This window comes from Ovis canadensis, chromosome 4, assembly GCF_042477335.2.
Source record: "Ovis canadensis isolate MfBH-ARS-UI-01 breed Bighorn chromosome 4, ARS-UI_OviCan_v2, whole genome shotgun sequence".
Lineage (NCBI taxonomy): Eukaryota > Metazoa > Chordata > Mammalia > Artiodactyla > Bovidae > Ovis > Ovis canadensis.
The window spans coordinates 60,163,455-60,307,633 of record NC_091248.1 but is presented as its reverse complement, the minus strand read 5'-3'; the positions used below and the strand labels follow the sequence as shown (position 1 = coordinate 60,307,633).

Genomic DNA, 144,179 nt, shown 5'->3' with positions numbered 1-144,179 from the left:
TGAGTCAACTCTTCACATGAGGTGGCCAAAGTACTGGAGCTTCAGCTTTAGCATCATTCCTTCCAAGGAAATCCCAGGGTTGATCTCCTTCAGAATGGACTGGTTGGATCTCCTTGCAGTCCAAGGGACTCTCAAGAGTCTTCTCCAACACAACAGTTCAAAAGCCTCAATTCTTCGGAGCTCAGCCTTCTTCACAGTCCAACTCTCACATCCATACATGACCACTGGAAAAACCATAGCCTTGACTGGACAGACCTTAGTCGGCAAAGTAATGTCTCTGCTTTTGAATATACTATCTAGGTTGGTCATAACTTTTCTTCCAAGGAGTAAGCATCTTTTAATTTCATGGCTGCAGTCACCATCTGCAGTGATTTTGGAGCCCCCCAAAATAAAGTCTGACACTGTTTCTACTGTTTCCCTATCTATTTGCCATGAAGTGATGGGACCAGCTGCCGTGATCTTCGTTTTCTGAATGTTGAGCTTTAAGCCAACTTTTTCACTCTCCTCTTTCACTTTCATCAAGAGGCTCCTCTTCACTTTCTGCCATAAGGGTGGTGTCATCTGCATATCTGAGGTTATTGATAGAAGTTATATAAGCAGGGTGACAATAAACAGCCTTGATGTATTCCTTTCCCAATTTTGAACCAGTCTGTTGTTCCATACTGGATCTAACTGTGGCTTCTTGACCTGCATATAGGTTTCTCAAAAGGCAGGTAAGGTGGTCTGGTATTCACATCTCTTTAAGAATTTTTCACAGTTCATTGTGATCCACAGAGTTAAAGGCTTTAGCAAAGTCAATGAAGCAGAAGTAGATGTTTTTCTAGCATTCTTTTGCTTTTTCTATGATCCAAAGGGTGCTGGCAATTTGATCTCTGGTTCCTTTGCCTTTTCTAACTCCAGCTTGTACATCTGGAAGTATTTGCATGTACCATTGAAACCTAGTTTGAAGGATTTTGAGCATTGCCTTGCTAGCATGTGAAATGACAGCAATTGTGTGGTAGTTTAACATTACAGAGAAGCTCTATACAGTCAGCAAAAACAAGACTGGGAGCTGACGGTGGCTCAGATCATGAACTTCTTATTAAAAAATTCAAACTTAAGTTGAAGAAAGTAGGGAGAAGGCAATGGCACCCCACTCCAGTACTCTTGCCTGGAAAATCCCATGGATGGAGAAGCCTAGTGAGCTGCAGTCCATGGGGTTGCAAAGAGTCGGACATGACTGAGCGACTTCACTTTCACTTTTCACTTTCATGCATTGGAGAAGACAATAGCAACCCACTCCAGTGTTCTTGCCTGGAGAATCCCAGGGACAGGGGAGCCTGGTGGGCTTCCATCTATGGGGTCGCACTGAGTCGGACATGACTGAAGCAACTTAGCAGCAGCAGCAGGGAAAACGACTGGACCATTCAGGTATGACCTAAATCAAATCCCTTATGACTATACAGTGAAAGTGAGAAATAGATTCAAGGGATTAGATCTGTTAGACAGAGTGCCTGAAGAACTATGGATCGAGGTTCATGACATTGTACAGGAGGCAGGGATCAAGACCATCCCCAAGAAAAAGAAATGCAAAAAGGCTGAATGGTTGTTTGAGGAGGCCTTCCAAACAGCTATGAAAAGAAGAGATGAGAAAGGCAAAGGAGGAAAAGAAAGCTATGCCCATTTGAATGCAGAGTTCCAAAGAATAGCAAGGAGAGATAAGAAAGCCTTCCTCAGTGATCAATGCAAAGAAATAGAGGAAAATAATACAATGGGAAAGACTAGAGATCACCTCAAGAAAATTAGACATACCAAGGGAACATTTCATGCAAAGATGAAGGACAGAAATGGTATGGACCTAACAGAAGTGGAAGACATTAAGAAGAGGTGGCAAGAATACACAGAAGAACTATACAAAAAAGATCTTCATGACTCAGATAATCATGATGGTGTGATCACTCACCTAGAGCCAGACATCTTGGAATGGGAAGTCAAATGGAGCTTGGGAAGCATCACAACAAACAAAGCTAGTGGAGGTGATACACTTCCAGTTGAGCTATTTCAAATTCTAAAAGATGAGTGCTGTGAAAGTGCTGCACTCAATATGCCAGCAAATTTGGAAAACTCAGCAGTGGCCACAGGACTGGAAAAGTCCGTTTTCATTCTGATAGCAAAGAAAGGCAATGCCAAAGAATGCTCAAACTATTGCACAATTGCTCCCATCTCACAAGCTAGCAAAGTAATGCTCAAAATTCTCCAAGCAAGGCTTCAACAGTATGAGAGCCATGAACTTCCAGATGTTCAAGCTGGATTTAGAAGAGGCAGAGGAAATGTTGGCAGATCAAATTGCCAATATACACTGGATCATCAAAAAAGCAAGAGAGTTCCAGAAAAACATCTACTTCTGCTTTATTGACCATGCCAAAGCCTTTGACGTGTGGATCACAACAAATTGTGGAACATTCTTAAAGCAATGGGAATACCAGACCACCTGACCTGCCTTCTGAGAAATCTGTATGCAGGTCAAGAACCAACAGTTAAAACTGGACATGGAACAACAGACTGGTTCCAAATTGGGAAAGGAGTACATTAAGGCTATATATTGTCTACCTGCTTATTTAAGTTACAAGTAGAGTATATCATGAGAAATGCTGGACTGGATGAAGCACAAGCTTGAATCAAGACTGCCAGGAGAAATATCAATAACCTCAGATATGCAGATGACACCACCCTTTGGCAGAAAGTGAAAAGAACTTAAGAGCCTCCTGAACTAAAGAGAATGAAAATTTTGTCTTAAAACTTAACATTCAGAAAACTAAGATCATGGCATCTGGTCCCATTACTTCATGGCAAACAGATGTGGAAACAGTGACAGACTTTATTTCTGAGGGCTCCAAAATCACTGCAGATGGTGAATGCAGCCATAAAGTTAAAAGATGCTTGCTCCTTGAAAGAAAAATTGTGACCAACCTACACAGCTTATTAAAAAGCAGAGACACTACTTTGCCAACAAGATCCGACTAGTCAAAGCTATGGTTTTTCCAGTAGTCATGTATGGATGTGAGAGTTGGAGTATAAAGAATGCTGAGTGCCATAAAATTGATGCTTTTGAACTGTGGTGTTGGAGAAGACTCTTGAGAATCCCTTGGACTACAAGGAGATCCAACCAGTCTATCCTAAAGGAAATCATTCCTGAATATTCATTGGAAGAACCGATGCTGAAGTTGAAACTCTAATACTTTGGCCACCTAATGCGAAGAGCTGATTCATTTGAAAAGACCCTGAAGATGGGAAAGAGTGAAGGGAGGAGAAGGGGACAACAGAGGATGAGATGGTTGGATGGCATTACCGACTTGATGGACATGAGTTTGAGTAAACTCTGGGAGTTGGTGATGGACAGGGAGGTCTGGCGTGCTGCAGTCCATGGGACTGCAAAGAGTCGGATACGACTGAGGGACTAAGAATTGCCATTCTTTGTATTTGGAATAAAAACCTACCTTTTCCAGTCACGTGCTCATTCCTGAGTTTTCCTAATTTGCTAGCATATTAAGTGCATTTTACAGATGAGAAGAGTGAGATACAGATCAATCAAGGTAACATGAACAAAGTCAAATGACTTGTAAATGGCTGAGGTAGGATTTGAATCTAGTGAGTCTAGCTCCTGAATTGTGACACTTCATTGCCTCCAAGGAAAAATCTCCTGAGGAGAGCATCCTTCCCAAATATAAATACAAAGCCCCAAGAGGAGAAAGTCTAATGCTTCATGTCTTTCTTCTTGCTTTAAAACTAGACATGATGCCTGGAGGTGCAGTGGTCATTATGGCATCAGGAGGAGTCAAGAAAAGCATGAATTAATGATGGAGAGAATTCAATGATCTAGACCTTTCCACTGAGCACCACTGAGCCAATGGCCATAATAACTTGCCTCTGGATTTTATATTATGCGAGAAAACAAAAATCCTGTATGTTTAAGCCACTGTAATTGGACTTGCTATATATTGCAGCCAAGCACCTTTCTAATCAATGCACTTGTGTACTATTCTATGACAGTACTTTTCAAACACCTGCCATCATTTAGGCCCTCATCTCCCTCCCGTATAAGACTGGGTGTTCCTTAATGGCGGGAGAAATCCAGTCTAATAATTAGTTCTTCTCAGGGATGGCTGCCAGTGACCACCCCACCCCACCACTCTTGGATTAAATGCCCTCAGTCCTACAGCTCTCCACGAACTCAATCCTGCTAACAAAAGTGAGCCTGAAAGCTAATGCTTCACCAGTTCAATCTTAGAATGACTGCAACACTAGATGACATCTTAACTAAGGCCTTGTGAGAGATGCTGACAGCCAGAGAACTCAGCTAAGCTGTGCCCAAACTCCTGACCTCCAGGAACTATTGTTTAATATTGTTTATACTACTAAATTTGGGAGTAATTTGCTATAAAGTGATAGGTAACTAATGCAGTGTCCAATAAATATTCAATTAATAAAGCAATAAGCATTCGTTGAGCTGGAAAAAAAACGGGTAAAGAGTGGAAATACAGGAAATATTAGGGAAGAATTCTTCCACAGAGAAGGTGATAACTGAGCTGAAGTTTGAAGGGTAAACAAAGGGAAATGGAATATATCTAACAGAGGGATTGGTGTATAAAGGGCAGAGAGAATGTAAGGAGATTTGAGTTAGGAAACTTTCTAGTAGAGCCTTAAGAATGGAGGGCAGGAAGTCTGTGGGAAAGAGCTGGAGATAGAGGTGAAAGCTTTAGTAAGAGTAACACTCAGAGGCTTTATATGCTGTGCAAAGATGAGAGCTTTGTTTTCTAGACAATGGGGAGCCAGTGAAGGCTTTCCAATAGGGAAGATGCTTTAGATGGTAGTTATGGAGGGTGATGGAGTGGGAGTAGTGGTGGGGATGATTGGAAGGAGCTGGCTGGAATACTAGTGGGGAAATGTGAGGATAATTGATTCAATACCTTTCAGAGCAATGCCACTCCATTTGGGAGAGGGGTATAGAGGATAGGATCTAAGGTGACTTGCAGGTCCTGTAGGTATACTTCACTGAGAGAGGTCTCTGCTAAGCTGCAGACATAAATGAATGCATTATCAACGCAGAGGTGGTAGGTGAGGGATGATGGACATTTAACATGCACACACTGTGTGGCAGATCTGAGCTTCTTTTATGGTTTCATATTTATTTCTTACAAGGACTTGGTGAGTTGTGCATGATTCACTCCATTTTACAGAGGACAAGGAAACTGAAGTTCAGAGAAGTCAAATAACTTGCTCAAGAAAGTGAAAAAAAAGTGAAAGTGTTAAGTCACTCAGTTGTGTCTGATTCTTTGCAACCCCATGGACTATAGCCCACCAGGCCTTCTGTCCATGGGATTTTCCAGGCAAGAATACTGGAGTGGGTAGTCGCTCCCTTCTCCAGGAGATCTTTCTGACCCAGGGATTGAACTCAAGTCTTCTGTATTTCAGGCAGACTCTTTATCCTCTGAGCCACCAAGGAAGACCAGCTAATAAGTGAAAGAATCAATGTTCCCACTCACATGACTGTCTCAGAGGCCCAGATTATTTCCACTTCCCATAGTGCTCTAGGAGACTGACAAAGTGACAGGACCAAGAGGGGAATTTGGGGAAAGAATGGTAATGAAGAGGTGGATGAAGAAGAGGAGCCTGTTAAGTGGACCACAAATAGGTAGTCTGAAGCAAGGGAGATTTGAAAGGTGGTGCCATGGAGGCAGAGATTCAAGATGAGGACACTGTCAACAGGGTCAATGCAGCACTGAGATGAACAACAGGAAAGTGATTGTTATCGGTCTTAAAAGGGCAGTCTCAATGGCTTGGTGCCAGATTGCTCGTGCCTGAGGAAAGACTTAGATAAACAATCAGGGGCAATAAATGCAGGCATAAGTCTGGCTGTGAAGAAAAGGAGAAATATTAAAAAATGTGGACAGGGAACTCAGGATTCAGGTAATATTTTGCTTGTTTACAGGAAGAGTTTAGACATCAGGAGTTGATCATATTCTGTGCTCAGAAAGACCTAGTGGTTAGGAAGAGGACTGGTGGTTACAGGAGAGGGAGATTATTGATAGAATCAAATTTATCAGCTGACACAAGAAATCTCAGTCTGGAGAGAGATGACAGCCTCCACATTGGTCTCCAAATTTAGTCTCCCCTCCATATGACCTGGAATGATTCTTCCAATGCCATCTTGAAGTGATCTACTTGGTTCCATTATTTTGTATGTCTGCTCTTGAAAACAATTTGAGATCTTTAAGAACAAATTCAAAATTCTGCCCCTGAGGGGCAGCACCAGACTACAAAAATAAGTTCTAACAAGATTTCTGGGTCTACCATAAATGTTCTGTGTGACCCTTGTTTCTTAGTTTTTGCTCTGTCTTGTCTCCTTAGATCCCTAAAATATTGTAAGGATTCAAGAGATCACTCTGTTCTTCTATCTGCCTAGTACTGAACAGTTTTGTGTACACAATGGGTGTGTAATAAACACGTTGATTTGCATCTGCTTGATTCTGAGAAAATCAGGTCCCTATAAATCTTTCAAGGAAGACCCCTGCAGTCCATAGGCTAGAGGTGAGGTCATAAATTTATACCTAAGCAGCCTCTGTTATTTTTCTTATTAGGTAAAATTGTTATAGCAACAGCTAAATAGACCGATTTAGAGGTTAAACCAGAAACTGATGGCTCCCTTCTCCTTCAGACCATCAAGATGCGCTTTCCTTAGCACGTAGGGGCAGAGTAATTGTGAATTCTATATGTATCTGTAAGTTGCTTGCAAGCAGCCATTACCAAAATGAACGAATTGAATAATAGCATTACAATGGCTAGTTGATGTAGGAATTTGACCCAGAGACAAACCCACTAACATGTTTCTGCTCATTTCTAATTTTAGAATTCTATCAGATTAAGACAAAACTGAGTCAAATTATCATTCAGTTCCACATAAACTGACATTAAGAAGCTGTTCTTTTTCATTTCTACCTGGAAACCTATTTCATCCAGCATTTAAATTGCAATTAATAGGCATATGGTTGCCATGCAGGCAACCATAAGAAGATAAGCTAGTTTGTGGATGCAGAACAAGTTCACGTCTAGAAGAAAGGAAGACATATTCAGTTTTCCATCCAGGCATGTTTCAGTGTCACAGTTGATATGTTTTACTCTACATAAGGCTGCTTTGGTATTGTGTGGTCACTCTCCAAATTACATCCCTACATATGGATGAAATCCCAGCCCACCTCAGTATCTCTGCGGTCTTCAGTCGCAGGGAACACGAACATCACAGCATGAAGAGGTCAGAACGTCTCCCATTCCACTCAGACTCAGAATCGAGTTAAACAGCAGTGACATCCCAGTTGCACTGGCTACGAATATACACTCTGGCTACATCACTAACGCTGTATTTTGCTTGTGTCATTCAGCAGACAGGCTGGTGGTCAAGTCTGATTTTGAGCCCAAGAATAGGAGAATCAGGAGTGAAGGACTGTGTTTTTGAAGTCCTGAAGCACTCCCTAGCTTTGTCGTGAATTTTCATCACCAGGGTGTTTGGAGGCCATGTGCCTGAGGGGGCTGTCTGTCAGCAGAGGCATAAAGCAGTGTTCTTGGCTGCATGTGATCAATAAATATCCATTGGCCCTTCTGTGAATAGCAGAGTTGGTGACCTCAGTGTCACAGAAAATTTCTAATTTGGATAATTACATTCTGTTTCTGTCTATTGCTCCTGTAGCCTAAATAGAAAATGAAATTTTTCATTTTCGTTCGTCAACTGCTGCTTAACTCACACTGCTGTGAGGTGTCGCTGTGAGCTGTTAAACATCTGCTGTGCCCTACTTCGGAGGTGGTTGCATTTTAATTGAATTTCACTTTAATTGACTTGAACACACTATATAGGTAATAAATCTGTTTGCAAAATGCTTTCAAGTCTACTCAGATAGAAAGATTCCCATGAATATTAAAACACAATAATTAGCTTCATGAAAGATATTTGGAGATTCATTTTTCTTAAAAGATATTTTGTGAAGGAAAGTCTATTATTGAGTATTTTTCATGAATGTATAATAAAATAAAAAATTTTATTTTTATAAAGCTAGGACTGTTCAATTAAAAAATTAATCAGTGGGTACCTCCTCAATACCTGCTTAGCACAGTGCTAGGTTCTGGTTCTTGTGAAGAAGTGCAAAACAGATCCAAGAATAAGTAGTTTCCACTAGAGGTCAGGCCTATCTCACTAAAGCAAGCACTGGGAATCCCAAAATACAGAGGAAGGGGAGGAGAGCAGAGACTATATGCTCTGCCCCCACCACCAACCACCTCTCCTTCCAATCTCCCATCAATAACAAAACCCTCAGTTTTAAAGCTCTATGGAAGAGCCCTTGAAATGAGAATTTATGTCTTGAAAGGACTACTAAACAATCAAATAGTCTTACAAGTTTTTTTTTTTTTTCTCTTCAACATTTAATGAGAGCCCACTATGTACCAGAAACCTTACCTACAGTACTGTGATCACCATTGGGTGGGTGAAAATATTCTGAGAGGTGTGTAAAATGGCCAAAGTTGCATGGTTAATAAATAACAGAAATAGCATTCAACTCCTTTGGCAAGTTGTTGCTGTTTCTACCTCCCCAGCTGGCCTCCCTGCTGATGCACTAGATGTGGCCCTTGTCCCACAAGCTGAGGGAAAAGCAGACCTGTGCATAACTACCATACAATGTCATGGGAACTACCACAGAGAAGCATACATTCTGGTACCTGAACTCAGAGGAGGGAATTACTAACACTGCCTTGGAGAGGGAAGCGGGGAGCAGGGCCAGAAAATGTTTTCATAGAAGAGGTAAAATTTTAGACTGGGTCTTGAAGGACAAAAAGGGGGTGAGTTCCAGAGCACAGCTTGATTAAGTGAAAAGTACTTGGGCTTTAGAATTAAGAAGACTAGAGTCTGAATCCTGGTTCTAGCTCAAACGTTCCATGAACTCAAGCAAGCTTTTTAAATTTTTTCTAAACCTGATCTTTCTCATTTTCAAAATTGGAAAAACAGCTAAATTCTAGGAGTACAGGAGGAAGAAATAGATAGTACAATACCTAGAACGTAGTGGACATGCAGTGATAACCATTTATCTTCTTCTTTCTCATGCAGAGAGAGTGACATGCACCAAAACAGGCTGATGTGAGAACCAGAAATTTGGTGTGGTGCCAGCAGAAAAAGGGTGATGTATCTTGGTGGGAAACAAGGTTTATACAGATTCTGAAAGACCTTAGGTATCCTTTAATGAGTTTGGATTTTATCCTATAGGAAGTCATGAGCCATCAGTCATTTTGAAGCCAAAAAATGTCATGATCAGATTTCTGTCTCAAAAAAAACCTGACTTTCAGTGTGAAAATTGAACACTAGAGTGATAAGGAGGCCAGTTAGGAGTCTGTTACAATGGAACAACTTATAAGATTTGAGACCCAAAATCCATATACTGAAAGTAAAGACAAGAGAGTGACAGTAAATGCAATTGATGAAAATTTTTGACTGAAAAACATTAAAGCTAACTTGGAAATTTTAATTAATGGGTTTCTGTAGACAGTTGCTACTAACCAGTTGAGGGGAGTGAACATGTTTTTGGAGAAAGGATTATTAATACTACTTATACAACAGAATTTGAGACATGTAGGACATACCAGTATACATTTCCAATGTAGTTAGATGTTTTGCCTGATGCTCAGGATAGCGGTATGAACATGATTGTTAATGTTATGTAGGTGGAAGCTAAGTCATGATATCAGGCAAAATCATCCTGGGGGAGCAGACAAAGCACTAAGAGAGGAGATCCATGGGAGGAGCCAGGGGAGAACGTATGTCTTATGGACACACGTTATTACTGCCATTGGTTCAGTGACCTCTTATTGAGGTAAAAAAAAAGCTTGCCTGATGAATTTTAGGAAGCCTTGAGGGTTGGGTAAGGGTTAGGGAAAGAGAGTGAAGGTTAGCTAAGGGGAATCATCAAGGCAGGAAACCTAAAATGAGTTTAGCATAGATTAACTGATCCCATTATCTGTCAGGGCCTTGGAAAGCAGAGATCATTCATGCACAGAGAGAAAGTTATTTAGAACAATTTTCTCAAACAGCAGTAGATAAGACATTGGCCAACAGAAAGAAATCTCAACTGAACCCTAAAAGGACACTTGGCCCTTGGGAAGGTGAAGAGGGAGGGCGATAGGAAGGAGATTTCAAAGAGGAAATGATACAAATGTTCTTAGAATGAGTGAATCTTGAGTTCAACAGGAACTTGGAGGCCATCAAGTCATTCAGAGAAGCATGGAAACACTTATTATGAGCTTAGTATGTATAACCTAATAATAATTCTCAAGTGAATGTGTTTTTTTTTCTTTTGCTTTCCTAGATATTTAACCTTCATTTCTTTGAGCCTGGGTGTCCCAATGTGGGTAAAAGAATATGTCTGAGAAATTAGGAACTTTGAAGAAAGAATGCAGAGTAAGGATATTGTGAGATTCAGCTTCTGACATGCAAAATAGGATCAGACAACAAAACTATAGCTTGCTAACCCAATTTTTGTCTTGAAAGATAATTTCCTAAATCCCCTCATTCCCTATATTGGCAAATTTACTACTGAGCTTGGAGGACAAACTTCAAGATGGTGCTGTACTATCTTATAAGTGAATACCAGACCACCTGACCTGCCTCTTGAGAAACCTATATGCAGGTCAGGAACCAACAGTTAGAACTGGACATGGAACAACAGACTGGTTCCAAATAGGAAAAGGAGCACATCAAGGCTGTATATTGTCACCCTGCTTATTTAACTTCTATGCAGAGTACATCAGGAGAAACGCTGGGCTGGAAGAAGCACAAGCTGGAATCAAGATTGCCGGGAGAAATATCAATAACCTCAGATATGCAGATGACACCACCCTTATGGCAGAAAGTGAAGAGGAGCTAAAAAGACTCTTGATGAAAGTGAAAGAGGAGAGTGAAAAAGTTGGCTTAAAGCTCAACATTCAGAAAACGAAGATCATGGCATCTGGTCCCATCACTTCATGGCAAATAGATGGGGAAACAGTGGAAACACTCAGACTTTATTTTTTGGGGCTCCAAAATCACTGCAGATGGTGACTGCAGCCATGAAATTAAAAGATGCTTACTCCTTGGAAGGAAAGTTATGACCAACCTAGATGGCATATTCAAAAGCAGAGACATTACTTTGCCAACAAAGGTCTGTCTAGTCAAGGCTATGGTTTTTCCAGTGGTCATGTATGGATGTGAGAGTTGGACTGTGAAGAAGGCTGAGCACCGAAGAATGGATGCTTTTGAACTGTGGTATTGGAGAAGACTCTTGAGAGTCCCTTGGACTGCAAGGAGATCCAACCAGTCCATTCTGAAGGAGATCAGCCCTGGGATTTCTTTGGAAGGAATGATGCTAAAACTGAAACTCCAGTACTTTGGCCACCTCATGCGAAGAGTTGACTCATTGGAAAAGACTTTGATACTGAGAGGGATTGGGGGCAGGAGGAGAAGGGGACGACAGAGGATGAGATGGCTGGATGGCATCAGTGACTCGATAGACGTGAGTTTGAGTGAACTCCAGGAGATGGTGATAGACAGGGAGGGCTGGCGTGCTGCAATTCACGAGGTCGCACAGAGTCAGACACGACTGAGCGACTGAACTGAACTAAACTGAAGTGACATACTGTATCCTCCAACAGACAACAAGGTAAGGTGAAGGATGTGGCAGAGATACTGGTCTTCTGAAAAAGTGAAAGAAGAGACAAGATAGTGTCTATCAGGCATCCCTGTTGAGTCCTGACCTACTATGAATTATACATTGTGGAAATAAAACTTTTGTTTAAAAAGTGAAGTACATGAGTGAAGTACAGTGATATTTTCTGTTCAGTTCAGTTGCTCAGTTGTGTCTGACTCTTTGAGAGCCCATGGGCTGCAGCACATCAGACTTCCCTGTCCATCACCAACTCCCAGAGCTTGCTGTTCAGTTCTACTTTATATGATTTTATTTTTTAAAAATCTTGGGCACAATCTATTAAATTGATTTTACAACCTAAAAATGGATTTTGATCAATAGTTTCAAAAATATTTAAGATTTGCAATGAAAAATTATATATTCTTTATTTTCAACATGATGGAGAAGTTTTACTATGTTCTAACATCTTTGGAAAACACTGAAATGTCAAAGAAGTTGATGAGGAAGACAAAGAAGAAATGAACTTAGAAATTAATGGAAAACAATGTCTTTGGATAAAGAGCCTCCAAGAGCCCTCTGTATGCTAAACTAGAAGTCTTTTTTCTTAATATTTATTTGTATTTATTTATTTAGCTGTGCTAGGTCTTAGTTGTGGCATGCAGGATCTTCAGTCTTCCTTGAGGCATAAGGGATCTTTATTTGAGGCATGCAAACTTTTAGTTTTGACATATGAGATCTAGTTCTTAAGCCAGGGATAGAAACTGGATCCCTGTATTGGGAATGTGGAGTCTTATTCACTGGATACCAGGGAAGTCCCTAAACCAAAAGTCTTGATGTTAATAATATACGGTTGGAGCTGGAAGACTTTGAAGGACAAGTAAGTACAAGACAAAAGAGGGGAAAAGAGAAGGTTTGAGGGGCCACAATTGGCTCTCATCAAGATGGTTTCCAGGAAATCCCTGGAGGAAGTCTCCCACCTAAGCCTGCCTATGCACAATTTTCTAGAGAAAAACAGGAAAAAAGCAGGAGCCATTCCTGAGAACAGTAGGATATGCAGAGTTCTCTGGAGGGGTGCCAGGTGCTTATTTGAATTGCTGATGGTCGATGATCACCATCTTTATTTGAATTGCTGATGAAGTAGGATCCAATTTTGGTATATCAGGGGTTCAGATGTGTAAGGAAGTACCTCCAATCTTAGAAAAAAAGGGATGTGATATCTAAAATACTAAATATTTATAACTAAAATTATTTTTCATCTCATTTCCTGCCCTTACTATATTTTCTTGAAGAATCTCCACTTAACAGTCCCCAGGTCATTCACCATGTGTCCATTAGAGACTGTGAGGAGAACAGAGTAAACGGAGATTGGCCTTGGGGACAGATATTCTGAAGAGAAAATTTTTACAAGGTGAGAGGCATAGCTAAGTGAGTAGGGGTCTTTGTTTGCAAGCACGAGAACAAAACCCCAAAACCAATTTAAGCAAGCAAGAAAAAAGAAACAGTGTTGTTGGGGTGACTTACAAATTCAGGTCAGCAAGTATGCAGTGAGGACAGGGCCAGAGCAGTCTGGGAACCTCAATAACAAGAACCAATATGTACTCTCTTGAAAGCGCCATCACTGGAATGGGCCAGCTCTTTGTATCAGTCTCAATTCCAGAGTCAAATTCCCAGAAGACAGTCTCTAATGATCTAATTTGGGTCACAGTCTTATCCCTTAACTAGGGAATGACAGCACATCTTGATTGTTATACTCATCAAGTTTGTATCCAGTGAAGGTGAGAAGAATAATTATACAGGGCAAAATTGGGACAAATAACAGAAGAGGGATTGAATGTTGGACTGTGGAAAATCACAGAGTCCACACCATGCAGGTATCATGCTGATAAAGAAAGCAGCCTCAGGAGACCTACTGGGCCCAGAGGGGACAGAGCAGCTGACATCCGTTCTGAGAAGCCTGGGATCTGTGCATGGCTCATGTCCAAAGCAAATGCATTTGACTGCCTGCATTCCTTTCCAGGACTGAATTTGGAATTCAAATCAAACGCTATTTGGATGGAAGAGATATGACTTTACTGGACTGTTTCAAAGAGCACATCAAAGGAGCTCTTTGTAAATAAATCATACTGCTGTGTTATATAAATCTTGAAGGGCTGTAACTGCTCTTAAATATGCAACTGGGTTAAGTTACAATTAATGGCAAATGCCAGGACATTGTTGAATATATTTTTCTCCTTTTCTTTTTAATCCTTTCAAGAGGTGAAAATGTTGATTCCATGCCTATGGGAATTATGGATCAATCTTGTCTATTCTTTTGCTCATCATTTGCCATGATATTCCATATTTGAACACTTACCAAATGCAAACTGGGCTTGTTCCCATGCAAATACAGGTTTTACTGAGAGCATTAGGTTGCTTTTAAATCAGGGGAGAGCACAGATTTTTGAAAGATAAAATACTCTCCTATGATGCAACTTTCTTAAATGAATAAACTTCACATACAACTTGAGATGTACCTCTTTAGTAAATTTAAGTAACATACTACACATACACCAGCATTCAAACCCACACATGCTGCTGCTACTGCTACTGCTACTGTTACTGCTACTGCTTCTACTACTGCTACTTCCTAAGTACATGAGTCAAAACGTCCATTGTGATCAGCTCTTCTTTCTCCACAGACAGGAATACCAGAGGGAAGACTGCCATTTGTAGAGCTTGAAATATATGAAATATGTGCTCTTCGCTTCATGGCCTTCCTTTACTAAAAACTTTCAACAGTCTTCTGGTCACCACTTGATCTGTAGTCCCTGCTGCTGTTACCCAATAAGCTACAGCTTTGGCTGGAAGACAGTGCAAATTCTTAAGTAAGATCAGCAGTTCAGTTCAGTCCAGTCGCTCAGTCGTGTCCGACTCTTTGCGACCCCATGAATCGCAGCACGCCAGGACTCCCTGTCTATCACCGTCTCCCGGAGTTCACTCAGACACATGTCCATCGAGTCGGTGATGCCATCCAGCCATCTCATCCTCGGTCGTCCCCTTCTCCTCCTGCCCCCAATCCCTCCCAGCATTAGAGTCTTTTCCAATGAGTCAACTCTTCGCATGAGGTGGCCAAAATACTGGAGTTTCAGCTTTAGCATCATTCCTTCCAAAGAAATCCCAGGGCTGATCTCCTTCAGAATGGACTGGTTGGATCTCCTTGCAGTCCAGGGGATTCTCAAGAGTCTTCTCCAACACAACAGTTCAAAAGCCTCAATTCTTCGGTGCTCAGCCTTCTTCACAGTCCAACTCTCACATCCATACATGACCACTGGAAAAACCATAGCCTTGACTAGACAGACCTTAGTTGGCAAAGAAATATCTCTGCTTTTGAATATAATATCTAGGTTGATCATAACTTTTCTTCCAAAGAGTAAGTGTCTTTTAATTTCATGGCTGCAGTCACCATCTGCAGTGATTTTGGAGCCCCCCAAAATAAAGTCTGACAGTGTTTCTACTGTTTCCCCATCTATTTGCCATGAAGTGATGGGACCGAATGCCATGATCTTCATTTTCTGAATGTTGAGCTTTAAGCCAACTTTTTCACTCTCCTCTTTCACTTTCATCAAGAGGCTTCTTAGCTCCTCTTCACTTTCTGCCATAAGGGTAGTGTCATCTGCATATCTGAGGTTATTGATATTTCTCCCGGCAATCTTGATTCCAGCTTGTGCTTCTTCCAGCCCAGTGTTTCTCATGATGTACTCTGCATAGAAGTTAAATAAGCAGGGTGACAATATACAGCCTTGATGTACTGCTTTTCCTATTAGGATCCAGTCTGCTGTTCCATGCCCAGTTCTAACTGTTGCTTTCTGACCTGCATACAGATTCCTCAAGAGGCAGGTTAGGTGGTCTGGTATTCCCATCTCTTTCAGAATTATCCAGTTTATTGTGATCCACACAGTCAAAGGCTTTGGCATAGTCAATAAAGCAGAAATAGATGTTTCTCGGGAACTCTCTTGCTTTTTCGATGATCCAGAGGATGTTGGCAATTTGATCTCTGGTTCCTCTGCCTTTTCTAAATCCAGCTTGAACATCAGGAAGTTCACAGTTCACGTATTGCTGAAGCCTGGCTTGGAGAATTTTGAGTATTACTTTACTAGCATGTGAGATGAGTGCAATTGTGCGGTAGTTTGAGCATTCTTTGGCATTGTCTTTCTTTGGAATTGGAATGAAAACTGACCTTTTCCAGTCCTGTGGCCACTGCTGAGTTTTCCAAATTTGCTAGCATATTGAGTGTAGCACTTTCTCAGCATCATCTTTCAGGATTTGAAATAGCTCAGCTGGAATTCCATCACCTCCACTAGCTTTGTTCATAGTGATGCTTTCTAAGGCCCACTTGCCTTCACATTCCAGGATGTCTGGCTCTAGATTAGTGATCACATCATCATGATTATCTGGGTCGTGAAGCTCTTTTTTTGTACAGTTCTTCTGTTTATTCTTGCCACCTCTTCTTAATATCTTCTGCTTCTGTTAGGTCCATACCATTTCTATTCTTTATCGAGCCCATGTTTGCATGAAATGTTCCCTTGGTATCTCTAATTTTCTTAAAGAGATCTCTAGTCTTTCCCATTCTGTTGTTTTCCTCTATTTGTTTGCATTGATCGCTGAAGAAGGCTTTCTTATCTCTTCTTGCTATTCTTTGGAACTCTGCATTCGGATGCTTCTATCTTTCCTTTCCTCCTTTGCTTTTTGCCTCTCTTCTGTTCACAGCTATTTGTAAGGCCTCCCTAGACAGCCATCTTGCTTTTTTGCATTTCTTTTCCATGGCGATGGTCTTGATCGCTGTCTCCTGTACAATGTCACGAACCTCATTCCATAGTTCATCAGGCACTCAGATCGAGGCCCTTAAATCTATTTCTCACTTCCACTGTATAATCATAAGGGATTTGATTTAGGTCATACCTGAATGGTCTAGCAGTTTTCCCTACTTTCTTCAATTTGAGTCTGAATTTGGTAATAAGGAGTTCATGATCTGAGCCACAGTCAGCTCCTGGTCTTGTTTTTGTTGACTGTGTAGAGCTTTTCTCCATCTTTGGCTGCAAAGAATATAATCAATCTGATTTTGGTGTTGACCGTCTGGTGATGTCCATGTGTAGAGTCTTCTCTTGTGTTGTTGGAAGAGGGTGTTTACTATGACCAGTGCATTTTCTTGGCAAAACTCTATTAGTCTTTGCCCTGCTTCATTCCACCATCCAAGGCCAAATTTGCCTGTTACACCAGGTGTTTCTTGACTTCCTACTTTTTCATTCCAGTCCCTTATAATGAAAAGGACATCTTTTTTGGGTATTAGTTCTGAAAGGTCTTGTAGGTCTTCATAGAACCATTCAACTTCAGTTTCTTCAGCATTACTGGTTGGGGCACAGACTTGGATGCCCCTTGAATGGTTTGCCTTGGAGACGAACAGAGATCATTCTGTTGTTTTTGAGATTGCATCCAAGTACTGCATTTCAGACTCTTTTGTTGACCATGATGGCTACTCCATTTCTTCTGAGGGATTCCTGCCCGCAGTAGTAGATATAATGGTCATCTGAGTTAAATTCACCCATTCCAGTCCATTTTAGTTCGCTGAGTCCTAGAATGGTGACATTCACTCTTGCCATCTCTTGTTTGACCACTTCCAATTGGCCTTGATTCATGGACCTGACATTCCAGGTTCCTATGCAATATTGCTCTTTACAGCATCGGATCTTGCTTCTATCACCAGTCACATCCACAACTGGGTATTGTTTTTGCTTTGGTTCCATCCCTTCATTCTTTCTGGAATTATTTCTCCACTGATCTCCAGTAGCATATTGGGCACCTAATGAACTGGGGAGTTCCTCTTTTGGTATCCTATCATTTTGCCTTTTCATACTGTTCATGGGGATTTCAAGGCAAGAATACTGAAGTGACTTGCCATTCCCTTCTCCAGTGGACCACATTCTGTCAGACCTCTCCACCATGACCTGCCCGTCTTGGGTTGCCCCACAGGCCTGGCTTGGTTTCATTGAGTAAGACAAGGCTGTGGTCCTAGTGTGATTAGGTTGACTGGTTCTCTGTGAGTATGGTTTCAGTGTGTCTGCCCTCTGATGCCCTCTTGCAACACCTACCATCTTACTTGGGTTTCTCTTACCTTGGTTGTGGGGTATCTCTTCACGGCTGCTCCAGCAAAGCACAGCCACTGCTCCAGCAGTATCTGATCTTAATTCTTAATCTGGAGATGCTAAACTACTTATCCAGAAGTTCCAAAGACGTTTCAAACTAAAGAAACTTTAGAGTTCAATTTCTGGACCACTTTTGAGAAAGTACAAATGCTAATACCAAAGCAACAGAAACCATTTAAGTAGGTCATCACCTTTTTAAATCTATGGATGCCAAACCTAGCTGGGAAAGAGAAAAATCCTGAGGAATAGTGAGGGATCTGAGAAGGTCATCTGCTTTAAGTGGAATTAGACATGTCAACAAATCATTTGTTCATTCCAATTTGATCACTAGGCAATTCCTACCTTCTGACAGAATTTCAATTTCACCAAAACTGGACTTGTGTATTTATATAATGGATTTCATGTTTTTAGTTGCAATTTTCTTGAAAATATGCCAATATAAAAGAATGAAAATAAATACATCTATGGATGTAGCTCATCACTACCATTCTAGGGAAAGATATTTCTAGAGATTTTTGCTCAAAATGTCTAAGCAGAAGGATTTTGTGAGATCTACAAAAATTCTAGCAAAGTTTTATTTCATTTTCCAAAAATGAATTAACCAAATATGAAGTTTCTAGTTATCCCTATATCAAAATAGTGTAGTATACTTCAAGTTACTAGCCTTCCCCAAACATTATATGTAATAATCATGGATCCTCACTGTGCCTACAAAAATCTTTCTTAATACTTTATATGGATTTATTTCCTTAGTTTTATATCTGAACAACCAACTAATTCTGCTTTCACTAATGTCAGCCTGACTGATGTACCACCTCTTTAAAATGCTGTAAGTTCAGATTTGATTTTCCCAGATGAGATACTGCATTTTTCATGATGAATCAATTTGAGGGCTTACCTAATTTTTTATAAAGGAAAGACTATTTTCATAGTTTCTGGTCTTTCTCTTTCCTGAATAAGGTTGAACTTGTATGGAGAATCACCAGTGGTTTCTCATTATGTAGACAGCTACAGTAGAACCCTACGTTATGGTTGGAAGGATCATCTTTTGATCTTCAACTTGGTTACCTGTTGAAGTAGCCATGGTCATTGTTCAGTCCTGTCCAGCTCTTGTGATGCCATGGACTGCAGCAAGCCAGGCTTCTCTGTCCTTCACTGTCACCCAGAGGTTGCTCAAACTCTGGGAGTCAGCAATGCCATCCAACCATCTCATCCTCTGTCATCCCCTTCTCTTCCTGCCTTCAATCTTTCCCAGCATTGGAGTCTTTTCTAAGGAGTTGGCTCTTTGCATCAGATGGCCAAAGTATTAGAGCTTCAGCTTCAGCATCAATCAATGAATATTCAGGGTTGATTTTCTTTAGGATGGATTGGTTTGACCTCCTTGCTGTCCAAGGGACTCTCAAGAGTCTTCTCCAACACCACAGTTCAAAAGCATCAATTCTTTGGTGTTTAGCCTTCTTTATGGTCCAACTCTCACATCCATACATGACTACAGGAAAAACCATAGCTTTGACTATACAGATCTTTGTCAGCAAAGTAATGTCTCTGTTTTTTAATATGCTGTCTAGGTTTGTCATAGCTTTTCTTCCAATGAGCAAGGGTCTTTTTAATTTCATGGCTGCAGTCACCATCTGCAGTGATTTTGGAGCCCCAAAAAATAAAGTCTGTCACTGTTTCCATTGTCTCTCCATCTATTTGCCATGAAGTGATGGGACCAGATGCCATGATCTTAGTTTTCTGAATGTTGAGTTTTAACTCTCCTCTTTCACTTTCATCAAGAGGTTTTTTAGCTCCTCTTTGCTTTCTGCCATAAGGGTGGTGTCATCTGCATATCTGAGGTTATTGATATTTCTCCTGATAATCTTGGTTCCAGCTTGTGCTTCATCCAGCCGGCATTTCTCATGATGTACCCTGCATATAAGTTAAATAAGCAGGGTGACAATATACAGCCTTGATATACTCTTTTCCCAATTTTTAATCAGTCTGTTGTTTCCTGTCCAGTTCTAACTGCTGCTTCTTGACCTGCATACTGGTTTCTCAGGAGGCTGGTAAGGTGGTCTAGTATTCCCTTCTCTTGAAGAATTTTCCACAGTTCGTTGTGATCCACACAGTCAAAGTCTTCAGTGTAGTCAATGAAGCAGAAATAGATGTTTTGCTGGAATTCTCTTGCTTTTTCTTTGATCCAGCGGATGTTGGCAATTTGATCTCTGGTTCCTCTGCCTTTTCTAAATCCAGCTTGAACATCTGGGAGTTCTTGGCTCATGTACTGTTGAAGCCTAGCTTGGAGAATTTTGAGCATTACTTTGCTGGCATGTACCTGTCAGAGGGACCAATATTTTTCTGTCTCAGCCTATCTTGCTGAGAATCATGAATTAATCATTTCGTCAGAAACTACCACTGACCTTCTGTGGGACTTGTTCTTCCATAAGATGTACAGAATCAACTGTAGTCAAGTGTTGCCCACTATGCTATTGAATAACTTGTAACTTCTGAGGTTTGTGAAACAAATGTATGATTCAATACACTTAATTGTGTCCTTAAGGGAGTTACAGTCTCCCAAATTACAAAAGAAGTATGTGTTGTATAATTCCCTTTGGGATTTTCTAAAGGTTGAATGGTAACTTCAGATTTCTCTTGGCCCTAGAGACCTTTTGTGTTGGACCTCTCTTTAGATTAAAGTAACTATCAATCTAAGAATTATATAATTGGTCAAATTAATTGCTACATATGACCAGGTTTGGGGATGGGGGATACTGTGTTTATTTTTCTTCCCTAAACTTTGCCTTATAGCTTTCTTGAAATTGTTGTCTTAAGGGATTGACCTAGACTTGCTGCCCATTCTGACAAAGCTCTCCTTTATCTCAGGTACCCTAAATAAATGACTTTGGGGCCAACCTTGGATAATCTGATTCAGAAGCAGAAGAAAATAACTCCTCCATCCAAAGTAAAATCTACTTTTTCCTGCTGAGTATGACCTGAAACTCTTTTCACAGGAATGAAAGTGTCTCATTTCACAGCTAGAAATCAGGGACAAACACCCGGAAGATTTAAACTTTGGTGTAGATGAGGTTCAATCTAACTGCAAATGCTGCTTATGAGGGTTGATTATGTAGGTCTGGGAAGGTAAAAGATGGACCAGCAACAGTGAGGATGGGAGGTTGTTAGTGAGGAGTAAGGGACGGTAAAAGAGAAACTCCAGAGAAAATGCCACTTGCTAGTAGGTGTTCAGAAGCCTGAGAGAGAGTGACTAGCATAGTTTTGCCCTAGTGCGTAAGGTCTAATGACAAACAGATCAGCGGAAGTCAAGAAGAGATAAAACAGAAAGATGATAACTTATACATGCGCATTTGCTTGGGTAAGATGTTTCTGGAAAGCTATGACAATTGAGCGGAATGACTCCTCAACCATCAATTTTGAGGCAATACTTTAGAATGTGGAAGAATCTTGAGGCTAAGCATTTATACTCCAATCAAAGTGTTTGGACTGTTTGTAACAGAGTGTGAAATAAACCCATGATATAGCTAATCAGAGTTTCCTAAAATATGCTATATTCATGTGTCTGGGATTAAAATACTGAATGAAAATCACACTTTGAATCTCACTAACATACTTGGGAGACTCTGATATGCAAGGGATGATATAGAAGCATAGTTTTTATATTTTCAGAGACTCTCCAGTGACACAATGGGAAATCTATATATTTTTTTAGACTATAGTTTCTCATCACTATAATGAACCATGCTGAGAAAAGTGTCAGGAAAATACTCAGAACAATGAAGCAGTTTCTACCAGAAGACTTCTCTCCGGCCAGTGCCCTGTCTTGACTAAGCAAGGCAAGTAAACAAAGGGAAAAGGACAGGTAAATTAAATTTTATCTGAAATTTGAAATAAAAATCAAGATAAAGTTTTGGACTTTATGATAAAGCAGAGTTCAATGAGACAATAATATTAATCTTTTCCTTTTTACTTAAGACCTATGGCTTGGTAGAACACAGAAACATTGTAGACATTTAACGTATCTTGATTTTCAATGCATATTTAATGAAGATTTCCACAAAAGCCTCGTGGATGGGTTGTTGACATGACAGCATCATTGGTGAGTTATGGAGGTTTGCACAAACACAACTGCTGCTTGTGAATGACAGGGTGTGGGTCAGTCTTCTTTCAGAGAAAATTCTGAGTAAAGCACACAATGCTACCAGTGAGACGACATCTTCAAAAACTGTGCTAGAAGCTCTCCTTGACTTCATCTGTTCATCAATCTCAGTGACTTGAATAAATTCCCAGAAAGCAAGATCATTCCAAATTTCAGAGTGCAAAATTAGGAATGATGATTTATGGAATAAACACAGCAGATTCCATATTACCATTTATTCTTTACAGCAGCTAGAATACTGAATTAAAACCTATAGAAAATTTAATAGAAATAAATGATAATTCATGTATTTTTCATAAAAAAGTGTGGTTTGGAGACAGGTTGTTTTTCATGAAAACATCTCATAGAATATCATTCTATCTTAAAAAAGAGTGTCAAGACCATTAGATTAGTGATTTCTTAACTTACGGAGTTTTAGTGGCACATTTTAAGAAAGACATTGATAAATAGTGAAGGATCCAGACATGACCGAAGCATCCTGGAGACCATACCTACTGAGGAACAATGGAAGGTAATATGCTTCTTAGTGTTGAAAAGTGAAAAGTAAGAGGTTCACTATAAAACTTTAAAAATATATTTTAAGAGTTTTCCTGGACAAGTAAAAGGATACATTTGTTTTATACTGCCACAACAACAACAATAACAAAACTCCCCAGAGCTGATACTGAGGCAGATTTTAAGTCCTGAGAAAATATATATTTAATTAACTAGGAAAGTGATGTAGGTTGCCTGGCAAGGCAAGGAACTCCTTTTGCATCATGGCAAAGAGGTCCTCAGGAGACTGCCCACAGCACAGAGGCAGTAATTAAGACATGGAAGTAGGCTGAAGGAGAGGTACAGATTGTGAAGGGAAGAACACCAAGGATGGAACCCTACATCGAGAGTCCCTGAGGAAGGGAATCCGGAGGAGACTGAGTAGGAGAAACTCAAGACTTAGGAGACAGAGAACAGCATCATTTTTCAGAAACCAGAGGAGGAAACCAAGAAGAAATAAATGATCACCAGCATCGAACAACTCACGAGAGATCAAGTATAAGAACTGAAGAGTAAACTCCGGATGTAACAGACAGGTCTCTGTTGATCTTAGTGATTTCAGCCACCATAAGAGGACAGAAGCCAAACTGTGGAGAGTTGTGGGAACATGAATGGTGATGAAGGGGAGCAGACAGTAATAGCTGCTCTTTCCAAAATGTTCCTTGAAAAATTCCAAAGGAAGAACAATGGGGCAATGTTATGGACCAAATGTTTGTTTCCCCCACACCCAAATCATATGCTAAAGCCGCAGACCTCAATGTGATGGTCTTTGGAGTGGAGGTGTTGGGAAGTAACAGGGTTAGATGAGGCCGTGAGAGTAGAGCCTCATCATGGGATTAATGGCCTTATAAGAAGAGGAAGATAGAGAAAGATCCCCTACTCTCTGTCACGTGAAGACACAGAGAGAAGGCAGCCATTTCAAGTTACCAGAAAGAGAGCTCTCATCAGAAGCTGACCATGCTAGCACCTTGATCTTGGACTTCTAGCTTCCAGAATTGTGAGAAAATACACTTTTGTTGCTTAAGCCACACAGTTTATGGTATTGTGTTACAGCAGCCTGAGCTGACTAATACAAGCAATATCCAAAATGAGGTTCTGGATCAAGGGACTGCTAATTTATCTTTTTAGGATGGGCAAGGTTGAATGTATTTCCAGGCTTAGGTGAGGAAGGCAGGGGAAAGAAAAGGTTGAGGAGACAGAGAATAAGATGGATAATTAATGTAACAGAACTCCTAAGAAAGCAGTAGGAAGTGGAGCCAAGAGCATGACACAGGGATTGATCTAAAATAGGAAAAATACATAGTAGGTATATATGAAGCAGAGTTTCTAGAATCATGCCCCATAATTGGCTGTTGAAGTGTTTAATATTCTGCATTCAGGAAGTGTTGGAAGACAACAGAGTACAAGGTTGAAGAAGAGAATTCCACAAAATGCTTTGTTTATCAGGAGCCTTGTGGATTTACTACTCTCCTTTCGGAAACTATTTTCTCCAAGTATTTTGGGGAATAATGGGGAAAATTTTATTTTCATTGTAGCTATACAGTAAATAGAGTGATTTAAAAAAATAAAAAAACAAAGTTTAAATAACTGCTTCTAGGGGAAGTGTTAAGTCAGAAACATACAAGTCCATATCAGTCAATGAAAATAAATAACAAACATATTACTAATGCTGCATAATACTCAGCCAAAAGCATTTTCTAAAGATTTCCAATGCAAATCTGAGTGTCGGAAATATTTTTCTATGAAGAGAATAATTTCACCTCTCCTGGAGTTATTAAATGCCCAATTTTTAAGATATAAACTCTTATTTCACTATTGAGTTCTTTGAAAAACACATTTAAGGTTATCTGGGCTCAAGGAGTCTCCGCTGATGACCTTATTAACACAATTTAACCCTGATTTTTTTCTGTTCCTGCAGCTCAGGGAATTCCATGCACTCCCCAAGTAACACCTGGCACCTCTCAAGTACAAAATGTTTGTTAATTCAAGTTTCATTGCTTTTTAGCATTTTCCCAGGAAGTAATAAATGTGACAATCAAAGCATGACTGTTTTGCAGAGCCTCATCTATATATAACACAAATAGCCTGATTAAAGATTTAATCGTCCCGATTTGCAAGTGGAGGGTTTTAAAACACTGCCATCTACTGCACAAGCCACAAATTGCATAGGCATTATTTTTAAGTTTTTTTTTTTTCTTTTTAAATATTTATTTATTTATCTGACTGTGACAGGTTACAGTCTTAGTTGTAGCATGCAGGATCTTCAATCTTTGTTGCAGCATGTGGAATTTTTAGCTGTGGCATGAGGTATCTTTAGTTTGTTATTCAGTTACTCAGTCGTGTCTGACTCTTGAGACCCCATGGACTGCAGCACACCAGGCTTCCCTGTCCTTCACTATCTCCTGGAGTTTGCTCAAACTCATGTTCATTGAATCGGTGATGCCATCCAACCATCTCATCCTCTGTCATCCCCTTTTCCTCCTACCCTCAGTCTTTCCCAGCATCAGGGTCTTTTCTAATGAGCCAGCTCTTCGCATCAGGTATCCAAAGTATTGGAGTTTCAGGATCAGCGTCAGTTCTTCCAGTGAATATTCAGGATTGATTTCGTTTAGGACTGACTGGTTTAGTTGTGGCATTTGGGATCTAATTCCCTGACCAGGTATCTAACCCGGGCCTCCTGCACTGGGAGGGCTGAGTCTTATCCACTGGACCACTAGGCAAGTCCCCGCATAGACATTTCATAAACTGAAAATAGATACAGGAGAACATGTTTGGCTCTGCTGTATCCAGCTCTATCACTAAACTGTTGAAGATGATTTGAAACAGTAAAGTTAAATTTATATTTAAAGATAAATTTATATATGCACTACCATGACACTTTCTAGAACAGTCAGGCTTGTGGAAAAGCAAGATTGGGAGCATTTGTGGGTTCTGACATGGGAAGCATAGTGTGAAACTAGTTTTTAAGTATACTACTTCTGCTAGTGGCTAAGAGCCTCTTGTTGTGAGTCACTAAGTAATAACCATCTTGAACATTTAACACATGCTTGATTTAAAGGGGAGACTTATAAAACCTTCAGTGAAACTAAATAGCTTTTTGTCTGGCTCTCAGAGTCCTTGAAATTCTCAGTTCAAGGGAGGTCAAATATTTATATAATAATGTATAGAGTTAATTAATCCTTTTCTGCACATTTTTATTATAAAAAGTTGCTTTCAACAGAATAATTCATTGATTCTTTTTATATCTCATTTGAGTGTATATATTTAGTTGAGAAATTTTTATGAAAATATAATCTATAGAGCCTCTATCACCCTAATATCATGAAAAAGTACCCTTGACTGAATTAAGTAAAAAGAATATGCTTTCAATGTTAAGTCTCCCTTCATCAAGGGAAAAAATGTTGTCTAAATCTCAATCATTTTATCTGTTTGCCTTCACTGAAGTGGATGATCTATTCTGTGATTTGCAGTTATTGTCTAGTAATACACATTAAAGTGACATATCTTAGAATTTCGATTGGCAAGGCAAATATAAACAAGCAAGATCAATAGCCTGATGACCCCATGGATCAGAACTTTGGAGTCTTAATGTTTACCCATTATCTTTCACAGGCTTCTATTTAGGTGTGTGGCGTGAATACCAATTTACCTGCTTACAATCTGTGAATAAAGCATATTGACCAAGAAAAAATAATTGAGAATAAGCATGATAGACTGGTGCCCTGCTAATGTGACCATTAATCATTAGAACAAGCAATTTAGAAAAGTGTATAGTAGGGAATTCTGGTGCATTTAAATTCAACATTTCAAACTGGACTCAAGTTAGTTTAACTTAGTTCACTTAGTTCACTTTTTGGGTTACAGCAATAGAAATAATTCTTAATATATAATGCAGATTCCCAGTAATCTTATGCTATGCTAAGTCACTTCAGTGGTGTCCGACTCTGTGCGACCCCATAGACGGCAGCCCACCAGGCTCCCCTGTCCCTGGGGTTTTCCAGGCAAGAACACTGGAGTGGGTTGCCATTTCCTTCTCCAATGCATGAAAGGGAAAAGGGAAAGTGAAAGTGAAGTCGTGTCCGACCCTCAGCAACCCCATGGACTGCAGCCTACCAGGCTCCTCCATCCATGGGATTTTCCAGGCAAGAGTACTGGAGCGGGGTGCCATTGCCTTCTCCTCAGTAATCTTATAAACAGCTTTATTTTTCTAGTGTGATGGTTAATTTTATGTGTCAGTTTGGCTAGACCATGGTGCCCAGGTATGTGATTAAACATTATTCTGGATATTTCTGTGAGAATGTTTTGGATGAGATGAACATTTAAATGAGGGAACATTTAAAGCATAGTGGCCTGCATTGGATGCTGCTGCTGCTAAGTCGCTTCAGTCGTGTCCGACTCTGTGCAACCCCATAGACGGCAGCCCACCAGGCTCCCCGGTCCCTGGGATTCTCCAGGAAAGAACACTGGAGTGGGTTGCCATTTCCTTCTCCAATGCATGAGAGTGAAAAGTGAAAGTGAAGTCGCTCAGTGGTGTCCGACTCTTCGAGACCCCATGGACTGCAGCCCACCAGGCTCCTCCCGGTCCCTGGGATTCTCCAGGAAAGAACACTGGAGTGGGTTGCCATTTCCTTCTCCAATGCATGAGAGTGAAAAGTGAAAGTGAAGTCGCTCAGTAAGTGTCTGACTCTTCGTGACCCCATGGACTACAGCCTACGAGGCTCCTCCGTCCATGGGATTTTCCAGGCAAGAGTACTGGAGTGGGGTGCCATTGCCTTCTCCTCTAGAGTCACTAGGTATCACTTTTAGTATCTGATAAAAACTGAAGACCTTCTCCACAGAAAAATGTGCCTCCATTTATTCATGTACAATTTCAGGGTATTTCCAGACCTCTTTATCCACAGAAATCCAGATTTAGAAGAACTGACCCCAGCAGCACTCTCCTGGAAAGCAAGGACTACCTTAGCACTAGGGTAAAAAGTAGGGAGATAATTTTAAGAAGTGAAATGGAATGGGGCTTCCCAGGTGGCACTAGTGGTAAAGAACCCGCCTACCAATACAGGAGCTATAAGAGACATAGAGTGGATCCCTGAGTTGGGAAGATCCTCTGGAGCAGGGCATGGCAACCCACTCTAGTATTTCTGCCTAGAGAATCCCATGGACAGAGGACCCTGGCAGGCTACAGTCCACAGGGTCACTAAGAGCCAGACACAACTGAAGCAACTTAGTACACCAAAATGGAATGGCCCTTCTTCTCTGACTGCATTTTAATTTGACTGTTAGAGATTCCTATAGATGATCTAACAGTCCCTTTCAAAAATATTAACAATCTTGGGAGAGTGAAAAAAAACATGGTGAGCCATTAACACTGTAGTATAAGTAAATTTGGGGCTTCCTCAGTGGTTCAGCGGTGAAGAATCTGCCTGCAGTGCGGGAGATGCATGAGATGCTGGTTCAGTCCCTGGGTTAGGAAGATCCCCTGCAGGAGGGCATGGCAGGCCACCCCAGTATTCTTGCCTGGAAAATCCCATGGACAGAGGTGCCTGGCAGGCTCCGGTCCACAAGGTTCCAAAGAGTCAGACATGACTGAAGCCACTGAGCACACACACATAAGTAAATTCACTCAGAGTGCTTTCTTTCTAACACCTGTGCATGATCAGATGAATTACACAAATGAGAATTTTAGTTATTCTGGAGCTTGGAATACTTTTGGAAATGAGATAGGCCTGGAAAAGGATATACATTACTGATCTCTAGATAGAAGTGACAGTACTGGAGGTGAAAGAGGGGTGCATATGGCAAAAACCACTATAATATTGTAAAGTAATTAGCCTCCAATTAAGATAAATTTTTTTAAAAAGAGGGTGCAGAAAGGAAGGAAAGGTTTCAGATATATTTTTTAAATACTTAATATGTGCCAGGTATTGTGAAAGTCAACTCATGTATATTTTTATGACACATAATTCTCCCCAAAATTTGTGTTATTTTCCCCCACTTTACAGATTTAAAAACAAACCCCAGAGGCTCTACAGTGGAGAATAACTTGCCCAAGTCAGCTGATGAGTGACATGACCAAGACTGATTGGACTCAGGATTGTTTTCCTCCAAACAAAGCCTCCTTGCCACAATGATTTCTTTGGACGAGAATCTAGCCTTTCCTTATAAGATTGTTTCTATGAGAAAATACAGGTCAAATTCTTGACTTACAAATGTAATTCTGAAACACAATCTGCTTTTTAAATGGAAGCTGCCAATGTTCATCTTGATCATCATACTGTTATCTGGAGGAGTTTCTTCCTAACACACAGAATTGGCCTGATGGGCTTCATATACCAGTGCTTGCTTTTTAGATGATCTCCCTGCAAAATATGCTGGCATTCTTCAAACAAACATATGCCTGGGTGTTATTTAATTAACTGCTGAGCTATGAACATTGTGAAATTCAAGTTTACATATGTTTTCAAACAACATATTTTAAATAAAGTTATTTGCAACCAGAAGAGGAAGCTCATTTATCCATCATTCATTTGACTAATATCTGCTGAGCATCTCCTCTGTGCCAAACACTGCAGTAGGAGGGAGGCTGCTGCAGTGAACGAAAGAGTCCCTTTCCTCAAAAAGGCTGTGTCTCCTGAAAATTTGTCAACAGCGTTGAGATGCTTCTACTATGGTGCCCCTGTGGAGTAAAACTTAAAATAACGAAAGTATTGAGAAGAAAAAGGAATGGAAATAGCCTTTCTACTACATAAAATATAAATCATCTCTGGATCTTCCTGCTCACCTCATGCACTTTAAATTGCTACTTGGATGAATGCCTGTCATTCAATCAGAAATTCAACTCCTTGCTTGCATGGTGTGTATTACAAGTTGCTGTAGGGAAACACAGACATGGGCTTAAATAGGCTGCAGTCTAATGGAGGAGACCAGACAAGCTAAAATTATCAAGAAAACTCAAGGTCAGGTGTCAGCAAACATTCTGTAAAGGACTAGATACTGAATTTTAATTTTGGCCTTGCAGCCATTATGGTCTCTATTACAACTACTCAACTCAGCCATCGTAGCATGAAAGCAGCCACTCACGATATATGAAAGAAAGGGTGTAGCTATGTTCCAATAGACTCATTTGCAAGAACAGGCAGCAGGCTGGATTTGACCAACAGGTTCTGGTTTGTTGTCCTTGCTCTCGGTGAGGCAATTTTGCTGCAAGTTCCCTCTTATAGAAGGCCAGCATAGGAACCCTTTCCCTTCCTCACCATAGGATGTATGTCCTTTTCAAAATGACAAGGCCATCTTCCCAGATAAAGACACACCATGTGTGGGACAATGACTTTTTAAGGTGATGCGTTCCTATGCCAGAACTTCCACGAAACCACATGTAGACCCACACTGCGAAAGTAAAGTATTTAAATTAAAACTGCAAATGATTGGTAAAGAAAAGCAGGGAAGCCATTGCAAGTAGGAAACAGAATAAGCCTCAACTCACTAAGAATATGAGGGCATGAGAAACAGCCTGATGGAAGAGAGGGCATGCATAGGCATGAATGAACACACCAGGAAGTTTCCACAGGAAGATAAGCATGAATCTTTGGAGGTGACATTTTAATTCAATTTGAAAAACAAGCAGGGGATCTAAGGGAGAGACAAGCCCCACGTAATGAGTTGAAGCAGGAAGAAATTGCAGTCTGAAGGCCAAAATCTATCTAGACCAATGGTCCAGGATATGTTGTGTGGATGGTCTACTCTAGTTGAGGCAGTGCCTTATTACACTACTGAGGGAGGTCAAAGGCCTTGGTGAATTGTTGATGTGAAGATGAAGGAAGGAAAAAGATTGTAGGTGATAAACCATGACCTGGCCATCTATATAGACAGAAGTAGGTGACAAAACTTTCACTTGGGCGCTTTGCATACAGATCAAAGACATTTATCTTATGTGGGCAGCAGAGGCAGCTGATATCATAATCCTAAATCGGGTACCCACACATAAGCAGCAAACCATCTGTGGCCAGGCTAGTATGTACCTATCCAACAAACCCAGATACTGCCCATCAAGCTGAAGCATTCAGAAGATGTGCTTTCCTACTAGGTGACAGACCCAATTCTGTTTTTTGTCTTTGAAAGACATATTCCATTTCCTCATCTCTGAGTCACATCCCCTGGAATCTTAAGCTGTCCTGGTTGTATCCCAGTGTCCACTTGGTGCTCAAAATTTACTGTTCTAATATTTTTCTTTTCTCTTAATGGGGGAAGCCCAATTCTTACAAGACCACTTATTTCCACACTTTATGTACTTCTAGATTTTTTTTTAACATTTTCATATTCTGCTCCTCTTGAACATCTACACTCTTTCAATGACACACTTTCCCTACCATGTGGGTCAACTAAGCCCAACAAATATTAAATGAGCATTTACAATGCCCAGATACTGTCTTAGGTTTTGGAGATAAAATAATGAATAAAATACTGCATTTCTCCTCAGTGAGTTCACAGTCAGATGGGATGAATTTACAGTTGCTATAGAAAGAGATTTATTTATAATTTATTAGACATTGATGAATGCACCATTGTGAGAGTAGAAGTTTTTCTTAAAGCACTGTTGATAATAGTAACTTACATTTGCATAAGCACAATTACAAACTCAAAAGCCTTTAGGGTTAAGCAGTTTATGTCAATTAATGTTATATTAGGTGTGTAACCTGTCAGGGACTATCATTCATCTGAAAGCACCCAAATTAGAGAACATGAAACAAATTCTTCTACAAAACCAAACATGTCTCTGGGCTACCTGGTTGAAATCATGGTTTTAATGCTTTAGTTTTTGTGAAGTAAACTCATATGTTTTCATTTGACTAGCACAAGAAACTGTAAGGAAGCCTGGACAGGCACTACTGTGTTTATTTTACAGACAAGAAAACAGATTATAATTTCCTATCTGCATGGGTGAAGTTGTACTTATTATTCTGGTAAGCTCATCTATATGTTTATCAGTACAGCAACTGGTCTCCGAGAAAGGCTCTCTGTGAAATCTGGCCTTTTAGAAAAGCATATGTGTAACAGTGAATAAAAGTAGTGGCCACAGGACTGGAAAAGGTTAGTTTTCATTCCAACCCCAAAGAAAGACAATGCCAAAGAATGTTCAACCTATCCCACAAATGCACTCATCTCACACACTAGCAAAGTAAAGCTCAAAATTCTTCAAGCGAGGCTTCAATAGCACATGAACCATGAACTTCCAGATGTTCAAGCTGGATTTAGAAAAGGCAGAGGAACCAGAGTTCAAATTGCCAACATCTGCTGGATCATCAAAAAAGCAAGAGAGCTCCAGAAAAACATCTACTTCTGCTTTATAGACTGTGCCAAAGTCTTTAACTGTGTGGATCACAACAATGTGGAAAATTCTTAAAGAGATGGGAATACCAGACCACCTTACCTGCCTCCTGAGAAATCTGTATGCAGGTCAAGAAGCAGCAGTTAGAAATGGACATGGAACAACAGACTGGTTCCAAATTGGTAAAGGAGTACGTCAAGGCTGTATCTTGTCACTTACATGCAGAGTACATCATGAGAAATGCAAGGCTGGATGAAGCAAAAGATAGAATCAAGATTGCTGGGAGGAATATCAATAACCTCAGATATGCAGATAACAACAACTTTATGGCAGAAAGCGAAGAGGAACTGAAGAGCCTCTTGATGAAAGTGAAAGAGGAGAGTGAAAAAGCTGGCTTAAAATTCAACATTCAAAAAACTAACATCATGGCATCTGGTCTCAACACTTCATGGCAAATAGGTGGGGAAACAATGGAAATAGGGACAGACTATATTTTTGGGCTCCAAAATCACTGCAGATGGTGACTGCAGCCATGAAATTAAAAGATGCTTGCTCCTTGGGAGAAAAACTATGACCAACCTACACAGCATAGTAAAAAGCAGAGACATACTTTGTTGACAAAGGTCCATCTAGTCAAACCTATGGTTTTTCCAGTAGTCATGTACAGATGTGAAAGTTGGGCCATAAAGAAAGCTGAGTGCTGAAGAATTGATGCTTGAAGAATTGAATTGTGGTGTTGGAGAAGACTCTAGAGAATCCCTTGGACTTCAAGGAGATCCAACCAGTGAATCCTAAAGGAAATCGACCCTGAATATTCACTGAAATGACTGATACTGAAGCTGAAGCTCCAATACTTTGGCTACCTGATGCAAAGAACTGACTCATTGGAAAAGACCCTGATGCTGGGAAAGATTGAAGGCAGGAGGAGAAGGGGACGACAGAGGATGAGATGGTTGGATGGCATCACTGACTTAATTGCCGTGTGTTTGAGCAAGCTCCAGGAGTTGGTAAGACAGGGAAGAACATCTTAAGGCCATCCCCTCTTAAAGAATTGCCTGGCAAGCAAAGTGGGGTTCAACGACTAATACTTGTTCATGAGTATCCTAGTTGATAATAAGTCATTTGGTGTGATAGGTGAGAGGAGCTAGGCTGGAAACCATAAATACACGTATGTGCCATCTGTATCCTGAAATGTTGCTCTCAAGTGTGTTTTCGCCTCAAGTGTGGGAATAGGAGCCAGATTTTAAAGAAACTTAGCTGAGTGAGATGCTAGTGGATCTCTTGAGCTCTAGTCTGTCCTTCTTCAAACCTAGTACATGAGAAGTGATCAAGTAACATTCTCCACACTTGAGCACTGAGTGCTGTTATCATTGGCTCATGCATGAGATGAAAACTACTCCGTTACACCAAACATTAAATAAGAAGAGGGAAAGTTACACATGTGGGCAGATACTTTCACTCCTGTGTAGTTAGTTGACATTTTAATACTTTGGTTTTCTTTTAGACATGACTTAAAATTATTGTTACATTCAAACTAATATATGGTGCTAGTATTTAAAGATCACATCTATTTGTGGCCAATGAAGAAAGGTTTCTTATGTAAAATAAATAAACTTTCCATTTTAGCCTAATTTTCACATAGTTCTCACACTTCACTTAGAGAGATTTCATATCCTAAATATAAAATGTGAAGGAAAGGAGAGAGGGAGAGAAAAAAGAAGTGAGAAGGAGGAAGGAAGACTATGTTACCTGGTTTTAGAGGAAACAAATTTCCTTGGAGTTTTCATATATTCTAAAAATCATTTTAAACATATGATTTCATAGAAATATAAAGATATGCTTTTTTTTCTTTAATTCCCTTGGTATGGTAAGAATAAGAAGAATATCTCTAATTTTAAAAAACACACAATAACAAGATTGCACAATCAGTTACTCTGACCAGTGTCTTCATTAAAATTCAGGGTGCTCTTTGGGCACCCATAAATCTGGACCAGATGCAAGAGACAGCTGCATCCAACTGCTTCTCTACTTATGAAATAAGTGATGAAAATTTTGTCCCTCCAACTAGAACCTGAATTCATACATATCTGCTTCCTACATGCTTTCATGGGTGAACTTTTCTCATTTTTCCAAATTATGTGGAAGTTTTCAGCTTGATGCCTATTAATACACTGACTGCGTAGACAGCCAGTTGCCCTACTTCAACCATTTCATTAGGTTTCCACATGAGCAAAAATGGATTCCAACTGTATTATGAATCTAAAGAAAGAATCTTTCTCCTCTCACCCTCCCAAACTACTTATTATTCCATTAATTTAAGAAAACAAATAGGATTTTAAAATGAATAGTTAATGCACAGAAATTTAGTAGGCTTTTCCTCTGTGCCCTTCTTCAATTTTACTGTGAATTCCAAGACCCATTTCTCTTTCCAGATTGCTCTGTTCAGATTTGCTTTCAAGCAGGGTTCATGCTTTAGGATGACAGAATGTCCTTTCCTGTCATGGACACTGCCAGCATTTTAGCTTCAGCACCATTGTCTGACTGTTTCGACTTTATTAACCTTTTCCAACTGATGGCTACCCCTGTGGCTCTATTTGAGGTGTCTCTAAATGAGACATATTTTGAATTTCTCTAATTACAGAACTATCTTGACAATGACAGTCACTGACTATAATGACTCTCCCAGTTTCTTCCAAATCTTAAAAAAAAAAAATTTGTCAAGGCTGACAGGCTACTCTGACATTTCCAAAATAGTTATTTTCTTGGGTGTAAAATTATCTGCTATTTTGCCTGCCATATTCTGCCTACTCCGTTGTCCCTATGCATCCTCCTCCCTCTCCAGAGGTCTTCATCAATCATTCACATTTGAGAATAGATGCTACACATATTTCTCCTCTCTGTGGCCACTACCTTGGAGCCCCCAGAACACTGAACTGAATATGTGCATTTGAAAGCCTTGTCTACAACATCTCTGCAGCTCTCCCATAACTCACTGCATTTTCCACCAAAGGGTGGGAGTGAGAGAAGTGTAATGAAAACTTACCAAGACATCAGTCTCCTAAACAAAGGATTTCAAGTCTGCTAGTCTTGTTAGTGTTCCTGTGAAAAACAATGAACAGACTAATGAATTATTTTGAAGCATATTAAAGAGGAAGATAGACATAAATCTGTAGGGATAATGAGACTTATCTCTGTGGGTTTTTTATTAATGAGAAAAATATGTCTTTTCTATACAGAATGAAATCGTTAGGCAAGAAACAATTACTTAAGAAAGATCATTTAGGCCATTGTATTATCACTTGTCTAACATCTCTAATTTACATTTGTGCTCTGACACAGGGAAGAAATGAAATGTGGCACTTCTGGATACCAGGACTGTTTGTAATGACACAAAACAAATTTAATCATCTGACTTGAGATGGATGAAACTGGAGCCGATTATACAGAGTGAAGTAAGCCAGAAAGAAAAACACCAATACAGTATACTAACACATATATATGGAATTTAGGAAGATGGCAATGACGACCCTGTATGCAAGACAGGAAAAAAGACACAGATGTGTATAACGGACTTTTGGACTCAGAGGGAGAGGGAGAGGGTGGGATGATTTGGGAGAATGGCATTCTAACATGTATACTATCATGTAAGAATTGAATCGCCAGTCTATGTCTGACGCAGGATACAGCATGCTTGGGGCTGGTGCATGGGGATGACCCAGAGAGATGTTATGGGGAGGGAGGTGGGAGGGGGTTTATGTTTGGGAACGCATGTAAGAATTAAAGATTTTAAAATTTAAAAAATAAAAAATTAAAATAAAAAAAAATAAAATAGAAAAAAAATCATCTGACTTCCTTGCACTTACTTATTTTTTTAAACTTCCACACTTCTCTTAAGCCTCAACTTTTTATGATGTCAACCATGCTCTGGGTGTCTGCACCAAGAAAATTTGATTGATGTGTTGGTGAGTGTTATTTCTCTATAAGGCTAATAAGGAATGGTGATAGCATGCCTTTAGTAGTCGTTATTGCCATTTACATGGCACCATTCATCTCAGGACAGTCAACAAAAATAATCTGAATCCAGATTCTGCATTTGTCACTTTGTCAACTGTTAGAAGTTTAATCAGACTCTGTGATCTTGGAAGAATCACAGAGTACTGAGTATTAAGGTGGAAAACACCTTAGAGATGACCTAGTCCAGCACCTTCCCATGTAGACTGTGCATCAGAATCACCTAAGGTCATTTTAAAATTGGGACATACTCTTATAGATTTTGATTCAGAAAATCCAATATAGAGCTCAGGCACCTATACTGTTTAAAGCTCCAGAGGGAACTCTGATGACCAATAAAAACTGGATTGTGAGTTACCATCAGATTCACTTGTCTTATTTCAGAGGAAGAGAAGACTGAGAACTACATAGCTTTTGAGACTTTTCAAGAGTACATATGTAGCACATGATACTGTTAGAGTTACATCCAACTTTCCCCACTCTTCATTCTGTGCTCTTTTATATTAGTCAGGATTCATTTGGTTGCAAAGGGCAGAAATTCATCTGAGCTACTTTAAGCTAGTAAGGAAATTCATTGGCTTCTGTAATGGGAAAGTCCTCAGGGCTAACACTGGGACCAGGGGCAGTGTTTCCCACTCCAAACTTCTCCAATATATCCACTGGTAGCCATAAAAGCATATTCTACCAATCTGGTAACTACAATGGAAAGAGTTTTTTCTAATAGCAATGCTGCTGCTAAGTCACTTCAGTCGTGTCCGACTCTGTGCGACCCCATAGACGGCAGCCCACCAGGCTCCCCCATCCCTGGGATTCTCCAGGCAAGAACACTGGAGTGGGTTGCCATTTCCTTCTCCAATGCATGAAAGGGAAAAGTGAAAAGTGAAATTGAAGTCGCTCAGCTGTGTCCGACTCCTCGTGACCCCATGGACTGCAGCCTACCAGGCTCCTCCGTCCATTGGATTTTCCAGGCAAGAGTACTGGAGTGGGGTGCCATTGCCTTCTCCATCTAATAGCAATAGGGGAAATAAAATAACCCAGGGAGCACCCTGATTAGACTGTTCACTTGCTTCCTCCTCAGCCAACGGAGTTCTCTAATGACAAGGATGGGTGAGTGAGTAAACTGTCCTGTAAGTGTGGAACAGAAGTGGATCTGTTGCCAGAAAATGACTGGAAAATATTATAGACATATGAAAACAACCAACGTCTAGTTCATCTGTCTGAACCACCCTGTAATCTAATTCATGAATTTCAAACTTTTTTAACCATGACCTACTGTGATGAAAAATAACTTGATCCTAAGATTCCCAACTTTTATGAAACACAAGGTTCACAAAATAATACTGTTTTGCATTGCATTCTGATACTTTCCATTCTATCACTTTCTACTTCATTAAAAAAAAAAATCCAAGTCCTGATTTACCATAGTGTTTTCATGACCACAGTTGGTTGAGAGAACTTTGAAAACTAGTTTGATTGATTTTCAACAAATATTTAATGAATAATTAATAATGTTCAGCCATAGAGATAAGAATTATTCAGCATTTAAATGACACAGATGGCAATCTCTGGTCTCTGAATGTGTAAGTAATCAAGAAGAGACTAATTAGGTGTGTGGCACAGAAGAAGGAAGCTAATCAGAGGGAAAAGCAGTACAGCATCTCTCAGGAAGAGAGCTAAGGGACGGGGTATACTGAATCTAGCCAGAGATGATGCTAGATAAGAACCAGGTAGGGAAGCGAGCAAGATGGATGGCCAGCCAAACCCAGGAAGTAACTCGCAAACCAAGGGTGAACAGAAGGTAGTTCCAGGAGACAGCCAAGAATACATGAGAAAACAGAAGCTGAGAGGAAAGACAATTATCATGACACTGGAGGTAATGTCAAATGAGAACCAGTAGCACATAAGAGTAGGTTGAAGGCCCTTGTAACAGCTTGTGCTGAAAATATGCCAAAGAAGAACCAGTGAGACAGAAGAGAAGGAGACTACCCTGCCGCATTCACAACCTAGGGAATGTGATAGGGAGTAATAGGGAAATGGAAATCTTGCTTAAATATTACCAGGATCCGTGGAGTAAATCAGCTGTGAGTATTATAACCACCCTCAGCCTCTTCCCGAGAATGTGCCTTATGGAGCAAACACTACTCTAATACATATGGTTAACAAGGATTTCTACAGAAGAGATTCATAGCTAGGTCTCAAATGGTAATAGAAGATTCTAAAATAGTCAAATACTGTGATGAGCTCCTTAAAGCTCACGGTAATAGTATTATCTAAGAAATGCAAGGAATATCTTCAAGATGAGTATGTTTCATATATGTTGTGAAGGATAACTTTAAATTATACTTGTTTATTTACCTACTTACACCTCTTTTGTTGACCAAAGCATTTGAACCAGCTCATATTTGTGTTTTATTACATTCACATTATGGATGCTTCACATTATGGATGCTTCTTCAAACTGTGAAAATAACTCCCAGATATCTTTTCATGCTGTGAAATAACTGCAAGGAGGCCCATGAATGTTGGTACTTTTCTTCTCGATTTCCTTGGATTCTTGCCTGCATCTTTACCTCTTAGAGAATTTTCTCTTTGTTTATTAGCTCTGGTCTCCTCATGCAAAGAAATAACCATTTCCTATTGAAGTGCCTTCCTATTTCATTTTCCTTACTGCTTTCTTTCCCCCAACTACATCTTCTTTGCCATATAAAACTGAGATCTTATAAGTATGTGGTCTCTACCTGGTAAAAGCCCTTGGTAAGCTGCAAGACCTGGATTTATGTTCCCCCCAAAATCTCTTCCCACGAATAAGCTTCAGACTGGGTTAAAAGCAATTGCAACTCCTGTCTCTCCCTACCCTTCACTTCCATCTCAAGGATGAAGAACACAGCCTCAGCTTCCAATTTAGCTCCCAATGTGCAAATAAAGCCCAGCCACAGAGAGGGAGCTATTGCTATCCTGGATTTATTGCTTCCACGGCAAGCACACCACACAGAGAGCCAGGGAGCCCTGGCCACATGCTACCTCTCCTCACGATTCATTGCTCCCTGTCTGCTCTCATGAGAGACCAGGCTTTCAGGTTAATCAACCTTGAGTGTGACTACCCTGCACATCTGCTCAATGTTATATGTCCCTGTGGTTGGAAAGGAGTAACTTTAGGAGTCAGTTGTGGAACAGTTCTGTGCGTGAGCCAGTATACAAGTTCTGCAATCATTTTTAAAAAACCATTCTGGCTTAATCTATTGGAATTCAGATTTTTTCTGATTTTATAAAGAAAATATGGTGTGTGGTCCACATACTATTTAATATGCCTTACAAGTCTGAGATAACATCCTGTAACCCAGCATATGAATATCTCAAAAGCAAAACATGTGACTGTTTACACAAAACCAGGCAAATGAAGACTCTGAACAGTTTTAAGTCAGATTTAGCCAGATATTGTTTCCAAATGATAACCAAAAAAAAAAATTTTCTTTTCTGATCTTTCTAGATTTTAGACATCTATTATAGACAAAAGCTAATATATAATGCATTGGGTACCAACTGCAGTATCTGGTTATCTGAGATTGGCCAGTCACCTGCTAAGGTTGTTGCGTTATGAATACTGAGAATTGGAGGTTTTGATCAGAAGATCCCCACTCATTACTGCTCTGTTCTTAAGTCTGGGGAATGCAGGCACCCATTCCTATGTGAGTTTTTTGTTGCCAATCAACATGCTGAGCCTGACTGAGATTATAAAGTTCATCAACTTTAATGTGAAAGGACAGTCTGTTGAGATATTATTTTGTTTTTCCCCCAGCATTTTCCCAAACCCCCCATGTCCTCTACGTTCCTTTGCCTCTAGGTAGGCAACCTCTTTTTCTGATATTTGTTTCCCAAAAGGCTGAAAACCTTGAGGAGATCACATTAGAAAGAAATGGAGAGAAGTGAATGATTTTGAGGAGTGAGAAACAGAAGGAGAGAAAGGGGATTTTTCGAAAGACTTAGAAGGATTTGGAGATCAGTAGACTCCACAGGGAGTAGGGACGTCAGGCTGGATGGGAAAGGTGGCAGAACTTGGGTGGGAGGCTGACTGCATGGTCACTGTTATGGACAGAACCTTTGTGCCCCCCTCCCAAGCCCATCTGCTGAAACTCTAACCCCTAGTGTGATGGTATTTGGCCTTCACAAGGTAATTAGATGGGGTCATGAGGGTGAGGCCTCATGATGAGATTGATGTCCTTAGAAGAAGACAGACCAGAGTCCTTTCTCTTTCAAGTAAGGATACAGCAAGAAGGTAGCCATCTGTAAGCCAAGAGGAGGATCCTCACCAGCAACCATATCTTCCAAGCTTGATCTTGAATTTTTCAGCTTCCAGAACTCTAAAGAATAAATTTTTGTTCTTTAACCCACATGGCCTATGGTATTTTATTACAGCAGCCCAAGTGAAGACACAGCCACCACAGAACACTGACAAAAATTCACATGCCCAAAGTAAAAGAGCTTTTCAAAGGCCTGCTGCTGCTGCTGCTGCTGCTGCTGCTAAGTCGCTTCAGTCATGTCCGACTCTGTGCAACCCCACAGATGGCAGCCCACCAGGCTCCCCCATCCCTGGGATTCTCCAGGCAAGAACACTGGAGTGGGTTGCCATTTCCTTCTCCAATGCATGAAAGTGAAAAGTGAAAGTGAAGTCACTCAGTCATGCCCGACTCTTAGCGACCCCATGGACTGCAGCCCACCAGGCTCCTCCATCCATGGGATTTTCTAGGCGAGAGTACTGGAGAAGGTTGCCATTTCCTTCTCCGTTCAAAGGTCTAGGAAAGATAATAGGAATATTAATGGCAACCAGGATGGATTGAAGATGGGAAGAGCCACTCATAATATTTTGTAAGTTCCCTGGAGTACCTCATAAGACTAAGTTCCAATATGATTGAATTTTAACTTTCTGTCAACCTTGTCAAAGTACTTGATACCAAAGTCATACTAATTATATTTTTTAAAAAATAATTATGTTGTACACCTGAGGGTGTAGATTCATATTTGCCATCATTAATTTGCTAACATTTTTCTATCTCTTTCTTATTTCTTGCTATTTTATATATACTGCCATCTTACTCCTGATACCTATGGTTTGATTTATATTTTTTATGCTTTATTGTTTACATTTTTCACTTCTCCATATTTCTTCCTTATCTATCCATTTTATTCTCTTTTTTTGATGAGGAAAAATTTTCATTTCAGAAAATTGGGGGATGACCCCGTAGGATAAAAATAGAGGTAGAACATGGGATAGAAGTGAGAGCCTAAGTGTGACCCCATTTAGCTCAAAACAAACCATTCAATTACATTTGTTTCTATCTGAGGATCTTGACCCACTGGTGTCCTCTTGTAGGTAAGGCTGTGGCTTGTAATGGGATATTGGAGCAGGGACTAGGTATAGGGGTGGGAAGGCTTTGAACACTTAGTAGATCTGTGTTCTTTGCTGCTGGGCTGACTGCAAATAGCAGTACAAATATGTACAAAGTGCCCTGAACAAAGTCCTCCGTAACTGCAATGATACTGCACGACTGGCACCAGTCAGTAGTGTTGTCTTCGAGAAAAAATAGGTGAAGGATGAACTTCAGTAATTGTATATCAAGAGTGTTTAAGGTTCAGGAAATGCTTCAAGGATGTCATAGTATGTCCCATATGAAGAGGCCACCAGTAGACTCTTCAGATATGATTCCATTGTTGTCTGACTGGAAAGTGTTGTGAAACAGGAGCAACACTTGGTTGAGGGCTTCCCTTATTGGATGAGTATCTATCTTCCCATCAGGCCTTTTCAGCATCCTGCTCCCTAGCACCTAAGGTCTTCCTGCAAGTGGCCCTGAGGAGTATCTCGATGTTGCTCTCAAGCGACTGCATGTGGGACCAAATAGTTTAAAGTTTTCATACATGTAAAAAGAGTGACAAATTCACAGTTCCTTAAAAGTCTTGGTTATTTATTGCTAGGAACTTATTGTTACTTTAGCAAGTAAATTTTAAATTACATTTTATACTGTTTATTACTAATGTGTAAAAAATGTTAACAACTTTCATTCTTGTGCTTTCAATGTTATAAAATATCCCCAAGCATTCCTTTAATATGAAGATTTTTGTCAGTATCACTTTCTCAGAGACATCTTAATTTTTTTTCATTATAACCACTGTCCTAATTTACATTGATATGTTCACCTTCACAAAATTCCTCTAGAAGTTTTCAAATGGTGTTCGCCTAGAGTTTTTCAAATGATGGCACTGTCAACATACTCCTAGTCAGGAATTTATTCTATAACTCCATCCATAAGAGATTCAGTTTTATCTTCCAATGCTATCATTTTTTATTGCTTTGCTGCACTTTTATCTTTTGTGACCAATTCCTTTTTTTGAGTATTCATTCTTGTAAAATGTCATGTGGGTTGGGTTATCACTGAGAGACAAGAAGGCAGCACAACTGCATGCTTTGCTGTGTTTGAACTTCATAACAAAGGCACAGTGACAGATCTCAGACTTTAAAAGTAGTGATGTGATTGGTCACTGACCACATGCCCATGTGTCCTTGATGCACTGATTTGATACATCTTTATCCACTACAGGAGTGGGTATATATTCTCCAGATATATATTCACTCATGAAAAATGAAAACACTAACTGAAAAAGTTACCTACACCCCAATGTTCTTAGCAGCACTATTTACAATAGCCAAGATATGGAAGCAATACAAAAGTCCATCAACAGATGCACAGATTAAGAAGATGTGGTATTCACATACAATGGAGCATTATTCCATCATAAAAATGAATGAAATTTTGCCATTTGCAACAACATGGGTAGAAAGTGAACGTAACTCAGTCGTGTCCCACTCATTGCGACCCCATGAACTGTGTAGCCTGCCAGGCTCATCTGTCCATAGGGTTCTTCAAGCCAGAATACTGGAGTGGGTACAGGGAATCTTCCCAATGCAGGAATCAAACTGAGGTCTCCCACACTGCAGGCAAATTCTTTACCAACTGAGCCACCAGGGAACCTCAAGGAAATTATGCTATGAAAAATAAGTCAGATAAAGACAAATATTGTATGTTATCACTTATACATGAAATATAAAAAATGAAACAAACTCATGAATATAACAAGAAAAACAGACTCACAGATATAGAGAACAAACCAGTGGAGAAGGAGGGACGGGCAAGATAGGGGTAGGGGACTAAGAGGTATAAACCACTATGTATACAATATATAAGCTACAAATATGTTGTAAAGCAGAGGGTATATAGCCAACATTTTATATGAAAACCTACAAAATTTTGAATCACTATGTTGTACATATGAAACTAATATTATAAATCACCTAAACCTCAATAAAAACTAAATTAAAATATGATTATGCTTATGTACAAGTGTGTGTGTGCTCATGGGAACAAAAAGTTTCACATGTGAAGAATAAGTGCAGAATTAAAGAGAGATTTCAACATTATACACTTCTGAAGTTTTCATATGTACATTTTACTTTTCCCTTTTAAAATAAGACATATACAAAGCAATATATGTAATGAACAACGTATGTTGAAGTCTGAAGTTAATATGTTAACTTTACTCTCCTTTGAGAAAGATCTTTAGAACACTGAGACTCCTACCAACTCCCTGCCACCTTGCATGCCATTCTTTTTTCCTTTTGCAGGTGGCAGATCGTGGGAACTCAGCCTCCATAATCACATGAGTCAATTTCTTATAACAGACTTCTTTCTGTCTCTAGCCTATTGATTTTGTTGCCCTGGAAAACTTGGTTAATACATGGCCTTAGATCAGCGAAGTGGTGAGGGCAGAAGCCAGGCTAAAATGAGTTTGCATGACACTCTTGCCTCATGTTTTAGTTCTTTTTCCAACACCATAAAATTAGACATTATTACTATTACTATTACTATCATTATTTTTTTGCAGGCAATGTTTTAGATTCAGCTATGTTTACCATTTTCTTTCCTCGCCATTATTCCTTGTATTTTCATTCCTTCCTTCCAGTGGAATTCTCCCTCTTTTGAAGTATAACTTTTACATCTAATTTAAGTATAGATCCACTGGTGACAAACTCTCTAAGTGTCTATTTATCAAAAGAAACTTATTTTTCTCTCATTCTGAAAAAGAAGGTCTTGACATAAATTTGAGACAGATATTTTATCTCAGCTCTTGGAAATAGTCTTCCTTTCCTGATATTCATTGTTGACTCAGAAGTCTACTATCAGTCTATTTGTGGTTTCTTATTAGACTTTTCTCTTGGGCTGTTTTTATGATCTTTTGCTTGTGTTTGCTTTTCTGCAGTGTGGTAAAGTGGCTAATGGTAAATTCTGTGGTATCACATGGTAAGGAACAGGCTTTACTGGGGGAATGCTAACATGCCAAGGATAGTAAGCAAGGACCCAAATATCTCAATTCTTCCTCCATCCCATAGAAATCTAAGTCACTGTGGGCCATACAACCAAGCTACAGTGAAGAGACACCCCCTTCATCCTCTCTCCTTTTTTATTGGGCAAGCATGAGAATAATCTCAGTGGGGCAATCACAGAGTACTTAGTTTCCAGGAAATGATGAGTCAGGTATCAACTATTTACAGAGAGTTTTCTGAGAAACTGAGCTGCCCAAAACCTTGGAGGTCTTCAAGCCAATAAGAAGTTGTAGATCATCCTTTGGGGACTGGAGGCAGCTCCTGGCCCTAACTAGTTCATTGTCCAGGCAACAGGCTTCTGGAGCCTCAGTAGTTTCAGTCTCTGCTGATTCATTTGCTGTAGCAAACTTCCAGCCACTAACCTCTGGTCTCCGATATATCTGACACAGGAAGAGAGAGCAGTTATTTGCCCCTCATTTCCACTCTGCAGCCCTTCAGTTTCAGGATGGGATATGTCTCTCTAAGTTCAGCCAGTCAGGGTTTATCATTTCCCCTGAGCAGTTAAGGAACCTGCCTGACAATGCAAGAAGGCAAGAAATGTGGGTTCCACCCCTGGGTTGGGAAGATCCCTTGGAGTAGGAAATGACACCCCATTCCAGTACTCTTTCCTGGAAAATTCCATGGGCAGAAGAGCCTGACAGGCTACAGTCCATGGGGCTGCAGAGTCGGACGCAACTGAGCACATTCATATCTTCACTGAGGAGTGAAGTATTAATAGATTTCTCTTAAAAGTCGTACATTATCAAGGAATCCAGTTGTTATTCTGACTTCAAGGGCGACATCTAGAGGCAGAGGAGAGTAGCTGCAGAGCTAGCTGAAGGCATTGGTAGGTGAATCGTACTTCCAGCCATCCCTGTGGCCCTCTTTACCTGGTGACCAGGGTTCCTGCCAGGGCATAGACTGCTTCCTTGATGCCCAACTCACACTCACCCATTTTGGACTTCATTCTGATTAGAATGAAGAATGACGTTTCCCTATGACGGCTTTTACAGTGGAGCACTTCAAGGCTTTTTTCCCTCTTTGCTGATTTTCTAGGAGGTCTCTTACCCTAAACACTGTTCCATCTTTTCTCTCTTCCATTTACGAAACCCCAGGAAAACGTGTTTGTCTATCAGTCTTCTGGCTTTCTTTTGTACCCTATAGCTGCAGCTGCCTGCAAACACCCAAGAATTGGGCCCAGAGCCAGAAACACATCACTTGTTGACAACCCTGCCACTCAAATAAGGGATTTTCCTAACTTGGCATGCTTTCTCAAGATGGTGCAGTCTCAGGCTCAGAGAATGAGCCTCTGCTTTCCCCATACTGCTCAAGAATGAGGAGAGGATGCTGGTCCTGTCTTTGGTCAGTCCGGCAATTTATCCTGCAATAGCAGCCCCAAGGATTGGTAGATCCTGGAAGCATGTCTATCTCCTTCTGCGGACCACCCACCCCTTCTAGTCTCCCTGGTTTAATTCAGAAACTCTAAGTGTAGCTAATTCGAGCAAATTACTGAAAAGCAATTTGGTAAATATATCTATAGTCTTCAGAATCTATAGACATTTTGACCTAGTTACTGATTCCCAAGGGGTCAGTGACCCTTCGATGGATCCTTTGCCTGGAGTCACAAACGTTAATCAAATGAAACCAGGTTCAGGATAGCACAGCAATTCAGGAATGAAGAAGGGAGAGATGTGCTCTAAAAACACTTTCTCCTCGAAGGGAGGATAGTAAGGGAATTTTAACTGAGGCAGATTTCATAAGAGCTCTAGGAAGGGGCGGACATTTCCAGAGGCAGCTGGGTCATTCAGTCCTACATGCTTCTTTGCACAAACTTGCTAAGGCCAGCTGCTGCTGCTGCTAAGATGCTTCAGTCATGTCTAACTCTTTGCAACCTTATGGACTATAGCCCCCCAGGCTCCTCTGTCCACAAGATTCTCCAGGAAAGGATACTGGAGTGGGTGGCCATGCCCTCCTCCAGGGGATCTTCCCAATCCAGGGATTGAACCTGTACCTCTTATGTCTCCTGCTTTGTCAGGGAGGTTCTTTACACAGGCGCCACGTGGGAAGCCCTCCTAAGGCCTGAAAGTGAAAGTGAAAGTCGCTCAGTCCTGTCTGAGTCTTTGTGACCCCATGAACTATACAGTCCATGGAATTCTCCAGGCCAGAATACTGGAGTGGGTAGCCTTACCCTTCTCCAGGAGATCTCTCCAACCCAGGGATTGAACCCACATTGCAGGTGGATGATTCTTTACCAGCTGAGCCACAGGGGAAGCCCTAAGGCCTAGAAGAGTACAAATCCCCTCCCTGGGCAGGGATCTTAGCATAATAATGAAGGAAAGGTAACTTTTAGCCACTCCAGTACTCTTGCCTGAAAACTACCATGGATGCGGGAGCCTGGTAGGCTGCAGTCTATGGGGTCGCTGAGGGTTGGACACGACTCAGTGACTTCACGTCACTTTTCACTTTCATGCATTGGAGAAGGAAATGGCAACCCACTCCAGTGTTCTTGCCTGGAGAATCCCAGGGACAGCGGAGCCTGGTGGGCTGCCGTCGCAGCAGCAGACACATTTAGTCTCCATCTCCTTTGTTCAAGCACTTTACTGTGGTCAGGTCAGACCCGATTCAGGGCCATTGATTGACCACTGTTTAAAGCACAGCTGAAAAACATCTCTGTCAAATACCAGATGCTTTTGCAACAAACACAGATAAATCAAGGAAAGGATCAGCTTACAGAGGTTGGTATTGGTGACAATCTGATCATTCCAGTTCTAGGACTTTAACTTAGGGAAATATTGGAACACATGACAAGGTTATTCATAAACATTTTTATAAAAGCAAAAATTGGGAATAATTTTAAGGCTCAGTTGGTGATTGGCTGAATAAGTTATGATGCACCCATACAACTGAATTCTATGTAGCAGCTGCTGCTGCTGCTGCTAAGTCGCTTCAGTCGTGTCTGACTCTATGCAACCCCATAGATGGGCAGCCCACCAGGCTCCCCCGTCCCTGGGATTCTCCAGGCAAGAACACTGGAGTGGGTTGCCATTTCCTTCTTCAATGCATGAAAGTGAAAAGTGAATGTGAAGTCACTCAGTCGTGTCCAACTTGTAGCGATCGCATAGACTACGGCCCACCAGGCTCCTCTGTCCATGAGATTTTCCAGGCAAGAGTACTGGAGTGGGTTGCCATTGCCTTCTACATTGTAGTTATTTAAATTTACAATGCAGATCTACAGTTATTGAAATGAAAAAAAAAATCTTTGCCAGATCCTGTAAGGAAAAAGCAGTGTACAGAACAGCATACGTGATACGAACCCAATGTATATTTCATTTGACCCCTGAAGCACTGGGTACTGAGGGTTCCCTCTTTCATGATCCTTTCTTAGTTTCATGATACCTTTTTGTTCACTCCTAATTTTCCTGTGCTTTCTCTGGCTGCCTTCTCAACTTATTAATCTATTCTTTTTGTCCACTTCTGAATGTAGATGTTTTTCAGATTTCCATGTTCCCCTTTTTTTATCTTTTCTTTCTATCCATGCTCTTTGAATGACTTCACTTAGTTCACAAATTTAATAGCCATTTAAACGTTAATGACTCTCAAATCTGAGTGTTTAGCTTAAGTGGTTTTCTAAACTTCAAAACCATTTAGCCAACTGGGCATGACCATTTGGACGTCTTTCAGTCTCCTCAAACTGCCTGCCCCAAACAGAATTCATCTCCTCCATCCTTCCCAAACCACTTCTCCCAGTGACGGCCGCTATCTCCACTCAGTATCCTAACAGTCATTCTCGTCTTTTCCCTCTCTTTAACCAAACAAATCTGTCATTCCTACCATCTGAATAGCTCTCTAATCTGTATTTCTCTTCATATACTCTTCCTAATGTTGGATTATTTAATAGCTTCATCACATGATCAAGGCACTGGCAGAGTACGGGCAGAGTATGGGAGCTCTCAGAGCCACCCACACTGCCAGCCAAGACTCTTGGCTATTTGTTATTTAAGAATTCTACTCTCACCTGAGAAAAAGATGAACTTGATGAATGGAGGGCAGAAGACAAAGATCTCCCCTGTTCTGTTCCCAAGAAACAATTGATATGATACTGCAAGGGAAGGATATTAAAATATTAGATGCTCTTCAAAATCTTCTCACCCTTCTTAGCCATGGGAATTTTTACATACTAGTTACTTTGCAATATTTTTAATAAGCAGTAGAGGAAGCCCATTCTCACTGTCAATCATCTCATATATAAAAGAGAGAGGCACTTAATTTGCATACACGTGGTGATGGACAGGGAGGCCTGGCGTGCTGCAATTCACGGGGTCGCAAAGAGTCAGACACGACTGAGTGACTGAACTGAACTGAACCCGAAACCAGTAAAGCAGTGACCAGATCAGGTCCACAGTTTAATTGTAAATGGACATCATTTTACCAGCTAATCCTGTGACAGGAGAGGCATTCACTAACAGAACTATGATAGAGAGCCAAGAGAGAAATGACCAGTAGACAACTGAGAAACCAATGTATAGATAATATATGGTTAATATTTAACAAAAATGTCAAAGAGAAATGAAAAAAACCTTTTTCAAAGAACTCTTTGATTTCTCTCACTTAATGTCCTGCGTCTTTCAAACCAGGTAATTAATTTATATCCTGACAAGTAGGAGGAAGTCTCCCTTGATATTTGACCAATTTCTCTAAAACAGCTGGAATTATTTTTAATGGAAAAAATTGGAAAAAGAATATTTGATCTATCAAAAAAAGATTATACTCAACATAAGACAATATCAGAACATAAATGAATTTCCTTGCAAATATTTTTACAGTTTAATGTAACTTTTATTTGAAATACACAGGGGGAACTTGAAAACACCACAATCTTTGCAAGATTTGAGTCTATCAGACCCTGCTTTTGCCATTCCCTATTTGAATTTCTTAAAAACTCTAAAACAGTTTACAAAATCAGAGATTTAGACGGTCTCTGGTTTTCCAGTCTTGCCTGTTTAATATAATCAATACTGCTGCCACTGTGATCTTTCCAGGATGCAAAGATCCATGTTAAAAATCCTACAATTCCCTATAATCTTCAAGATTATGTCTAAACTTCATGTTATGGCATATACAACTTTTTATACCCAGGACACTCTTACTCTTCAAGCTTTGTTTTTTTGTTTTTTTGTATTCTCCCCCAGACCTATTACTCCATATCCTTCCTTATATCCAACCAGCTGGCTCTGCTGAAACATCTGCAGGTTTTGGAATGTTTTAATGCTGTTTCTAGTGCTGGGCCTTTACAAGTTCTGGCTAACTCCTACTTATATTTCAGTATTTATATCATGTCATTTTCTCTAGGAAGTCTTCTATGATGCGCACTTTTTATGTCCTACTCCCATCATTTTTGTGTGAATTGCCCACACCCCAATTCCCACAGACCAGTTAATACCTGCACATTCGGTGGTTTTTGTTACATTAAAGGGAACTCTGAGCTTGGGAACCTGGATCTTTTATAAATATTCCTGCATTTTACTCTTGAAATACGTATTATCCTTAATTATGCTGGATAGAAAGCTTGGCTGCCCCTTTGCTCCAGTGAGAGACATTATCTCTATCTTTTAAAACTGTTTGCTAGCCAAACATCCTAGAAGAGATAGTCCTGAAAAAAAGGGCAGCCAATGTCTTGCTCACAAGTGAAAATTTGAGAGACCCATGGAGGAGTGATTCACAACAATATTTTGAAGCTAGAGCCAGGATTTATGGTGGATTTATAAGGTAATTTTTTAAAAGGGCAAATAAATATGACTTCAAAATCGTTGACCTAAACAGCGAGAAAAAATGTAATGGTGATTTATTGAGATGGAATCACTGTATGAGTAGCAGGGCAAGAAGATAAGTGTGGTTTTGGTCAGGCTAATTAATCAATAAAATAATTACAATCATAATGATATTTATTGAGTATCTGCCATGTGCTGGGCCCTGTGTTAAACACATCACATACATTTAATTGATAAATATCGGATAAGCACCTTATACATGCCAACTTAAAAATATAGTCACAGCCTGAAGGTTGAATTGTTTTATTTAGTGGGAATTCTTAGGACTTTAGGCCTTGGAGACAGCACCTCAAGTAACCCTGAGAAACTGCTCAGAGGAGGCCAGGGAAGGAGTCAGGTTATATAGAAGTTTGCTACAAAGCAGGACGTCAGTCTGATAATCAATTATTGTTATTTAAGGAAAACCAGATATCTTAAGGAATCTAGCGTTATTCTAGGTAGGGAAAGATGGAGGCATCTAGGCTCACTGAAATGATTCCTTTCACATCTCAACTTTCTGGGGCCAGCATCCTGTGTTTTCACATTCGCAGTCTATAGGGAATGGCTGCAGATATTCTCCTTTCTGAATTACCTTTAGGGCTCATCGGCTCACACCAGAGAGATGCAGGCACTGATGATTGTGACATCCTTGCTTATTGATATGGCAGGAAATACTCCTTTTCACGTACATGTTAGTCATTAGCCTAGGAGCTGGAGATATTGTATTGAACAAAGCCAGCAATATTACTACTTTCCATTGTGGTGCTTGCATTGTAATGAAGGACAGTCAGGCTGCTGAAAAAGTTCACTATGAGTGGGGATTATCTTTTCCTGAGATGTCAACCTTGAAAGGTAGGTTTTACTTTTATTTTCCCCTGCTTTACAGATGAGAGGGAAAAAAGCCTTAGAAAAGTAATATGACTAAGGTCACAGTTAACAGGTGTTGGAGCCAAGATGCTAACTCATGTTTCATTATTTGCCTTTTGAATAAGAATGCCTTATGAATATTCACTAGTAAAAGTGAATATAATGAATGTCTTTTAAGAAGTGTTAAATTAGCCTGTGCAATAAATTTTACTCAAAAATGCAATACTGAAAGTTAAGAAAAAATAAGGTCAAAATAATGGATCTGGCTGTTAGAGTGGAAAAGTTAACTGCTTTTTCAACTTAATATTGATTTAATTTCACTCTGATATTGGATTTTCTTATATTTTATCACATAAATTACTTTTTAATATATTTTCATTACATAACTATTACTTTCCTTTTTCTTTTGTGATATAATTTTTAAAATTATGTCATTGAAATGAATTTGAGTAGAAGTAAATTTCAAAATATTTTCCCTATTCAATGGAACATTTAAAAAGACTTCTAAGACATATTCATAGCTCTCAGTGTTGCTGCTGCTGCTAAGTCGCATCAGTTGTGTCCGACTCTGTGCGACCCCATAGACGGCAGCCCACCAGGCTCCCCCGTCCCTGGGATTCTCCAGGCAGGAACACTGGAGTGGGTTGCCATTTCCTTCTCCAATGCATGAAAGTGAAAACTGAAAGTGAAGTCGCTCAGTCGTGTCTGACTCTTCGCGACACCATGGACTGTAGCCTACCAGGCTCCTCCACCCATGGGATTTCCCAGGCAAGAGTGCTGGAGTGGGGTGCCATTGCCTTCTCCGTCAGAGAGTGTAAAGCACTGAAAATTGTGGTCCTGTGACGAAAACCCAACACTTAGAAGGAGCTACCTTTGACCATTTAGCAAAGAAAAGGTTTTGTGAAAAATATTTCCTGGGGCTATATACAGTGAAATTCTCAAATAATGTGATAGGGACCATAAGAAACATTATATTTTTTGCTAAATGTAATTAAAAAAAAGATGAGAGGAAAAAATTGTGGAAAGGAATTATTACTAACATATTTATTCAACTACTCATTTATTCATTTTGTATTTATATTAATTATTATTTAATGAGACTTGGCATTTGTAACACTCAATAAGCTTCAAATTACTGCCTGTCTTCCCTGCTAGACTCCAATTTTTACAAGGATTGATACACTGTCTCTTTTGGTCACACTTCATTCCCCCAGAACTGCAGCGTGATAGGTCCTCAATAAATGCTAGACTCATGAACGAAGGAATTAATAAATACATCTGGGTATTTTCATCCAGTTGGTGCCAGAAAAATCACAGACACAAATGCTCATAATACAAGGCTTAAAGTTTTAGGTGTTCAGTTCAGTTCAGTTCAGTTCAGTCGTTCAGTCATGTCTGACTCTTTGCGACCCCATGAATCTCAGCACGCCAGGCCTCCCTGTCCATCACCAACTCCCAGAGTTCACTCAAACTCATGTCCATCGAGTCGGTGATGCCATCCAGCCATCTCATCCTCTGCCGTCCCCTTCTCCTCCTGCCCCCAATCCCTCCCAGCATCAGAGTCTTTTCCAATGAGTCAATGCTTCACATCAGGTGGCCAAAGTATTGGAGTTTCAGCTTTAGCATCAGTCCTTCCAAAGAACACCCAGGACTGATCTCCTTTAGAATGGACTGGTTGGATCTCCTGGCAGTCCAAAGGACTCTCAAGAGTCTTCTCCAACACCACAGTTCAAAAGCATCAATTCTTTGGTGCTCAGCCTTCTTCACAGTCCAACTCTCACATCCATACATGACCACTGGAAAAACCATAGCCTTGACTAGACAGACCTTTGTTGGCAAAGTAACATCTCTGATTTTGAATATGCTATCTAGGTTGGTCATAACTTTCCTTCCAAGGAGTAAGCATCTTTTAATTTCATGGCTGCAGCCACCATCTGCAGTGATTTTGGAGCCCCCCAAAAATAAAGTCTGTCACTGTTTCCACTGTTTCCCCATCTATTTGCCACGAAGTGATGGGACCAGATGCCATGATCTTTGTTTTCTGAATGTTGAGCTTTAAGCCAACTTTTTCACTCTCCACTTTCACTTTCATCAAGAGGCTCTTTAGTTCTTTCTTCTTCATTTTCTGCCATAAGGGTGGCGTCATCTGCATATCTGAGGTTATTGATATTTCTCCCGGCAATCTTGATTTCAGCTTGTGCTTCATCCAGTCCAGCATTTCTCATGATGTACTCTGCATATAAGTTAAATAAGCAGGGTGACAAGATACAGCCTTCACGAGCTCCTTTTCCTATTTGGAACCAGTCTGTTGTTCCATGTCCAGTTCTAACTGTTGCTTCCTGACCTGCATATAGATTTCACAAGAGGCAGGTCAGATGGTCTGGTATTCCCATCTCCTTCAGAATTTTCCAGTTTATTGTGACTCACATATTTCATCTTTGAGTTATTTAAAAGTATGTTTTTGAATTCTCAAACCTATGAATTTTTTATCTTTTAAGTACTGACATCTACTTTTTGTTTTTTGATTGCATTGCAATGAGAATTATGAATGATGCCAGTCCTTTGAAATTTGTTTAGATTTGCTTTATACCTTCGTACATGGTAGTCAACTTAAGTAAATGTACTGCATGTGCTTAGAAAAGTGTCTTATCCTATAAAACAAGCTTATTAATTATGTTTTTCAAATTTCCTACATCCTTACAATTTTTGTTTGCTCAACCTAACAGTAATTTTGAGAGACTCTTGAAATCTTTTGCTATAGTGGTGGATTTGTTAACTTTTCCTTGAATTTTCATTTTTTTGCATTTTCACATTTTGTTGTATTTTAATAGAGTTGTTCCATAATTTTGATGCAATAAAAAAGTTATTAAGCTTCAGATTATATTGTACCATGACTCCCACTCTTGATGAAAGAGATAAGTGTCCATTTTGGTCACTTAACATCCCTGGGTTGTTTCCAAACACGATTACTATGAAAATTAACCAGTATGAGTAAAGTAGTTTCTCAGTATTCGTGGGGAATTGTTCCATGGATGCTCAAGTCTCATATAAAATGGTGTGGTATTCGAGTATAACCCAATGCACATCCTTCCTTGTATTCTGAGTGACCTGTAGATTACATAAAATGTTTCAGTTCAGTTCAGTTCAGTCGCTCAGTTCTGTCTGACTCTTTGCAACCCCATGAATTGCAGCATGCCAGGCCTCCCTGTCCATCACCAACTCCCGGAGTTCACCCAAACTCTTGTCCATTGAGTCAGTGATGCCATCCAGCCATCTCATCCTCTGTCGTCCCCTTCTCCTCCTGCCCCCAATCCCTTCCAGCATAATGTTTAATACAATGTAAATGCTAGTAAATAGCTGGTGAAAGTGAAAGTGTTAGTCACTCAGCCATGTGCAACTTTTTGTGACCCCATGGACTATAGCCTGCCAGGCTCCTCTGTCCATGGAATTCTCCAGGCAAGAGTGGGGTGGGTAACCAACCATTCCTTTCTCCAGGGTATCTTCCCAACCCAGGGTTCCAACCCAGGTCTCCAGCACTGCAGGAAGATTCTTTACTGTCTGAGCCACTTGGAGACCAGTAAATTCAAGTTTTACTTTTCGGAGTGTTCTGAAATTTTTTTTTTTTTTTTTTTTTAGTATTTTCAACCACTGACTCGATGGACAGGAGTCTGAGTGAACTCCGGGAGTTGGTGATGGACAGGGAGGCCTGGCACACTGAGATTCATGGGGTCGCAAAGAGTCAGACACGACTGAGCGACTGAACTGAACTGAACTGAATCTGATGTTGGTTGAATCCATGGATGTGGAACCTGAAGATCCAGAGGGCCAACTGTACTAATCAACGGAGTGCATATACATTTTTATCCTAGCAAAAAGGTCAGAATGAACTCTAATGTGATAGGTGGGTTAGTTTTCTATTGGTGCTATAAAAAAATCACCACATAATTAGTGGCTTAAAACAACACAAAATTATTTTCTTAGAGTTCTGGAGGTCATAAGTCTGAAATAAGTCTAACTCATTTTGAGGTCTGAGCCAGGGCTGCATTCCTCTCTGGTGGTTCTGGGAAGAATCCATTTTCTTCCCTTTCCCAACTTCTAGAGTCTGCCTGCATTCCTTGGCTCCTCTCCCCCTTCTAAGCAAGCAACATCAGGGCACCTTTCACATTGCCATCTCTCGGGCTTATGCTGCCTTCCACTTTCACTAATAATGATGCTTGTAATTATGTTGGGCTCATCTGGATAGTTGGAGAAGGAAATGGCAACCCACTCCAGTGTTCTTGTCTGGAGAATCCCAGGGATGGGGGAGCCTGGTGGGCTGCCGTCTATGGGGTCGCACAGAGTCGGACACGACTGAAGCGACTTAGTAGCAGCAGCAGCAGCATCTGGATAGTACTGTCTAACCTCCCCATCTCAAAGTCAGCTGATAACCTTCTTCAATCTGCATTCTAATTTCCCTTTGCCATGTAATCTAACATATTAACATGTCCTGGAATTAGGTTGTGGCTGTCTTTGAGAAGCCATTATTCTGCCTACCACAGGTGGTAAACGGAGGTGTGAGGGACAGGAAAGGTGGACATCATGCTTAGATTGAATTAGAGTAAGTTAAGGTTAGAGAAGGTACATAAAATAATACAGCAATCTGCCCAAGTATGATACGGCTTTCAGATCTACTTCATGTTTTCTCCTAATAAATGCAAGTAAAGATAGGTAATTATTATTTAATTGGTATTTATATTTTATTAAAATATATTTACTTCAGAAAAAAGTCAACATTTGGTTTATTTTCAGATAATACCCTAAATAATGTCCTCATCTATCTGAGTGGACTTCCATGAATGTCTAACATGGTAGTGAGGATACACTACCCAATTTCTAAAGATTGTGCTGCTCCTTCACATTCAAACTTCCTTAACAGTAAATTTTCAAAGGACCTAAAGTTAACTCCATTTCTGAATAAAGTGCCTGGATTTTAACTCAGTTTTATTTATTTATATGCTTATTTATTTTCTGAACAATGAACATTTCATTCCTTTGTGGCTCAGGGTGGTCATCAAAGTGGCTAAAACTACAATAATAAGACTGCTGAGCGAGGATGGGTGTCATAATTAAAGATACAGAAAACAATCATCCTTGAAGCTAAAACTGGAACTTTGGGAGTTTTGGTGTTTCAGTTTTTCGGTAGTTTTTCTCAGCAATTCATTTCATTAATCAAATGTGGTTAAACATGTACTTTGTACCAGAGCTCATGCTAGTCATTTGGGATAAGTAAAGTCATTAATCAATTCAGTAAATATTTATTGAGTGCCTCCTAGGCATTAGGAAATTTTTTGATTGAGTTCCACAGAGGCCTTACATTTTACTGTGAGAGACTGACAATAACAAGTAAAATATGTAGATGATAAGTACCATGAATAAGTACTATGAATCAAAATAAAGGAAAAAAAGGGGGATGGGGACAGTGGAGACAAGTAGTCAAAGAAGGCTTTAGTAAGGTGACATTCGAGCAGAGATCAAAGGAGGTCAGGAGTGAGCAGTGTGAATAAGATTGAGAAAAAGATTCCAGGATGAACAGCAAGAGCAGAGTCACAAGAAGCTGGAACCTGCCCAGCATGGTCCAGAGAATCCAAGGAGGCCAGTGTGGCTGAAAGAGAGTGATCTTAAGGAAGAGAAGCAGAAGATGAAGTGAGCAAAGTAAAGGGCGAAGTGGGAAGTAGGTTTTAGGGGGTCTTGTACATTGTGACGATTTGGCTGGGAGGGAAAATGAGAAGGATTTGAGCAAGGGAACGATTCAAAATTATTTTCATAAAGTTAAATTAAGTAACTAAAATAAAATCTTCTTGAAATTTTCCATCTGTATTTGAGCTTGTCTCTAGTTTATCTGAAGCCATGACCAAGTTCCTCAACCAGTATTAAAGATTTTCTTTCTGTTTGATTACATTTTAAACAATTAATTTATATTTTATTAGTCCTGGGATGCCAGTACATAGGTAAATCAGACTTTCAAAATGGCATTGAAAAACAATTAGCTTGAAAACACATTTACCACCAAGTATTTTAGGATTAAAACTTCTATGTTTATTTAATATACAAATCATTAAGTTAAAAACTAGAGAATAAGTAACCAAAGATTAAAAGAGCACAGAGGTATTGTTTAAAAAATTAAAAATAAGTATAGTAAGCTTAGTTTCATTTGTTTCCTTTTGGGGGGCTCATAAACAGTATTATAAAGAAATTATTTGAGCTTTGTTTTGAAGAATGAAATTTCCCATTGTTTCATGTTATTTGCTTAATGTTTTAACTTTGAAAAATCAAAATTACAGTTAAAGACCATTTTAATGCATAAATACTACAGTTTTTGCTCCTTATGTTTACATATTGATATACAGCAATTTTTAGGACTCTTTAAAATATCCCTCATGCATAACTGTTGGAGATTCACAGCTTATGATGTGTTCATTTTTTTAAATAGGAAACTGTTTCCACATTTTCTCATACTCCTTAAACTGATATATGTATTACCAAAATTTTTTGTTTATAAAACTAATTCTGACACATAATTTTTTCCTTCAATTAAAACTCGAGTTTTAATACAGCAGGCCTAAAAGTACAGCTATTAAATATGCCATAGAGGATTTTAGTGAGCTTTTTACTATTGGGATATTTTCTGAAGACACATTCTTTCTGTGGAAAAAATAATTTATACCATTTGAGCACCAACTTCCATCTACTACTATCACATTTTTAAAGGATTATTTGCAGGTTAATGTGTAATAAACATATATTCTCTGTGTGCAGTCTGACCCAGAGGACTGGCTCGACTATATTTGTGATGATAACTTCTGTATCTCCTTTGCTAGGCCACTTTCTTTGTAGCTTCAGATCCCATTTATTCTGGACCTCTTTAACTAGTTACCCTGTAGACACTCCAGATTAAATCTGAGAAACTCACTTTAGTGTTAAAGATAAAATTAAATCCCATAAAGATAACACTAAATCAATAAACCTTCTCCTTCTTTATTTTTTATTTCATTATCTGCAAAGCCTAAAATCACCTAAGAAACCTAAATGCTACTCTTGAAGACTCCAGCCTCCAACTCATTTAATCAGCCACTGAATTCTATAAAATTACTTCTAAATTTCTCTCAGATTCAGCTTCTTCACAGTATGATGTAATAGAAAGATTAAGGACTTTGGAGTCAACCAGACCTATGTTCAAGAGTATTCTACTTGAAAGATAAATTACTTAACTTCAGCTAGTTTTTTCCCATTCACAATCTACTATATTGTAAAGCTTAAAACAGATAATATATGTATCACAGTGTCTGCCACATTATGTTTAATAAGCCTTCATTGCCATTCCTTGTTACCTCGTTTCCCATTCCTTTTGTTTAGGCCATCATCATTTATTGTTTCGATGTTTGCTGTAGTCAAATTGATTCTATTTTCCATGCTATAGTCAAAAGGAACTTCCTTAAAGTCAAGTGTTCATTTGCTTCTTTGCCTAAAATTGCTTTTTGGCTCCCTGTGGCCTATACAAGGTTCAGTCCTCTTAGTATAACATGCACTTGTATCCAGCCTGACCACCTGCCACTCTGTAGATTTATTCTGAAAAATTACTTGCTGGTCCCTGGCACGGGATTGCCTATTTGCTCCTTTTATGTCTTCATCTTGTCTTTTTTGTTCTTTTGCTTAGAATCCCTTTGCGGTCTCACAGGTGAACCCTTATTCTTAAGTCTCAGTTCCCTCCTCTGGGAAACTTTCCTAAATCTGTCTAGGTAGTAAGGCACTCCCTGCCAGGTGCACAAATTATTTACTGATTGCTTAACAGATATGTCCCAGGCAGTACAGTATATACTGAAAATGGAGCTGTGAAGAAGACAGGGTTTCCTGCCCTTATAAAGCATCTAGAGATAAAACACTAACATTTAGACAATTATATAGTTACAATTTTGTTGAATGTTAAAAAGATAGTGTTATGGAAATGTATAACCCCATCTAGAGAGGGTGGATGAAGAGATACTGAAAGATTTGATGGATGGTCCCATTGTACCTTTTATAATTCTTTCTTAAAGTACTTAAACAATTGCATTTGAATTGCTTTAAATATATGATTTTTAACTAGCTGATAAGTTATAGGAGACCATGATTATCAAAAGATCTTTTTGGCTGTCACAAATACAATATTCTGATTTTGACATCCATGACTTAAATCTATGTACATCAGGCACTAAGTATATAATCTTTTATCCCTAGCAATAACCCAGCCATTATTATCTCCTTTTTACAGATAAAGAAGTTTACAATTCAAAATTGAGGCTGAAAGTTCAGATTCTCTGTACAGAGACGCTGAACAATCTTCCTAATTGAAAAAATCCCCAAGCAAGATTCCCAAAATGGACCAAAGTTTCCCTAAATGGACCAGGTTGAGTGACCTCAGCGTGCACACTGGGGGACTTACCAAAATGCTGGCAGAGGTGATGGAATGTCCTGAAGGCTATCTTCTGTTTCCCCAAAATAATTCCTCAGAGTGGGAAGTCCAGTGCAGTCCAGGCAAGAGGAAGAGCATCCTCAAAGCACAAAGGGCCTCAGCAGCTGATAGGGCAGTCCCTTTTCCGCAGTGTATTCCCACCTCAGAATTCCAGCTGCAAGGACAGGGTACAACTAAGGCCTTGCCTTTCAAGGCAAGGGTTTTAGGCAATCTGGCCTCTCAAGGAATTCTCCAATTCTCCACTCTCTCAAAAAAGACTGGTGTGGAGAAAACCTCACAGTGTCTATCAAGCCAATGGACCCCCTCCACCCCACCCCACTAACCTGTTGGGCACCAAAATTGATGCTGAAAGCTCATCTTCTCTGTTCACCAGTGTAAGCAAATCTCAGAGACAGAGTTTTGGGTGAAGTAGGAAAGGATAGCTTTATTACTTTGTCAAGCAAAGTTGTGGGGGTGGGCAGTGGACTAATGCCTTTAAAACTGTTGTGTCCCAACTTGGGGAAGATAGTGAGAAGTTTTATTGTAATTGTTCAAAGAGAGTGTGAGCAGCTTGCTGATGTTCTTCTGATGGGTTGGTAGTGAGGTTAAGTAGGCGCCAACATTATCAACCTTCAGGTCCAACTGGTCTGGGGTCAAAAAGCTAACGGGCAGCCTACTATCATTAACCGTTTATTTCTCCCAGCTGGAGTGGGGTTCAGTATCTGCAAAATGCCTAAAATGTTGTGCGAGTCCTTTGATGGGGAAACAGGACCCGGTCCCAAGGCTGCCCTTGACTGTTTTTCCCTGGGGTCACATCACCTACCTTGGCTAAGTAACAACCGTTTGAATGTGCCCACTAGAACTCAGGCATGGTCATGGAGGCTGAATGAAGGATATTTTCTGTTATCAAGGAAATGGGGGACACAGAAATGCTTTGGGCATAGGAGGCCCATAGGACCTGGCTGGGCAGCAGTATGAATGGTTCAACAACTCTTCCAAGGTCTCTCTGAGCCAATGGCCCCAATCCAGCAGCTTTCGGACCCCAAACCCTCTTTTTACCACTCATTTCTGTCTGCTTCTATACTTGTTTCACAATCTTTTAGCGTCTAGTTTTTAGTAAGTGTTCCACAAACAGCCTAATGCTAAAAGGAACGTTATTTTTCACTCTTGTTGCCTTCAGCAACTCACACAAGAACTTCCTCACCTTGAGGGGGAGGCATTACCAGATGTTCTCGCTTTTAGGCTTGCACTAAGGCTACTAATTCAAAATTGTTTGTTCAATGCTATTAGTCTTTTTTTTTTTTTTTTTTTTTTTTGCACTGGAGACCAATTTCCCATACCCTCCTGAAGAAAAAAAAAACCACTTTTTGAGAATATTGGTCAACTGAGCCCACCTTCCTCAGTTGCCTGTGTGGAGGGGGGCCTCCGCTCCACAACCTCCTTTCCCTCATGGGTGGGGCTACACGACAAACTTATCCATCACTTAAAGGTTTCTAAACTTGGCGCCTATAGGCGGGAAAACTGAAGCCACGGGTTCTCTGCTTACTGGGAGCCTGCGGGGGCCCCCTCAGCTCCTTTCAGCACTGCCTCTGTTCGTTCTTCCAACTTCTAGATGGCAAAGACCACAGGCCTAGATGCCCACCACAAGAAAATAGGAGTGGAACAGCCCCTCGGTGGCGCCAAAGCCTTACAGCCTCCGGCCTTGAAAGACTAGGGCGGGGTCGACGCTTCTCTTGCGCGCTGACGTCACGCCGACGCTCGGCCACGCCGGCTCCTCCCAGAAGCCCGCGAGTCCGGTTTCCGGCGGGAGCATGGAGACCCTGGTGTAGGTGAAGCTAGGCTTTTGGACCCGGAGCTGGCCACGGGTTTCTCTGTCCTCTCGTAGCTGCCAGAATGCTTCACCTGGAAAATATGGTGCTTTGTCGCGAGTCCCAAGTGTCCACCTTGCAGTCCCTGTTTGGAGAGGTATTGTCGTCCAGCTATCTTTTCTCTTCTAAATCCCGGAGGCAAAGAATTTCATGGTCTTGGCGACAGTTTCCAGTTTTTAAATTTTCGTTCGAATTGAGGGGCCACAGACTATGTTTGCGTTTAGACAGGAGATGTAATAGGTCTGTCCCACTCCTCACCCAAAGTAACTTCTGAGGAGTTTTTTGAACTGTACTGGCCCGCTAACTCGGGCTCGTTGGCCCAGGCATGTTTTCTTACACACGCCAGTTTTGAGAGAGCGTTAATACAGAGTAGCAACTCAAAGGTGCTTCTTACCCCAGCTGTATAGGATTTTATCCAACAGGTGTGTTTGCACAGTGTTATTCAAATCTGAATCCCCTCCGTTTCAGTGAGGTAGTTGCTCTAAGTCCTGTGTGGATGGGAAGGCCAGTAAGGTCCATCGTAGTGCATCTGGTTTAAAACGTCAACGGCTTTTCTAGCGTTATTAAAGCACAGAAAGAGGTGCAGTCTTGGCTTCTTAACTAGCAGTTCGGGTGATGCCTAAGAGAAGAGGTTTAAGTTTCCTCTGGATGAACACCACTAGGGAGTCCTTTCCGTAGGAGCTTGCATTCATCAATTGAATACTTTAATCTACTTTTTAAGTATATTCTGGTGGCCTTTAGTGAGCCTTTGCTTCGGATTCATGAATGAGACTTGGAATTAATCAGATTCGGATCTCATCTGAAGGAGAGTAAATGAGAATTTAGAGTCATACTCATGTACTCCCCCTACCCTTCAGGTTTTTCTTGAGTACTGCTTTCATCCAACTAGCCGGATGGCAGCCTAGGGTGGCCTGTGAAGTGTTAGTGGAAAAGTACCAGCCTCCTAATGGGGCGCATTAGTTAGGGAAGATGTCAATGACTGCATCCTCAGTCAATATTCTAGTTAATCGTAGTTACCCATATTATCACTGAAACATTTTCTTGGTTATACCTCATGCATTCATTCCCTGGAGTTACAGACCCAGATCTCTCCAAACAGAAGTGGTGCTCCTGAAAATGAATGTTGGCAAATAGAGATGAGTAGTATCGATTTGGTGTAGATCAGAGAAACAAATCATGTTTAACAGTTTTAATAGCACTTTTCTGTAAGGTGCAGTGCATGTGGGAGATGTAAAGATTTGTTAAAAAAAAAAAACTGGTTCATATTTCTAAGCAGACTCATTTATGTATTCAGGGAATTGTTACTGAGCATCTTCTCTGTTCCAGGCACAGTGCCACATCCAGAATTATTAGTTTATGTTAGATTTATGAAGGTGAAAGGTTAAATAACAGTGCAAGAGTTCAATTCTGGGTAACACAGAAAAGATGATGTAAGGTGGAGTATTATTAAACACCTTTTGGATGCAGACAAGTATGGCAGGATTCCAAAAAATGAGAATTTCAGTGTAGCTTGAAAAAGTGTCCTAATGAATATCTTGAGCTTCTCTTGAAAGGTGAAATATAGTATTTGGATAGAAGAGATGCTCAGAAAGCTTGCATTTAGTTCTTGAGACAGAATTTTTGAGCTAGTTAATTTGCAAGATGCTTATGTATAAACTTAAGAATCCATGAATTAGAACATCCATTTTTAGTTTATTGGGCTGCTATTGCCATAGGCATTTGCCATTAATATTTTCCTGTATAAACTGAGTTCCTCCTTTGTCTTGCAAAAAGGAAATTTGTAACTTGGTGGCTAGAATGTAATAAATGTCTGTGACTACAGATAACCCTTGAACAATGTGGAAATTAGAGGTGCTGACCCCCTGTGTAGTGTAAAATCAGTGTGTAACTTTTGACTCCCCCAAAACTTAGCTACTAATAGTCTTACAGATAAACAGTCAACTAACACATATTTTGTGTATTATATGTATAATATTTTGTTCTAATTTACAATAAAGTAAGCTTTAGAAAAGGAAATATTATTAAGAAAACCATAATAAAGAGAAATACATTCACAGTACTAAACTGAGTTACGTTGTCTACAAGATGGATTGTCTGTCAGTATGTACATCAGTATTGTCTTAATAATGCAAAGCATTGGGCATTTTATACATATTGGAAGAAGGGTGGAGAAAAGGGAAAGAGGGAGAGGGAGAGAAGGAAGGGAGAGGCTGGGAAACACAGACATACTGTATGGTACTGTAATCTTTTGAAAGCCAAGTTATAAAACAAAACTAATACATTATTAATTTTATATTAAATATCTCTCACCTTATGACTTTGTAAGGCTATACTATTATCTATATATATTTTATGCTTTATGGCATATCTAATTTTTTCTTAATTTTTTCTATATTTTTAGGCTATGTGGTTCTTCTGTGAGTTTTTACAAATTGTTGCAAATCTCCAGAATTTTTTCCATATATTTATTGAAAAAAATCCATGTATGGGTGAACCCAGGAAGTTCAAAACCTGTATTGTTCAAGGGTCAACTGTACTGTTGTAGTAGTAGATGGTGATCATAGAGACTCTACTTTTTCATGGAAATTGAATTGTCACCCAATTTTCTTGTAATTATTTTTTAAGTGTATGTGAATTCTTTCAAAGCATATTTTGTCTCTGATTTTTGTACTCTTTAGTGCATCATGGTTTTCAGTGTTTAGTTGTTGTCTAATAAATGTTCACTGAATTAATGAAGCATATTTGCAATATTGACCAGACCATAGAGAGATGTTTGACACTTTTTACTTTTCTCTAGGCTGCTAACTCAATGTACTGCAGGAGAATCTTGGGAATAGATGTTGAAATGTATGCTGTGTAGATTTGGTTGTTGAAAACGATGATGATATGTATACATTTAGGCCAGGGTAAATGTAGTATACATAATTCAGAAGTATTCTGTAAGTTTTCCTTAGAACAGGGGATTCTTGAAATTCTAGCCCTGTGATTCTGTATGCTTAGTTTCAGAGCTTTAAAATTTATAGTGAAGTTACAGCCTGTGAACTTAGATTCTATAAAAAAGAGCTAAGAAAAAGAAGTATGATCAGAATTGTTCTTAAAGAAATCTGTTAAATCTCCCATAAATTTGAAAATACAAGCACATATATATATATAATAATAAAATATTTAAGTATATATGTGTGTGTGTGTATATATATATGTGTGTGTGTGTGTGTGTGTGTGTGTGTGTGTATATATATATATATATATATATATCTGAAGGAGATCAGCCCCGGGATTTCTTTGGAAGGAATGATGCTAAAGCTGAAACTCCAGTACTTTGGCCACCTCATGCGAAGAATTGACTCATTGGAAAAGACTTTGATGCTGGGAGGGATTGGGGGCAGGAGAAGAAGGGGACGACAGGATGAGATGGCTCGATGGCATCACTGACTCGATGGATGCGAGTCTGAGTGAACTCCGGGAGTTGGTGATGGACAGGGAGTGCAATTCATGGGGTCGGAAAGAGTCGGACACGACTGAGCGACTGAACTGAACTGAACTGATATATATTTAGTAATATGTCATGTATAATACATAGGCCAAATATGATTTTTCCAGAAATTTTGAGAAAGAGTAGAGTTGAATTTAAGTAAGTTTAAAGTATAATGATGAATTCATTAAATGCTCACTGTTGAAAAAATTTGGATTAAATAATTTATCATGTAAAACTTTCACAAGTTGATAAATGTTTATTTTATGTTTGTGTGTGCAGATTGATATTTGCCTTTTTTCCCCTAGAGACATCATTTCAGCTTTCCGTCTATTTTTATTTATGGACATACTGCCAGTGGAAAGACCTATGTAACACAAACTTTGTTGAGAAGTTTAGAGGTAAGACTACCCCAAGCTCAGTGTTAATTGATTTTTATTCTTAGACTCCTAGAAATGGAAGGGATCTTGGAGATGTTTAGTTAAAACTTATGTTTGTCCAAATTTATTTTTTAATCTTTTCTTTGTCCTCACTCTCTTAGTAAATTGAATAGTAAACGTGTTCTGTGGATTCTGTATCATTAATATCTTGACTCCGTGTAGCTTTAATCATAGCCATTGCTTCTGAGTTTCATTAATTGTGTTTGTTTCATTTATTTCCACAACAGTTTTTAAGTGCCATCTGTTCTTCACCCTGCAGCTAGTCCATGAAAATCTTAAATAAGATCTTTAGCAAAATGTTCAGGTGTTTTGCCAGTATATAAGACCCTCCGTGAGCAGAATTCAGTTTATCTTTTGTAATGTAATGCCTAAGAATTTCAGACAGAATCTAGTAGGCTTATGTTCCTCTTCTAGGTTCACTCCTTAGTGCTCTCCTCATCTGAAAAGTGGGGCTAATAGCAACAACATTTGGAATTTTTGTGAGAATTTAGTGAGTTAATATATGACAAGTTCTTACCACAATACTTAGTGTATAGTAAGCACTCAGTAAAGGTTAGATGCTATTACTCATGATTATTGCATCACCTCATTTTGTATCCTAAACCAGGGATGGGCAAACTTTTTCTTTAATGGCCAGATAGTAAATGTTTTAGGCTTGTGGGCCAGGTACTTTCTATTACAACCTCTCAACTCCTCTTTAGTAAGAAAGCAGCCGTGGACAGTATCTATCTGAATGGACTTAGCTATGTTCTCATACAACTTTATATATTAACAGGCTGTTGTTTGCTACTCATGGTCCCAACTTTAGCTCACAGTATGTGTGTTTTGTGTGGCAAACTGGAGTATTGATAGTTCTTGCTGTTTCTTACTTTGAACCCTGGGCATACACTGCTCCCTCTGCTTGGAATCACTTTCTTACACTCATTCTCTCCACCTCTCCTACCCTGGAGTGCACACGGTCCTGGCTCAGGCATTTGTGTTTGTAAGTCCCTGTAGGAAGTATCCAAAAATAATGTATTTTGAATAAAAGCATGAAAATTGAATATGAAAGTTCCATATTTAAGGACTGTATTTCATTTTTTAATGTATAATGATTTTTGCTGCTAGTTAATCATTGTAATAAATGATGATTATCATGACTTTTTATACAACTTTACAAAGAGACATTTAGGATATGTTGCCATTAAAGGCCACAGATAGCACACAGCAGTAAGCAAGACAGTTACTCATAACAGAGATAGTGTGGACTCTAGTTCATAAAGGAGTGGGGGTAAAGGATGTCAGAAAATGCTGGTGAAATTGTGCCCAAGTAAATATATTGTAGCCGTACTTACACTGTTCCTCTGGAAAAGAAAAGCTTCATTGGGTGAGGTTTATAGAGCGTCACTAAAACTGGTTATGTTGCTTAGTCGCTAAGTCATGTCTGACTCTTTTGGGACCCCATGGATTGTAGCCCGCCAGGCTCCTCACTCCATGGAATTTTCCAGGCAAGAATACTGGAGTGGGTTGCCATCTCCTTACTCTGGGCATCTTTTCAACCCAGGGATTGAACCTGCATCTCCTGCCTTGTCAGGTGGATTCTTTACCACTGAGCCACCAGAGAAGACCAAAAATAGTTACAGGTGCCACGCCTCTGAGCGGTCAGTACTGCTTTGTGATTTCATTTTGAGAACAGACTATATTTGTAAGTCTTTTGTTTCTTCATTGCTTCTGGAGTTACTTCCATTTTGGTAGTTGTTTAAATGAAAAGTTCATTCTCAATCCTCGCAGGTGGATTACCATAGTTTCTAACTCTTAATTTTAATTAGCATTTTTTTAAATCTAGATGTGTCCATCATTAAAAATGTTATCTTAAAATTATAAATAAATTCTTACTGAGAATTTTAACATTCACATGTCCTTGGGGTTCTTTTTATGAATTCTTTCTAGAAGAAATTACAAGTTTTCTTTGAATCCCTGTTGGAAACAAATGAAAATTCAAATAATTGAAGTGAGTTTAATGGAGGGACTGTTTTACAAAGGTTGAAGAAATGTTAAGGGAACCAGTAAGGGATGATGATGTGCTGAGAGCCTGTAGCTCCCTCAGACTTAAATGGACCATCAGAAGGAACTGTAAAGGCCCCAGCAAGAGGTGTAATCTGTGACAAGGGCTGCCCAGCTCAGCCTTTAGGAGAAGATGGAGCCACTGTCAAGCTCTGGGCCACTGAGGGATGGGAGAGGGAGTCAAGGGAATACTCAAGTTTTTTCTCTCACCACTTTTCGTCTGTCTCCTGGTTCTTCCCATTGACTGAATCCACTAGATCCAGAAAAACTAGAGTCTGAGCGATGCAGTCTGTAGTGGTCAGCCTCGGAGGGCACAGAGCAGTTTGGAGAATGGTGGGGTATAGATTCAGAAGGGCAAACAGGATATCCAGCAAAGCCATTATTGTGTTTGTGTGTTTTCTATTTATACTTTTTGTTTTTCTTTTCAGCTTCCACATGTCTTTGTGAATTGTGTTGAGTGCTTTACCTTGAGACTGCTTTTGGAACAAATTTTAAACAAATTGAATCATCTTAGTTCTTCAGAGGGTGAATGTTCTACTCATATAACTTGTGAAATATTTAATGACTTTGTTCGCTTATTTAAACAAATAACTGAAGCTGAAAATCTCAAGGATCAGACTGTATATATTGTAAGTAATTTAATTTCATTATATCATTTCTTACTTGAAAACTGATCTATTAAATCAGTTTCCATATTTTTTTTTGAGATCCGTTACGTACAGTGCATTGTAGATGCTTATGTGATATAAAAATGTTTGATATATTTGTTTTTTTAAACTGAGGTATAGTTTTTCAGTTGAGGTGTGTATAGTTGATGTGTAATATAATAGAAGTTTCAGGTGTACAGTGTAGTACACCTGAAACATTGATTTGGACAGGGAGGCCTGGCATGCTGCGATTCATCGGGTCGCAAGGAGTCGGACACAACTGAGCGACTGAACTGAACTGACTCCTTTTATAGTTGTTATAAAACATTCACTATATTCTCTGTGCTCTACAGTGTATCCTTGTAGCTTATTTATTTTATATGTAGTAGTTTGTACCTCTTAATCCCCTACCCTTATGTTGCCCCTTCCTCATTCCCTGTGCCCACTGGTAACCACTGGTTTGTTTTCTATGTCTATGAGTCTGTAGATGTAGTGCTTATCTAAAGGGAGCTTCAGCTTAGTAGAAGAGTTATGCTTTACTCATACATAACTACATGTAGAATGTGATTAGTGATAACATTGATAGGCAAAGCACTGATCCGGGGACATCTGGTACAGCCTCATAAAGTGATAACATCTGAGATGGAGCTAAAAATATGACTAGGGTGTTATTAGGAAGAAAATAAAGAAGAGAAATTTCAGATGGAGGGAATTAGGCAAAGGCATGTAGATGGGAATGGAGCCTAGGGAATACCAAATACTCTGGTCTTTGTAGGTTATAAAATATGAGGGAAGACAAAGAAGACTAGAAACGTAGGAGGGGGTAGACCATGGAGTGTCTTGAAAACCATTCTTATGTGCCTTATTTCATCTCCTAGGCAGTGAGAGGGAGATCTACTAGAGCAACAAACATGCTTTAGGAAAATTGCTCTGAAGGCATGTTGAGTGGATAGATTGGAGGGAATTGAAAGACATAGGCTAAATGGTTTTGAGGCTCTTGTAACTGTTTTCATTAGAGGCAGTTTGGGCCTGGATTAGAGTTGGGGTAGAAAATGCAGAAAAGAATAAATGTAAGAGACAGCAAAGGTCAAATTTGTCAATTGTGTATGGGGTACGTCTGGGAAAGATCATTTGATTTTAGATTGACTTAGTTTGAGTTTAACTTGTTACATCAATTTGAAAATAATTAGCAGACAACTGAAAGTATATAATGTGCTTTATGTTAGTGAATTTTTTATAATACTTTAACCTTACTTTAAAAATGATTATCTCCGGAATTGAAATTAAATTTTAATATAATACCGTCTCATAACAGCTAAGTTATAAACTCACTGAAAGGACTAAGTTTTATGCATTCTTGCATCTTCTTAAATGTATAAAACAGTTCCTTCCACTTTTTAATTTTGTTAATTTATTTATGCAAATATCCCAGGCACTGTTTTAGATACTGGAGATAGAACAGGGACAAAAGAGTCTTTGCCCACTTGGGGCTTATAATCTAATTGAAAAATGTAGATAATAAGCAAGTTAATATGTAGTATGTTGGATGTGGTACATTAGAGTAAGGCAGAATCAGCTGGGCAGGGGAAAATAGTTATTTTTTTAAGCGAGAAGGGCAGAGAAGATCTCACTGAGATAATGATAACAGAGCTGAAACTGGACGGAAGAAAGGAGCAAGCCATGAAAATATCTTAAAAAAAAAAAAAGAGTATTCTAAGCAGAGAGATTTATGTGAGCATACAGAGTTGGAGTATCAAGAAGGCCATTTTGGCTGGAATAGTTTAAGTAAGAGGGGAGAGGGGTAATGCTGAGAAAGAAAAAGTACAAGATAGAAGCATGCAGACTAGTGTTATGGGTTAATTTGTTTCCTCCGAGAAGTTTTTGAAGTTTCCTCCAAAAAGTATGTTGAAGTTCTAGCCCCTAGAACCTCAAAATATGACCTTATTTGTAAATGGGGTCATTGTGGTTCTAATTAAGTTGAGGTCATACTAGAGGATTGGGCCCCTCATCCAATATGACTGATGTCCTAGTGAAAAAGAAGAACTGTAGAGACAGACATGCACACAGGGAGAATGCCACATAAAGATTGGAGGTATGTTGCCACAAGACAAGGAATTAATCAGGAGCTAAAAGAGAGACCTAATACAGCTCCTTCTCTAGCATCTTCACAGAAAGCACGGCCCTGCTTGATCTGATACTTAGAGCAACTTGATATGATACTTATAGCCTCCACAACTGTGAGAAAATAAAGTTTCTCTTAAGCCACGCTGTTTGCAGAGTTTTGTTATGGTATCCCTAGGAAACTAATAAACTAGTTACGAAGTTTTTGTACAGCTGAAGGGATGATGTCATGATCTGAGTGAAGAAAACTACAGCAGGTGGGGTTTTGCTGGGGGGGAAATTGTGAGGAATTTGGTTTTGGGCACGTAAAGTCCAAGTAGAGATGTTGAGTTGGCACTTGGACACTTGGCGTCTGAGGTCAAGAGAGGTCCAACATGGAAATACCATTTTGGATTTCTGGGCATATACTTTAAGCTGCAAGATAGGATTAGGTCACCAGCAGAGTGAGAGAGTTAGGAAAGAGTTGAGTCCAGTGACTGAGTACTGTGGTGCTCCAGTATCGAGGTAGTGAAGAAATTAGGAGACAGAAGATATCATTGATATACAAATAAAACTTATATAGCGAATAGTCTTGGAAGTCTCTCTAGGCTTCCCCTTTCCTGGACCTTTGACTAGAAAAAGTAGGCTTTTGTTGGAGTGCTTTTGCTCTCTTCTCCTTGGCCTTTCTGTGTTGTAGGCTTCTTCAGCTCTACACGAGGCAAGAAAATAACAGACAATTCACCCTCCAAAGTGAGTTGTCATTCTTGTGGTCCTGAGGTCCCTAGCTAGTTTGCCTTCTTTCCACCTTTCAGAGCCTTATTTGTTTTGTATGTAATACTCAAGATTCTTAATTTTACTTAGGAGGAATAGGAAAAAGTACATCTGCTCCATCTTAGAGTAAGTACATAGTAAAGAATTAACAACTGCTAGAATAGTTTGGCACCAACCTTGATTTATTCTAAGGCTACTTAAATTAATCCACAGTTGGTTCTTTTACCATTAGTACAAATATCACCGTGGTAGAAGAAGGCATATACAATTTTTGTATTATGAAAATAGTTTTGACCTCACCAATCTCCTGATAGAGGATCAGAAACAGCACACCCCCTGCCTTCACCTTACAGGGGCCTACAGATCACACTTCAAAAGCCAGTGATACAGAATATAAGTTGATCTTTCACTGGGTAGGATAGGCGACAAGATCATTGGAAGAGAGAGGGATTTAAGGAAATAAACAGTCTACCATATCAGGAGGTCATTTATGTAGATTTTTAAATATGCAAAAAATATAGGAGTTATGTTAGAAACGTGATAGTCAGAAACTGTAACATTTAAAGAACAAGGAGGAACGACCCCAGAGTGTTGGGTGACTCCAACAAGTAGAGTTTCAAAGCTGTGTCTTCAGGGAGGAAGAGGGATCAATATTCTGTGAAGAGCCATGAGGAATCAGTGGGACCCAACTCATTTTTCAGGCCACATGGATCAGTGTAGGCATTCAATGTTGTTTGTTAGATGACTAAACATTAAAGGTGAAAAAGTTTGTAGGTGTTTAGCATAGAACATTTAGAATAATTTTATATAATATGAGTTATATAATATATGAATTGGTAAGATTCAGCACTTAGGAAATAATGCAGGAAGATGTTTGAGAATGTTTTCTGGTTAGTAAACATCCTTACAAATCAAATCTATTAGATTACTTTCATGTAAATTATTTTTTTTAATGTTTGAATTTGAATTAAAATTTTAACTTCTTTGAGTATTAGTTTTTTGATAATTGCTTTTGAAGAAGTATCATTTATTAAAATACTATAAAACCAGTGGGTTAATTATATTAAGTCAGAAGAATGAACTATTACTGCCTCAGCTTTGTGTTTTGAATTAAAATGGGCATACAAATGGACTGATTAATTTGAATTAATCTGTGTCCTGTATTAGAGAGTTTTAAATAGAAATTGATGGGAAAATTGCATACTGAGAATACATAGTTGAGAAACTAATTTGTTTCTTTTTAGCAGTAAATAACTTTAGCTTTATTTTGTCTAAATGAATTAGGAATGAAATATCTTAAGTTGATTACTCTCATACATTGTTTCAAGCTGCCTATTAATCAACAAACCAGATATAAAACATTTTGGATTATTCAGGGAAATAATATTATATTTTCTGCATTTTAATTTTATTCCTAATGTAAATGATTATAATTTGTAGCATAATCCCAGTAGTATTATCATAACACTGAACAAAAATTTAATCTTTCTTAACATCTTTGGTTTTCTAGCTAAAGGGTTTAGCATGCATTTACAAAGTTCAAGCAAGTAAAGTGTTACATATTGAAATTTAGAATTTTCTCTCTCTCAGGTCAGAAAGCTTTGTAATTACTGGTATGTGGTAGACATTTATCTTTTATTAAGTGACATAAAAATGCACATAGTTTTATTTCATGTATACCTATAAGAAAAGGTTCTTAACATCTTAATTCACTATCTTTTTGATAGTTTATCTTTAAAACCTTTTTAAGTGTAATTATGACTTATTCTCTAAAATTTGGGTTAAAACATGTTAGTAGACTTATTGACCTATTTGAAATGTCTTCCGTAAATTTTAATACTGTTTAAAATATTAATTCATGTCACATTTTTTAACATGGAAGGTTCAAATCTTGAATTATATTATGTAAATGCTTTGTGAAAGGACTTTTAAAATTTATTTTGACACTGCGGTTTTTTAAACAAGGTTCTGGATAAAGCCGAGTATCTAAGAGATATGGAAGCAAACCTTTTACCTGGATTTCTTAGATTACAAGAGTTGGTAAGTGATGTGTGAATCTTTTTCCCCTATGGCCTAATCAGTAGATATGTGTTGTCAGTTTTTTCTTTTTGCCTATTGGATAGCTGAGAAATAATCTCAATATAATTTTGTTATGCATTTCTCTATTATGAGTGAAGTTGAGGATTTTTTCAAAGTTTAATCGATTTGTGCTTTGATCACATTTATTCTTCAGTTATTTAGCTTTTATTTTTGATTGTGAAGTGGCTAACACTACTTTCTGTTAAAAGAATTTAGGTATTTACTAGAAATGATGGGAAAGGGCTAGACTTTGAACTATCTGCAAGAATTTTAAAATTTTCTTTTCAGAAATATAAAATAGAATGATAGGTCTGCTCTGGATCATCTGACATTCTGTCTCATGGCCTCTCAGTTATTGGAACCAGCTTTGTGTTTCAACTTAAAATCGTGTTGGCACTGAATAATATTAATTCTAATTGTCATGGCTTCATAAGAAAAGAAAGGGATAAATTTACTGTGTATCAACATACGTGTCAGGCGAAAACCAAATAATAATACAATGGCAACAACAGATAGTAGTTTATAGTAGTTTGAGTAAAGGAAATCGGTGAGAGAGTTCAGTTTTCACCAATACCAGGTGGTATAGGAATACTAAACTCAAAAGGCTATTTCCTGTTAGTACCATATTGATGAAGTGAGCAAAGATTTAGTTTAAGCAAAACAGTAATGTTCATCATATTCAAATAATGTTAATTTAAGTTTTATTGGCTTTATAGTCTTCTATTTAACTTGTAAATTAAAAGATTGGTTTTATAACTTTATAAATACCTTGAACATAAGTAGTTTACACCTACTTAGTTTTATGTCTCTATTATGTAAGTATAATATTAAGGGGCATTATAATAAAAATTACTGGTTGGGGCATAGACTTGGATTACTGTAATATTGAATGCTTTGCCTTGGAAATGAACAGAGATTATTCTGTTGTTTTTGAGATTGCAACCAAGTACTGCAGTTTAGACTCTTTTGTTGACTATGATGGCTACTCCATTTCTTCTCAGGGATTCTTGCCCACAGTAGTAGATATAATGGTCATCTGAGTTAAGTTCATCTATTCCAGTCCATTTTAGTTCACTGATTTCTAAAGTGTAGAAGTTCACTCTTGCCATCTCCTGTTTGACCATTCCAACTTGCCTTGATTCATGGACCTAACATTCCAGGTTCCTATGCAATGTTGTTCTTTACAGCATTGGACTTTACTTCCATCACCAGTCACATCCACAATTGGGTGTTGTTTTTGCTTTGACTCCGTCTCTTTGTTCTTTCTGAACTTATTTCTCTACTGATCTCCAGTAGCATATTGGACACCTACCAGCCTGAGGAGTTCATCTTTCAGTGTCCTATCTTTTTGCCTTTTATACTGTCCATGGGGTTCTCAAGGCAAGAATAATAAGTGGTTTGCCATTCCCTTCTCCAGTGGACCACATTTTGTCCGAACTCTCCACCACAACCTGTCTGTCTTGGGTGGCTCTACAAGGCATGGCTCATAGTTTCATTGAGTTAGACAGGGCTGTGGTCCATGAGATCAGTTTGATTAGTTTTCTGTGATTGTGGTTTTCATTCTCTTGGCTCTCTGATGGATAAGGATAAGAAGCTTATGGAGGCTTCCTGATGGGAGAGACTGACTGAGGGGGAAACTAGGTCTTGTTCTGATGGGCAGGGCCATGCTCAGTAAATCTTCAACACAAATTTCTGTTGATAGGGCTGTGTTCCCTCCCTGTTGTTTGACCTGAGGCCAAACTATGGTAGAGGTAATGAAGATAATGGCGACCTCCTTTAGAAGGTCCCATGCATGCACTGCTGCACTGCATACCCCCAACCCTGCAGCAGGCCACCGCCGACCCATGCCTCTGCTGGAGACTCCTGGACACTCATGGGAAAGTCTGTGTCAGTCTCTTTTGGGGTCGCTGCTCCTTTCTCTTGGGTCCTGGTGCACACAAGGTTTTGTTTGTGCTCTCCAAGAGTCTGTTTCCCCAGCCCTATTAAGTTGGGATGGCTTTATGGTGGGGTTAATGGCAACCTCCTCCAAGAGGGCTTATGCCATACCCAGGTCTGCTGCACCCAGAGCCCCTGCCCCTGAGGCAGGCCACTGTGGACCGTACTTCTGCAGGAGACACTCAAACACAGTTCTGGCTCAATCTCTGTGGGGTCTCTGGGTCCTGGTGCACACAAGGTTTGTTTGAACCCTCTGAGTGTCTCTGGCGGGTATGGGGTTTGATTCTAAATGCAGCCTCGCCCCTCCGACTTTCTTGCTGGGGTTTCTCCTTTGTCCTTGGATGTGGGGTATCTTTTTGTGGTGGGATCCAACATTCTCCTGTCGATGGTTGTTCAGCAGAGAGTTGTAATTTTGGCGTTCTCACGGGAGAAGATGAGTGCACCTCCTTCTACTCCACCATCTTCCTCCACCACATCATTCTGCTCCTTGTTGCTGGTGAGCTGGAGTTTGCTGCTCCTGAGAAATCGGTATGCAGGTCAAGAAGCAACAGTTAGAACTGGACGTGGAACAGCAGACTGGTTCCAAATCAGGAAAGGAGTGCATCAAGGCTGTATGTTGTCACCCTGCTTATTTAACTTATATGCAAAGTACATCATGAGAAATGCCAGGCTGAATGAAGCACAAGCTGGAATCAAGATTGCCAGGAGAAATATCAATAGCCTCAGATACGCAGATGACACCACCCTTATGGCAGAAAGTGAAGAAGAACTAAAGAGCCTCTTGATGAAAGAGGAGAGTGAAAAAGTTGGCTTAAAACTCAATATTCACAAAACTAAGATCCTGCCATCCAGCCCCATCACTTCATGGCAAATAGATGGGGAAATAATGGAAACAGCGAGGGGGGCTGTTTCCAGTCAGTTGGGGGGCTCCAGAATCACTGCAGGTGGTGACTGCAGTCATGAAATTAAAAGATGCTTGCTCCTTGGAAGAAAAGCTATTACCAACCTAGACAACATATTAAAAAACAGAGATGTTACTTTGCTAACAAAAGTCCGTCTAGTCAAAGCTGTGTTTTTTCCAGTAGTCATGTATGGATGTGAGAGTTGGACTGTAAAGAAAGCTGAGTCCTGAAGAATTGATGCTTTTGAACTGTTGCGTTGGAGAAGACTCTTGAGAGTCCTTAGACAGCAAGGAGGTCCAACCAGTCAATCCTAAAGGGAATCAGCCCTGAATATTCATTGGAAGGACTGATACTGAAGCTGAAACTCCAATACTTTGGCCACCTGATGTGAAGAGCTGACTCAGGCCACCTGATGTGAAGAGCTGACTCATTGGAAAAGACCCTGATCCCTGGACAGATTGAAGATGGGAGGAGAAGGGGACGACAGAGGATGAGATGGTTGGATGGCATTCCTCACTCAATGGATATGAATTTTGAGTAAACTCTGGGAGTTGGTGATGGACAGGGAGGCCTGGCATACTGCAGTCTATGGGGTCACAAAGAGTCGGACATGACTGAGCTGATAATAAAAATTAAGTAAATATTTGGGGAGACAGTGCCTAGAGCCTTTCCACCTTTAAAAGTTAAATGCATTACTCAAATTTGAGTAACTAAAAGTTCTGAACTGATTGCCACTTAAATCATTGTATGCTTAAGATTGACTCCTAAAATCTACTTTTACTAATAGTTTTGGGGTGGAGATGTGGAGAAGACAGGAGAAAAGTAAACATAACTCTTGGTGACGTAATCTGGAAGTCTTCTCATGTAGTCTAGCCTCTCCCAGTTTAATTGTTTCTTGGCAGTTTACTACTGACACCAAGGATCTGTGCTCATTGAGTAGAGGTCTCCTCTTCTCGTTGTGTTGTGTTGTGTTGTGTTGTGTTGAGTTTGTGGGATTTATTTTTGTTTTTGCCTGTATTCATCCACCGTTTCCCATTGCTTTGTTCAAGGACTCCTTCTCTGGTAGCCAGAGTGCATTCTTGCTGTCCTCTTGCCTTTCAGTAAAACTTACTCCCTTATTTTCCTCTGTGCCTAGTAATGGTGATCATGCATCCCGCCACAGTAGTTAGGCCATTCACTTTTTTTACTTTTAGTTATAGAAGCTATTTGAAGACAATGAAATGATTCATAGTAAGCTCAGCTCCACCAGAGAAGAAAATTGTTGTTTTGATGTTTCTGAAAACATGCTTGATTTTTAAATGTGTATGTCATTGAAAAGAAATATAGCCAAAGCATTTCCCACTTTTTGTATTAAATACTTATCAGAGTAAAATGAAGTTTAAATTATGATAGATATCACTGTAGTTGAAAGTGCTTTCAGATGAACAGATGAAAACCAACTTTAAGTCCTTTTAGACTGATAAATAGCCTCTATGTTTTAACCTCTCAGTATTTTTTTTAGCTTACTTTATAAAATGCTTTTGAATAATCATATTTTAGAGCAAAAGCAGCTCAGTGCTTTGTGATGGAGATTGTATTTAGAGCATGCCCTTTTATCTCTATAGAAATCAGGAATTATTAAAAATTAATAAGATAAACAGCATTTGAAAGTAAAAATCTTCTCTTTTATGAAGATGCTACATTTTCTATGGAGTCATTAATTTATTGAACTTAACTACCTTTGTTAGTCAGAAGTATATTTCTATGAATAATGAAAATTTGAATAAAAGATTACAGATAAGTTAGAAACTATAAAAGTAAATCACCATCAAAGAATAGTGTAAGAGATTTGGTCCTAAGAATAGTTATAGAACAAAACAGATATCATATCTGTTACTCAACTTAGGAGGAGACATCCAAAAGAACATGAGAAGAATTAAAATTTGTGTTGGGAATGCAGAGGTGTCTACAGATAAATTCAGGCATTAGAATTAGCATTCATGGCCACTCTCTAGAAGGATAACATACACACTGAGCTTGTTCTCTTAATGTTGTTTCTAGAATATTATAGTTTCAAAAGATGTCTGTTTACTTAACATTGGTATTTTGGATACTCATTCTTATTTGTGTTTTTAATGTATGCTCATCGTCTTCAACAAATATATTCTTTCCTGTGGGTGCTATAGCCATTTCAGTTTTGCCTTTTTTGGTTTGTTATTTAAGTATATGGTTTGAAAACACCCATAAAAAGGTCTTATTTTAATCATTCAAGCAGATGTGTTTCTTAATTTCTATAAAATAAGTCCTTGTGTGACTGTGCTAGTGTTACATGTAATTGAATTGTCAATTAACCTGAAAGTTTTATGGAAATTTTAAGTAATTATGTAGGAAAATTTGCATATAAAGATGAGCTCCTTGATTAGGTTTTCTAAATATGGCTTATTAATATGCAAATAATTTGCTATATATTAGAACTTGGCTGGATTTATTTTGAAAGAAAAACTCAAATGGAATTATTGTTCTGATTAAGAATTTTTAATGCAAGTTTACTTTTATTTATCTCTCTTTTACAGACTGACAGAAATGTGACTGTTATCTTTCTCAGTGAAATTGTTTGGGAAAAGTTTCGTCCAAATACCGGATGCTTTGAGCCATTTGTCTTGTATTTCCCTGATTATAGCATAGGTAAAATTGAATACATTGTTTTGACTAATGATATTCAGTAAAATATTTTTTTCTTGTTTTAAAGATTAAGCTAGCATGTTCAAATGAGAATACCTTGATGTCTTAATCTATTAGGGTTTGCTGCCAATGTCAACTAAATGTTTATATTTCTGCACTTAATAGAGGTTTTATTTTGGAACTATGAGAGGTGGTTCTCTTATAATTACTTTTTTTGAATGAGCATTTCTCACGTATTTATGCTAATGGTGTATTTTCACATTTTTTTAGTCAGGACAATAAGATATATATGTTGTGATTATAATATCCTTACAAGTGAAAATCAGACTAAATTAGCAAAGCACATTAAAATTGTACTGAAATATTCATATACCACGTGCCTGAGTTGAGTACTACCCAGAATGTATCTTTTAATTTTGTAAACCTCATTTTTCATTACTATTACTCTTACAGTAGCAACTGCTAGTCCTTATTTTTGTGTGTGTGGGCTTAACTTAAATTTCATAGACCTTAATGATTTTTATCTTTGGAAAAGCGCAATAGCTTTTTGTGTTTCTGAGTAGTTTTGTAGATTAATACTGTGCTGTTACTGTACAAATATGATACTTCTGATTCAAAGATTATAACTTAAGCATAAGGTGGTTAGAGGCTGTGAAGAAGATACCGTTCCTTGACCTTGGCTTCAAAACACTGTCCCTTTGAACTAACAGCTATAAACATTGATTATTAAGATCAACACAGTTTTGCCTGTTTTCACAAGAACACAGCAGTCAAGTAACACCTCCTGCCTTTGCTAATTAACTGAGATAGAAAAAAAGAAGCCCAAAATAGATGAAGGGAGCCCTTATTTTTAATAGGGCTATGAAAATCACAAGGAGAAAAGGGTAGGAAGAAAGGATTTCATTTAAAAGTTTTTTTTGTATTTAATGTCATGACTGTTAGATGTTAAAGTTTTTCATGAACTTTAAGTACTGAAAAAGTATTTTGAAATGCTAGTTTTCTAGTGAAGTTGAAATTAAAGTATGTTATCATGAATTGTGATTTTTTTTTAAAAAATTAGGATGTAAAGCAGCAGAGATGGAAACAATTTGAGGACATAATTAAAGTGATCTTGTTAATTTTTAAAAGTATAGGAAAGTGTAGATTTTTGGAATGTATGATATGGAAACCAAGTTCATCTAGTTATGAAATTTTAGAGCCTTTAACATACCATTTTTTAAAAAAACTCAAAAGCACCATCACACAAGAAAATGTTAAAAAAAAAAAAAAAGTACTAATTGATAAGCCAAATTATAGCCTGAATAAGTAAGCATGGAACCTGGGCAAAAGGTTAATCTTAGTGCCTGAGTCATCCAATCATAACTTGAGACATATGTCATCTGTAGGACTATGTTATCCAACGTTCAGGACCCCCTTTCTCCTAGCAGTATCGGGGCCTAATATGGATTTCTTGTTTTCTGGTCTCTCCCAGAGGCAGACTGCTCATCTTTTGGTAATTCTTTTTTTTTTTTCCTTCAGTTGGATTATAGTACAGTTAGTCAGGTTTTTGGTTTAGTTATTGGAATAACTAAATTCCAATCAATTGGAATAAATTATGCTAAGCTCTAGTAAACAATCTGAAAATCTCAGTGACTTAAAATTTCCCACCTCACAACCTTTGTGCAATTTTTATCTTATACTTTACATATATTACTGTTTGGGCTTTACAGAACTGGAAAGGCAAGGTGGAAAATATCTGTCATCATGTACCCTCCTGGAGATTTGTTCAGCCTTTTGGATAATGAATGTATAGTTTCAACTTTGGAAATTTTTCAGCCATTATTTCTAAAAATATTTCATCTGTCCCCTCTGCTCCCGCCACCTTTTTCCGGGGCTGCATTATATGACTGTTAGATCTCTTGATGTTGTCCTGCTGAATCTCTTATTTATTCATTTAAACTTTGGATCTTTTTTGCCCAGTGTTTTATTTGGTTTAGCTTTTGTTTCTGTGTCTTCAAGTTCACTGACCTTTTTCTCTACAAGTGTCTTCGTCTGCAATTATCCAATCCAGTGGATAAAGAGAAAGAGAAAAGGCAGAGGAACCAGAGATCAAATTAGAAAATTAGAAAAGGCAGAGGAACCAGAGGTCAAATTGCCAACATCCATTGGATCATAGAAAAAGCAAGAGTTCCAAAAACATCTACTGCTTTATTGACTACATCAAAGCCTTTGACTGTGTGGATCGGGACAAACTGTGGAAAATTCTTCAAGAGATGGGAATTCTGGACCACTTGACCTGCCTCTTGAGAAATCTGTATGCAGGTCAAGAAGCAACAGTTAGAACTCGGCATAGAATAACAGACTGTTTGAAATTTAGGAAAGGAGTACATCAACGCTGTATATTGTCACCCTGCTTATTTAATTTATATGCAGAGTACATCATGTGAAATGCTGGGCTGGATAAAGCATAAGCTGGAATCAAGATTGCCAGAAGAAATCAGTAACCTCAGATATGTAGATGACACCACCCTTATGTCAGAAAGTGAAGAAGAACTAAAGAGCCTCTTGATGAAAGTGAAAGAGGAGAGTGAAAAAGTTGGCTTAAAACTCGATATTCAAAAAACTAAGATCCTGGCATCTGGTCCCATCACTTCATGGCAAATAGGTGGGGAAACAATGGAAACTGAGAGATTTTATTTTGGGGGGCTCCAGAATCACTGCAGATGGTGACTGCAGCCATGAAATTAAAAGATGCTTGCTCCTTGGAAGAAAAGCTGTGATCAACCTAGACAGTATATTAAAAAGCAGAGACATTATTTTGCCAACAAAAGTCTGTCTAGTCAAAGCTATGGTTTCTTCAGTAGTCACGTATGGATGTGAGACTTGGATTATAAAGAAAGCTGAGGGCTGAAGAATTGATGCTTTTGAACTGTGGTGTTGGAGAAGACTTGAGAGTCCTTTGGACTTCAAGGAGATCCAACCAGTCCATCCTAAAGGAGATCAGTTCTGAATGTTTATTGGAAGGACTGATACTGAAGCTGAAACTCCAATACTTTGGCCACCTGATGTGAAAAACTGACTCACTGGAAAAGACCCTGATGCTGGAGAAGATTGAAGACGGGAGAAGGGGACGGCGGATGATGAGATGGTTGGATGGCATCACTGACGCCACTGACATGGACATGAGTTTGTGTAAACTCTGGGAGTTGGTGACGGACAGGGAGGCCTGGAGTGCCGCAGTTCGTGGGATCACAGAGAGTTGGACACGACTGAGGGACTACTGAATCCAGGGGGATTTTTCTTTACAGATCTCACTATGCTTTTGTTTTCCTTTATCTCCTTGAGCATATAAGTATGTTTCTAATAGTTGTTTTAATGTCTTTGTGTACTAATTCAATTACCTCTTTCATTGTGGTCGTGTTTCTATTGACTGATTTTTCTCTTTTATGGACATCCATTATACTTTGTTGTGTGCTTAGTAATTTTTGATTGAATGATAGATATTAAATTTTTTGTTGTTGCATGTTGCACTTTTTTCTGTTAAGCATTTAAATCACTTGAAGATATGTTTGACCCTCTTGAAGTTATTTTTAAGCTCTTTTGGAGAGAGGGTTCAGGGCAAATTTTAGTTCCACTTCTAAGATACTTTTAAGTCCTTTTGGGTTCTCTGCTGAATGCTCAGTGTATTTAGTATAGTTTCTCTATTCTTACTGGTGGGAAAAATGAACAGATTATATCCCTGTCTGAACTCTGGAGATTGTTTGACCTGCAGCTCTCCAATAATTGTTTTTTCCCCCAGAAGTTTTTCGTGTTTGTTTTTCTGAGCTTTTACTCTATCTATGCATGCAAATAGGAGAAGGCAATGGCACCCCACTCCAGTACTCTAGCCTGGAAAATCCCATGGACGGAGGAGCCTGGTAGGCTGCAGTCCATGGGGTCGCTAAGAGTCAGACACGACTGAGCAACTTCACTTTCACTTTTCACTTTCACGTATTGGAGAAGGAAACGGCAACCTACTCCAGTGTTCTTGCCTGGAGAATCCCAGGAATGGGGGAGCCTGGTGGGCTGCCGTCTGTGGGCTCGCACAGAGTCGGACACGACTGAAGCGACTTAGCAGCAGCATGCATGTAAATGTTGGCATTCAGCTAAGAATCAAAGGCAACACTTAATGCAGATTTCTGGGGCTCTTTCTCTGCATAGTGTCCTTCTCTGATGAACTTTACCCTGTATATTCTAGTACCCTTAGCTTTCTCTACTCTCACCTCTGTCTCAACTCAGCTAAGATTAATGGGCTCCTTTTGCAACTCTACTGTACCACTATTGTAAAGTTTCTTCTCATTAGAAAGCCTGGCTGATGGTAAGACTCACCTCATTTCCCTTTTCTCGTATTAGAGTTCTTGGCTGCTTGATGTCTGAAAATAGTTGTTTTCTATATTTTGTCCAGTTTTTAGTTGTTTATTTATAGAAGAGTATTTCTGAACTGGAAATACTCCCTCGTGACTGGAATCCCTCTTCTTCCATCCATCCAGTTATCTCCAGCTTTTATATATAAATACCTTTATCTCCAAGTTTTAAGGTACTTTTTCCAAGTTTTTAGTGTATCAAATATTTATGTTTTAAATACTTGGTAACATTAAATTTAAAATTGCTATTAGGTATAAAAATACATAGGCTTCAAAGTCAAATTTTGGCCTTTGTATATTTTTTTTTCAGTGGTTGTGATATAAAATTGCATATCTAGTAACAATCTCTATTTAGAATTCCTTCAGGATAACATTCTAGGCATGAGAATAGGCTTTAAAATGATCTTTTGGGAAGGGGGGACTTTGTTTATTTGGTTTTTGGTGTTTTGTTTGGCCAACTGCCCTGTTCAGCAGATCCTGTTAATACAACTATTTCTGAATTTCTGTATATTAGTATCCATTGATAGACTATATGTATTGTTATGTACCTGACTGACTGTGAGGGAAAAGAGAACAGTTAAAATCAAGGTCTGATGGTAAATGGCAAAGTATTCATAGTAAAAATATTCAGAAGGATTCTTAAGAAAAAGGAAATTGACTTGATCAGAGCTTTCCATAAGAATTTTCACTTAAAAGTATTGTGATAGTCTTGAACCCTGTGGAACCTGGTTTACAGTACTGCTGTTGCTGCTGCTAAGTCGTTTCAGTCCTGTCCGACTCTGTGCGACCCCATAGATGGCAGCCCACCAGGCTCCCCGACCCTGGGATTCTCCAGGCAAGAACACTGGAGTGCATTGCCATTTCCTTCTCCAATGCATGAAAGTAAAAAGTGAAAGTGAAGTCGCTCACTCGTGTCCGACTCTTCACGACCCCATGGACTGCAGCCTACCAGGCTCCTCTGTCCATGGGATTTTCTAGGCTAGAGTATTGGAGTGGGGTGCCATTGCCTTCTCCGAGGTTTACAGTGCTAGTCTTGGACAGAGAGCTCTTAACTGAGAAGTCTAAAGAGACCATCGCATCAAGAAGTCAGAGGGAATTGCAATAAGGAATAAATGACTGACTGATTCAGTCAGGTGCTATAAACTGGGAAATTTTGAATAATAGATGGTTTCTTTGTAGTTTTACCTGTGCTTCAACAATATTACATTTCTAACAGAATAAAATATAAGTTTAGGATTCTAAAGGCTTCCCTCGTGGCTCAGTTGGTAAAGAATCCACCTGCAATGCTGGAGACCCCAGTTTGGTTCCTGGGTCAGAAGATTCCCTGGAGAAGGGATGGGCTACCCACTCCAATAGTCTTGGGCTTCCCTTGTGGTTCAGCTGGTAAAGAATCCGCCCGCAATGAGAGCCACCTGGGTTCAATCCCTGGTTGGTAAGATCCCCTGGAAGGGGGAAAGGCTACCCACTCCAGTATTCTGGCCTGAATTCCGTGGACTATACAGTCCATGGAGTCACAAAGAGTTGGACGTGACTGAGCAACGTTCACTTTCACTTAGAATTCTAAACATGTGATACTGTGTGAGAGTAAGATAAAAGAAATAAAGTTGTAGAAAGAAAACACATAAAAAAGGGAATGACAAAGTGAAGATGAAGATTTTCATGAAAGAATTCTTGAATTGTTTTCATTTTACAAAAAAATGAAGTGCATTTTCCAATTTGGTGGTGATTTATATAGTACCTCTTGTTTTTACCTAGCTGACTTATATAATTGGAAAAATTACTGAAGTCCGTATTATTTTTTTGCTCTTGATATTGATGTTGCTTTGCCTATTATAAGGTTCTTGTGATTTTCTTTAGATGTCATTTCTTAGTATATATGTCAGGTAAAATTTAGTAATTTTTCTAGAACATTAGATTCATGATTCTTTTACCTCAGTTTCAAAACTTGTGTTACTTTTACATCCTAATCTTGTAACTGTTTTATTGCTGATAATTGCTGAACCTGTGTATTTATTGTTTAAACCTGTATTATAAAATGCTAGAAGATACGACTAGGGTTCTAGGTCAGTCATTTCTGTTCATTTATGTCCCGTGAACAGGGAACCTACAGAAGATCCTATCTCATGATCATCCTCCAGAGTATTCAGCTGATTTCTATGCTGCCTATATTAACATTCTTCTTGGAGTTTTCTATACTGTCTGTCGAGATTTGAAAGAGCTCCGGCATCTGGTGAGTTCGCATTTTGCTTAAGTAAAATGTACATCTTTTATGTAGAAAAGGTGTGAGATAGGCTAGACGCTAAAAATTTATTCTGGAAATAGAAGTCTGTGGGTTGGTACAAATTTTGACCTGATCTGAAACCTTTCAGTCATCTTTAGTTGTTTACTTTCATATATCCTTAGGAGTGTGTTTTTTATTTCCTCCTTTCTCTTTTCTCTAATCACAAATAATTTTTATTAAAATTAAAATGAAGACTAACAGAGAGAATGTGAAAATTTAATAAGCAATTGTATATCTAATTTTTTTAACAATTGTTTTTCAGGATTTTGTATTAATATATATTGCTGTTACCATGGCTTCTCTGGTAGCTCAGACAGTAGTGCAGGAGACCTGGGTGTGATCCCTGGGTCGGGAAGATCTCCTGGAGGAGGGCATGGCAACCCACTCCAGTATTCTTGCCTGGAGAATCCCCATGGACACAGGAGCCTGGCAGGCTACAGTCCTTGGGGTTGCAAAGAGTAGGACATGACAGCACATGTATTGATAGTGATCTGAAATCTAGATGCTCTTGAATATGGTCAGAAGCTTTACGTAGGTCTTTCCTTAGCCACTAACCTTGAGTTAGTAATCTTTGTATAAAGGATTACTTTGAATTTATATAAATGGTTTCTTAAAAAAGTTTTTTTAAAACATTAGAATAGCTGTTTATACTTCATAGGGAGTTTGGAAAATGTAATTAATTTTCATATTTAACTTAATTTTGATCTTTGTTCTTTAGTTGTGTGGATCCATAAGGGAGAAGGCAAGAATATCTGGTTTCTTAAAATCTTTTATTAATACTTAAGATCTTATCTCCATGTAACAAGATGGTAAAATGTCTAAGGTTAGAAAATGGAACTTTCAAAGGAACAGATTCTCTTGATATATTTTCTTTGCTTTGTTCTTTTCTTTGCTCTGAAAAATATTACTTAGAGGGATTCAGTGTGTGTTTGAGATAGAATATAGGAGAAATTATGTTCACCTTAAGTATGTTTGGGGAACTTTTAAATTGTAGGCCTCTTCTGATTTAGATGTAGATTTCAAGTAGATGGGTAATCAGTGGAAACTGTGTCAGACTTTATTTTGGGGGGCTCCAAAATCACTGCAGATGGTGACTGCTGCCATGAAATTAAAAGATGCTTACTTCTTGGAAGAAAAGTTATGACCAACCTAGATAGCATGTTGAAAAGCAGAGACATTACTTTGCCAACAAAGGTCCGTCTAGTCAAGGTTATGGTTTTTCCAGTGGTCAGGTATGGATGTGAGAGTTGGACTATGAAGAAAGCTGAGTGGCGAAGAACTGATGCTTTCAAACTGTGGTGTTGGAGAAGACTCTTGAGAGTCCCTTGGACTGCAAGGAGATCCAACCAGTCCATTCTAAAGGAGATCAGCCCTGGGATTTCTTTGGAAGGAATGATGCTGAAGCTGAAACTCCAGTACTTTGGCCACCTCATGCGAAGAGTTGACTCATTGGAAAAGACTTTGATACTTGGAGGGATTGGGAGCAGGAGGAGAAGGGGACAACAGAGAATGAGATGGCTGGATGGCATCACTGACTCGATGGACGTGAGTCTGAGTGAACTCCAGGAGTTGGTGATGGACAGGGAGGCCTGGCGTGCTGCAATTCAAGGGGTCACAAATAGTTGGACACGACTGAGCGACTGAATGGAACTGAACTGCAAGTGTCTTCTAAGTAGGGAACAAACCAGAGACAAACTGTTCTAGCTCAGGCTCATCACTAACACCTCTCCAGAAGTTGAATGTCTGAGATTCCTGGTGACAGAGGGAAATTACAGCAAGGGGGCTTACAGAGAGGATAGAGGTTCAGTGTGCAGTTCCTGCGTGAAGTGGAGTGGAGAGCGAGTACTTATCCTCTGTTCTTCCTGGGAAATAACTTGTAGTTACCATTCCTTAACTCTGATGTCCTTGAATCCTGTGGGTATCTGTGCTGGTGGTCATTTCAAAGTAGATTATTATAAAGTACAAGAAGGAAGAATTATTTAGAGAAACTATTTGTAGGAAAAGAAAGTGTTAAACCTAAATATGGTTTTTATAAAGTCCTTTGGGTTTCACTGAGGAATGATTTTATTGAGGGATGAGATTACAACTTTTTTTTCTTGTTATTATTACATTATATTCAAAAACTTGAAACTTGAAGTGTGGTTTAAGTCTTTATTACTGTTAGTGGTACTAATAAATATAAGATGATATTTAAGTAGTGGAGAAAAAACAGTATAGTGTCCTTATTTTTCTGCATATGTAGAATGTAGGATAATAAACATTTTTTCCTTTGAATGGATACTTTTATTGTTTCAAAGTTTGTAAGTGGCACATTTCTTGAGAATTTAATAAATCATCTGCAAAATATTCTTTTTAGGCATCTTATTTATGTATGTACTTTTAAATCTACTTTGGGGATTGTTATGTTACTTTATATCTAAGGGCAAAATATTAGGTGGGATTTAGCCAGTTAAGGAATATTTTACATGTTGTATTAACTGTTGTTATTGATAATTATTGTTTTTATTGTTTTAGTAATAAACTATGATAACATTTTATTTGGGCAACTATATTGAAATAAATTTTCCTGAATCCTAACAAAAATTTTACTTGAAAAATAATTTCTAATTGTGATAGACAAATTTTTTCTCGTTTTTTCCCCTTTGTTTATAGGCAGTACTTAATTTTCCTAAATATTGCGAACCTGTGGTTAAAGGAGAAGGTAACTATAATTTTACTGTAATAATTTTTCTTTGGAAAAAAATTTCTGTAAGATCTAAATTATTGAAATTTTCTCCTCTTTGGGGTAGCAAATGAACGTGATACTCGCAAGCTCTGGAGAAATATTGAACCTCATTTGAAGAAAGCCATGCAGACTGTTTATCTCAGAGAAATATCAAGGTAATTTTTTATTTATAATATATATATTGTTTCTATATCTTTGTTTAGAATATTCACTAATGTGTCCACATGTTTTCTTACCTTCTTCACATTGAGAAAAAGTTCTTGTGAATTTTGAATCATTCCTTACTATTTTGAGAAAGACAGTTTTTAGCCAGTATGTTACACAAGGCATATTTCTAATAATTAATTTTTTTAAATCTAGAAAGCTACAGGAAAATCCGTTTCAGCTTTGTGTTTTATAGTTATGTTAGATATTTGAATGGTGTAATGAAAAATTGAACATTGAAGTGTATAAATCAAGTCATAAATCTATGTTTGTCTGTTCATAGTAATAAAACTACTCAGGAGGCATGATTGCACAGACATAGTATAGTGAGAAGAACAATGGTTTTGATTTTCAGCTTAGCTATTTTCTGCCTTTTGAGGTATTAGCAATTCACCTTAAACCTCTAGACCTCAGATCCCTCTTCTAACAATCCTTAGAAGATTTCAGTAATACATGTGAAAGTGATTTGTGATACAAATAAGAAAGTGCCTTATGGATGTTAGGTCTATAAGTCTACATTGCAAAGCAACATAGATTTAAAAACATCAGCGCTTCTGTCTTATTTCACTTGCTAATCAATTTTATCACTTTTCTTTTATGAATACCTTAATCTATAACTACTTCATGTTTTATTTAATTAGCTGATTAGATTTTAATATTAATAGTTTCTGAATAAGTAGAAACATTGCAAAGATATTCAATACTTTTTTAATAATAAAAAGTCATTTAATGAAAGTTTTTTTAAGTCACAGAATAGAAAAGCTTGTGATCTGATTTTTTAAAGATAGAAAAATTTGCGTGGTTGTTACAGTGACTCTCATACAAGGACTTCTAGTTTTCCATAGGATAATGTTGGCTACCTGAATCCAGTTCTCTCCACAAAGATCACTAAGGAGAGCAAATAAAATCACTCTAACCCTAGCCTGCCAGAGAAGGCAGTGGCACCCCACTCCAGTACTCTTGCCTGGAAAATCCCATAGACGGAAGAGCCTGGTAGGCCGCAGTCCATGGGATCGTGAAGAGTCGGACATGACTGAGTGACTTCACTTTCACTTTTCACTTTCATGCATTGGAGAAGGAAATGGCAACTCACTCCAGTGTTCTCGCCTGGAGAATCCCAGGGACGGGGGAGTCTGGTGGGCTGCCGTCTATGGGGTCACACAGAGTCAGACACGACTGAAGCAACTTAGCAGCAGCAGCAACCCTAGCCTGCAGTATGACTAGAAGTCTTCTCTGCTGGCTCTGTGATAAAGAATCCGTCTGCCAATGCAGGAGCCCCAGAGATGCAGATTCGATCCCTGGATCAGGAAGATCCCCTGGGGGAGGAAATGTCAATCCACTCCAGAATTCTTGCCTGGATAATCCCACGGACGGTGGAGCCTGGTGGGCTATAATCCATCGGGTTGCAAAGAGTCAGACCTGACTGACTAAGCATGGATGCCCACGCTACAGAGTTAACTATAAGTTTTAAGTTATATGTAAATAGTGAAATAAACAATCAAAGCCAGCAGAGCCAACTCTGGGGCTGAAGTTAAAAGTTAAGCAGTGACTATAGGGAAAGAGGAGAGGATGATGGGGACAGGGCATGGGGTTGACATGTAGTCCTGAAATACAAATGAATCACCTCTGGAGAGAGAGTCCAACTCTAAGAAAATTCTGAGAACACATGAGGCCTGAGCACTGGCTACTGGAGAATCAAAAGGAAGTGTTTGAAGAGTATGTAAACAAGAATTAACAAAGCAGGTTTGGGAAAGCACTGTTTTTGAGGATGATTTGGAAGGACATGGTATCTCCTGTCTGCTTGGTCATAAGAATGAAGTGGAGTTGGGGGGATTAAGGCAAAAAAGGTAAGCTACTTACCAAGGAAGTTGAATTTGTAATAAAGCAAAATGATAGGTGAGCAATATTTTCAAGAAACTTGAGAGAGGAAATGTAAGCCAAGGAAGTTTACATCCAGCCAGCCTGTCATTCAGGTATCATGGCTGTAGAAAAACAGTGTTAAGCTTGTAAGAACTCAGGGAACGCTATATTCATAAGCACTTTCTGAAAAATCAGTACAGTGGAGATGCCTAGGGAAGCTTTAGCAAAAGGATTGACGGGCACTACATTTGATCATAGGTCAAAACTAAAAGATGGGAACAAGGGTAGAAGAATACTGTTTGTATAATTACATTCTCTGACAGGATGGAAATAACACAATTACAAAGTTAAAATATGGAAAAAGAGAAAGAGAAAAGGCAAAGTAGAATAAACTCATGGTTTGTTGTACAGGTAAAAGGTGACATCAGAATAGTTCAGAACTTATTTTAAAAAATTACGGAAGTCTCACACCCCATTATCCCTTTCACTTCTTTCCTTAACCACATAGATAATTTCTAATTTGTTATCATCATCTTTCACAAGTATGTCTGTATACACATATATCGCTATGTATGCATTAATACATAATCTATAGCATGTTTAGATATAGATCACAGAAATCAGTGTTGCTAATTTGATCTCCTACTTTACTATGGCACTCTGAAAATATTGTTCTTTTTGGGGTGTACCCATTTATTGATAGGAAACATATATGTTTTATTATCCTTGATTAGTTTGTAGAATCTCTTATGTGATTATTTTGTCTCTTTTTGAAAACAAAATTGGTATTTAGCACAGTTTGCATTTTTGTTCCAGCTGTTTACCTTTATAATAATAACACATATAATGCTTGTAGTTCCTTTTTATCATATTGTGGCATAAAGAGCCAGTGAGACTCTCCAGCAGTGTAATAGAGAAATGACATTCTAAACCAGGTGATATCTCCTGGTCCATTTGAAACTGTCCCTGTAAATGGCTCAACTATTTTTCTTGCTACCTGTGACTGTCATTCACACATGTATAATAACAATTTTTGCTAAATCAACAGTATCAGTTGGTGCTTTTTGTTAACTTTGTAATTGTGATCAGAAGAAAAGAGATTTTTGAAAAAAATTAACATCTGGGCATTGATATATAATTTTATATTGTTCTAATATACACTGGGTGATTTTGTAGCACTACCAACATGTGTGCATTATTTGTCTTGTTTATAAGGTAATTAATGTATTTTGTCAAATCAAAACAAAATTTTGTTTTTCTAGGGCTTTAGTATATTGATTTTATGTTTTTTCAATCCATTATTACCCTTCGATTTTTTTTTTTTCCAGTTCGCAATGGGAAAAGCTACAGAAAGATGACACAGATCCAGGACAACTGAAAGGTATCAAAGAAAGTGTTGAGACAGTTACCAGAGACACTTCTTCAGTGATTACTCATAATCAAGATACCAAAGTTCACACTAAAGAGCATTAGTCAGTAATGTTATAAAAGATAATTTACAAGCTACCGTTATTTATTTTTTGCTGTATCACAGTATCTTAGTTCCCCAACCAGGGACCAAACATGGTCCCTGGCGTGAAAGCACTTAGTCCTAACTACTGGACCACCAGGGAATTCCCACAGGCTACCGTGATATTTTAAATAATGATTTAAGCTACCATGATATTCTGATTACTGATTTTCTTTTAAGCAGTACTGCAGCGTAATGAGAGGAAATGAAGTTTGAATACCAGTTTTCTATTTTTTACATGTTGGATTATATCATGTGAAAACCAAGCAGTTTATATTTCTTTAAATGCTTGTATTAAACCAATCAATTGTATACCTAATTTTATCCTAATGTATATGTATTCCATGAGTTTTATGGAATAAAATTCAATTTTATGTTAATTTAGTTTGAAGATTACATTTCATTTGGTTATATTTTGAAAGCTTTATGCTTTTGTTTCCTTTAAAGAAACTATTACCTTGGGTTTATCCCAGCAGAATTACTGAGCTGACCCTTGAACAACATATATTTGAACTGCAGAGGTCTACTTACAACACAAATTTTTTTCAGTAAATATATTGTAAACTTTTTTGGAGATATTCAATAATTCGGAAAAACTCATGAATGAACTGCATAGCCTACAGATATCAAAAAGAAATTAAGGAAAATTTAAGCATGTCATGAATGCATAAAAAATACATATAGGTATACGTATACAAAATATATGTTAACTGACTGTTGATGTTATCATTAAGGCTTCCAGTCAGCAATAGGCTATTCAGTTCAGTTCAGTTCAGTCTCTCAGTCGTGTCCAACTCTTTGCAACCTCATGAATCACAGCACGCCAGGCCTCCCTGTCCATCACCAACTCCCTGAGTTCACTCAGACTCACATCCATCGAGTCAGTGATGCCATCCAGCCATCTCATCCTCGGTCGTCCGCTTCTCCTCCTGCCCCCAATCCCTCCCAGCGTCAGAGTCTTTTCCAATTAGTAGTTAAGTTTTGGGGGAGTCAAAGTTATATGCAGATTTTCTTCTGTGTAAGAGTGGGGTGTCACAGATAGCTTCCATTATTTAAGGGCCAACTTTACTTTCATTTAAAAACAACAACAAACTATCTAAAATGTTTTGAGTCAGTAGCCAGTGGTGGGGAAAGTGGTATGGAATGAAGTGATATTGAGATTCTGTTTTGGCTTTTAAATGCTTGAGATACTCTACAAAGGATTTGCGGTTGTGTGCTCTAATGAAATAAATAGATACAGGAGTTAAAAATCTGCAATAATTTACCTGCTCGATTGCCTGTGTGACCTTGAGACCAACTCAGTCTCTTCATCTAAAATGGAAAAAATACCTACCATTAAATTACTGCAGATTCAAAGATGCTTAAGTAAAGCACCTAGCACGGTGTCTTCCACAAGCTAGATATTCAGTAAATATCAGATTCCATTTTCCCTTCCCCTGAAAATAATTGCTGCTGATTGACTACTGTTTTATTTATCCATTCAGTCTTTTGTATAAGGTACCGTAAGGATATAAAAAAACATTAAACTTATCTCCCTCAGTAAACACTGAAGCTTAGTAGAAAATATAACTTATGTTTAATTAATTCTTTATATAAAGTTACATGGACCATAAATATATACAAAGTGAGAATTCACAGTAGAGATAAATTTTCTGTTTTGGTGTGGTAGGGGAGCATCATGGAACGTTTAGTTGAGTGTAGCTTTGAAGGGCAGGATGGGTAGGATTTAGACTTCATGTAACAGACTAAGCAGAGCATATCATTATAACAAATAACAGAATGAATAAAACATATCATTTATAATAATATTTGCCCCACCACCATCATTATCATGGCGTTTTAAGGTCAGGGCACTTAAAAATCTTTTGACTACGGGACACCATATAGAAGTCAATACATAAGTGAGAAAAGATATGATACTTAAAATCTGATGGTAGCCTGTGAAATACTTCATGAAAGTATTTTGTTGTATAGGTCTCTCGGCATATACTCATGTGGAACTTCCGTACTACTCGAAATTTATCCTAATTGCTGCATACCTTGCTTCTTATAATCCAGCAAGAACTGACAAGAGGTTTTTCCTTAAGGTAATCATTTATTTTCACTTTATTTTTGAAGAAATAGGGAATACTTTGAAATTCCTCAACTCCTATAAATTTATAAGGGATAGAGATTAGAATAAGAGATTGGTATACTTACGGTTCATTCTTTAAAGATTTTGTTTTCTTTAAATCATTTATCCTTTGTTTCTCACTTCACCTTTGCCAATCAACAATGTTAATTGAGAACTTTCTTTAGGATATTAAGAATGAATGAGTGCCACTTTTGGGGTGGAGATGTGATGGAGCAAACAAGCTAGAAAAGATGTATTAGTGTCTAGTAAAATTGATACAATAAACAACTTGCAGGAAGTGTTGAGGAAAGAAGGCTTCATGGAGGAGGTGGCGTTGGTTGCTGAATTTTGAAAGACAAATTAGTCTGAAAATGATAGCAAAAAACAAACGTGTTTCCTAAAATGAATATTGATAATGAAATCTACAGGCCTTCAGAACTTTATCCATCAACAGAGCATTCCTCACACTTAACAAACTTCTAAACAGAGTTTCTTTGGAATGCATGAGCCATTTCCTCAATCACCTTCCACCTAAGGAAACACCAACTCTATTTCCATAATGAACTCAGCTACTCTTCCCCTATAATCATTTGCTCTCTTTTACCAATTCATTATATCAAATGGGTGAAAAATATCCTTGCAACCAGATACATTTTGCTACGCATCCTATGCATGTACAGTTACAAGCTAATTAATAAAAAATTCAGTCAAACTGAACTTTTCTCTTTTCCAAATCTTGGCTACTTTTCCGTCTAACTCTCCAACCTTTTTTACATTGGTTTCTCCATCTAGAATTCTTTCCTCTCCAATCTCTGAATGCTTGAATTTCACCTATTCATTTTTTCCCCCCTTGAATCATTTATTCCTTCTCACTTTAAGATAACAACCTAAGTGGGTGAGCTAGGTAATTTCACAGAGGAGTTCAGTAGTAATTGTACATTTAAAAAGAATAAATAGGTTTTGTTAAAAATCAGAGGGATGGGAATAATTTAAAGGGTGGTAACTCCTTTATTATTCTAAAGCTCCTATTATAGTATCATATGCTCCATACACGGTTATCTGGAACACTCAGGAGCCTTTGCATGTATATTAATTGGAAAGAAATCTCACTTTAGAATTGTTTTCTTTTTGAAAACTATGCAATTTGTCTTACTACATGTATTGTAATACATTTTTATCTATTTCCTTTTTGCCTATCTCTAACACTAGTCTTTTATTTAAAGAGGGCAAGGACTGCCATCTATTTTTTTCCTCCACTCTTAAATCCAAGTACTTAACTAAATGCTCTCAATTTTATGAGAACTGACAACATGCCTTACAGAATGAATGAAAACTCATTAATCTTTGTAAGTCTTATTTTTTATAGAAATAAATGTTCTGTAATAACACAATGTAAGTTCTTCAGGAAGTACCACTTATATTTTAAAACCTCTTTACATGCAAAGGTAATCTTGCAAATGATCAAACTCTGATTTTAAAAGTCTAAAATATGTTGATATTTTACGGTGATATTTTAGGCAATAAATAGAATAAAATAATAAAACCCAAAATATATAAATTAGTATTGTGTGTACCATGTTTTAAACAAATTGTGCTTTCTGTTTTATGGAGTCCTATCTTTTATCTTAAAAATTATTTATCTTAATTGCAGCATCATGGGAAAATCAAGAAAACCAATTTTTTAAAGAAACATGAAAAGGTATTTATGTTGTAATTTCTCTAATGAAAAACTTATGAATTTAGAATATTATTAAAAGTAGGTAAATGCATAATTGTATTAGCCATAATTATATAGCCATTTGGCTATAAGAAGTTACTTGTATTGATATGGCACCGTCATAATGTAATAGTATTTTATTATGTAGAATATAGTGATTGGGGAGACACAATTCAGGTGAGCTGGTTCTAGAGGTAAAAGTGAGTTGACAAAATTTTTTCTAAGTGAATTAATAGATAAAAAAGATCACACTAAATATAGTATGTATTCCTCTTGTCCCCTTTGAAATACCCACAGATTCGGTGTTGAAGAAGTTAAAAAGATAATAAGAAGATCTAAGCAGATCAGAGATCTGTAAAATTTGAAATTGACTGGTAGATAGATTTACAGGTGACTAAGTAGATCAAGGGCCTCCCTGGTTGCTCAGATGGTAAAGAATCTGCCTGCAGTGCAGGAGACCAGGTTTCGACCTGTGGGTCGGGAAAATCCTCTCGAGGGGAAAATGGCAATCCACTGCAATATTCTTGCCTGGGAAATTCCATGGACAGAGGAGCTTAGCTAGCGTAGTCCACGGGGTCACAAAGAGTTGGACACTACTGAGCAACTAACAGGCACACTTAAGCAGATCAGGGAAGACTGAAACATAATGCCCCAAACAAGCTGTTTTGACCTGAGGAATCTGGAAATGCTTAGGAATTAAAGCAATGTGCACCTTCGGAGGTACGGTTGTGGGGCAAGATTGAAATTGGTGAAAGAGCATTTAGTCTGTTCGGTTATCTCTGTGACTTTTCTTGACAGAAACTAGAGGAGTTTGAACTATAGATTTAGCACTATGGATGCTGAGAGTTTTGTTTCTCTTTTATTGTTAAAAACCATTTTACTTAGCTTACACTTCTGAATTGAGGACATTGTTTTACTGTCTTTGCTGCTGCTGCTGGAAAAAAAAAAAAAGCACTTGCTGTGAGTCTGTTATTCCTGTGTTATTCTTGTTTTCTCTGGGTGCTTTCAAGTTCTCTTTTCCTTTTACTTGAGTGTTCTTTGAGTTTCACTGTGATATATCTGGGATTGAATTTCTTTTTACATGGCATTAATTTGCTTCCTATTTGGAATAATGATGCCTTTTTAATTCTGGTAAAGTCTTAGTCATTAATTTTTCAAATATTGCCCTTCCCCCTTTCTCTCCTGGAATAGGAAATGGCAACCCACTCCAGTATTCTTGCCTGGAAAATCCCATGGACAAAGGAGTCTGGTGGGCTACAGTCATGAGGTCGCAGAGAGTCAGACATGACAGAACATGCACAAACATACACGTTTCCATTCTCTCTAGCATGTCTTCCTGAGACACTAAAGTATCAGAGTCAGTCTAATTCTCCGTTTTCTATTTTTGCTGACCTGTGCACATAATGTCCTGCTTCCTGAATATTTTATTATTTTTAATTGTTGGCTTAACTTAAATGTTGGCATTTTTGAGGCCTGAGGTGTGTTACTTTAAAGAATTTTTATGTCTGCTTCTTTTTTTTTTTTTTTGTATATTTAAAGTTTATTTAGATATACGTACATATTTTTATCATTAATACCTATTTCTGTTGCTCTTCATCCCTTCCTCTATTTCTTTCTCTTAATCTTTTTTTTTAATTTAATGAACTTTCTTTTTTTTTTTTTTTTTTAGTCTCTCCAATACTTGTTATTTTGCATTTTATTTTATTTTTTTAATTTTTAGTTTTTTATTTTTTAAATTTTAAAATCTTTAATTCTTACATGCATTCCCAAACATGAACCCCCCTCCCACCTCCCTCCCCAGAACATCTTTCTGGGTCATCCCCATGCACCAGCCCCAAGCATGTTGCATCCTGCGTCAGACATAGACTGGCGATTCAATTCACATGATAGTATACATGTTAGAATGTCATTCTCCCAAATCATCCCACCCTCTCCCTCTCCCTCTGAGTCCAAAAGTCCATTATACACATCTGTGTCTCTTTCCCTGTCTTGCATACAGGGTCATCATTGCCATCTTCCTAAATTCCATATATATGTGTTAGTATACTGTATTGGTGTTTTTCTTTCTGGCTTACTTCACTCTGTATAATTGGCTCCAGTTTCATCCATCTCATCAGAACTGATTCAAATGAATTCTTTTTAATGGCTGAGTAATACTCCATTGTGTATATGTACCACAGCTTTCTTATCCATTCATCTGCTGATGGACATCTAGGTTGTTTCCATGTCCTGGCTATTATAAACAGTGCTGCGATGAACATTGGGGTACATGTGTCTCTTTCAATTCTGGTTTCCTCGGTGTGTATGCCCAGAAGTGGGATTGCTGGGTCATAAGGTAGTTCTATTTGCAATTTTTTAAGGAATCTCCACACTGTTCTCCATAGTGGCTGTACTAGTTTGCATTCCCACCAACAGTGTAGGAGGGTTCCCTTTTCTCCACACCCTCTCCAGCATTTATTGCTTGCAGATTTTTGGATCGCAGCCATTCTGACTGGTGTGAAGTGGTACCTCATTGTGGTTTTGATTTGCATTTCTCTAATAATGAGTGAAGTTGAGCATCTTTTCATGTGTTTGTTAGCCATCCGTATGTCTTCTTTGGAGAAATGTCTATTTAGTTCTTTGGCCCATTTTTTGATTGGGTCGTTTATTTTTCTGGAGTTGAGCTGCAGAAGTTGCTTGTATATTTTTGAGATTAGTTGTTTGTCAGTTGCTTCATTTGCTATTATTTTCTCCCATTCAGATGGCTGTCTTTTCACCTTGCTTATATTTTCCTTTGTTGTGCAGAAGCTTTTAATTTTAATTAGATCCCATTTGTTTATTTTTGCTTTTATTTCCAGAATTCTGGGAGGTGGATCATAGAGGATCCTGCTGTGATTTATGTCTGAGAGTGTTTTGCCTATGTTCTCCTCTAGGAGTTTTATAGTTTCTGATCTTACATTTAGATCTTTAATCCATTTTGAGTTTATTTTTGTGTGCGGTGTTAGAAAGTGATCTAGTTTCATTCTTTTACAAGTGGTTGACCAGTTTTCCCAGCACCACTTGTTAAAGAGATTGTCTTTACTCCATTGTATATTCTTGCCTCCTTTGTCAAAGATAAGGTGTCCATATGTGTGTGGATTTATCTCTGGGCTTTCTATTTTGTTCCATTGATCTATATGTCTGTCTTTGTGCCAGTACCATACTGTCTTGATGACTGTGGCTTTGTAGTAGAGCCTGAAGTCAGGCAAGTTGATTCCTCCAGCTCCATTCTTCTTTCTCAAGATTGCTTTGGCTATTCGAGGTTTTTTGTATTTCCATACAAAGCTTGAAATTATTTGTTCTAGTTCTGTGAAAAATGTGGCTGGTAGCTTGATAGGGATTGCATTGAATTTGTAAATTGCTTTGGGTAGTATACTCATTTTCACTATATTGATTCTTCCAATCCATGAACATGGTATATTTCTCCATCTATTAGTGTCCTCTTTGATTTCTTTCATCAGTGTTTTATAGTTTTCTATATATAGGTCTTTAGTTTCTTTAGGTAGATATATTCCTAAGTATTTTATTCTTTTCGTTGCAATGGTGAATGGAATTGTTTCCTTAATTTCTTTTTCTACTTTCTCATTATTCGTGTATAGGAATGCAAGGGATTTCTGTGTGTTGATTTTATATCCTGCAACTTTACTATATTCATTGATGAGCTCTAGTAATTTTCTGGTGGAGTCTTTAGGGTTTTCCATGTAGAGGATCATGTCATCTGCAAACAGTGAGAGTTTTACTTCTTCTTTTCCAATTTGGATTCCTTTTATTTCTTTTTCTGCTCTGATTGCTGTGGCCAAAACTTCCAGAACTATGTTGAATAGTAGCGGTGAAAGTGGACACCCTTGTCTTGTTCCTGACTTTAGGGGAAATGCTTTCAATTTTTCACCATTGAGGATAATGTTTGCTGTGGGTTTGTCATAGATAGCTTTTATTATGTTGAGATATGTTCCTTCTATTCCTGCTTTTTTATGTCTGCTTCTATGCAAGCACTTAGAAACACCAGTAACTTGGGATCATTTGAAATTCAGTTCTCTGCCTGGGTGCTTTCTGTCTCCACATTAGAATTAGCTCTGGCTTCTAGTTAAAAGTCTCAAGGAAGACTTTTCTCCTCCATTCACACAAAGCTAGAGTTTGGCAGGCAGATTTCCTTATCAAATCCATTTGCTTGGCATGGAAAGACTTTTCTAATTCGCCCTTTCACTGAGACATCTCTGATTATGCTCTCTGCTATAGGGAGGTCATTGATTTTGTACCCTCTTTCTTATGCGTGTAGCTGCTTTGGGTCATAAAGGATTGGTAGGAGAAGGGAATACTTCTGGCTGAGGTGGTGAGAGAAGGATTTGTAGTGGGGCTTGCATTTTGAGTGGGCACTCAAGAATGGTGAGGGTTAGATATTCAGAGATGGACAGAGAAGATATTCCGATTGAAGAAATACCAAGAAGTACAGGTGAGAAAATATAGGATTTATAAATGACATAATGAAATACAATTGGCTGTAGTATATGGTGAGTTTGAGAGAAAAGGCAATTGAGGCCAGATTGTGGAAGAATTTCCTCACTCGGCAGTTAGGGGAAGAAAGCCCATCTATTCTTCTCTGTATCTCAGTTCAGTTCAGTTGCTCAATCGTGTCCGACTCTGTGACCCCATGAATCGCAGCACGCCAGGCCTCCCTGTCCATCACCAACTCCCAGAGTTCACTCAGACTCACGTCCATTGAGTCAGTGATGCCATCCAGCCATCTCACCCTCTGTCGTCCCCTTCACCTGCCCCCAATCCCTCCCAGCATCACAGTCTTTTCCAATGAGTCAACTCTTCACATCAGATGGCCAAAATACTGGAGTTTCAGCTTTAGCATCATTCCTTCCAAAGAAATCCCAGGGCTGATCTCCTTCAGAATGGACTGGTTGGATCTCCTTGAAGGCCAAGGGACTCTCAAGAGTCTTCTCCAACACCACAGTTCAAAAGCATCAATTCTTCGGCGCTCAGCCTTCTTCACAGTCCAACTCTCACATCCATACATGACCACTGGAAAAACCATAGCCTTGACTAGATGGACCTTTGTTGGCAAAGTAATGTCTCTGCTTTTGAATATGCTATCTAGGTTGGTCATAACTTTTCTTCCAAGGAGTAAGCGTCTTTTACCAAGGAGTAAGCGTCTTTTAGTTTCATGGCTGCAGTCACCATCTGCAGTGATTTTGGAGCCCCCAAAAATAAAGTCTGACACTGTTTCCCCATCTATTTCCCATGAAGTGATGGGACCAGATGCCATGATCTTCATTTTCTGAATGTTGAGCTTTAAGCCAACTTTTTCACTCTCCTCTTTCACTTTCATCAAGAGGCTTTTGAGTTCCTCTTCACTTTCTGCCATAAGGGTGGTGTCATCTGCATATCTGAGGTGATTGATATTTCTCCCAGCAATCTTGATTCCAGCTTGTGTTTCTTCCAGTCCAGCATTTCTCATGATGGACTCTGCATATAAGTTAAATAAGCAGGGTGACAATATACAGCCTTGACGTACTCCTTTTCCTATTTGGAACCAGTCTGTTGTTTCATGTCCAGTTCTAACTGTTGCTTTCTGACCTGCATATCTCAGTACTTGGTGGTAGTTGGTGCATGTTTATTGAACAAATGAATAAATTGGATGAATGAATGAAGAAAATCAAAGAATGAACATAGAGCGAAGAGATTTTAGGCCTTACTCTTTAGACAAAATTATTTAAGAATGTTGAGGAGGGATATATACGAATGCTGATCAGAGAGAACTGTAAAAGAGCTTGCACTTTAGACCATCCTTGTGAAATGAATGGATTTGTACAAGTCTAGGAAGATAGTCCTGATGGAGGGAACTGTGTGAGTGAAGACATTGTGAGGGTGTTTTTAGTTCTAGGTGAATGATGGTTCTTCTGATATTCTTATAGATTTTTTTTTTTGCAGTAGCCTGTTGTCTTTGGTTCATGTCATTTTAAAATCTGAAGTAACTTACTGAAATCTGTATACACTTAGTAGTTCCTTTGTATTTTTATTGCCTCTCCTCTTGAAATCTTATTGAGTGCTTACTTTATGCCAAGCATTCTGCTAGAGGCTCCAGACGAAGTGGAGAACAAAAGAACCATTGTCTCTGCTCTCAGGAAGCTTTCAATTCAGTCAAGGAATCAAACATTAAATGCAAACCGTATGAGCTCAATTCTGTTTCCTTATTTAAATTAAAGGAGATTTGATTTAATCTTACAAAAAAAGCAAACCATACAAATAATTATCATTAACAATGTTATGCCCAGAGTCCGAGTCCCCAAAACTGAGAGAATAAGATGTCCACAGCAATGCAAAAGCATAAAGGGGTTTATTACTAGCTCGAGCCAGGACCCATGTTTCATCCAGCACAATGGAATCTGACAAAGGCCCCGAGCTCTGAATCACATAAACTTTTTTCTTTTTTAACTTTATTTTACTTTACAATACTGTATTGGTTTTGCCATACATTGACATGAATCAATGTCATATACTTTTATACAGACGGTTCTTTGTTTCTGTAACAGCATAGCTGATTGGTTAAACCGTAGGCGCGCAGGACTTTTAAACCTCGCATCCCTATCCGGATTGGCTTAGGTCTGGCGCGGGCGGGGGGCTACGGGGATTTTTTTCTGATTGGTCGAGCTACACTGCCTGCGGGAGTTCCCAGAGCCTCAGCTTTTCTCAGGCCTAGCCCGCCTCTTGAGAGCCTGTTCTGGCTTCAGTTTGGTCCTAACAAACAATTGTTTTAAATCTGTTGTGTTTTTCTTCACTTGTATTTTTCTCTATGTACCTTCATTTTTTTTAAGATGTACTCACTTTTTTAAAATTTTACTTTTCAATTCAACTAATCCATGTATGTGATACCAGGTTATTTGCCAGTTAGTTTATATGGAAAAGGTTTCCCTGATAGCTCAGACGGTAAAGCGTCTGCCTACAATGTGGGAGACCCGGGTTCGATCCCTGCGTCAGGAAGATCCCCTGGAGAAGGAAATGGCAACCCACTCCAGTATGCTTGCCTGGAAAATCCCATGGACTGAGGACCCTGGTAGGCTGCAGTCCATGGGGTCACAAAGAGTTGAACACGACTGAGCGACTTGACTTTATATGGAAAAGCAACATTTTTCCTTTCCTCACTCATAGTTCTGTTCCCCTCAATTAAACTTCTTTTAATTGCTCCTAGCTTTAGTTTTTTCTGGTATAAATATCTGTAACTCCAAGTTTATGTTCCAGGCCCTATTTTTCTTAATTTGACTTGATACCAGTTTTGATTCCTTTTTGTCTCCTCAAACATTTATTCTACTTGGTTTCCTTTTTCACCTGTTCCTTCTATTCGTACAGACCTTCATTCTCTAATGAGCTGTGGTGAATCTAGTGAGGTATTTCTCACACTTTGACTTTCTCTCTAGGTGGGAAGCCAATTTGTGTTTATAGAACACAAAATCAGTTCTATGAAGAAGATACATGTCATATGCCCTACAGGGCACTGGAACACTTTAATTTTAAATTGGAAATGTGTTTTCTAATCATAAAATAAGTGAAAATTAGAAAAGTATTGGTGGCATTTTGCAGTGTGATTCTCAGCTTGAATTGCCTCCTACTTTACTCCCAACACTTAAGGAATTTGGTTTGTTTTTACTATTCTCAAGTCACGTCTAAGTGTTAATGAGGACAGGGACACCAGTTACGTTTAGATAGCTCAACTTTTACCTTTATTTTTTTCTTTCTTCCCTCTAATATAATTTCATTCATTATCCTTTCATCCATTCATTTTTTAAACTAACAATCCCAAGTTCTAGGGATGAAAAGGTAAATAAAATATTAATGAGGGTGCAACTTTGACTAATGAGAAATGCAACTTTTAAATATACCATTTATTACTTATTTACTTATTTATTTATTCTTGGCTGCACTAGGTCTTCGTTGCTGCGTGTGTGATTTCTCTAATTGCAGTGAGTGGGAGCTACTTTATAGTTGCAGTGCGTGGGTTTATCATTGCAGTGACTTCTCGTTGTGGAGCATAGGCTCTAGGGTACCTGGGCTTAAGTAGTTGAGGCACAAGGGCTTAGTTACCCTGTGGCATGAGGAATCTTCTCAGACCAGGGATCGAACCCATAACCCCTGCATTGGCAGACAGGTTCTTAACCAGTGGACCACCAAGGAAGTCCCAAGAAATGCAACTTTATGCAACACTGGGATATTATTTTATACCCTTAATGTTAGCAAAACTAAAAAAGAGTCTTTACGACTCCAAGGGTTGGGTGATAGTGTGGAAAAATAAGAGCCTGTAAATTCTGCAGTTTGATCATATCAGAGTCAGTATTTGAATGTACTTTGCATTGATCAGGATAGGCTGGGTAGTACTGTAGTGACAAACTCTGTGACCCTCATTGGCAGCACCCAAAGCTGGTGCTCAGGGACAGGGACAGGGTGGGGAGGGAGGTAGGAAAGGGGTTCAGGATGGAGGGGACACATGTATACCTTTGGCCGATCCATATTGATGTATGGCAAAAACCATCATTATATTGTAAAGTAATTATCCTCCAATTGAATAAACTGGAAAAAAAAAAAGGGAATACTGGAGTCGGTTGCCATTTTCTTCTCCAGGGAATCTTTCTGACCCATGGTTTGAACCCACATCTCCCTCATTGGCAGGCAAATTCTTTGCCACTGAGCCACCAGGAAAGCCCACATATATAGTAGTAGTTGAAAAATTGTCATGAAAATTATAAAAATACCAAATTCTGGAGAACAATTCTTCTTGAGAGGGAAGGGGAGAATGAGATATGGAAGGGGTGCAGGGGTCGTCCGTTTGTAACATGATCAAGTGCTTTTTTTGTACAAATTACATAATATTTGGATCTGGTTGAAATTGGGCGGTGGGTACACTGGTATATTTTCTAAATGTTTGAAGTATTTAACAAGAAAAGAATATAAACTTTAAGACCTGGAAAATGATTTCTAAACTATCTTTTAGATACAAGTAGCTGGTATAAATTACTTTTTTTGTAATTATGAGTAGGTTTTTTTTTAACTTATTCTTTAAAGAAATAGTTAATCCCATGCATGTAAATAAAGCTTCCCATTTATTTGCCCTTGCTTATATAGAGTACTTTCCTATACTGCTACTAAAATTATTTGATAGAATTATCTAATCTAATTATCTATAGACCCTTGAGCACTGCAGTTTTCCAGTAAGAAATAATTGTATTATTGACTCTGTAGACAAGTATGAATGTTTTACATTCTTAAAAATTTTTAATAAATTTTACGGTTTCAAACTGACAGCTTATTCACATCCTATGAAACGCTGCATTCATTTTCTAGGCTTCTATTTACTATAACTCGTCTTTTTAGAACAGTTAATGTTGAACAAATACATTTTTCAGGAAGTGGCACAAAGAGGAGTGGTGAGGAGTTAGTAGTAGATTATAGTCTAGGGGTTAGGGCCTGGACCCTGCTTTTGATTGTGCACTATCTTGACAAATGACTTGGCTAAATCACTTAACATCTGGTTATAACAGCAAAATAGCGGTGATGTTTGGAACTAGACTGAATGACTTTTGAATTCTTTAATGTTTGTTGATGCTAAGTCAGAACATCTTAAAGACACCATTGAAAAATAATTATCATGTCAGGTAAAATTTTAACTTAGAGACTGCCAGTTAGATTTCTTAGCCTCTGTGGGGAACTGTGTACAGTATAACTATGTTGTTATTGGGAATTTATAATACAGAAAGCAAGTGTTCTGCTGTAAGAAGAAACCCATGTTCTTTTTTCTTATAGACAAGCAATCATCTCCTCGGACCAAAACCATTTCCATTAGACAGATTATTAGCAATATTATATAGTATTGTGGACAGCAGAGTTGCTCCAACAGCAAATATCTTCTCCCAGGTAAGCTTAATGATAGGCTGTTACGTATTTTCTTTATCTTTATGGAATTCTTCAGGTAGTGTGTCAGTAGAGTTCCAGACTTTTAGATACTTGGTCTGCATATGTTAACTACTATAAAATGAACAATGTCCTTGGTAAGTAATTGAAATTCAAAATATATAGTCTTTGAGGGTATCACTGAATTTGGATATACTTAAGGTATAACTGAGAACAGAAGCAACTTGATGTTTCTAGGCTTTTTATTTTTTTTATAAAAAAATTTAATAATGATTATCTTGCTGATTAAAAAGTGACTTTATGATTAAATTGTTGAATTATAATATAGAAATGTAACAAGTTTAAGAAATGTATTTGTAAGAAAATGATCTATAATATTCTTATTCCTCATATGTATACTTTGCATAGTTGACAATATGCATTTTTTTTGTTTTCAAAATGATTAAGTTCTCAAAATTTTCACTAGATGGCAGCAGTAGCATAAAAATAGGAAACATGACATTTATAAACTAGTTAAGCTTCTTTTTTTTTTTGATAACGTTTAAGAAAAACCTATTCATTGAAAATATAGTCACAGACTTCTTCTGTGGTTCAGTGGTAAAGAATCCACCTGCCAATGCCGGAGATATGGATTCAGTCCCTGGTCCGGGTAGATCCTTTATGCTCCGGAAAACTAAGCACGTGTGCCACAACTATTGAACCTGTGCTCTGGAGCCTGGGAGCCACAGCTGCTGAGCCCATGAACTGCAACTGCTGAAGCCTGCACCATAGGGCCCATGCTCTGCAATAAGAGAAGGCACTGTAATGAGAAGGCTGCACACTGTAACTGTAGAGTAGCCCCCAACTGGTGCAGCTGGAGAAAAGCCCGCATGGCAGCAAAGACCCAGCACAGCCAAAAGTAAAAAAATATTTTTTTAAAATATATAGAGTCACAATAGATCTCTTAAATGGTTCAGAAAAACAATACTTAGCACATGATGTGAATGGATAGAAGAAAAGACAAATAGTGGCACTAGTATTTACGGAAAAGAAGTGTCCCCTCAGATGTTTCAGTTAGCATTTTGTTTTATATATATGTTTTTAGGTTGAAAACATGTAAATAATAACATTTACATTTCAATTTACTGCAAATAAATACTGTTCGTGAATAGATGTTAGATTTTATAATCTAATGCATGATGGTAACCTTTAATGCTTCATTTAAAGAAGTCTCTGGTGACCAAAAATAGGTATATTCTCAGTGTGCTCAGCACACTGATAATTGTTATGTCAGTCAGCTTTATAGAAAATTGTATATACATTTATTACATTTTTGGAGAAAGGGAGTCTGGTGAGTTATTAAGTTATATAAATAGCTAGATGGATAGGTGTATGGTTGCCCTAATGTTGATAATTTTAAAAAATTTAATATGTATTACAGGAAATTTTTATGATCTATTTGTATATGTTTATAATACATATAAATACTTTGCCTGGAATTAGTTTTTAGTCAAACTGTACGTTTTATGAATAGCTTTCTACATATAATACTTGATGATCTTTATTGTAAAGAATTGAGCCTCAAGAGGTGAAATTACTTTCTCACTATGACTAAGTGAGTAAGTCTTTAAGAATTAAAGCCTAGAGAAGTGAAATAGGCAGTACTTCTAAACACAGCAGAAAGATGGTTACATCATGTATGACTATTAATACTTCTTAGGTGCCCCAAAATTACTTTTGTGGGAGACACATAAAAGGATGATAAATGGGAGTTTCTTTCTTTCAGAGACCTTATATTTTGGGGGGATAAAAAAACATGTACATAAAAAGTAGTATTGTAAGGCTGTGAGTGAATGCTAGATGGTGCTGCTGCAAAGTTTACAGTAAAAAGAGGTCACTTCTGGATTGGACAAGAGGAGAGAACTTGAAGGCATCACAGTAAAGGTAAAAAATGGAGCTAGGCTAATGAGTAGGATTTTTTTCTTTAAATACTGCTATTTCTGATTTATATAAATGATATGTGTTTGTTGTACAAAAATGCGTAAATGAAAAGGGAAAAATAATAGTAGAATTAGCTGACATCTTATATCCAATGAGTAGGATTTATAGAACTTTAAGAGGGAGGACAATATGACCAAAGTGTGGGTCTAGGAGAAAAAGACAAGACACACTTGTGTGAGGCGAACGTGATAACCATTACACTAGAGAAACGCAACCCGTAAGACACACATTTGTGAAGTGTCACACCCTATGAGTCGAGAATAAGTGGAGTTATATAGTAGCCCCACTACTAAAATTACAGCTATTTTAGTTGTGATGTAGTAGTAAGTAATACTGCCACTACCACACATCACACCTTACATATTTACCTAACATTGGTAGAGCATTTCCTAACAGCAGATGTAGGTTTATAAAGATGGACAATCAAAACAATGATAGGCTGCTGATTTAGGGATCTACTAGCTACTCTGAGATTTTTATAGATGATGAACAGTGTCACCGGTCTTTGTTTCAGTAATGTCTGTAATGTTGTACTTAAGCAAATTAGCACAAAATCTATCTTTCTGTTTTAATGAAGCTAAATTCTTTTCAGCTTTAACAACCTCAGCCTTTTCATTCTTTATCTCGTCTAGTTAGCAGTCTTCAAAATGATAAATTTTATATATTTAAAATATTGCTTTAAATGAATTTATGTTTATTTGATGAAAAATCATTTAGTACTTCATCTCAGTGATTCCATTTGGGATACAAAGGTTGGAGGAGATGGTACAAAGGAATAGATATCCATAGGTTTTGCATCCATAGTGTCAACCAACGACAGATTGAAAATACTCAGGAAAAAATCCAGAAAATTCCAAAAAACGAAACTTGAATTTGCTTCACTGGCAACTATTTACCTAGCATTTACAACTATTTAATAGTATTTACATTGTAACAGGTACTAAAGATAGTCTAGAAAAGGTTTAAAGTGTGTGGGAGGATGTAACTAGGTTATATACAAATACTGTGCTCTTTTATATAAGGTACTTGAGCATCCTGAGATTTTGATATGGAGAGCTGGCGGGTGGTGTCCTGGCACCAATCCCCAGGATATTGAGGGTGACTGTATAACTAATTCTAGGAAGTTTACGTTTACTTTTGTTCGGGCAATAGAATATCAAAGAAAATTTTTTAAAAAAATACTGTCTTAAAGAACAAAATGTGACAGAAATTGCATCCAAAAGAAAGGTATGTCTCCCATGTACCTTGTATTTTTTCTCCCCATTGTCTCTCACTGACTTTTTTTCCTCATTTTACTTATTCGTCAAAATTATGCTTTTGCCCATAAAGTGAAGTGAAGTGAAGTCACTCAGTCATGTCCGACTCTTTGCGACCCCATGGACTGTAGCCTACTACGCTCCTCCATCCATGGGATTTTCCAGGCAAGAGTACTGGAGTGGGGTGCCATATAGGAATGACAATTTGTCTTTTAACTTTTAAGTGCTAAACAAAACTAGGACATTTGTATTGGAAGTACTTATTTGATATGAACACTAGATGGCAATATTGCTGCGTTGTAGCTGTAAGATGAGCAGGAAAATCTAGCTTTATACTTGTTAATATTGTCTTTGATATTTAGAAAGATCTGTTTGTTAATTTAATACATTGGATTGTTTGAAGAAAAAAAGAATCCTGAAGGTATTTATGAGCACGCAGACACTTCTACTCTTTCATTAAAATGTAAATAAAATTGGTAAGGAATTGTGTTGCATGAATATTTTCTACTTGAAACCAAATTGCTTTTTATTGGTTATCATATGTTTGTATGAGATAGTAAAAATTATTTTTCTATCCATTTTGTCTGCCTGTAAGTGTTTTAAGGATTTGTTTTATAGTAATTTGTTATTTTAGGTTATGCTTTTAATTTATCTTTTTAATTCTTTTTGTCTTTCTTTTTAATCTTGAAGGAAAAATGAAAATTTGTTTGGAAGCTTTGTTTCACTGTTTTGATATTTCTATGTCTTCTCTTACTCAACCTTGCCCACTCCCTCCATAATCTTACAGTTAGGTGAAAACAGTAAAAGTATGGTTCTTTAAGATTGTCAGATATATCACTTATTTTAAAATATTAAGCCATATCACTTTATCTTTTCCAAGAGGATAGAATTGCTGAAGAATTTATTCCTGAAATTATTGATACAGGTTTCTAAAGTGACTATTAAAAGGAAAATTATCTTTAAAAAATTAAGGACATCCAATTACATGTATACTTAAATCACATTATTATTGATCTTATTTGATCAGTTAGCATTTTGAAAAATTACTTTTGAAGGTAATTCACTGTAATTCTGCAGTTTGGAAGTTTTAAAATAATAACTTGTTTCTTTAATTATAAGGAACAGTGCACTGTGAATTAATTTCTAGAAGTAACTGGAAGAATAGCGTAATTCTTGTTTAGTTATACGTAGTTTACTAAGAAAAATTTGAAGTGAAAATATCCTTATAAATTTAATTTTCATTTTAAAGAGTATAAATAAGGGGCATTTTGGAGCCAAGTGTAGTAATGTAGTTATTTTTTCAAAAATATGCATTTCCATTACTATATTCTTTTAAACTCACATGATACTGTATATTGATTGTGAATAGATTTGGACTTATCAATTCAGTTCAGTTGCTCAGTCCTGTTTGACTCTTTGTGACCCATGGACTGTAGCACATCTGGCCTTCCTGTCCATCACCAACTCCCAGAGCTTACTCAAACTTTATGTCCGTAGACTCGGTGATGTGATACAACCGTCTCATCCTCTGTCTTCCCCTTCTCCTCCTGTCTTCATTCTTTCCCAGCATCAGGGTCTTTTCCATTGACTCAGTTCTTCGCATCAGGTGGCCAAAGTATTGGAGTTTCAGTTTCAGCATCAGTCCTTCCAATTAATATTCAAACTGATTTCTGTTAGGATGGACTGGTTGTATCTCCTTGCAGTCCAAGGGACTCTCAAGATTCTCCAACACCACAGTTCAAAAGCATGAATTGTTTGGCACTCAGTGTTCTTTATAATCCAACTCTCACATCCATACATGACTACTGGAAAAACCATAGCTTTGACTAGATGGATCTTTGTTGGCAAAGTAATGTCTCTGCTTTTTAATATGCCGTCTAGGTTAGTTATAGCTTCTCTTCAAGGAGCAAGCATCTTTTAATTTCATGGCTGCAGTCACCATCTGCAGTGATTTTTGGAGCCCCCCCAAATAAAGGCTCTCACTGTTTCTATTGTTTCCCCTATTTATTTGCCATGAAGTGATGGGACCAGATGCCAAGATCTTAGTTTTTTGAATGTTGAATTTTAAGCCAACTTTTCCACTCTCGTGTTTCACTTTCATCAGGAGGCTCTTTAGTTTCTTTTGCTTTCTGCCATAAGAGTGGAATCACCTGCATATCTGATGTTATTGATATTTCTCCCAGCAATCTTGATTCCAGCTTGTGCTTCACCCAGTCCAGCATTTCTTATTATGTACTCTGCGTGTAAGTTAAATAATCAGGATGACAATATACAGCATTGATGTACTCCTTTTCCTATTTGGAACTAGTCTGTTGTTCCATGCCCAGTTCTAACTGTTGCTTCTTGACCTTCATACAGATTTCTCAAGAGGCAAGTCAGGTGGTCTGGAATTCTGATCTCTTGAAGAATTTTCTGGTTTCTTGTGATCTACACAGTCAAAGGCTTTGGTGTAGTCAATGAAGCAGAAATAGATGTTTTCTGGAACTCTCTCGCTTTTTCTATGATCCAACAGATGTTGGCAATTTAATCTCTGGTTCTTGTGCCTTTTCTAAATCCAGCTTGAAAATCCAGAAGTTCACTGTTCATATACTGTTGAAGCCTGCCTTGGAGAATTTTGAGCATTACTTTGCTAGCGTGTGAAATGAGTGCATTCGTGCGGTAGGGAGCATTCTTTGGCATTGCCTTTCTTTGGAGTTGGAATGAAAACTACCTTTTCCAGTCCTGTGGCCACTGCTGACTTCCAAATTTGCTGGCATATTGAGTGCAGCATTTTCACAGCACCATCTTTTAGGATTTGAAATAGCTCAGCTGGGATTCCATCACCTCCACTAGCTTTGTTCGTAGTGATGCTTCCTAAGGCCCTTTGACTTCACATTCCAGGTGTGAGTGATCACACCATCGTGATTATCCGGGTCGTGAAGATCTTTTTTGTACAGTTCTTCTGTGTATTCTTGCCACCTCTTCTTAATATCTTCTGCTTCTGTTAGGTCCATACCACTTCTGTCCTTTTTTGAGCCATCTTTGCATGAAATGTTCCCTTGGTGTCTCTAATTTTATTGAAAAGATCGCTAGTCTTTTCCATTTTATTTTCCTCTATTTCTTTGCATTGATCACTGAGGAAGACTTTCTTATGTCTCCTTGCTGTTCTTTGGAACTCTGCATTCAAATGAGTATATCTTTCCTTTCCTCCTTTGCCTTTTGCGTTTTTCTTTTCTCAGCTATTTGTCAGACCTCCTCAGACAACCATTTTGCCTTTTTACATTTCTTTTTCTTGGGAATGGTTTTGATCAGTGCCTCTTGTACAATGTCATGTTTGGACTTACATTTAGTTGTAAATCAGCTTGGCTTTTTCCCACAAGTAGATGGCACCACCCTTATGGCAGAAAGTGAAGAGGAACTAAAGAGCCTCTTGATGAAAGTGAAAGTAGAGAGTGAAAAAGTTGGCTTAAAGCTCAACATTCAGAAAACGAAGATCATGGTATCTGGTCCCATCACTTCATGGGAAATAGATGGGGAAACAGTGTCAGACTTTATTTTTTGGAGCTCCAAAATCACTGCAGATGGTGATTACAGCCATGAAATTAAAAGACGCTTACTCCTTGGAAGGAAAGTTATGACCAGCCTTGATAGTATATTCAAAAGCAGAGACGTTACTTTGCCGACTAAGGTCCGTCTAGTCAAGGCTATGGTTTTTCCTGTGGTCATGTATGGATGTGAGAGTTGGACTGTGAAGAAAGCTGAGCGCCGAAGAATTGATGCTTTTGAACTGTGGTGTTGGAGAAGACTCTTGAGAGTCCCTTGGACTGCAAGGAGATCCAATCAGTCCATTCTGAAGGAGATCAGCCCTGGGATTTCTTTGAAAGGAATGATGCTAAAGCTGAAACTCCAGTACTTTGGCCACCTCATGCGAAGAGTTGACTCATTGGAAAAGACTCTGATGCTGGGAGGGATTGGGGGCAGGAGGAGAAGGGGATGACAGAGGATGAGATGGCTGGATGGCATCACTGACTCGATGGACGTGAGTCTGAGTGAACTCTGGGAGTTGGTGATGGACAGGGAGGTCTGGTGTGCTGCGATTCATGGGGTCGCAAAGAGTCTGACATGACTGAGTGACTGAACTGAACTGAACTGATTACATTAATTGTAGTAGCATTTAGTTATTAAACATCTGTATTTTACTTGTTTTAAGTTTTGGTTTATTGATATAGGACATATTTAAGCTATTTTGATAATTTTTAAATGGATTTATCATTAATCAGAAAGCAAATGATTTAGTTGCTTTATGCATGGAGAGTTTTTGAAGCAGGTGCTTCATCTAATTTACCATAGCTGTAGGACATTTTTTGCTAAAATTTTAGGTAAGGTTGCATTTACTTATTCAACCAAAAACCAATTTTTGGCATTTTTCTTCAATTATAGGTATATGTATAGAACATTTATATAATTTTTGGTTTCAATGATGGGATTTTGTCCATATTTATGTGATTAAAAATGTTTAGATATAATTTAAATCAAATTCCAAAGTCAATATTTGATCTTTTTTCGCTAATTGGAATAAAATTTTCTTTCTCTGCTTAAAATTTTATTTAATAGATATTTTTAAGGGCTTATTATGTTTCATACTCTGTGTTATATAAAGAGATACAAAAGTCAAGCAAATGCCGTGCTTGTCCTCAAGGGCCTTTTAATCAGTCTATAGCTTCCCCTGCCATTCATTAGCATTGTGTACAACTGCCGAATTATATCACAGTTAATGGTGTTTATGTTTTTTTACTGGGAGGGCATTCATACTGAAGGAATTAATACTTAAATACTTAAAGTGAGTATGTGGCAGGAAGGTGGATCCCTCCAGGCCTTGAAAGGAGGCTCTTGTCCAGCACTCAGAAATGAATTGTCCAAGGAGACACGCATGCTGACAAATGACAAAGCAAGAGACTTTATTGGGAAGGGGCACCCAGGCAGAGAGCAGTAGAGTAAGGGAACCCAGGAGAACTGCTCTGCCACACGCTCACAGTTTCTTGTTTTATGATAAATGAAATTAGTTTCCTGGTTGTCTTTGGCCAGTCATTCTGACTCGGGGTCTTCCCTGTTGGTGCACACGTTGCTCAGCCAGGATGGATGCCAACAAGAATTCTGGGAGGTGGTAGGACGCATGGTATCTCCTTTTGACCTTTCCCGAAATCTTTGGTTGATAGTGACTTATTAGTTGCGTGTTCCTTACCAGGACCTCCTGTTCTAAGATAACTCAGGCAAATGGTTATATGGTGCCTGGCAAGGGTAGGTGGTTTCAGTCAGTGTGTTTCCCCTAACAAATATATTAAAACAGGATTTTTTTCACTTCAGTAGTCCCTGCTGTTTCATAATACAGATATTTGAATATCTTCTTCCAAGTTAAATAGCAAACCTATTTGTTGAATGTTTCCTTCTGACAGTCCTTGAACTTAGTGTTATGCAGCATGATTGTTTGATACCTATGTCATACCTAAATTTTGCTGCTAATTAAATTATGAGAATCTCTTAAAACTTGAAACTCTTTCAGTTCAGTCGCTCAGTTGTGTCTGACTCTTTACGACCCCATGAATCGCAGCACGCCAGGCCTCCCTGTCCATCACCAACTCCTGGAGTTCACTCAAACTCACATCCATCGAGTCAGTGATGCCATCCAGCCATCTCATCCTCTGTCGTCCTCTTCTCCTCCTGCCCCCAACCCCTCCCAGCATCAGAGTCTTTTCCAGTGAGTCAACTCTTTACATGAGATGGGCAAAAGTATTTAGGGACAATAAATACTCTGTTGTGCATAGCGTATTATAAACCTAAGTGGTGTTTCTTCAAGTCACATGGCTGTATTTCAAATACTTTGTGGTTAAAAGTTACGCTCATTATGCTACCTTTTTATATGCAATATTTCAAGCTATATTTGTAGATTTTTAAACAAAAGCACTTTAGTCAAACTCATTTTATAGACTTATAAAAACCTTTTTACCTTAAAAGTTAGTATATTATATAGTACAATAGTTGTTTGGCTTATGTTTTTGAAAAAGTAGTTATATTTATCAAATGCTAGTCATAGAACATCAGAAATCATAGATAATAAAATACTACCCATTGCATACATTGGTTAGATAAGAATTTGAACTTGGTAAACATATAATGTAATGTCCTACAATTTAGATACATAAGATTCATATAAAGTGATGTAAGTATGATAATTACTTTAATAGAAAATGAAATTGGTGAACAAAAGGGACAGTTTTAATAAAAACAAATTCCCTGGTTACTGGAGTATTAGAAAATGTGAAAAGCTGTTCTTTTATGATTTCTGTTTCATTTGACTTGTACCAACATTCTAGTGCCTCTATAATATACAACTGAAATGCTTGATGCCATTAAGGTTAATTATATAAATCATAGGAAATATCCTGAATGCTAGCACTTTCTAATAATCTTACTATTTTTTTTTTCTTAGCCACAACTGAAATTGTAAGGCATTCCATTCCAAAGATAGTGCTAGAACCTTACTTAACGCCTACTTTGCCGATGAATAGGTCAGCAGGGGTGCTGTTTGACAGAGGAGGGCTCTTCTCTAGCAGTGAAGAGCCTTACTGTCTTGAAGCACTGTCTTGAAGCTCTGTCTCCACCAGGGCAGTAAATTAGATTCTAAAGTCTCCTGATACTCTTGATGTAGATATGTTACCATTCTGCCTATCAGACTGCTCTGCTGTAAGTGCTGATTTCAGGAGACTTTTTAAAAACAGCTTTGGGATGCTTCCTATTTGGAAAGAGTCAAGTTGAACTGTGGTTGGTTTTCACTGTGGTTGGTTGCTCTGTTGTTGTAAGGAATACTGATATTATCAAGTAGTATTACCACAGATAGTAAAAAGCACAGGAATATTTTACTATGTTGCCCAGGAATAAAATCTTTCTCATTTTCATTTATAAAAGGATGGTGTTTACACCTGCTTTTCTCCTGCCTTCCCTAAATCTGGTGTTGAATTTCTTCAGTGTAGCCACTTTGCCTTTTGTGAGTATATCAGCCCAGCAGTAGGCATTTTTACTAAACTCCAAAAAAATGGAACCATTGCTTAAGGGTAGCATGTAAAATACTGCCTAAGGGATAGAAAAATTTTATAAATTATGCTTTCAACTGTTAAAGAGAGTACTGTCTTTGAACCTTATTCTGTGTAGGCAGTATTTTATAACTACCTTTCTAATAAATATACCAAATGTATGCCCTTTATTTGCATTTTTTAGGGGGAAATGTGTTCAACACCAATACATTTTATATGACGCTTTGCAAGTTTTTTGCTGAAAACAGAATTTTATATGGATATGGGCTTATACATGTCTATTCAAATAAACCTCTTAATATAGAGTCTGTATAGGCAAGTGCATACCTTAGATAGAGTTTTATGACTAGATTATTTTAATGAGGACCGGAGTTTTAGCAAGAACAATTTAGGAGTTAAATGATTTGGAAAAATCCACATTATGGAAATGTGTGCTGCATTTTTAAATGCTCTGTAAAAAGTTGATTAAAAGAAATGTTGATGCTTAAGGGGGTTTCCAGTGAAAGATTGTCTTGATTCCTTGTCAGCTCACAACTGATCAGAGTCCTTTGGAGGATATTGGCCTCATCTACCTATTAGTAGATATTTTTCATGAGCTTGTGCTGCACCAAGTCCTTATGAGAAACTAGGGTCTTTAGTCCCAAGTCACTTCTAGAACCTAAGGTGCTCCCTCACTTTGGCTGCTCTAAATAGTGGTGGAGAGTTGAATTTCCAACAATTAGGAATAAGAAAGGGAACTAGTTTTACCTAGGACTGTCTAATTTATTCCCTTTGCTTCAAATGCTACGTGTATGCTACCTTTTGGGTTCTGAATTTCTAGTCCTTTTCCTCTAGCTCTGGACCCAGATTGCCAACAGCACAGTCATACCTGAATGTGCCATATTTATCAACACTGATACATCCAAAACCAAATTATTCCCTAAATAATGTCCTAACTGGTCTTCCTGACACTGACATCTTCAAATTTGTTTTGCATACAATCATCAGAAAAAAAACTTTGAAAAGTAAATATGCTTTTATGTTTATGGTTTTTTAGTGAGTTGCATTGTCTGTGGAACCAAGAGTACATTCCATAACATTTCTTGTGAGGCCCTTCACAGACTGGCAGTATTTTCAGCCACTGTCGTTACTCATCTTGTACACCATTCACTGTAAGCGCTTTCTTCTCTGAAAGCACATCCGTTTTTCTCGTTGTGTTCTAACATGTGCTGTCTTCCAGCACTGTTAAGCTCTATTTGATGCTTATGGTCCACACCCCCAACAATGCCATTTCTTAATGAATTCACATTTTGCCTCATTTCCTATTTGTTAGTCATTACCTTTTCTAAAATCAGGTAATTGGATTTATACATATCACTACTAGCATAGCACTCATACTGTGTTACTGCCATTGTATTATTGTCTCCCCTAATACCTTAAATTCTTTGTGGGCATAAACTTTGTCTTTATTTTTCTGTCTTTTGCACAGTGCCTTGAACATGAGATTCATTGACTGAAAGAATGACTTCCCGTTCTTGTAAGCATGAAGTTAAGGCCTTCCTGGATACTAAAGATTTGCAATTATTTATGTTCTAAAAAGTTCCAGAGATTAGAGACACTATCTTTAGTTCCTCTAAGTATAAACATTCATGGCACTTTTTATTTGAGTGTTTTTGAAGAGTAACAATCCACTCTCTGCCTTAAAAAAACAATACAAATTCAAAATGATTTTAAGTTGAATTAGCTTTGAAAATATTTCCCTCCTTTCCATTGTAGCACTCACCACCTCTACTTTTTATTTGTAAAAACATGTCAGTTGAACTCTTGATATATGCCATATGTTCATGAATTATCAGATTACTTGAAATCAAATCAAATGTGTTTCTTTTTGGGTTGTATGGACCTCATACACTGATATATATCACATTTTTTATTTAAATAATTTAATGTATCAGATTGTAAAGCTCCTCCAAAACAAGCAGGATAGGATGTTTCACAAATCAATTAACATATATACCAAGCTATGAAAGTATAAAAATAATGAGCATGTTAAAATTTAATTACAGTTGTAAATTGATTTCCTTTTGTTGGCAGAAAGAACATAGTTTATTAGCCCAGGAACAGGTTCACACTGTTTTAACATCAAGCACTTCCAGCTGAAGCTTGTTAGTGACTGCCTCTCAGATTAAGGGGAAAAAACCCTCCCTGTGGTACATGAACTCCTATTGTTAAGACATAAATAATCAGTTCATCTCCTACATGGATGAGAACAAAGAACATAATAGTACACAGAGCAAAGATTAACTTAGCAAATATTTTATAACCCCATTAAAGATGTAAATTTTAAAACATCTTATGTTTAAGGAGATTTTTATTTTTCTTTATGAATGCCTCAGTCGTGACATAGGTGCTAGTCAGAGGGAGGAAAAATAACTTTGGCTTTTGAATTAGGTAGATGCATTATTTTAAGCCAAAGTAAAATAAAATCCTTTAATTAGTGTCATTATGCTACATATATATGTATATGTGTGTATATGGGCATATGTGTATAAAAGGCTAAGGAAATGCTATTTTTTTGATAGCAAAAATATTTATTTTCAGATACTTAGTTTTGTTTATTTTTAAGCCAATGACCAAAAACCAGAATTTACATTTTAAGGAAAAACACCAATGAAAATATGCCTTAAACTTAGAGGTAAAGAGACTGACTTTTTGTACAGCTTTCTTTTTAAATTTTATTCTGTATTTTCTAGTCCAGAATCTAAATCCTCACTTTGGGGAAAAAAAAAAATGCGTTTTCTAGGCTAATTTTTATTCAATTTTACTCATTTGAATTTGAGCTTGATACAGTAAACAACAAAAACAGCTCTGGAGAACAGTGTATACCCCCTAAAATCTGAAGATTATTGGCAAAGGAATGTCTTCATAGGGAATAGAAGCCAAGAAGGGGAGTAATAATTTCCCCACAGAAATTTAAATTTACTCAAACAATTATTAAAATATTTCTTGAAAATGACTCCCAAGTGTTTCAGGAAAGACCAAGTAAAAATTCTTGACATTTATCCTAACTTTTATTCAACTGTTATATATTTTGTATGATTTATAGTCATTATTTTTTATAAGTTATCTTTAATCCACAAATGTACAGGAAATTTTTTATAGGAAATTTTGCTTTGGGATACCATTTTCAGTGTTGTCTAATAATTTCAGATTTTCAGAAATTGTGCTTTTTCCTCCACTCTAATTTATCTTTTAAAAATCAATAATTTCATATGTAATATAATGTTTAGTTTTCATTTATGAAAGGTTTGCACCTCAATTGTTGTTATTATTTAGTCACTAAGTTGTGTCCATCTCTTTTGCAAACCCATGAACTGCAGCCTTCCAGGCTCCTCTGTCCATGGGATTCTCCTGGCAAGAATACTGAAGTGGGTTGCCGTTCCCTTCTCCAGGGGATCTTTCTGAACCAGGGATCAAACCCGCATCTTCTGCTTGGCAGGCAGGCAGAGTCTTTACTACAAAGCCACCTAGGAAGCCCATTACACATCATTAGGTTAATAAATTGCATATTAATATTACTTTGACATCAGACCTCTCATATTTCATAATTTTGTTCACAGGATTGTTGGCTGTTGATTCTTAAGGCTATTACCTGTATCCCTGGGGCAGGATTTTTGCCTGGATTGAGATGCTTCTTTATCTTTTTTGTTACAATTTTATTTGCATTTTTCCCTCTGTTTTATCTGCAGTGCCTTTGTTGCCGAGTTTCTAACCTTCAGCAGACTCAAGGTATCACCTTTCACTGTGGAATGCTTTCAGAGTTGTCATTCTACTCACTTTTCCTTATTGTTGCCTTCTGTAAAGCTTTCCTTAGTCTTATTACAATGATGTCTTCCCTATATTCTGCATCTCCCTTTGGGATAGTGTAAGGAATATAAGCTTTGAAAATTCAGATTGTATTCAAATCCAGTGTAGTTTTTACTGATGTTAGCTCAGTGACCTTGAATATTTATTAACCTCTCTGAAGTTGTTTCCTGTTCTGGAAGTGAGCTTTATTTATAGTACCTAAATCATGGCTGGGCTCTTGTGAGGACTAAAGGAATTAAAGTGCCTAGTACACTGCCTGTTATTTGTAGTCTGTAGATGCAGATCTCTCGATGTCTATATCTAGTCTGTAGAGCCTGGACTTAATAGCAAGTTCCCGTCCCTCTACCATTAATTACCCATGGTTACTAATACTATGTAGTTTCCCATACCTCTTATTTCTCTTCTCTCAAGTTTTGTCCATATCCTCTGCCAGATCTTGAGGAGAGTGAATGCCAGTTACATAATGTGTAATTTGAAGAGCAGTAGAAGAAAAGATAAAAGCACTGAACTGGGGTCTTTACTATAGTCATAGTCTTGACAGACTACCTTCTAATATTCATCAGTACCCCAAGTGAGGCACTATTTTGGCTAAACACTTTTAATATGTTAATTATTCTTAGGATTACATACTTAATTTAAAATTTGTTGTTACAACTCAAATATTTTGTAGTAGACCTCCTGCATGATATATATGTTATATTCTTTTTCATTAGGATTTCTGCATGTAACTTGAAATATGTCAAACATACTAATTTGTTTGGGGTGACTGAGTAGGATCTGATAATGCCAGTCATCCTTTTATAATGTCTGTTTTCACATCTGTGAAACAAGGCACTGATCTCCCAAGATTTCCAGTCCTGATGGGCTGGCTCTCAATTTTCTTTCATAATAATTTTATATTGGAACACTTTAGTATTTATTGTTTAAAGTGCGTTTGTTTTCTGTAGACCCCAAACAAACAAAAGCAAAATTTTCACCATTTAAAACAATAAAAATAAAAAGTAGAATTTGGGAAAATTTAGAACACTGAAGGTGGGATTTACATAACAGTTTGCTATAATCCTCCTGTGCTTTAGAGTAATTGATAAGTTGTGTTAGCCACAGGTTTGGAGCAACTTTGTGATGTCTTTATGGGCTCACAGCGTGAAACCAACAGCTACAAATTCTTGTGGCTGAACCACAAGTCACAACTAATTATCAAACTTTAAACAGGAAAATCTGTAATCTGTAAACTTAAAAACCCATATAACCTTAACTCAATGGCATATTGATATTGAAATAATTAATATTCTTAAACTTGCCCACTTTGAGCAGTCTTTTATCAAGTAGTTTTTTTTTAATCCCTGTAAATAAAGATCAAAAATGTTTGTATTTCTATCAGTAGATTTAAGTATCTGCTTCATAGGTACTTGTTATTTTGAGACAAAATGCCTTCTAGCAGTTTATAAGTTCTTAAAGCCCTCTATATTTTGTGTAGTGTTTCAATGTAGTTAATTTTTAAATAAAAATATTTTTGAGTGGCTATAGATTTATGTTCAGTTGTAAGAAAAAAATAAGGGCTCTTTCTTGCTATATGCCCTTTACTCAGTTTCACAACCAGTAAATTGATATTGATGTGATCTACTGATCTTAATTAAATTTTCCACTTTTGCATTTATTCATTTTTGTCTATATCTGGGCATGTTCGTTATTTGAAATTTTATTGTATGTGTAGGTTTGTGTATCTCCCTCCATAGACAGTATGCCAGTTCTGTAATCACAAGGACCCCTCCTTTTATAACCACACTCACCTTTCTCTTGCCTATTCCCCCAGTCCCTGGCAACCACTAATCTCCACCTTCTAAAATTTTGTCGTTTCAAAAATTTGTATAAACAAATTTATACAGTATTTAACATTTGAGATTGGCTTTTTGTCATTCGGCATAAATTCGTTTGAGAGTCATCCAAATTGTTGCATGTACCAATAGTTCATTCTTTTTTTTGCTGCTGAGTTGTATTCCATGATATGAAATATATAGTTTGTTCAACTCTTCACCCATTGAAGGCTCTCTGGGTTCTTTCCAGTGTTTGCTTGTCACAAATAAAACTACTGTGAATGCTCATGTACAGATTTTTGTGTGAACATATACAAAAGAGGCAACTACTGTTAATATGGTAATTGCATGTTTAATTTCCTAAGTGGTATCAATGTTTTACTACCTCCAATGAAATAAGATAACCTTACTTCTTTCTAAGTTCTTTTAACTTCCTGCTTTTTAAATATCATTGTTTTGAGGATCAGGTGATAATCAGTTTTTAATCAAATATGAGTTAGAAAACTCATGAGATAGTCTGCTTTATCCATACTTCTGCCTTTCTGTTGTTCTTTATTCCTTTTTCATGCTCAGGGTTCCTTCTTTTGTTATTTCCTTTTTGTTTAAAGAACTCCATTTCGCCATGTTTCAAAGATGGGTCTGCTACTTACTGATTCTTTAGTTTTACCTCATTTGAGAATGTCTTTGCTGCTGCTTCTGCTAGGTCACTTGAGTCGTGTCTGGCTCTGTGCGACCCCATAGACCGCAGCCCACCAGGCTCCCCCGTCCCTGGGATTCTCCAGGCAAGAACACGAGTGGCTTGCCATTTCCTTCTCCAGTGCGTGAAACTGAAAAGTGAAAGTAAAGTCGCTCAGTTGTGGCTGACCCTCAGCGACCCCATGGACTGCAGCCTTCCAGGCTCCTCCGTCCATGGGATTTCCCAGGCAAGAGTACTGGAGTGGGGTGCCATTGCCTTCTCCAGAGAATGTCTTTATTTCCACTTTATTCATGAGGGATATTTTTGCCAGATATAGAACTTAGGGTTACTATTTCTTTTGGCCTGGACTCCTGTTTAGTCCAGGAGAGAAATAAGCCTACCTGCCTAGCTTTCTGTTCTGGATTAGGGATCAGGAGATGCTGAGCCTACATCACCTTGTGCAGTTGCTGCAGCCATAAGACATCCTGTCTCCACATTATTCCTCCAGTCCTGGAAGTAGTCTGCCTTCCTCTTTCTGCCTTTCAGAGTCCTTTGGTAAGGTTATTTCCAGGGTTTAATAGTTGTGCTTAGCTGGAAAGAACTGTAAATATGAATCTAAGCCATGTTATCTGGACCAGAAGTCCTCCTGTATTTTTTTAAAATGTGTTTTCTTCTGGCTTGGCTTGCTGTTAATATTTGTTTATGAAACATGTTCTAGGTTTATTTAAAGCTCAGTTGGATGAGAAGTTTTCTATAAATTATACAGTGCTTAGGACTTCAAAATATTAAAATATATTTTGCCATTATTTAGAGAGTTTTGCCCCAACAAAGATTAAATCCTTCTAAGATCAATTTTATTGGCTACAAGATACTCCTGTTTATTCTTATTTGTTGCAACTAAAACACTTCCTTCATTTGGGGCCTTAACAACAGTAATGACTCTCGTGTGTCTATTTTCTGTGTTGCTAAATCCTTGGCTGCTGCAGCAGATGGGAAAGACCAATTCCACTTCTATCTTATGATTGCACATGCTCACATACAAAACTGAGTCTGGTCCTGAGTACCCTTACTAGTCTACAGGCTTTTGCCGTATTCCTGTTGATCATAGCAAATTATTTAGACATTAATGCCAGCCTACAGATAGGAGGACCTCATCATTTTGTCATGAACACTTAATGTTGGGCAAGGAAGTAAATCAGTATTTTCTATGATCCTGTTCATCTTTGAATGTGCAGTACCTAGACCAAGTCCTCAAAAGTTTCATGGATATGCAGTGGGAAATAAAATTAGGGATTCAATAATGGGGACAAGGTGGGTATTCTTGTACTTATACACATATAGAAATAATTTTCCACAAGTTCCATATATTTTCCCAGAATTTTTCATCTAGGCATAAATTAATATGTTTGAGATTCAAAATGTTGACCCCGTGTTGTTGTTCAGTTGCTCAGTCATGTCCGACTCTTTGCGACCCCGTGGACTGCAGCACATCAGGCTTCCCTGTCCTTCACCATCTCCCAGAGCTTGCTCAAACTCATGTCCATTGAGTCAGTGAGCCATCCAACCATCTCATCCTCTGTCGTCCCCTTCTCCTTCTGCCTTCACGCTTTCCCAGCATCAGGGTATTTTCTAATGAGTTGGTTCTTTGCATCAGGTGGCCAAAGTATTGGAGCTTCAGTTTCAGCATCAGTTTTTAAGTTAATCTTTCTACTTAATTTTTTCAGTTGATTTTTAGCATCATTTTCATAAACTATCAAAGTACTTCTAAGTTGTTGGTATTTGTACATTTCTTTATGTAATGTTCTCCTAAATTATGTATTTGTGTGTTGTTTCTGTTCATATGATAACTCAAGAAATTAAAAGACTCTGAAATTAGTTTTTTTTGATGTGAGAAATCACATTATAATTTGTTTCATTTTAGTTTAGATTTTTGTGTGTATTAGCATCTCCTAAATCAGACCCCATCCATCTTCCCCTGCCAAATTGAGCAATCATCTTACTAATATTTTGGAAATACCTTTCGACTGCTACATCTTAAAGTGGTACTGTATGCTTTGTACAATTTATGTGATTTATGTATCCATGGAATCTTGGTAGAACTGATTAAAAGGACTATCTGTTTCAATGTAATTGCCTTTGATAATTAATGTTAAGTAATACAGTAAAAGTAATCAAACAGTGAGATACCTGAAAATATTCTTGAAATTCTAACTTAACTAGATTAAAGACAGATTTTGTGTTTATGAAAAAATGGAAGAGTAAATTTAGCCTATAATTTGGATTAGAGTTGAATTAAATATGTGAGAGTATTTGAATCACAGGAAAGTAGAAGTTATAAGAAATAATATAAGGAAATACCAGTAGGAGAGTAAAATGTGAGTAATGTTTTCTATATTAAAGGAAAAAGAAGTACTAAAGAAGCCTATTTTAATAATAAAGGGAGATTAATATTTCAAACATTAAAGGGTTTAGAAGACATTTTAAAAGGGATTCAAATATCTATTACTAACCTACTTTAGCAAATGAATCCCTTGTTAAAAAAAATAGAAAGGAATGAAGTTAATGAATATATTTTGCCATAGGAGATAATATTAACTCTTCTATATAGTCTCCCATTTATTACAATTTCAGACCTACTTTCTCATTATTATTCCTACCTGTTTCTAAACTGGAAACGATAATGAGTTTGTCCTTACTTTCAGCAGTACTCACTTTCCCCTAAAGATCCCATTATTCCTTGACTGCTCGTCCTATTTTGTGTCTCGTCCCTTCATAGTAAGGGTCTCATGCCACTCGTCTTGTGAGAGATGGGAGCTTCGTCACTGCATTTTGTCGTTACTAAGTGAGCCCTTCCTTAAATCTCTCTTTAGTTAATATACCTTCGTTGTTTTAGTTTGCTTCATGTATTTCATTGTCCTCTAACTGTTAACCTTCCCATATTCTATTTTGTTGTATCTCTCCTAAAGAGTATATAGTTGGATTTATTTTTCAGTCACTTAATCTTTGACTTTTATTTGCAACATTTAGTTAACTTTTAATATAATTTCTAATGTAATTTTGTTTATATCTTATCTTGTTTTATTCTATTTGTCTTACCTACCTTTTGTTTCTTTTTCTTGGTTTTAGATTTTTATAATTCACGTTTCCTTGCTTCTGCTCTCTTAGTTGTTGCTATATAACGTTTATATTTATCAAAGTCAAAATTTAGTGCTTTACCATCATATTTACCAGTTTCTTCAATCCTTCTTGAATTTCAGACCTTCCAACTTGTATTCCTTTATTTTCACCTGGAAGTATATTTTAGGAATTTCTTAAAGTGAGTAGGAATATTTTGATAGCACACCGTTGTTTTTAGTTTAGAAATTTGCCTTTTGTTTCATCCCCAGTTTTAAGAGATTGGTTTTGGGGGGCATACATTTCTGAGTTAACAGTTACTTTCTTCAGCATGTTAAAAATATAGCTCCACTATTTTATGTCTTTCATTGTTGTTCTTAAGACAGTTGTCAGTTCAGTTGCTAGTCCTGTAAAGATAATGTTTTTCCTTTTCTAGCTACTTTTAAGAGCTTTTTATCTTTGATATTCTGTACTTACTGTGGCATATCTAGGTATTGATTTCTTTTTATTTCCCCTGTTGGATTTATTTAGCTGTTCAGTTCTATGATATGGTGTTCTTCATCTTTTTGAATGAATTTTCATCCATTATCTTTTCAGATATTACTTCTGCCCCTTTTTTCTGTCTCTTTTCCTTACAGAAATTTGATTAGAAATATGTTAGATTTTCTCATTTTGTCTTTTCTGTTTTTTGTAGTCTCTTTAGTTTGCATTCTGTATCGTTTTTTCAGAACTACCAATGTATTCCTTAATTTTCCCTACATCTGGGTCTGATATGCCATATAGTTTTTAATTATATTTTTCATGCAGTATTTTGTCAGTTCATTTTTTTATCCACTTCATTTCCTGATGAAACTGATACATTGAGCATTTTTTCCAAAGGGATTAATATATGTGGCTCATTACTTTTCTTGATCTGTTCAGAAGTATTTTTTTTAATTGAAAGATAGTTGATTCATAATGTTATGTTAGTTTCAGGTATACAACATGGTAATTTTATATTTTTTTACATTGTTCTCCATTTAAAGTTATTATGAAAAATTGGCTATATTTCTTGTTCTGTGCAATAATCCTTCCTAGTAGGTTTTACCTTTTCATTCCCTCCTCTTGTCTCACCCACCTTCGCTGTCTCCACTCATAATTGATAGTTTGTTGTGAATGTTTATAAAATCTCATACAGATATGTATTTTTAATATTTACTTATGGCTGCACTGGGTCTTTGCTGCTGCCAGGGAGCTTTCCGTAGTTGTGGCCAGTGGGGCTACTCTCTGGTTGCAGTGCATGGACTTCTTGTGGTGGCTTCTCTTGTTAAGGAGCCTGGGCTCTAGGGCACACAGGCTTTAGTAGTTGCTGTGCATGGGCTCAGTAGTTGCAGCTTACAGGCTTACCTGCACTGTGGCATGTGGGATCTTCCTGGACCAGAGATTGAACTGCTATCCCCTTCATTGCAGAGTGGATTCTTAACCAGTAGACTACCAGGGAAGCCCTCGTACAGATGTTTTTAACCTTAGGTAGTTTTATCTTTTATTTTCTAAATAAGTTAAGCATGGCATATAATTCAGAAAGCTATAGGAAATATATGAAACCATTTTCAAATAAAATGCAGTGAGTTTTAAGTAAACTAATTGGTTATTAGAAAAGAAACCTATTTGTTAAATTTGAGATTGAAAAGTGTTAATAGATAGTAATAATATAAATAGTAGCTTATATTGAATACTGTGTTTCAGGCACTGTGTTAAGTTGCCTTATAGATGACCTCATTTAATGGGCACAATACTATTTCATACATTTCTAACAACCAACTTAATTTTTTTGTTTCATTTAACTCTTAAACTAGGTAAATGTGAGCTCTTTTATAAAAATGTTGAGTAACTTAACATTTTTTATCTGTTCATCAGCTTTACTCATATGTACCTTTTAAATACTACTAAGAAAATCATTGATAGAATGACAACTGGTTAACTATACCTCCATTATGAGCAAACACATACCAGGTCTCCAATTTAATGGTCAGGGGGCCCTTAGTCCTGTTGTTGGAGACATAGTGGCGTGTCTGCTCCCTTGAACACTACCTTTTCCACAGATCATCCTCATTCTTTTAACACATTCTTTATTCGGGTAAGATTATAAGACAGCTTATTAGAAGTTAGCTGTCTCAGCTATGATCACATTTTAGCCATTCTTTTCATAAGTTTTAGAATTGTAGTTAGGAGACCTAAATCCTAGTCAAGTAAGTTTCTGCCATTATGTAGTCATTATCACTTTGGATAAGTCACTGAACATTTTGATTTCTACATTGCTAAATTATCTGAATCTAGCAGTGCGAGAGTTTGACAAACTTTTTCCAGTAAGAGGCCTACATAGTAAATATTTTAGACTTTGCAGTCCAGGAGACAAAAATGGAAGATACTATTATGATATAAGTACTTGTATATAAGTAAGAGAGAAAACTCTTGTCTCACTCCACCTTGCTGGCCTGTCATAGGTGACCCCATTTGTGGGCATGGTTTGTACTCAGTTGCCATCAGCTCCAGACATTCTTGGAACAAAGAGGGAAGGGAACTGGCTGGCAGAATAGGAGGAGTGGCCACTTATGGTTAGTTTCATTCTTTGTCACAGTGGCTTTCTGTCCCTGTGTACTCTTCTTTCCCTCTAGAGAATCCAGCTTTCTTATCAAATTTCAAAGAATTGCAAGTATACAGACTGCATTCTGTGATATTCCCCTCGTAAAAATAAAAAATGCTATAGAAACTTCATGGGTTGGAAATTAATTCTAAAATAGCTTGGGGCCAAAAGAAAAAAATCAAAGTGGAAACTGGAGTATAAAACTATTTCCAGGATAGTAGAGTAAACCAGTAGAATGAAAAATAGTATAAATCAGTCCAATGAAAGGCAAGAAAGGAATGAGAAAGACACATAGAAAAAAATAGAAAAGTTGACACAGTGGTAGAAATAAAATTTTAGAATATCATTGCAGTGAAAGGAAATAGAGAATATATTCCACCCAAAAGGTAAAGGTTGTTAGACTGGCCTATAAAAAATATCCCTCTGCATATTGTTTATGTGAGAGCTGTTTAAAGTTAAGAAAATATAAAACTTGTAAGTTTTAATTGAAAAAATGCTTTGTATTTGCTAAATATAGTCTTTTCTGTATATAAAATACTGTGGTATCTACCCATCTGTTAGTTTTTATTTTTTTTTTATTTTTTTTATTTTTTATTTTTAGTTTTAGTTTTAGTTTTTTATTTTTTAAATTTTAATATCTTTAATTCTTACATGCGTTCCCAAACATGAACCCCCCTCCCACCTCCCTCCCCATAACATCTCTCTGGGTCATCCCCATGCACCAGCCCCAAGCATGCTGCACCCTGCGTCAGACATAGACTGGCGATTCAATTCTTACATGATAGTATACATGTTAGAATGTCATTCTCCCAAATCATCCCACCCTCTCCCTCTCCCTCTGAGTCCAAAGGTCCGTTATACACATCTGTGTCTCTTTCCCTGTCTTGCATACGGGGTCGTCATTGCCATCTTTCTAAATTCCATATATATGTGTTAGTATACTGTATTGGTGTTTTTCTTTCTGGCTTACTTCACTCTGTATAATCGGCTCCAGTTTCATCCATCTCATCAGAACTGATTCAAATGAATTCTTTTTTACGGCTGAGTAATACTCCATTGTGTATATGTACCACAGCTTTCTTATCCATTCATCTGCTGATGGACATCTAGGTTGCTTCCATGACCTGGCTATTATAAACAGTGCTGCGATGAACATTGGGGTACATGTGTCTCTTTCAATTCTGGTTTCCTCGGTGTGTATGCCCAGCAGTGGGATTGCTGGGTCATAAGGTAGTTCTATTTGCAATTTTTTAAGGAATCTCCACACTGTTCTCCATAGTGGCTGTACTAGTTTGCATTCCCACCAACAGTGTAGGAGGGTTCCCTTTTCTCCACACCCTCTCCAGCATTTATTGCTTGCAGATTTTTGGATCGCAGCCATTCTGACTGGTGTGAAGTGGTACCTCATTGTGGTTTTGATTTGCATTTCTCTAATAATGAGTGAAGTTGAGCATCTTTTCATGTGTTTGTTAGCCATCCGTATGTCTTCTTTGGAGAAATGTCTATTTAGTTCTTTGGCCCATTTTTTGATTGGGTCGTTTATTTTTCTGGAATTGAGCTGCATAAGTTGCTTGTATATTTTTGAGATTAGTTGTTTGTCAGTTGCTAATATTGACAGCTGACTGAACACTGCCTAACAGTTCCCCCTTTTAAATTACAATAGTAGAGTCTGTGTAGTATAATAGAGTGAGCATGAGCTCTAGGTTTGAATTCTTACTAAGCCACCTGTCAGTTCTGGAGTCTGAGGAAAGTTACTTAACATCTCTAAGAATCATTTATAAAATGAGTATAATAGCATCCACCTTGTAGGGTCACAAGGCATAAATGAGATGCTATGTATAGAGTACTTGGTACCAAGCAAATCACTACTACTGTTGTTGTTTTTATCATTCAGAATGTTTACTGCATCTCAAGGTATTGATCACAGAGTAAGTGAACGTATTTTTTATTATTCCTAAGGCATATGATTAAGTATTAAAGATACTGTAACCAGCAGTTACAGATCACCAAGTCTCCTGATCTTCCTTCTTGCCATTGTTGACTGCTTTTTCTGTTGGCCTTCAGGAGATGAGGGATAAAAAAAATTGGGAAAAGAAAGTAGGCTACTCAGAGAATTCCAGCTCTTGGGTCAGCTTTGTTTCTTGGATTTCAGAGCACTGAATACTTCTGTCAGCGTTATGCACGTGAAATTATTTTGGATTTTGATTTTTGACTTGTCAAAATACACTTTTGCCATTGTTAATCTCCCTGCTGTTTTCCTGACTGCCTAATTGAGGATCAGTTTAAAAGCAAGACTAAGTCTAGATCTGAAGGATGTATTTCTTATCTAACCAGCTACTCAACTCTGAAAAAGGCCCACTTTCACATTTTAACTGCTGGATTCTCAAGGGAGTGCAAATTTGATATTCTGAGGTATTTGGATAGAAAGTTCATAAAAATTTTATGGAGAGAAGGAATGTCCTTTGTTTATAGTTTTTAAAGGTTAGCAGTCATATGTGAGTCGTTAGTTGAAATAAATTTATCTCTAGTGGAGTCCTTAAAGGTTGATCATTAGTTTGATTAACTAGGACGTTAAGCGTATGTACAAATTTGTGTATACAAATTTCAAAGTAGTCATATTTGCAGATGCTCTTGTGAATTCTGTTATATATTGTTATCAAAGTAACTATAAAATGTTTCAGAAACAAGGACATCATGCAATCTAGTTAAACTATTTTCTCATAAAAACACTTTTCTTATTTTTAGATTACCTCTTTAGTGACCCTTCAGCTGTTAACCCTGGTTGGCCATGACGATCAGCTTGATGAACCAAAGTACAAATGCACAGTGTCTCTAGACTTCATCAGAGCTATTGCTAGGTAAGCATAGAATAATCATTAATGTAAAATGTCTTGAATTATGTAAATGATATACTAAATATAAAAATTAATCTTCTTCCTAATGTAATGTCATTAGTCATTTAAGCAAGAGAAGATCATTTAAGTGCTGAGAATGACTATTTCACTGTAGAACGAACCCTCTCATCAGATTTACAAATGACAAAATTCAGAGAATTAGTTAACATGTTATATGGCAAAAATCAAGATTCTGAGAGTCTGAGACAGACTGGAATAGTGGTCCTGTAGTAGCAAGGTAGGATTTAATGGGCAGCTAACTACAGACAACTTGAATATACTGTAGTGTGTGTGTGTGTTTGTGCTAGTTGCCAAGTCCTGTCCAACTCTTTGCAACACCATGGACTATATAGCCCACCAGGCTCTTTCCATGGAATTTTCCAGGCAAGAATACTGGGTTGCCATTTCCTTCTCCAGGGGATCTTCCCGACCCAGGGATTGAATCTGTGTCTCCTTCATTGGCAGATGACTTCTTTACCACTGAGCTACCTGGGAAGCCTGCCAGTTATCTCTACTAGTAGCTTCTTATTTTCTCAAACTCCTATCCCTCAGGATTGGATGCTCTTTAAGTGCTATCCTTTCTTTTTGTTGCCACTTCTAGATAGTTATTTTCTCCCCAATTTCTTGCAAAAGTTACAATCTGGCTCTATTTCCCTCTTTTTCTGATTGATTATCTTCTACCAGCCTCCCAGCCATTCCACCACATGTATTGAAAAGTAGAATATGTGGTTTACAGGTTTCTTTTCGATCTAGATTCTGATTCTTGACTGTATTCAAGCCACAAGTCCAAACATCTGTGTTCACTTTGTTCAGCAGTTACTGCTTCAGAGAACAAAGTTGAAACTGAATTGAGAACTCCTTTCACTACCTACACATGTGCCCATCTTCTGTCTTTCCTTTATCAGTAGATTGGGGTTCTGTGTCCTCCCATATCAGAGGGGCTCTTCCACTTCTGCTCTGAATTCCATCTCCTCCCCTTTTCAGCCCTCAGACTATGTATTCTCAGTGCACCCAACAGGATTGACCGCTCTCTTTTAAAACTCTCCTCCTAGAGTCCATGATTCCAATCTTGTGATTTTCATCTTTATTCCTTGGCTGTTTCTTCTCAAGCTCATTTGTCAGCTTATCCTATCCACTGACCTTTACATTTAGTTGTTCCTTAAGGCTTGACTCTTTTCATATTTTTTTTCCTAGACTATTTTTACTTTACTCTTGACTTCAACAACTATGTATGTACTAATCATACTCCCCAGTTTTTTAGGGGCCAGACCTTTTTTCTAGTATTCTTGACTTTCAGATATTTCCCACCTGTATCAATATATTTCCAAAACTGAACTCAGGAATTCCCCCTCTTCTTCTGCTTGCCAACAAAAAAGGAATGATGCCGCTTTCTTTCAGTGTTCCCTGGTTCAGTGATCAGCACTGCAGTCTGTCATGTTGCACAGGCCTAAAACCTGGCAGTCACCAGTGACCTTTGTCATCCCCCTTCTCCCAGTATCCAGGCATTAGTTTTTCTGAGCCTGTCAGGTCCTTCCTATGTTCTCAATTCGTTCACTTTTATCCTTTGTATCATTAACAGATCAAGCCTCTGTTATCTCTTCTCTGGTAACCTTCTAATTGGTTTTCTGTCTACTCTTATTCTCTTATAATTTGTTGTCCACACTATTGCCAGAGTGGTCTAGTAAAAATTTAATGTCACCCTTCTACTTAAAAGTCTTCAATAATTTCCTGTAACTCTTAGGATAAAAAACCAAAATGTTTAAAGTAACTTTCAAGGCCCCAGTGACTTGGCCTCAGCCTTTGTGCCCAGCCATACCTACCACACACACATCTTCTGTAGATATTTACACTTTGACCACTTTGTTTTTTTTTTTTCTTTCAGTTCTTCATATTCACCATTCATTGCATATGCAACACTTTCCAAATCCTCCTCTATCCCGCTAACTGCTACATAACCTTTAGATTTCAGTTTAAATGCATATTTCTTAAAGAAGCTATCCTCAAGCATACTATGACCTCCCATCGTCCACACCCTCCACCTCACTCCCACACACTATTCAGTTAGTTTTTCCAGGTCCCCTTATCTTCTGAGACTTACCATTATTTTATTTAAATAATTCATTCAATAATTGGAACTCATTTTTCTTCCTACAGTATAAGCCCATGAAGAGCAAAGCAGAGACTGTGTCAATCACTGACTTACTCAAACCTTCTCAGAGGGTGGGAAGAATTGAGAGTAGCACTGAAACATATGCATTACCATGTGTAAAATTAGATAGCTGGTGGAGATTTCCTGTATGACGCAGGGAGTTCAAGTCCAATGCTCTGTGACAACTAGGAAGGGTGGGATGTAGTGGGAGGTGGAAGAGAGGTTCAAGAGGAAGGAGACATGTGTATACCTATAGCTGATTCATGATGATATATGGCAGAAACCAACATAATATTGTAAAGCAATTATTCTCCAATTAAAAATAAATAATTTTAAAAATTGTGAGGTTACTTAAAATTATAATTTTAAAGGATAAAAACACAGGAAAATACTCATGATACAAACTTAAGTGGTTAAAACAGTAATACAAAAAGTTGTATATCCAAGAAAGGTAGAAAAACCTAAGGCAAGGGAATAATGGTCAAAATTGTTGGTTACTGTCAAGAAATCAGGCAGAGTCTATCTAATGGTAAAGCTGTCATTTGTGACTTTAACAAGAACACTTTCAGGGATACAGTGGGTTACAAGTTAGGATATAGTGTATTAAGTGGTATTTGTGAGTAAGTTGATGCTGCACATGCAGAGAATGCTTTTTATTCACTTAAGATTTATTGTGATGTTCATTATAATCACTATACTAGGCTTTAGGGATGTAGCAAGATGTATAACAGATCTGTATCCTGCCCTCATGTACCTATTTTCTAGACTATTTTTTCTATAAAGAGGAATAGAGGATTGTTACCTACTAAACTGCTTGTGGGGGCATGAGTAGCTTATTATTTTTAAAAATACGAGCATATTTAAATGCTGATAGGAAAGAACTTGTAGGGAATAAGAGTTAATAATACAAAAGAGAGATAACTAATTTAAAGTCCTTGAAAAGATATATAACATGGGATTTAGAAACATGAGTTAAAGAAATAGCCCTAAATGAGAGAGGGGACTCCTTTTTCATTATACGAGAGGAAAAGGTGGTTTCAGATGGAACTGAATTTAGAGATCTGTTGGCAAGAAGTTGAAGGAGCTCTGATCTGAGGCCTTCTATTTTACGTGTAAAGGTAGAGGCAAGAGACTTAAGGACAGAAGTACCACAGTTTAAGACAAATATGGATATTTGAAATAGCTGCCATGGGGAATGGAAGAAAGTGCTAACAAGGAAAGCAACTTGCTGAGAGTGTTGAGGGCCCAGTTGAGGTTCCCGACCTTGAATTTACAGTGGCACCAATCTGTGAAACTTGTGATCTTCTCCAGCAGCATTCCATGTGCTGAGTACTGGGACAGCAAAAGGGTGTAATTGAAATCACATAGGATTGGGGTTTTGCCAGGTGAATTCAGTGGATGCTAGCAAATGAATGCTTGAGGTGACTAACCATCGAGTCTAAGCTAAGAAAGGAAGTAAAGCATGTGGAGGGCTAATAGTCCAGTGTCTGGCACTTAATACTCAGCAATTATTTGTAGATGAGGAAAAGGTGAAGAGAGGTTTGTACACTGATTGTTTCCGGGTGTTCCAGGTCACTTAAAGGAAATTGGGATCAGGGTGGAATGTCTGAATTTATGTGTTTTAGAAGTAGAACATTGCTGAGTGTGATCATGAGAGTAGAAAAGGTCATCTGAGGTAAAAGGGACAAGTGCAGTGAAGACACCAAAGCTGAGGCAGATCTTGGAATAGAGAGGAAACTGAACTGGATGCTGCATTGTTCACTAAGAGGTGGTGACAGGGGGATAAAGGACAGTTAGTGGAATGGTTTGAGTCTCACAGGAGCAGACCCTTTTGCACATGGACAGCAGCCTCACATGACAGACCTGCCTGGGCTGTAGAGTCTAACATCACTGGAAAGAGCTAAAGAGGAGACTTGATCCCTCAGTGGGAGCCAACTTTCAGTTAAGCCTGGTTGAGAAAAAACCATTCAGGGAAGAGGTAGAGGACATAAAGGACCTTCTTGACCAAGGAACTATGAAAGATTTGGACACAGAAGCAGTAGGAGACTGGTTCTAGAAAGGGGAACAGAATATGGAGGTAGAGTATGGAAGAACACAGCTGAAAACATGCTTAATAAACATTGTGCTTGAATTGTTCTTAATGTTAATGGTAGTTGAAGTTTCTGATATTTTTCCCTCCACAGTCTAGGAAGACACTGCAAAATAACTTAATTTTGTAACTTAAAGTTGTGTGATTGCAAACTCTCTGAAAAACCAAACTAAGAAAGAAAAATTCAAACTGCCTACATAAGTAAAAGGAAATAAAATAGTACCCCAAGAGAAAAAAGTATGTCAATGAGGTGAAAGCATCAACAACGTGAAATAAAAGGATAAAGGCAAAATTATCCTTCAGTTCAGTTCAATTCAGTCGCTCAGTCGTGTCCAGCTCTGTGCGACCCCATGAATCGCAGCACACCAGGCCTCCATGTCCATCACCAACTCCCGGAGTTCACTCAAACTCACGTCCATTGAGTTTCACTGATGCCATCCAGCCACCTCATCCTCTGTCATCCCCTTCTCCTCCTGCCCCCAATCCCTCCCAGCATCAGAGGTTTTTCCAATGAGTCAACTCTTCGCATGAGGTGGCCAGAGTATTGGAGTTTCAGTTTTAGCATCAGTCCTTCCAAAGAACACCCAGGACTGATCTCTTTTAGAATGGACTGGTTGGATCTTCTTGCAGTCCAAGGGACTCTCAAGAGTCTTCTCCAACATCACAGTTCAAAAGCATCAATTCTTTGGTGCTCAGCTTTCTTCACAGTCCAACTCTCATATCCTTACATGACTACTGGAAAAACCATAGCCTTGACTAGACAGACCTTTGTTGGCAAAGTAATGTCTCTGCTTTTGAATATGCTGTTTAGGTTGGTCATAACTTTCCTTCCAAGGAGTAAGCATCTGTTAATTTCATGGCTGCAGTCACCACCTACAGTGATTTTGGACCCCCCCAAAATAAAGTCTGACGCTGTTTCCACTGTTTCCCCATCTATTTCCCATGAAGTGATAGGACCAGATGCCATGATCTTTGTCTTGTGAATGTTGAGCTTTAAGCCAACTTTTTTACTCTCTCACTTTCATCAAGAGGCTTTTTAGTTCCTCTTCACTTTCTGCCATAAGGCTGGTGTTATCTGCATATCTGAGGTTATTAATATTTCTCCTGGCAATCTTGATTCCAGCTTGTGGTTCTTCCAGCCCACCATTTCTCATGATGTACTCTGCATATAAGTTAAATAAGCAGAGTGACAATATACAGCCTTGACGCATTCCTTTTCCTATTTGGAACCAGTCTGTTGTTCCATGTCCAGTTCTAACTGTTGTTTCCTGACCTGCATATAGGTTTCTCAAGAGGCAGGTCAGATGGTCTGGTATTCTCATCTCTTTCCTTAGATAATCAAAATCCTTAGATATATATGCCATGTAATTAACTTCTAAGTAGTCTAAATTCTGATTTAAGAATTACTCTTAGGCAGAGTACCACCAACACTATTTTTGTTTATCCTATTTCTTTCTAGATGCTTACTTTAGAAAATAATTCATTTGTGTTCAGTGAGAGAGAATCTTCTATAGTATTTAAAAACTATCTTTGCAATGTGTGCCCTGTTTTAATGTTGCCCTTGCAGTTACTTTATAAAAGTCTGCTGTCTTAAAATGATACATGTGGGAATCAGTTCCTAAGTTACCTGTTTATATTGGAGAATGGAGGGATGATAGGAAAAAGTAGTTATCATCTTGAGAGTAAATGTTTCTTAGAGGGATGATCTTACATATTCAATTCCCAATTAATTTAGTTTGTTTTGTTTTTAAGTCCAAAAGCTTTAACTGTATGATTCAGTTTGCTTGAGTACTTCCCAGTGGCAAAGCAGAGAAATAGAATGTCATGAACCTTTTACAAATGCTTAGTGTTTTTAAGTCAGTCCAATCGTTCTATAAAGAAAAAGTTATTGCACAAACTATGCTGCAGTGTTAAACAATTAGACAAGATGGAGTTCTGCCACTAACAAATCACAGTATTTTCATTGTTTAAATTCTAGTACTGGTGTGTTATACAAACATTTCTCTTTACCTATCACAGCATACTTGAAATTCTCTGTTCTCCGTACCTCTCATACTATTGTAGTCATGGCTTCATATGGATCCTTTTGTATGGCTTTGTAATAGTCTTATCAAGTAACGCCTTCTAGTCCCATTGTGTTGCAACTTTGTTTTAATCATAGCTTCTTTAAACTTTCCTATTCAGTGGGAAAAAAATTAATAAATCCAAAAGACAGTAAAACTTAACATTAAGGTCAATTTACTTTGTCACTTTAGGTTTATAACCTTAGGACCCAAAGTCATTGTAGGGAAATGTGCCTGGAGAGATGTACAAATCCAACTGTCCTTTTTGCCTATGATTAAAAATAGCCTACTGTGTCTTTTGTCTTCTCAGACCCTCTAAAAAAATGTTTTCAACCAATCATAAAAAACCTTTTCATGCTTTTTTAAAAGGTAATTTTTAGTGGTACATTGTTACTAGTAAATTTGGGGAGTTCTGTAATGGGCTTCCCTGGTGGCTCAGACGGTAAAGAATCTGCCTGCACTGACCCAGGTTCAGTCCCTTGGTCAGGCAGATCCCCTGGAGAAGAAAATGACAACACACTCCAGTATTGCCTGGAGAATTCCATGGACAGCGGAGCCTGGCAGGCTACAGTCTCTGGGGTCACAAAGAGTTGGATATGACTGAGCAAATAACACCACTAACACATAGTCGAATGAAAGGAAAGCACATAAAAATAAATAGCTTTATGATATAGCAACCATACCTTTTGTGACATTATGCCTGAGATAAGTTTTTTTTTTTAATAAGTATTTTTAGTTGTTTTAGTACCCCCAGTGATAACAGGTTTGTTTTGGCAGTGTTTTTATGCAACTGAAAAGTTTTGGTGTTCTTCAGAGAGGCACTCTTGTGAAACAATTAAAGTACTCTTCATTCCATCATTAGGTGCCACAAAGCCATAGCATCTCATTTGAGCTATTTTTAAATGTTTTTGCATAAGTAGTATCTATAGTTCCCTATTTCTGATTTTTAAAAAAATTTGATATGTCAGTCATTTGCTTAGAAACTTTTTTAGAAAGTGTATTACAAAATGATAGACCAAAACACCAATTAATGATGGTTTAATAAATAAGAGCATGCAGTTAGTGAATCTTTAAAAGGCTGTTCTCATATGGATGATTATTTTTGCAGAATTGAATACTTTAAGGCTTTAATTTTATACTTATTGCTAGATCATTATATCTAATTATTTTGACCATTTATTCAAATAATAAACCTCCAAGTCTGAATATCTATAGTGAAGAATGAATTTAGAGAAAGGAAAATAATTATATGTCTGTCTTCTGCTATTTTATTCTGCCTGCCGTCAGAGTACAAAAATATACATTCATATCGTCTGTTTGTTGTATCGTATTCTTGGATCATACAGATTTAGTTACAATACACACACAGGTCAGCCAATGTAAAAGACTGAAAAGAATGAAAACTACAAATGAGGACAGATGAGCTATGCATTATGTAATGATAAAACAGGTGTTTGGGGAGATAAACAGTGTTCAAAGAAGATTTAAATACTGCTGCATCTGTAATTGCTCTATTCTGGTTATTAGACAAAAAGCAAATAGCTTTCAAATGAAATCCAAACTTGCTGTGCTATAATTGAAATATATGAATGTTGGATAGTTCTGACTTCATTTACTTTCATTAGAAAAGCAAACTTTATGCATGGGAGGGAAACTTTTTAAAGAAACTGTTCCTAGTGACAGGAAAAAGCAATGTTAATTCTGTCATGATGCTTTTGACGGTATCATACGGTTGTTTAGCATTAGTTGTGAATTATTTGGCATGTGCTTTTCAGAATCATACATACAAAGCTGAGCAGTCTAGGGGGTGAGGATGCTAACATACTATCTGTTTTTGTTTATAGGACGGTGAACTTTGACATAATAAAATACTTGTATGATTTCTTGTGAAAACAAGCTTCAAAGCCATATGGACACTGTGACAATGACGAAGCCAAACTGTGTTCATCCAACTACTCAGCTGGCCTGGGAGAGGGGTTCTTTGGCTCCATTGGATTTGTCCAGACAGGTGCTGGCCCAGCATGGAATCTGATGAAAAACTCTGATTGGTCTGGGTGAATGTGAGCAGAAGACTATTTACCAGGGACCCTGGAGTATTTGGAAAGAACGTGTTAATTATAAACAGCAGGGTCTGAGCACAATCTGTTCTATTCTTAATGATGTTATCTTAACACTGAAATTGCCTGAAACCCATTTACTTAGGACTGCATTTTGCTCTGTGAACTATCCCCTGCGCTTTGAATGTGCCAGCAGCCCTTGTATATAAGCCCAGTCTTTTCACTTCCTCTCCCCAGGAGCCTCTGCAGTTGCTTGCCAAAGCAGATTTTCCTAAGGCCACCACTTTAAAAGATCATAGTTGCAAAATATAATAAGTAGAAGTTTTTTGTTATTTTAAGATCCAAGTTTATATGTGTTTATCTTTCACCCTGATTTTCTCAAAAGGCAAGGTAGTTTGATCAGATAGGGCAGCTTTCCACCTCTAAGCTTCCTTGATAACTGCGGTATACTTAGGTGAGATTTATCTAGTCACTCTGGCAATATACTACTCAACATAGCTTTTTAATCTGCATAATGGTTTTTTTTTTCCTTTTTTTAATCACTGACCTTTAATAGTTCCACAATAAAAGTTTTCCTGTTATATCAGTTATGAACCTGGGGTCTGATTTTCTTACCCTACTTCTGAAGTTTTCTGTTAGCACTTAAATGCTTGAAAATTATTTTGAACAGATTTAAAGTGCTTAATTACAGAGCCTAGTTTTAATTTCAGTTGCATTTTATACTTTCCTTCTTTTTTTGGAGAAAAAATTCTCACAATAGTCACCTTCAAATAGGAATAGGAAGCCTATTAATGTAGTGACTGACACTTTCTGGATCAAAGAAAACAAGGAATTGTCTACTTCCGTTTATTTAGAGGTACTGAGTGGGGGAAAGGAATGAAATTCTTTGTCTCCCTACATAAGATAAAAGATAGCAAGGAGCACCCTTGCCCTCTGTCTCTTGTCCCACAGAAGATGGTGAAATTTTGTGTTCTACAAGATATTTGGAGAAGCCAGGGGCAGGAAAAAACCATGTGCATTGCAAATTCATTGCAAATGCACTTAGAAATATGTGCATCATTCAAGTAGAAGGCAGTTAGTGTAGCTGATTCAAGGAAGAGCAGTGCCACTTGAGGGAATTTTCACCCCCTTTATAGTTTGCTATCAAGTGGCAAGTCTACTGTGCAGCCTTCTTGGATAGCCTGGGATCAGTGTGCATTTTGAGGGAAAAACTCCAGGATTTGAGGAGGGAAAGAGTTTGTCAAATAGGGGACTGGGGAAGACAAAAAGGAGGCAAGGGTTCCTATATGTGACTCTCTATGCCTCCTCACTACAGGCCACCTGTCCCCTGCCCAGCACCTTGCTTATCTTGCACTGCCCGACACTGTGCTACCAGCCCTTTGTGTGGCTTCCCTGCAAAACACCTTGTAACCAGATTTTCCCTGCCTCTGACTGGACCGTCAGAACTTTTATGTTTTGTAATTTACTTCCTAATGGCTTGCTAAATGACTCACTAATTTGATTAATTTATTTAAACAAAGACTAACAGAGCTTAATATGGATATTAGCATTTTAACAAGGGTCATCTGCAGATGAATTTTCTAATTAGAAGATATAAATCTCCAATTAAAGGGGAGAATCTAATAATGAGAATTATGCTGGCTAGTGGGCCAGATACCTAAAGAGAGGATGTGCTTAAATTATTCTCAGCATTTATTCTACCTAAATCTAAAAATGATTTAGGAAGTAGAAAAATGAAGTTACCAAGCTGTGGGATTTCAGATTGTTTATACAGTGGTTATCGCCCATTTTAAAAATGTCTTCTTTCCATTACTGTGACTCAGGTATATATGGTTAGGGGGAAACCTTACTCCCCTTATTACTTTCCAGTTTCAATCCCTAAATTTGTCTTCATTGCTGAAGCAGTTCTTTTTCAGTAATTCTGGAAGGGATTCTGATCCAACAAGCCTCTTTTCATTAAGGCCTAAAAAGTCAAAAAAGTGTCAAGTCTCTAGGGCAGCAGTTAAGAGTTGGGGCTCTGGAATCAGATACCAGCTGTATCTCTAGGAGCTATGTGACATTAGGCTGATTATTGAATCTCTCTATGCCTCACCTACAGTGAGGTACACCTACAACTTCTCTCTTGGAGTTGTTTAGAGAATTAATAATTAAGTTGATATATCTAAGGTGGTAGATCTCAACTGGAGGGAGTTTTGTCTACCAGAGAATATTTAGCAATTTCTGGAGACATTTTTGATGTGACAGCTGGGTGTGTGGTGGGGCTGGGTAGAGACCTTGGATGCTCCTGGAAGTAGAGACCAAGCACTGACATTTTGTCTTTTTTGATAATAGCTGTGCTAATAGATGTGAGGTGATATCTGATTGTGGATTTGATTTGCATTTCCCTGATGATTAGTGATGTTGAGCACCTTTCCATGTACTGTTTGGCTGTTTGTATGTCCTCTTTGAAAAGATGTTCAGGTCCTTTGCTCATTTAAATTTGATTTTTTGTTCTTTGGGGTTTTTTTTGCTTTTGAGTTTTTAGAGTTCTTTCTGTCTTCTAGATACAAGTCTTTTATCAGATATGTGATTTGCAGTTATTTGCTCCTAGTCTGTAACTTGCGTTTTTATTCTTTTAACAGTGTCTTTTGTAGAACAGAAGGTTTTAGTTTTGATGAAGTCTGATTTATTAATTTTTTTGTATGAAATATGGTTTCTGTATTGTAGTTAAAAAAATCTTTGCCTAACAAAGGTCACAAAGACCATCCTAAAGGCCCACATCAGAATTATCTGATCCAAATTTCAGTAGTGCCAAGATTGAGAAACCCTAGTCTAAGTAAGGTAACTGGCACACCATAATTGCTTAATAAGTGTTACCTGTTGTCACTGTCCTGAAATATTTGTGGCCTAGAAAGGAGGTCAGTGATGGAATGCAATAGCATCCCAACTAAGTAAAGAAAAGGCGCTCTCACCTAATCATATCTAGGAAACTTCGTGTTAAAAAATTTGTAACTATCCAAATGGACACAATACCTTGGATTTTTACTTTTGGAATTGAAGGATTTTAATTCACATGCAGGTTTCATTACTTATTTTTCAGGATCTTGTTAAATAGTCAAAAGCTGAACTGAAAATGATCGTATCAGAGAGCAGGTGACTGAGGAGTTACATTGTTTGCCCTCAAGGTGTGATGGCTGAACAATTAGTGGTATACTTCCAAGGGATTTAGTTAACCAGCAACTGTTTAATGTAATTAAGGTGGTCTGGAGCAAGGAAAGCTCAGCAGAAGAAGTCTCCTTTGTTCCTCCAAGGTATGCTCTACTCTGCTTGTACTATGCAAAGAAAAGTAGTGGACCAAATCCAGGAATAATGCATCTTACCACATTAAGTACTCAAAAGAGAGTCTCTAAAATAATAGATGAAATGCAGCACTGCTCCATGTACATGATCAGGACTGTAATAGCATCCTCCACTTTCAGCTGAAGTCTCATACTGCTGTGTACCATAGTTGCACCTTATGCCTGTTTCCATGAGCAGAGACTTGGATTGGAGGTAATTAACTGGAGGTTGATATTATTCAACTTCATCCCCTACATTTTGAAAGCTATATCTCCTACAAAGTGTGACTGTCTATCATATGTAAAATAGTTTAGATAATTTTGCATGTAATTTCAGTCTGATGACACAATTTGCTTTCAAAAATGCTTAGATTTCTTAGAGCTCAAATCCTTCCTATCAAGATACCAACATTTCACTCAAATTGGCTTTTAAATGCCCTGAATGCACAGTTAGTGTTCATTTTCTAGCAGTGACACATTCATGAAGCACAGTTTGAGAAGTAGAAATTTGGTAGAGCAGAGAAAATTATAATCAATTCATTCATTTAACTGCATGTTGATGCACAATAATGATGGGAATTTTAGGAGGCATTCAACTGTTTGAGTAAATAGTGGTAGCTTTGGCATGAGGAAAGAGCCTGGATTTTAGAGGCAGTAAAGATTTACATGGAGTTTTGGATAAACCATAATCCACTTCATTGGCCTTTGAGGAAGTTGAGAGTCTTACTTAATGGCAGTTTCCATAAAATTATTCAATATTCATAAAAAAATACTAAGTATCAGCTATGTGTAAGGCATTGTGTTGGGTGTAGGAGATACAGCAGTGGACAAAGACAAATTTCTGTCCTGAACAACAAGTGCTATCAGCATTTGCAGAGCTGGTGTTTGAAGTGGGAAATCCTAAGGGAAGAACTAGGTCTGTGGGATGAAATGGATCATGAGTTCAGTTTTGAACATATGCCATTGAGGTGCTTGTCCAAGTGGAAATGTGAAGTAGGTACCTGAATCTAGTTAGAGGTCAGAATTAGCACGAATCATTAATTTTCGGGATCATCAAAATAAAGGTGAAAGGTGTTCTTGACATCGTGAGGGAGAAACCATCTTGAAATGAATTAAGAAGGTTGTTCATAGCTATTGGTCTTCAGCTCACCACAAAACTACAAAATAATTTTATTTTTTCAAATAACAGTTCTCCACTATTCATATAAACCCCATTCCCTTCAGTATAAGAAATGGCAATAGGAGACCTAGGCTAAGTCCTGCAGCCTAAAAGGGAAAACCAAACCCATTTAGTATCTTAGTTCTATTGAGAACATTAGATCCAAACAAATGCTTTCAGCACTTTGGGCCAACTTTCATAATAATAGAGGTATTACACTGGCTCAGGTGTGCCTGAGAATTTCTGAACCCGCTTTAGGTTGACTTCCTCTGGGAAAGAACATTCAGCCATCCTAGTTCATGGGACTCATCCAGCTGGGAATAAAGAGAGCATTAGAGGAGCAGAGATGCACTAACCCCAGAAGCATCCATGAGAAAGGACACTAAAATAGAAACCCCTGCTGTTTTCTACATCGGTCTTTATTTAATTGAAAAACATAGACTAAAGTCATCAAGAAGGTGGAAAGACATGGGAAAGAGCCACCTGGCTTGAGGAGGGATAAAACAGACAGCTGTTACAAATGTCTCTGAGTGTAAAAACACAGTAATTAAGCTGAAGTGACCTACAGAGAAAGGAAATAGAGGTAAATAATCAAAAAATTTAATTGTGATGTTGTAACTGAACGTTATGTGGGAGAAATAAAACATGTACCAATAAAAAGACTTTTTTAAGATTACTAGACTAGGAGAGCTAACTCCCCAGTTTAGGTAAGATTAAATCTTTGAAACTGTTGAACAAAAGAGGACACTGCCCACAGCTCCTGCTGCCTGGGCTGGTTGCCTGATTTTTTTAAGGGTAAAAGTTCTGGGTTAAACTGAAACAAGAAAGAAGAGAATGGGAAAAGAGCCCTACCCCCATTTAAAGCAAAAACGATTTAGAATATGTTTTTTATAGTGCTGTTAAACATAACTTTAAAATCTGTTTTTAGTTATTATAAAAGGAGCACGTTTACTCTGGAAATTTGGGGCAACCAAAAGAACTAAAAATCATCAGTT

At 38.0% G+C, this 144,179-nt stretch overlaps 1 protein-coding gene across 1 annotated transcript; it reads left to right on the top strand.

The window, feature by feature from the left end:
- The first annotated feature begins 61,188 nt into the window (after positions 1-61,188).
- Positions 61,189-139,294, top strand: ORC5 (origin recognition complex subunit 5). The gene is made up of 14 exons (XM_069587891.1): positions 61,189-61,411; positions 65,095-65,187; positions 67,698-67,898; positions 72,753-72,827; positions 78,256-78,367; positions 84,846-84,976; positions 87,680-87,728; positions 87,817-87,907; positions 91,145-91,197; positions 93,301-93,413; positions 95,091-95,138; positions 104,973-105,083; positions 130,202-130,314; positions 138,496-139,294. The coding sequence occupies exons 1-14, from the start codon at positions 61,340-61,342 to the stop codon at positions 138,539-138,541; spliced, it is 1,308 nt and encodes a 435-aa protein (XP_069443992.1). The 5' UTR covers positions 61,189-61,339; the 3' UTR covers positions 138,542-139,294.
- Positions 139,295-144,179: the final 4,885 nt, after the last annotated feature.

Excerpts from the sequence above, each read along its gene's own strand:
- ORC5 (XM_069587891.1), top strand. The coding sequence starts at position 61,340 with ATGCTTCACCTGGAAAATATGGTGCTTTGTCGCGAGTCCCAAGTGTCC. Across the intron at positions 87,729-87,816 it reads ACCTGTGGTTAAAGGAGAAG|CAAATGAACGTGATACTCGC; the intron begins GTAACTATAATT and ends TCTTTGGGGTAG. Across the intron at positions 87,908-91,144 it reads TATCTCAGAGAAATATCAAG|TTCGCAATGGGAAAAGCTAC; the intron begins GTAATTTTTTAT and ends TTTTTTTTCCAG.